General features: G+C 44.1%; 1 protein-coding gene across 2 annotated transcripts; it reads left to right on the plus strand.

Moving 5' to 3' along the window:
- Positions 1-13,549: 13,549 nt before the first annotated feature.
- Positions 13,550-105,243, plus strand: CSF3R (colony stimulating factor 3 receptor). 2 transcript variants are annotated; one of them, XM_040424416.1, is made up of 17 exons: positions 13,550-13,680; positions 47,764-47,893; positions 50,934-51,049; positions 53,331-53,606; positions 56,809-56,932; positions 57,040-57,227; positions 59,919-60,067; positions 63,425-63,578; positions 64,458-64,540; positions 66,684-66,891; positions 69,042-69,221; positions 70,628-70,726; positions 71,119-71,265; positions 87,171-87,311; positions 101,096-101,192; positions 101,603-101,681; positions 104,178-105,243. In XM_040424416.1, exons 3-17 carry the CDS (start codon positions 50,995-50,997, stop codon positions 104,610-104,612), a joined length of 2,415 nt encoding a protein of 804 aa, XP_040280350.1. In that variant the 5' UTR covers positions 13,550-13,680; positions 47,764-47,893; positions 50,934-50,994; the 3' UTR covers positions 104,613-105,243. The 2 variants fall into 2 exon arrangements, with proteins under 2 accessions (XP_040280350.1, XP_040280349.1); XM_040424415.1 differs by having other exon boundaries at positions 50,969-51,049.
- The last annotated feature ends 38,936 nt before the right edge of the window (positions 105,244-144,179 follow it).

Here is a 144,179-nt window from a genome sequence, read left to right on the forward strand (position 1 = left end):
GGCCCTAATTCTGTAGTTTACAGAAACACCCCATATGTGGTCGTAAACGGCTGTACGGGTACACGGCATTGCGCAGAAGGAAATATGTTTTTTGGAAAGCAGATTTCACTGGAATAATTTTAAGCTGCCATGTCACATTTGAAGACCCCCTGATGCACCCCTCGAGTAGAAACTACAAAAAAGTGACTCCATTTTGGAAACTACGGGATAATGTGGCAGTTTTGTTGGTACTATTTTAGAGTACATATGATTTTTTTGTTGCACTATATTACACTGTTTGTGAGGCAAGGTAACAAAAAATAGCTTTTTTGGCACTCTTTATTTTTTGTTATTTACATTGTTCATCTGACAGGTTAGATCCTGTGGTATTATTATAGAGCAGGTTGTTATGGACACGACAATACCAAATATGTTTTTTTGGTTGTTTGTTTCAGTTTTACATAATAAAGCATTTTTGAAAAAAAAGGATTTTTTAGTGTCTCCACATTCTGAAAGCCGTAGTTTTTTATTTTTTTTTTGGGCTACTGTCTTATGTATGGGCTAATTTTTTTCGATATGAGAGGATGGTTTGATTGGCACTATTTTGGGGTGCATATGACTTTTTGATCACTTGCTATTACATTTTTTGTGATGTAAGGTGACAAAAAATTGCTTTTTTTACACCGTTTTTATATATATATTTTTTTTATGGTGTTTGCCTGAGGGGTTAGGTCATGTGATATTTTTATAGAGCAGGTTCTTATGGACGTGGCGATACCTAATATGTTAATTTTTTTTTTATGTCATTTTTCTAATATGTCTACTTTTTTTATTTATGTAATTTTTATACAATGATATACTAGTGTGAGAGCAATAGTTTTTTCAGTTTTTGGACGATTGTCTTAGGTAAGGTATAATTTTTGCAGAATGAGATGACGATTTGATTGGTACTATTTTGGGGTGCATATGACTTATTTTAATTTTTTTATGGTGTTTACCTGAAGGGTTAGGTCATGTGATATTTTTATAGAGCAGGTTCTTACAGACGTGGCGATACCTAATATGTCTACTTTTTTTTATTTATGTAAGTTTTACACTATGATATTTTTGAAACATAGTGTCTCCATAGTCTGAGAGACATATATTTTTTTTTTTATATTTTTTTTTGGGCGATTGTCTTAGGTAGGGGCTCATTTTTTGCAGGATGAGGTGACGGTTGGTACAGAAGCGGCGATACCTAATATGTCTACTTTTCTTTTTTTCCCTATTTTTTAAAATTATTTTTACTTTAATTTGGGAAAAGGACGCTTTTTAATTTTTTTACTTGAAACTTTAAATTTTCTTGTAAAACTTTTATTTTTTAACTTTTTTCTTTTTAACTTTTTTTTTTGTCCCACTCTGGGACTTCAACTTTTGGGGGGTCTGATCCCCTTTACAATGGATCAGACCCCACCCGACTTCTGTATTGTAAAGCATTGGCTGTAAGTGTATTACCACTGTAATACACTTACAGCCTTCTTGCCTGTTAGATCCAGGGGGCTGGAGCTCACAGGCTCTCCCGGAAGGCAGCCGCGATGCCTAAGTAAGGCATCGGGCTGCCTTCCATGCCATCGGGTCCCTGTCCCAGCAGCGCGGGGACCCGATGGCAGCTCTGATACCCGCATGGACAGCACACGTGCCACGGTCACCGATGCTGGCGCATGCAGCCGGGGTCCAGCTATTAGTGACTGCCGGACCCCTGCCGCCGATCAGGTGGGCGCAGCTCCTGCACCCACCCGATCACCGCGCCGTAAGTCACGGACATCTTCGCCGTACATGTACGCCGCGGGTCCTCTATGGGTTAAAGGGAAATACCTGTCAATAAAATCAGCTGACATGGGAGATGTGCCCTTGTCAGGTGAATCTAAAGGGATTGTTCCCATCTTGCTCTGTGGCAGCACTGCAGAGAAAACAGCATTTTAGTTATATGCAAATTAGCTGATGCTTGTCTCAAGTCTATCCACCGGGGCACTTCTGTACTGTACCAAACACTGAACAGAAGGCGAAGGGGTGACTCTTCAGCGCCAGGCTTGATTACATCTTTTCTGCCTGGCCCTGTCAGTCAAAGTGGTGGGGATACGGCCTCTAGGAGAGTGAACGGAGCTCTGTCTACAACGATGTGTAGTGGCAATGCCCTCACTCAGGGCCGGTGCAAGGGTTTTTGCCGCCCTAGGAAAGATAAAAATTGCCGCCCCCCCCCCCCCCTTATCAGATGATCTGCCCATATCATGACATCACATATGTTCCACCCCTTTCTCAGCTTTTAAATTAAAAGAACTGCTATGTTTCCCTTACGGTTAATCCAGCTTCTTGTAGCTGTCTCTTTTTGCTGAACGGAATTGCGGACCCGGATCCGCAATTCCGATCCTGAAAAAAATAGAACATGTCCTATTCTTGTCCGCAATACCGGACAAGAATAGGCATATTCTCTTAGTGCCGGCAATGTGCGGTCCGCAAAATGCGGAACGCACATTGCCGCTGTCCGTGTTTTGTGGATCCGCAAAACACGTTGCGGATGTGTGAATGGACCCTAAATGTGAGGTAAATTAGTTTCCAATGTAGTATTAATAACTAAACAATTACATAATAAACATATTGCATTGTCTACTTACCACCAGGACAATAAGATGATCTGGTCTCTGGCTGCAGTCTGGCTCTGGGGACTCCATTGTCACTCTCTTCCCCCCCCCCCTCCCTTGTCACTCTCATTCTACCCCCCTCCATTGTCACTCTCATTCTACCCCCCTCCCTTGTCACTCTCTCTCTACCCCCCTCCCTTGTCACTCTCTCATTCTACCCCCCTCCCTTGTCACTCTCATTCTACCCCCCTCCCTTGTCACTCTCATTCTACCCCCCTCCCTTGTCACTCTCATTCTAGCCCCCTCCCTTGTCACTCTCATTCTAGCCCCCTCCCTTGTCACTCTCATTCTAGCCCCCTCCCTTGTCACTCTCATTCTACCCCCCTCCCTTGTCACTCTCTCATTCTACCCCCCTCCCTTGTCACTCTCATTCTACCCCCCTCCCTTGTCACTCTCATTCTACCCCCCTCCCTTGTCACTCTCTCATTCTACCCCCCTCCCTTGTCACTCTCATTCTACCCCCCTCCCTTGTCACTCTCATTCTACCCCCCTCCCTTGTCACTCTCATTCTACCCCCCTCCCTTGTCACACTCATTTTACCCCCCTTGTCACTCTCATTTTACACCCCCCCCTTGTCACTCTCATTTTACACCCCTCCTTGTCACTCTCATTTTAAACCCCCCCCCCCCCCCCGTCACCTCTAGTGTAGCGTGGCCGAGCTCTGTTCGGTCTCCGCGGTACAGGAGCATTTGTTTCCTGTACCCAGCCGAACTGAAAGGAAGTGCACACTAAATGAGCACTTCCTCTCAGTCCGGCCGAGTACAGGAAACATAAGCTCCTGTACCGCGGACCGAACAGAGCTCGGCCACGCTACATTAACAACTGTAGTAGCAGTGCACAGAGCAGACACAGCAGGTGCAGGCAGGCCGACGCAGGCAGGCAGGCTCAGGAGGTGCAGCATGAGGGGCGCCGCCGGCCGGCCGCCCGAACTTATATAGCCAACTTTTTTTTTTTTTTTTACACCGCAAAAGGGCGCCCCCTGCTAAATGGCGCCCTAGGCGACTGCCTAAGTCGCCTTACTGGTGGCGCCGGCCCTGCCCTCACTGCATCTGCAGCAAACCCCAGTGGAGCTGGTGCAGAGGATGAAAGGGGTAGTGGGCCCTGATGAGGTTTTGTCCCCCACACTGCTACTCCCTGGGTTTCGGAGTAGTGAAAGGGTAGTTTGAAGAATCAGTCCATAACTTGTGGCAGATCCTGCAGTATGAAGTACAAAGTGCAGTTTCTGGCACATGAGCAGGTTGGATGGCAATAGGTTGTCACTAGCAAGCACCTGTGGATATAGGTGTCCACTGCAGGGGCGTAGCTATAGGGGAAGCAGGGGAAGCGGCTACTTTGGGGCCCTGACCCAAAAGGGGCCCATCCAGGAGGAGGAGGGCCCACTCAACAGTATTACACAATGAAATGATATACAGTGACCAGTGATGGACAGTTCGCATTATTCGCCAGCGAACACATGCGGGCTGCCAGCTTTTCTCACAAGTCCGGTGAGGCACAGGTAAGCCCTTGCCTGTGCCTGTGCCGCGAGCTAGTCTGAAACAAATGCGGTCAGCGGGAGCAGGCAGTTCCGAGAACAGCCCGATGAAGGCTCCCGGCGGCTGTTCTCGGAACTGCCTGCTCCCGGTGACAGCATTTGTTTCAGACCGGCTCGCGGCACAGGCACAGGTAAGAGCTTACCTGTGCCTCACCAGACTTGTGAAAAAAGATGGCAGCCCGCATGTGTTTGTGGGCGAACAATGAGAACTGGCCATTACTGACAGTGACAGTATAGACAGTGTAGGAAACGGATGGAACAGCTGCCCGGCCTGGTCTGAGAGAGCGATCTTTACTAGCCACAGGAATGGGGGTGGCATAAAAGGAAGGGGTTGTGAAAAAATTACTGGGGGAGGGGGGCCCATTCAAAAATGTACACACTTTGTTCATTTCTAGCTACGCCACTGTAATACAGGCTTGATGGTAGTCTGGCCAAGCAATGGTATAGGTAGGTGGTGGTGTCTGAGCTTTTTTCCCTCACCTTGAAGCAATGTATGTAAAGCTGTATTTTGCATAACACTCTGCTGTCTTGTCGCACTGATGCTTTCTTGAAACTGTGCTCTTGAATTTTGCTGATCTCTCTGGAGTGTTCGTCTCACAGGAGAATAAGATCTGGTTCCTGAGTATCCCTCTGGAGTGTTGGTCTCACAGGGAAATTAGATACTATTCCTGGGAGTAGTGATGAGCGGCAGGGGCAATATTCGAGTTTGCGATATTTCGTGAATATTTTGTAGAATATTCATCATATATTCGCGAATTCGAGATTATATTCTTGATTGCGAAAATTGGCAATGTAATATTCACGTAATGCGCGCGAAATACAGGTGTGGGTCACTCATGCTACATTTTTCAAGCTGGTATAAGTTTCCTGAGCCTGGAGAAAATGGTTGGCACGGCAGAACATTAGGGTTATATGCAGATAGAGTGCTCCAATATATTTGCGCTTGCGAATTTTCTGCAATAGTAAGGGGTAGGCAACTTTTCTATTGGTTGCTAGGGATGTTGCCAAGCTGTGACAAAGCCTTCTCATTGGCCCACAAGCTAGAAGAAGGGAGGGATGATCACCTGATGTGAACTGTGTTAAAAAAAACTAAATGAATATTCGATTTTACAAATATATAGCGCTATATTCTAAATATTCACGAATTCTCAAAGTGCCGATATTCGCGATTAAAATTCGCTATTCGAATATTCGCGCTTAACACTACCTGCGAGTATGAACTCTGCATGTGTTCCTCACTCCCCCACTATCAGCACAGAAATCCTCCTCTCCTCTTTGTCAGTAGACTGGAACTCCCCCTCCTGACAGGAAGCAGGACTAGCCCACTCCTAACAAGAGGGGAGGACATGGTGGTTAGCCCTGTTGCTGCCAACCATTACCTCCTCTGCTGGAATATATATATATATATATATATATATATATATATAGAGAGAGGTGCAGCGTACTCAAGTTGTGTGTAGTAGGTGTTTCTGGGTGATGTAGTGCAATATACACTAACCTGGTACAGCTGACTCTCTGCAAGGGCAGGTATAGGTAGGAATAGTTCGTGACGCCAGTGCCAAGTAAACGGTGGCACGCCGTTTGCGGATGCAGGAATAATTTGAGGAAACGTGGTGTTAAAACAGAACTTCAACTTTAGTAGTTTGCAGGCAGAGACAATATTGGAAACGCAGTTCCTCAGCATACAGTCGATTTTGCAATTCGGTCGATGCAGGCAATTCAGTACAGCAGGGTAATTACAGAGTGTGGAACACAGGACTTGCAGCAAAGGAGCTTGCACTCTAACTCTGTCTGATCCTGGAATGTAGCAATTCTTCACCAAGGCCCATTAACCTAAGTCTGGCTTTATATCCTTGATTATGGCTTAAATAAGTACCTCCTCTGTTTCTCTTAGTACCTCTGGCTCCTCTGATCTTTGCCTCAGTCTCTCCTAGCTTCTGAATGGTTCCTCAGGCCCTTAGGCTAAGATGTTCCTGCTTCTGCATATGGGTATTCAGGAGGGAATCTTCTCCTGAACAGCAGGCTTCAGGCCTGGACTTGTCTCGGACATTGTCTAATCTCCAACTGTAGCTTACTGAAACTAGACTCCGTCTCCCTTGCACTTCCCTGTCTGGCCTTATATAAACTAGGGCTCCCTAGCTCCCTCTATGGACTAGAAGTAGGAATGACACCCCTAGCAGGCCTGTAAGTGCAAGTTTCAGTGACAGGAAAATACACACATTACATTACATTTTATAAAACTGACATATAGCAACTTCCCATAATTAGGAGGGACGACAGCACACCAAGTGACCTTTGGTAGTAACGGGTATTACAACTCCCGTATACTACATACCCCACTGCTTTAAGCTGAGTACGACCTCGTACTCCATCATGGGTCTCCCAACTGGAATCTCTACCTGAAATAGAAAATAAAGACATGCAGGCATACATACATGTAATTCATCTGCATTTACATTTACATCAGGTCCAATTGGCAAAAGTGCAGGGTAGTGACAAGGGGCGTCGTTCTCTTCTCTCAGGATAGTGAATGGAACGGGGGCGCTGACCTGGCACAGCGTAACATTATAACCAGGATAGTCCATGACAATGAATAAGTCCATGATAAAACAGTAGAAAACGGTATAAAAGTTCTTGGAGGCTCAAATAACAAACATGAGTCCGTACCCAGGCTATTTCTTATTAAATCACAGAGGCTCTCATGCGGTGGAGTCCATCTCTGGGCACATTACTTTTAAAAGAATAAGAATCTCAGAGGCTCAGGTACTTTTGAGTCTGTCTCCGGGCACGGTTCCTTGGTAACTGGTTGCACAATAAAATGGACAGCAAAGACAAGTGCTGTAACACCCCTGATCAACCTGAAAAGGGGGTGAAGGGTAAAAGGTGCAACAAAGGAACAGGCACAACTTGGCGTGGGTAACAAAAGCAGGCAGGAGGTCCTGGAAACAAACGTGGCCTTGCTGACTTTGTGATTTCAGTGGTCAACACCTACCACTGAGCCGTGGACAAACTGGCAGCTGCAACAAAGGACCAGCAACATAGGACTCCTGTCCTGGAAGGGTTAACATCACCTTCTGAAGAAATAAATCAAAGGCCTAGCAGGCTGATCACAGTGGCATATTGTAGCTGCTTGGCTCTGCTGGCAGGTATCGTCTGTAGTAGTCCTCTACAGGAGGATGTGCCCACATAACAGTATCAGGGGGCAGCTGCAGGGTAAAGGGACCCCTAATAGGTATTGGCCCCATAGGCCTAGGGGTGAACCCTCTGGTGGGCCGTGCCGGCCCTGGCATAATCACTGCAGGGTGTGACATGTTTGGCACCGCCGCAGCAAGCGGTCCGGTGCTCTGGGTGCAGCAATTCACGGCAATCGTGGATCCGGTCTGGGGCACTGACGGAGCGGTGACAACAGAAGGCGGTCGGCGGGTGGTGACAGGCACCCTTACCTCATCCTTCCTCGGCGGTGTCTGGATCCTGGCGGTGTAGGTCTTACGCAACTCCCGCAACTTCTCCTCCAGCCGGACGATCTGCTCACCGATACTCTCTGTGTCGGAGTCGCTGTTCTCTGCTGGCGCCGCCGGCGCAGGTACAGTCACCGATGACGCAGACTCGGCCTCTTCAGGTTCTGGACTTGCATCTGGTCTCCGTCCCATCCGGATGTTCTCAAAGGTAGCACTAAGTCCTTTTAACTGTTCCAGCTCAGATATTGTCTTCTCCCGACGAGGCAGCTCGGGGGAAGGATAGGGGCTCACCCATTTCTCCAACACGGTTGGCTGCCAGAAGACGTTCGGCCCGATGAAGGAGCTCCGCTCCTGAAAGGCGTAATGGGCCGGCTCTGGAGAGCGTTCCGGTTCTCGCTCGCAGCCAGAGTAGTCTTCTCCTTCTTCTGCCTCCCAATCCTCAGGTCCTCGCTTCGGACGGGTCACAGCAGTCGCATAGGGGCCGCGCAGGCCCTCGGCAGGGGTGTACTCCACTTCCTCTCCCTCGCGGAGGCTGTGCTGGTACGAAGGGAGGTAGTCTCTTTTGACAGACCTTCGATTCACATAGAGGTCTCTGCCAGTCAGATAGTCTTGAATAAACCCGTAGCCACGGGATTTGTCAAACGACAGCACCACTCCCTTTCTCCTTTCCAGGCGGGGTTGGGTGTGCGTATGCTTCTCGTGGATGGCCTTGGTCAATTCCTCATACACGATCTTAGTCTTTATGTTCCGCTTAATAGCGGCCTCTCGGATCTCCGCCATCAGGGAAGACCATTTGAACGATGGCTGAAAAAAGTCCCTCCATGAGCCATAGTAGGGCTCGGGTTCTTTCTCCCTGGTGCGGCAGGCGGGTTGCTCCGGTCCCGGAGCGTAGGCCGGTGGAGCCTCCTCTGGCTCTACACCGGTGTCAGTCATCTTTTCAATCCTTGGTGCGGACGCTGCAGCAACACTCTGCTCACAATCCAACATGCTCGATCCTTCTGAGGAGAGCGATAGGGTCGCGTCAATTAGAGTAGCCAGCTCCTCCCACTGCACTGGGGAGCCGCCCCCCAGGTATTCCAGTATATGGAAGGCGGTGTCCATGCTGGCAGACATGCAAATGTCCAGATAAGCCGTGGCGCCTGCCCTTGACCTTCTTCCCGCTTTTTCCTCAGAAAGGCGCCAATTTTTCCCGCCTTTTCGGGATGAAGGTGACGCAGCAGTAAATTCAGCAAGCCCAGCGGCCATCTTTAGGTACAAACGCTGTCTATTCACTGACGGCAAGCAGGAATGTTTAAAGTCCACAAAACCACACTCCAATGCGGCGATTTTCTTCCTCTGTGCAGCGCAATACTGTACAGCGCTTTTTAGAAGTTTTTGACACACTTTGGGTATGATTTTTAATCCACAAAGTCCACTTGAATAAAACAGGAAAATGTCACTTTGGTCACAGGGCAACGGTATAAGGCACAAAGTTCACGCTTCTTGCACTAGAAAGCGTGCGTATCCTGTTCGTGACGCCAAAAGAGAGGTGCAGCGTACTCAAGTTGTGTGTAGTAGGTGTTTCTGGGTGATGTAGTGCAATATACACTAACCTGGTACAGCTGACTCTCTGCAAGGGCAGGTATAGGTAGGAATAGTTCGTGACGCCAGTGCCAAGTAAACGGTGGCACGCCGTTTGCGGATGCAGGAATAATTTGAGGAAACGTGGTGTTAAAACAGAACTTCAACTTTAGTAGTTTGCAGGCAGAGACAATATTGGAAACGCAGTTCCTCAGCATACAGTCGATTTTGCAATTCGGTTGATGCAGGCAATTCAGTACAGCAGGGTAATTACAGAGTGTGGAACACAGGACTTGCAGCAAAGGAGCTTGCACTCTAACTCTGTCTGATCCTGGAATGTAGCAATTCTTCACCAAGGCCCATTAACCTAAGTCTGGCTTTATATCCTTGATTATGGCTTAAATAAGTACCTCCTCTGTTTCTCTTAGTACCTCTGGCTCCTCTGATCTTTGCCTCAGTCTCTCCTAGCTTCTGAATGGTTCCTCAGGCCCTTAGGCTAAGATGTTCCTGCTTCTGCATATGGGTATTCAGGAGGGAATCTTCTCCTGAACAGCAGGCTTCAGGCCTGGACTTGTCTCGGACATTGTCTAATCTCCAACTGTAGCTTACTGAAACTAGACTCCGTCTCCCTTGCACTTCCCTGTCTGGCCTTATATAAACTAGGGCTCCCTAGCTCCCTCTATGGACTAGAAGTAGGAATGACACCCCTAGCAGGCCTGTAAGTGCAAGTTTCAGTGACAGGAAAATACACACATTACATTACATTTTATAAAACTGACATATAGCAACTTCCCATAATTAGGAGGGACGACAGCACACCAAGTGACCTTTGGTAGTAACGGGTATTACAACTCCCGTATACTACACACACTCACCTAAAGAATTATTAGGAACTCCATACTAATACGGTGTTGGACCCCCTTTTGCCTTCAGAACTGCCTTAATTCTACGTGGCATTGATTTAACAAGGTGCTGATAGCATTCTTTAGAAATGTTGGCCCATATTGATAGGATAGCATCTTGCAGTTGATGGAGATTTGAGGGATGCACATCAAGGGCACGAAGTTCCCGTTCCATCACATCCCAAAGATGCTCTATTGGGTTGAGATCTGGTGACTGTGGGGGCCATTTTAGTACAGTGAACTCATTGTCATGTTCAAGAAACCAATTTGAAATGATTCGAGCTTTGTGACATGGTGCATTATCCTGCTGGAAGTAGCCATCAGAGGATGGATACATGTTCTCATTCTGTTTATGCCAAATTCGGACTCTACCATTTTAATGTCTCAACAGAAATCAAGACTCATCAGACCAGGCAACATTTTTCCAGTCTTCAACAGTCCAATTTTGGTGAGCTCATGCAAATTGTAGCCTCTTTTTCCTATTTGTAGTGGAGATGAGTGGTACCCGGTGGGGTCTTCTGCTGTTGTAGCCCATCCGCCTCAAGGTTGTGCGTGTTGTGGCTTCACAAATGCTTTGCTGCATATCTCGGTTGTAACGAGTGGTTATTTCAGTCAACGTTGCTCTTCTATCAGGTTGAATCAGTCGGCCCATTCTCCTCTGACCTCTAGCATCCACATGGCATTTTTGCCCACAGGACTGCCGCATACTGGATGTTTTTCCCTTTTCACACCATTCTTTGTAAACCCTAGAAATGGTTGTGCGTGAAAATCCCAGTAACTGAGCAGATTGTGAAATACTCAAACTGGCTCGTCTGGCACCAACAACCATGCCACGCTCAAAATTGCTTAAATCACCTTTCTCTCCCATTCTGACATTCAGTTTGGAGTTCAGGAGATTGTCTTGACCAGGACCACACCCCTAAATGCATTGAAGCAACTGCCATGTGATTGGTTGACTAGATAATTGCATTAATAAGAAATAGAACAGGTGTTCCTAATAATTCTTTGGGTGAGTGTGTGTGTGTATATATATATATATATATATATATATATATATATATATATATATAATAGATATATCACCCGCAGGGGATATGGGACATAAGCGCTGGTGTACACAATCAGAAACAGCTAGTCCTTTAAGTAGGCACTATAAATTAGTGCCAGCCTGAATGGCTGAGTGGTTAGCTCAAGAGTAGGTTATGCCAAGATAACTAAATATAAATAAATATGGGGATCGGAGCATATAATTAATTGGTGAGAGTGACAAGAAGCAAGTGAAAGATAATATAAGTATTTGCACTGGGAGTCGAACGGTGAGGGAAATACTTATATTATCGACTCCCAGTGCAAATACTTATATTATCTTTTACTTGCTTCTTGTCACTCTCACCAATGAATTATATGCTCCAATCCCCATATTTATTTATATTTATTTATCTTGGCATAACCTACTCTTGCAGCTAACCACTCAGCCATTCAGGCTGGCACTAATTTATAGTGCCTACTTAAAGGACTAGCTGTTTCTGATTGTGTACACCAGCGCTTATGTCCCATATCTCCTGCGGGTGATATATCTATTTTGTATACACTTACCTAAGGAGAACAATAGCTCCTTATTAGACATCAAGCCGCAGGATCTTCCTATATAGGTAGATTTATACATATCTATATACAATAGGAGCGCAGGGGGGTCTCTTTCATATATATATATATTATATATATATATATATATATATATGACAACGAAGAGTCAGGGCAGCACACCTGATAGTGAATAGATGGGTGCCAGCGGTGGAAACACCTTACCAAGGTGTATAATATAAAAGACACCGCAGCACATCCGTAGGTGAAAAATGTGGATCTTTATTCACCCTTGCGACGTTTTCAGTCCACTTGCTAGGACTATATTATACTTGATAATAGTCCCAGCAAGTGGACTGAAACGTCGCAAGGGTGAATAAAGATCCACATTTTTCACCTACGGATGTGCTGCGGTGTCTTTTCTTTTTTATATACCATATATATATATATATATATATATATACACATACATGGTAATACATATAAAACATAACAATTGCAAATACCCTATCTGGGGTATTGCACAACAATGTATTTGCATATTAATTTGCATATTATTGCATACATAATTTGCATATTATTAAAACTCTGTTTTCTCTGCAGTGCAGCCAAGGAATGAGATGGGACCAACACCATTACGTTCATCTGACAAGGGCACATCTCCCTAGTCAGCTGGTTCTATTGAGAGGTATTTAGTGACTGATTTCCTTTATATATTGTCATTATACATTGTATTGTATTGGTCTGTAGTACCCCAGACCTGAGGGTACTACTATTGTAAATGGTTTGTAGTGTAATGCAATGTAATGTAAATTTATACACTTTGTTCACTAGCAGATCGGGTATGGTTGGCAGTGTTTGGCAGCAGGAATGGGATTTACCATCTAATTCCTCCCTCTTGGCAGGAGTGGGATGGTCCAACTTCCTCCTAAGGGAGGGGCTGAGCAAGTTAGAGTCAGTTTAGAGTTTAAAGAGGAAAGTTAGAAGTGAGGAAACATCTGATCCACATCCCTCTCCTCTAGGCCATGTGGATCACAGAGGCAGCTTATCTAGGATGACATAATTTCCCCAGAGAATCTGCAGGATCCTAGGCCAAGAAAGATTTGAAAACTATGGCGTATTTGAGTCAGCAGAGTGATTAAGCTATCAAGACTCCACTGCAAGGTGGTGGAAAACACGTCAAGACACCATCACCGCAGTTCAGGACAGGCATAGCTAGAACCCTGCATCATACAGTGGACACCTACAGCTACAGGTGCCAGAGTAAAGCCACAGGGAGAGGAATTGCACTTTGTATGAACTGCTGTTGGATGTGCTGCTGTTTTTGCACTCAGTAAAAAAAGTTCTTTGTTCCACTGTGCCTGGTTTCTTCAGTTCACCTTTTTTTTCCCTACATCGAACCCCAGGAAGTGACGGCCTGAGGTAAGACACCATGACACGACAACACCACAGCAGGGACACTACCACTTCCATCCTCTACACTAGCTCATCAGGGGCTCACTGCATGTCCACCTAATGTCTAGCACCTTTGGGTCATTAGAATCACGTGATGTGATAGGAAACAGTTGCTGTGTTACACTTTCACTAAAAATCTAATGAAATGACAGCCTTTAATAACCATGTTATATTTTACCTGTATTAATTCCTTTGTGTATTTCTAACAAAACATTATAGCAGACTCTCACCTGCCATTTCTTAAGAACATATAACTGTAAGACTGATGCAAACTCAACCTGAAAGAGTGGTTATACCATTAGCAGTTTTTTCTGTGGGTTTATTTTCACCCCTCCTCCTGCTGTGTCATATATGCCTAATGTCAGGGAAGTATTTTGCAATTTCCAGTGGGTTGGAGAGATGGTAACGGCATCATTATGATGGGAACAGCTGCTGGTACAAAAGCTTCATCAAAGCAGCAGGAAAGCCAGTATGCAGCCTGATAAGACAAATGTATGTGTGAGTACTTAGTTACGCAGGTGAAGGAGCATTTGGTAAGTAAAATGACTTTTCTATACATGTTTTAGAAACCTATGGAATAATTCTACATCTGGTTTTCTCTAATACACACCTATCTATAGAAATGGACATGTGACAGATGTACACTATATATTAGTCAAAGCCATGGGAGTGTGTTAGTATTCTTTTTGGCATAGAGGCTGGATTGGTATAATTTAGTTGCTCGTGCACATGTTTTAGATAAGTAACAATTTTAGTTAAGGCAAAATGTTCTTTTTTTATCTATGTTTTGTGTCCATTGCTGTCTGGTTGTGAAGACTACTAGGTAGAGAAAAAACTGTGGGAACACATTAAAACTAGCAGGGTGTTGTAAAACTGAGCCATTATAGAACACCTTGGGCCAGATGTATCATTACTCTGACAGCTCACTCCACTTTCACATATGGCTAAAGTCAGTTTTAGCCAAGTCAGATTTATGATCGGCCCTTTAAGACTATAATAAATGTGGTTTGACGGTAGCAGTTTATCCGTCAGTAAGCAGCTTTACAAAAGTCGCACATCTTAATGAAAAAGTCGCACGTTTTTATGAAAAAGTCGCATGTTCTATTAAAAAGTCTCATAAGATAAGCATGGTCCTCGCTGGAGTGAAATTGGGACTTTTTTGCGACTTTTTTGCGACTTTTTTAAAAAGTCGCTATAGTAAATTTGACTTGCCAATCATTTGCATAAGCCAAAACGCCCATTTTCTCAAAACTGGAGTGCTTAGCGCTTGCCTTCAAAAAGTCGCAAAAAAGTCGCAAAATCTTGATTTGCGCATTTTTTTGCGACTTTTTGACTCCACAAAAGTGACTTAGCCTAATGATATATCTGGCCCTATGTCTCATCACGGAGACATAACATAAGGAAATACAGTAAAACTTTACATACATGTACAGACGTGTGCCTCCAGATTTATGTCATGAGTAAGGTACATGACTTAGTCACACTACCAGACTTTCCAGTACTTTAATGCATACTCGGTAAATTCTACAGACAGGTACAAGAGAATTGAGAAAAATAGATTAAAAAGCTGACAATGCAGGAAACATAATTGCTTATTTATGTCTATGTGAAAGCTATGTCTGTTCTATAATATTTCCTCACTTTTTTAGATAAATTATGTTTCTACTCCTGTTGTTTCTCTTTTCATACCTAAAGGGAGTTCCAGTTTGAAAGTTACATTTTATTATTTGCATAATTAAGTTATATAAATTTCCAGTACCCATTCTGAATCAATTCATGAACTTCAAGATCTCTGCTTGCAGTCATTTAATAGAACGCTTCATTGTTTACTCCCAGGAGATAGAAATGTGCCCTGGTCATGTGATTGGTACACAGGTGCACAGCTCCCTATAATAAAGAACTCTGATAGCTGTGCTCCTGAAAGGTTTCTATGCATTGGAATCTACAGTATACTGAACAGCAGCAAGGGAAAGATGTCGAAGACAACAAGGGATTAATACAGAACATATTTTGGGAAATTGTGTCACTCCTCATTACTGAAAGAATACCATTGTATTTGCCTTAAAGGGGACGGCCCACTGCAGACATTCACGGCTTATCACTAGGATATGCCATCAATGTCAGATAGTTGTGGGTCCCACCCCTGGGTTCTGCTCCAATCTCCTGAATAGGGCCCCAAAGTGAAAGGGAGCTAACCGTGAATGGTTTCAGTTTTACTGAATAAGGAACTCTGTAAAAACAAATCCTATAAAATTATGGTGGAACTGCATTTTTCCCCCATTCCACCTCATTTGGAATTTGTTTCCATTGCATGTAATATGAAATAGTGCTGTTAGAAAGTACAACTTGTACCACATAAAACAAGCCCTCATATAGGTATGTGAATGGAAAAATAAAAAAAAGTTATGGTTCCAGGAAGGCAGGGAGTAAAAAACAAAATGTAAAATTGCTGTGTACAGAAGGGGTTAATATTGTACTGTGTTAGGTTAATTGTTGTCCATACTTCTATATTGGAATGTAAATAGAGCAGGGAGATCTGATTTAGTACCTAGTTCACATTATATGTATATAACAGGGGTCAGCAACTTCCGGCACTCCAGCTGTGGTGAAAATACAACTCCCAACATGCTCCATTCACTTCTATGAGTTCTGACAAAAGCCAAGCAAGTGTGCATGCTGGGACTCCTAGTTTTACCACAGCTGGAGTGCTGGACGTTGCTGATCCTTGGTATATAATATACTTGTATATGCTTGTCTGCCTGAACAAGTCTAACAACCCTCCGCTCAGCGCTATCATCCAATAGTCATTTACTATTGTGCTTAGGGATGAGCGAATCGACTTCGGATGAAACATCCAAAGTCGATTCGCATACAACTACGTTTTAATACTGTACGAAGTGAGAGCTCCGTACAGTATTAGAATGTATTGGCTCTGAGGAGCCTAAGTTATTACTTCGCCAAGTCTCGCGAGACTTCGCATATTAACTTCAAAAATGTATTTCTACTGTAAAAAAACATTTCCCGAACTCTGGTTCGGTTCCAAGGTACCACTTGGAACCGAAACCGAGTTCGGTAAATCTTTTTTACAATAGAAATCAATTTCTGAAGTTATTATGCAAAGTCTCACTAGACTTCGCGAAGTAATAACTTCGGCTCATCAGAGCCAATACATTCTAATTAGAGATGAGCGAACTTCTGTTTTAATGGCCATTATTGATTCCGCTACCACGGACCACAACGGAATTCGGAATCCATATCGGGATCCTCCGCTAACCGGAAGCCGAACTTTAGACGCCGAACTTAAAACAGAAGTTCGCTCATCTCTAATTCTAATACTGTACGGAGATCTCGCTCCGTACAGTATTGAAACAAAGTTTTATGCGAATCGACTTCGGATGTTTCATCTGAAGTCGATTTGCTCATCCCTAATTTTGTTCAGTTCCTATATCTTATGTAGCTGTGGGCCTATATGACCTACTGCTGCACTGTGCCTTCTTGCTCCACCTCACAATAACAGTACATATACAGATAAAAAGGTGGCATCCAATACCACCGCCATGTTGAATGTCACCTAACTCTTCGGTACACTCACTGTTCTAGGACAGGGATGTCCAACCTGCGGCTCTCCAGCTGTTGCAAAACTACATCTCCCAACATGGCCAGACAGCCTACAGCTATCAGCCTACAGCAGGGCATGGTGGGAGTTGTAGTTTTACAACAGCTGGAGGGCCGCAAGTTGAGCATCCCTGTTCTAGGATATGCTCATTCATCCTTTGTATTATCACATTTAATTTTAGAGGGAATTCACAGACATACATTTAAAACACATGCAGCAAATTCAAAATTAGAATCTGTTATATTTTTTAATGGAACATCAAAAGCCCTGCCCCCATCAATCAAGACCTCAACTTCCTATCCGACTGTAGAAAATGTTTCTTCACTGCTTACTATTACCAAACACTGCTTGGTATGTGAAGTGATGACTAACACTAAAGGAGGGTTTCTCAGTTTCAGACACGCAGAAGGCCTTTGTTATATTTGGTATGCAAATATGTAAGAGGGGCACACCTGCATCTGATTCACACCAAACGCTAATCGATGTTTAGTTTTAAAAATTTATTAAATACAATTTAATATACCGTATATACTCGAGTATAAGCTGACCCGAATATAAGCCGAGGCCCCTAATTTTACCCCAAAAAAATGGGAAAAATTATTGACTTGAGTATAAGACTAGTGGGAAATGCAGCTATAATGCAGAGTGTATGTGTATATAATGCACACACTCTACATTATATACACACATCTGCAAGAGGGTGACTCAGATTGATGGGAGTCTGACTCTGACTCCCTGTATTTAATGCAGAGTGTGTGCATTATATACACACACACTCTGCATTAAATACAGGGAGTCAGACTCCCATCAACTGGGCATTTATTTTATTTTTTTTATTTTTTTTATATTTATCAGGTTGTTTATTTTTTATTTTTTTGTCGTCCCCCCTCCCTACTTAATACTTGGCCAGGGAGGGGGGGCTGTCCAGGGGGAGGGAGAGATGTTCAGGGGGAGGGGGGCTGTCCAGGGGGAGGGGAGGCTGTGCAGGGGCCGGTACTTACTGCCGGTGTAAATCTCGCGGTCTGCTCTCAGTGTAAATCTCGCGGCCCGCGTGTCTCGCGAGATTTACACTGGGAGCTTAACAGAGGTGCCGCGCGGACGTGCTGGGAGCTGACCGGAGCAGCTGTAAAGGTAAGTAACAGCTTCTCCGGCCCCCAACATGTCATGGTCTGTATTATGGCAATGTAAGTTGCCATAATACAGACTTAGACTCGAGTCTAAGACGAGGGGGCTTTTTGAGCACAAAAATATGTGCCAAAAAACTCATCTTATACTCGAGTATATACGGTAATATGCAAAATATGGTACCTTATCGCTCTAAAATCAAATTTTCAATATAGGAATTTGCTGAGATAGAAATATTGTCCTTTGCGATTCATTGCATATGATCTTTCACAGTTATAGCTCAGTAGTGTTTAGCTAGTGCACTGTGATAATATAATGGTTATGATAGATTACTCACTGTTTGGAAGAAGTAAAGTGTTCGGATTTTTACGCTTACCGTGGCGTCCCACGTATTATCAGCACAGGTAGTCGCACCTCCGATCAACTTTAAATGTGAGCTATGAACTTGCAAACAGGGAAACAGTCCGCTTAAGTGCCGGGGTAGGTGTGTGGTTACACCCGCTTGAAATTTGTAGTAGCTTGATGTCTTTTTTCCCAGGACAAGACTGGACTTTCGTTTCTTTACGAAATATATTCGGATATTGTTGCAAATTGAGTAAAGATGCACAGATAGTAAGCTGCGGTTTTTCTTCCTTTTGTAGAGACTTGTGTACACCAGACGCGTTTCGGAGTTAACACGACTCCTTCCTCAGGAAGGGGAATGAATAGGCAGTTTACATATTTACGATCAGCTATATTTAATATCAACTTTTAGCCATAACAAAAAAAATTAACTGTGAAATATAATTGTCTGGTATCTGCTTGTAGCACTGACCATTAAAGGGGTTGTCCCATGAAAAATATTCTACATTTTTTAAAACAGCACCTGGATCTGAACGCTTTTGTACTTGTATGTAATTAAAGCGAATCTGTCTGTTTACATAGACATAGGCCTTTGGTGCAGTGAGGGAGTCACCATTGCTCTCATTGTACCCAAGTTCTCTTCCTTTCTGTAGCCAGCCCCTCCCTTGCTGATTTGCCACTGCCTGGACCTGTCAATCAAAGCAGCAAGGGACTCTGACTGCACCTGAAATCCTCCAGTAAAGAAGCACACTGGTTTACTCCAAACCAGGGCCGGTGCAAGGATTTTTGCCACCACATGCCAAGCTACATTTTGGCGCACCCCTCTCCCCCCACCAGAACTCGGTGGGGGTGATGTAAAAAGGAGGGGGTTATGTAACATGGAGGGGGAGAAATGGGACTTAGGGGGAGAAATGTGAAATGGGGGGAGATGATGTGGCATGGGAGGGAAGAAATGTGACACAAAGGGGGCAATGTGACATTGAGGGGGAGAAATGTGACATGGAGGGGGAGAAATGTCACATTTCTCCCCCTCAATGTCACATTTCACCCCCCATGTCACATCACCCCCCCCCATGTCACATTTCCCCCCCCCCATGTCACATTTCCCCCCTCCCATGTCACCCCCCCTCTATTAATGTTGTGTAAAAAACATTATGCTCACCTGGCCCTGGTCCTGTCTGAAGCAGCTCCCCTTCTCCTCTGTGTGGTCCTGGTATCTTCTCTCTGGGCTCCCAACAAGTTTGAGGACCTTTCCCACTCAGCCAATCAGTGGCCGCAGCTGTGTAACGTGTCAGGCCAGTGATTGGCGCAGCAGGAAATCACTGGACTGACACGTGACACAGCTGCAGCCACTGATTGGCTGAGTGGGAAAGGTCCTCAAACTTGTCGGGAGCCCAGAGAGAGGATAACAGGACCACACAGAGAAGAGCGGCGCGCAAGTGATTTATAATTTAAAAAAAAGGTTTCAAATTTCTACCATTTCTCTGGATGCATAACCTTTGGTTGCAGATGTTCTGTAGATTAAGTGCTCTGTCATATATAGGGTTGTTCCCATATCAGTTTCTCTTTCTAATCATCTTCGTCTTTTTCAATCCTTTGTAATTAAATTTGATATGTGAAACAAAAAAGGAACCAGATCATATTGGGTTTCTTCCAAGGAATAAGAAAGACGGGCAGCCAGCCAATGGTTAAAACTGGTCCTTGTCAAAACTGAGACAAAAAAAATTACAATTTCTTAAAAATAAAAAAAAAGAACATATTTTAATTTTTATCCCTAACCTCAGGTATAAAACTTTATTAAAGGATGGTTCCACCCTTTAGATATTGATGACCAATATTAATTGGTGGGGGGATCCAACAAACCTCTGGAAACAAAACAGCAGACTGAGTCGGAGTACTGCAGCTCAGCTCTCATTAAGCAGCACCAGCCCATAATCTAATGTGTATGAAAAAAGCTCCCAACTCAACCTAAAAATGATGTAGGGAGAGAAAAGGGTCTGGCACATTGGCCCAGATTTACTAATATGTCTGCACTAGAGATGAGCGAACCGATTCTGATTCTCAATTTTAACACAAATTTGTCTGCCAAACGAATCGAACAGACAGCCTGTCAGCCAATCAGGGGGCAGGATTCAGACAGGTCCTTATGCGCAGAATAAAGAAATGCCATTCTTAGTCTAGCCTGATAATGTGTGATGGTTGTGTCTGCCAAAAAGCAATTACAGACACAAGCTAGCAATCAGTGTGAAAGGAAGAGTATAAGGAGTGTATAGGGATATTATTAGGTAGCTTTATCAGGGAAAGCATAGAAAAGTGGCCCCCATATTGCAGGCGGGTCCAAGTTAACAGAAGGTGAGGCAACGCAATTAGTCAGGGCTAACACAGGTAGATGGGGACAATACAAGAAGGCAGGGTCAGCAATACCAAAGTGCAGCACAAAATACCATCCCCGCAGAACCAAATACCACAAATCAGCACAAAATGCCTCCCCAGAAGCTGTCTCTCTGTGGTGGCCATAAATATTCCTCATAATCTGTCCTCTTCCTCCTCCAGTTGTCTCTAACTAAGATATATAAGATATATATACACTGACGAGCAAAAGGGTAACAATGTTTTGAACTTTTGACCTTCAGGCTCAATATATCACCATCAACAATAGCTTCAAACGTGAGACTACCATCATTTTATAGACAATCATCTTGGCTATCTCATACATATTGGACTTCCAACTATTTAGCATATGATTAGTTATGCAGATTATTGTCCTGTAACTGCATTGTTACTGTTTTGCTCCTAAAATTCTAAATATTAATTTTTATTATGTTAGTATTTTATAAATCCACCTTTGGCTTGCAACACTGCCTGAATCCTTCTGAGCATGCTTTCGATCAGATTCAAGCATGTCTTGACCGAAATCTGTTCCCAGGTCTCTTCTACACATTCCCAATGTTGGTGGATTCTGGTTGACTCATTTAGGTACAAATACAGCTTTTTCTTCAACTCTACCCACAAATGTTCAATTGGGTTGAGGTCTGGGGACTGTGTAGTTTAATCCAGCACCTCTACATCATTGTCACTGAACTATTTCTTTGCCAATCTCGACGTATGCTTTGGGTCATTGTCCTGCTGAAAAGCTACGTCATCCATTTCATACCCATAGTACTCGAGTGTACGAAGTAGTCAAGTATTCAACACCTTTTGCTGTGAAACAGTCTATCATCATGCTTCCTCCACCGAACTTGATAGTTCCTTCAATTTCTCGATCCATTAGCCCCCTTTACCCTTGTTTCTTCCAGACCCATTTGCACATATCAGAGCCCAGTCTACAAATTTTCATCTCATCGCTTCGAGGCTTCTTCACCCTACCATTCCAGACTTGTGTAATGCGCGTCGCACGGTGCTTGCATGGACGTCTGTGATCTCACTATTATGAAGCATACGAGCCACTTCCCCTGCCGTGTTTGTCACACCAGAACTGAAAGACCTTGTAATGAGCCAACACACTGAGCTATTAGGGAATGGGAGAACTGGTTGTAATTTGAAGTATAAAAAAACTTGCTGAAAAAAGTAGACACTGTAGCTTGTCTATAACTGGGGGAACAATTCCTCCGCATGTGGTCCGCAGACAACGGCAATCCCCAGCAAAAATGCGTACAATGGAGGATGCCGGGGTGGACCGCATGCACCACAAAGACATCTTACACAAAATGATACATTGTGCAGATGAAAAAATATACATACAAAAATCACTGCAAAAAAATGCACCAAAATGATACGCAACTGACAATACTAACTAATTATTAAAGCCGATGTTAAAAGCTGAGAACTTTGCCAATATCTTCCAGTCAGGAACATATCAGAGCCCCTCATGCACCACGTCACGGTGTCTCAGCACGCATGGGGTCCTACCACTAAACTGCCCGTGGTGTGTGAACAGGGTCTGAATCAGTGCTAGAAACCAACTCACAGCCAGACTCTCACATGCCTCCATAGTGGTATCACCAATGCATTGTGAGGTTGGATAAAGCTGTGAGCCGCACCTACAACAGACCATGTGACACAGAAGTACCAGGTGCAAAAGAATGTTACCAACACAATGAAGTGGCACATTCCATACACATAAAGACAAAAACTCACTGAAAACTGGCCTAAACGGGTGAAAATGCTCCAAACCCAAACACTGTAGCGTGTCTATAACCAGGAGAGCAATTCCTCCGCATGCGGTCCGCAGACAACGGCAATCTCCAGCAAAAAATGCGCACAATGGAGGATGCCGGGGCGGACCGCATGCACCACAAGGACATCCTACACAAAATGATACATTGTGCAGATGAAAAAATATATACATGCACAAATCACAGCAAAAAATGCACCAAAATGATACGCAACTGACAATACTAGCTAATTACTCAAGTTGATGTTAAAAGCTGAGAACTTTGCCAATATCTTCCAGTCAGGAACATATCGGAGCCCCTCATTCACTCGGGTAACATTCTTTTGCACCTGGTACTTCTGTGTCACATGGTCTGTTGTGGGTGCGGCTCACAGCTTTATTCTACCTCACAGTTTATTGGTGATACCACTATGGAGGCATGTGAGAGTCTGGCTGTGAGTTGGTTTCTAGCACTGTTCAGACCCTGTTCACACACCACGGGCAGTTTAGTGGTAGGACCCCATGCGTGCTCAGACACCGTGACGTGGTGCATGAGGGGCTCCGATATGTTCCTGACTGGAAGATATTGGCAAAGTTCTCAGCTTTTAACATCGGCCTGAGGAATTAGCTAGTATTGTCAGTTGCGTATCATTTTGGTGCATTTTTCGCAGTGATTTGTGTTAATTTGTAGTATACAAGAAGTAAGTGTCATCATGGAATCATCCTGCTATGTCTGTGTAGTTCAGACTGTCTTGCCCTTAACCCCTTAGGGACCCATGACGTATCAGTACGGCATGGTTCCCGAGTCCTTAAGGACCCATGACGTACCGGTACGACATGTGTTGTTCCGATCACCGCCGCTCCCTGGATCTCACAGGCCGGAAGCTGTATGAGTAATACACACAGTATTACTCATACAGCCAATGCATTCCAATACAAAAGAATTGGAATGCATTGTAAAGGATTAGACCCCCAAAAGTTCAAGTCCCAAAGTGGGACAAAAATTAAAGTGAAAAAAAAGTTGAAAAAATAAAGTTTTCCCCCAAAAAATTTTAAAGTTTCAAGTAAAAATAAACCAAAACGTAATTTTCCCCAAATAAAGTAAAAAAAAATTGGTAAAAAATAGGGGGGGAAAAAAAGTATACATATTAGGAATCGCCGCGTCCGTATCGACCGACTCTATAAACATATCAAATGACCTAACCCCTCAGATGAACACCATAAAAAATAAAAACTGTGCTAAATAAACAATTTTTTTGTCACCTTACACAAAAAGTACAACAGCAAGCGATCAAAAAGGCGTTTGCCCACAAAAATAGTACCAATATAATCATCACCTCATCCCGCAAAAAATTAGCCCCTACCTGAGACAATCGCCCAAAAAATAAAAAAACTATGGCTCAGAATATGGAGACACTAAAACATCATTTTTTTTGTTTTAAAAAAGCTGTTATTGTGTAAAACTTACATAAATAAAAAAAAAGTATACATATTTGGTATCGTCGCATTCGTATTGACCGGCTCTATAAAAAAAATCACATGACCTAACCCCTCAGATGAACACCGTAAAAAATAAAAAATAAAAACTGTGCTAAATAAACTATTTTTTGTCACCTTACATCAAAAAAAGTGTAATAGCAAGCGATCAAAAAGTCATATGCACCCCAAAATAGTGCCAATAAAACCGTCATCTCATCCCGCAAAAATCATACCCTACCCAAGGTAATCACCCAAAAACTGAAAAAATTATGGCTCTCAGACTATGGAAACACTAAAACATGATTTTTTTTGTTTCAAAAAAGAAATCATTGTGTAAAACTTACATAAATAAATAAAAAAGTATACATATTAGGTATCGCCGCATCCGTGACAACCTGGTCTATAAAAATATCACATGATCTAACCTGTCAGATGAATGTTGTAAATAACAAAAAATAAAAACTGTGCCAAAACAGCTATTTCTTGTTACCTTGCCTCACAAAAAGTGTAATATAGAGCAACCAAAAATCATATGTACCCTAAACTAGTACCAACAAAACTGCCACCGTATCCCGTAGTTTCTAAAATGGGGTCACTTTTTTGAAGTTTCTACTCTAGGGGTGCATCAGGGGGGCTTCAAATGGGACATGGTGTAAAAAAAAACAGTCCAGCAAAATGTGCCTTCCAAAAACCGTATGGCATTCCTTTCCTTCTGCGCCCTGCCGTGTGCCCGTACAGCGGTTTACGACCACATATGGGGTGTTACTGTAAACTACAGAATCAGGGCCATAAATATTGAGTTTTGTTTGGCTGTTAACCCTTGCTTTGTAACTGGAAAAAAAATATTAAAATGGAAAATCTGCCAAAAAAGTTAAATTTTGAAATTGTATCTCTATTTTCCATTAATTCTTGTGGAACACCTAAAGGGTTAACAAAGTTTGTAAAATAAGTTCTGAATACCTTGAGGGGTGTAGTTTATAGAATGGGGTAATTTTTGGGTGGTTTCTATTATGTAAGCCTCGCAAAGTAACTTCAGACCTGAACTGGTCCCTATAAATTGGGTTTTTGAAAATTTCTGAAAAATTTCAAGATTTGCTTCTAAACTTCTAAGCCTTGTAACGTCCCCCAAAAAATAAAATATCATTCCTAAAATGATTCAAACATGAAGTAGACATATGGGGAATGTAAAGTAATAACTATTTTTGGAGGTATTACTATGTATTATAGAAGTAGAGAAATTGAAACTTAGAAATTTGCAATTTTTTAACAAATTTTGGGTAAATTTTGTATTTTTTATAAATAAAAATGCCATTTTTTTACTTCATTTTACCAGTGTCATAAAGTACAATATGTGACGAAAAAAAACAATCTGAGAATGGCCTGGATAAGTCAAAGCGTTTTAAAGTTATCAGCACTTAAAGTGACACTGGTCAGATTTGCAAAAAATGGCCAAGTCCTTAAGATGAAATAGGGCTGAGTCCTTAAGGGGTTAAAGGGAGTCTGTCACCAAAATATGACATTGTACACCACTTACATGGCTCTCTAGCACACCTATCCATGATTCAAATGGTACCTTTATAATTTTCTTCTGAGTTTCACCAGCAGGAAAAACGCACTTTAATCCATATGCAAATGAGGGCTCGCAAGTGCCCAGGGGCGGCGTTCTGTGTGTAGGTGCCCAGGCTGCTCTGCCTTCTTTTTACATTACTCCTCCCCAGCCTCTTCCTTGGCCCGCCCTGCAAGTCCCTTGCATCATCCACAGGACCGGCCGATATCCCGCGCGTGCACAGTGCACCGCGACCTCCAGTCCTCCTGTTTGCTTCTGGTCCACCCTCTAGTCACTGGTTTCATGCCTGTGCTGGCGCATGCGCACTACATGTAGCGATGCAGTGCCCACAATTGGCATCACAGTGCGCATGCCCGTGCCGGCAGTGCACTGCGCACGCACGGTATATCGGCCAGTCCTGTGGATGACATAAGGGACTTGCAGGGCGGGCCAAGGAAGAGGCTGGGGAGGAGTAATGTAAAAAGAAGGCAGAGCAGCCTGGGCACCTACACACAGAACGCCACCCCTGGGCACTTGCGAGCCCTTATTTGCATATGGATTAAAGTGCGTTTTTCCTGCTGGTGAAACTCAGAAGAAAATTATAAAGGTACCATTTGAATCATGGATAGGTGTGCTAGAGAGCCATGTAAGTGGTGTACAATGTCATATTTTGGTGACAAACTCCCTTTAAGTTTTCCATTAGATGGTGGATTGTGAATGTTTACATGGTGTGTTCAATAAAAACATGGTAACATTTAATTCTTTGTGTGTTATTAGTTTAAGCAGACTGTGATTGTCTATTGTTGTGACTTAGATGAAGATGAGATCACTTTTTATGACCAATTTGTGCAGAAATCCATATCATTCCAAAGGGTTCACATACTTTTTCTTGCAACTGTGTATATATACAGTGGAGGAAATAATTATTTGACCCCTCACTGATTTTGTAAGTTTGTCCAATGACAAAGAAATGAAAAGTCTCAGAACAGTATCATTTCAATGGTAGGTTTATTGTAACAGTGGCAGATAGCACATCAAAAGGAAAATCGAAAAAATAACTTTAAATAAAAGATAGCAACTGATTTGCATTTCATTGAGTGAAATAAGTATTTGAACCCTCTAACAAAAAAAGACTTAATACTTGGTGGAAAAACCCTTGTTTGCAAGCACAGAGGTCAAACGTTTCTTGTAATTGATGACCAAGTTTGCGCACATTTTAGGAGGAATGTTGGTCCACTCCTCTTTGCAGATCATCTCTAAATCCCTAAGGTTTCGAGGCTGTCTCTGTGCAACTCTGAGCTTGAGCTCCCTCCATAGGTTTTCGATTGGATTAAGGTCCGGAGACTGACTAGGCCACTCCATGACCTTAATGTGCTTCTTCTTGAGCCACTCCTTTGTTGCCTTTGCTGTATGTTTTGGGTCATTGTCGTGCTGGAACACCCATCCACGACCCATTTTCAGTTTCCTGGCAGAGGGAAGGAGGTTGTCGCTCAGGATTTCACGATACATGGCTCCGTCCATTTTCCCGTTTATGCGAATAAGTTGTCCTGTGCCCTTAGCAGAAAAACACCCCCAAAGCAAAATGTTTCCACCCCCATGCTTGACGGTGGGGACGGTGTTTTGGGGGTCATAGGCAGCATTTTTCTTCCTCCAAACACAGCGAGTTGAGTTAATGCCAAAGAGCTCTATTTTGGTCTCATCAGACCACAGCACCTTCTCCCAGTCACTCTCTGAATCATTCAGGTGTTCATTGGCAAACTTCAGACGGGCCTGCACATGTGCCTTCCTGAGCAGGGGGACCTTGCGAGCCCTGCAGGATTTTAATCCATTGCGGTGTAATGTGTTTCCAATGGTTTTCTTGGTGACTGTGGTCCCTGCTAATTTGAGGTCATTAACTAACTCCTCCCGTGTAGTTCTAGGATGCTTTTTCACCTTTCTCAGAACCATTGACACCCCACGAGGTGAGATCTTGCGTGGAGCCCCAGAGCGAGGTCGATTGATGGTCATTTTGTGCTCCTTCCATTTTCGAACAATCGCACCAACAGTTGTCACCTTCTCTCCCAGCTTCTTGCTAATGGTTTTGTAGCCCATTCCAGCCTTGTGCAGGTCTACAATTTTGTCTCTGACATCCTTGGACAGCTCTTTGGTCTTTCCCATGTTGGAGAGTTTGGAGTCTGCTTGATTGATTGATTCTGTGGACAGGTGTCTTTTATACAGGTGACTAGTTAAGACAGGTGTCCTTAATGAGGGTGACTAATTGAGTAGAAGTGTCTAACCACTCTGTTGGAGCCAGAACTCTTAATGGTTGGTAGGGGTTCAAATACTTATTTCACTCAATGAAATGCAAATCAGTTGCTATCTTTTATTTAAAGTTATTTTTTCGATTTTCCTTTTGATGTGCTATCTGCCACTGTTACAATAAACCTACCATTGAAATGATACGGTTCTGAGACTTTTCATTTCTTTGTCATTGGACAAACTTACAAAATCAGTGAGGGGTCAAATAATTATTTCCTCCACTGTACATATATATGTGTATGTATGTTCCACGATGACTCAAAAACGCAACCATTGATTTCAACGAAACTTGGTATACACATCCCTTGCTACCTGGAAAGAAATCTTGTGGGGGTCACAGCTCTCTAGGATGTACCGTTCCTGAGATATTCCCCAAAAATTACCTGCATTAGCTAATACAAGTCTGCAAGTCTTTCTCTTTATATCTCAACTAGAGATGGCCTTGCGGCTCGCCCGGTGGTCGTTTTGCGGTGAACTTTGCGTGCTTGCGATTCGCCGAACATATGGAGATATTCGCGCCCGCCATATTCTTTTACATTGTGAAGAACTTTGACCCATGGCACATCCATCAGGTGGTACAGGACAGCCAATTGAGACGTTTCAGCACATGGACATACCGCCTACCTTATAAATAAACCTGATCTGGCCGCCATTTTACATTCAGTGTTTTGCCAGTGTAGGGAGAGGTTGCTGTGTGGAGCTGGGACAGGCTGTTAGGGACACCAAACGCTAGCTAATAGGGCCACAAAAGTCATTTTAAGGACTGGTATAGGTGTGCTATCGATAGATGTGATACACAGAGGGGTGCGATATACTTATAATATACTTTTATAATGAGTCAAAAACACATAGATCTATATAGTGATCACCTGGAAGTCAGGGGCCTAGAGGCTAGGGGCTTACTAGGGCCATTTTTATATAGGGTAAGGTTCCGGACGGGGTCGCTCTTATCAGGGCGGGTGGTCTGTGGTTCGGCTATCAGGGCCAGAATAGCACCCCCCTGTAGGGCAATAGCAGGGACAGTTCTTTGCCCACACTGTCCTTCAACACCACATCATCATCTAGCCCAGGGATGGATGTTTTTTGCTTTCCCTCCGGGATTCATGGATGTGCACTGGAACCCCCCGGATTGTGGTAGGACATATGGTTTCTGATTTGGTGCCGCCGAGCACCTGATTTAGTGCCGCCGAGCACTTGTTATTGCCTACCACATCTATGCTATTTGCTTAAAGGGCTTCTGTCACCCCCCAACCCCCAATTTTCAGTTTTTGACTTATTATATTTGTTAATGCAAGCAGATTCCATATATGCCCCTCTTACCTCGGGCTGTGCAGTAATTACAGTAAAAAACGTACTTTTATTATATGTACATTTCTTCACTACCAGCAAGTTGGGCGGACTTGCTGGTAGCCGCCGCATCCTCTGTTTGAAAAAACGCCCCCTACTCCACTTGATTGACAGGGCCAGCGAGCGCTCTCCTCCTCTCGCTGGCCCTGCCTGCAGCCTCAAATCCCGCGCCTGCGCCGTACCGGTCGTCATTTGGCACAAGCGCTCTGAGAGAAGGACGGCCGCTCCTTCTCTCAGAGCGCCTGCGCCGAATGACGACCGGTACGGCGCAGGTGTGGGATTTGGGGCTGCAGGCAGGGCCAGCGAGAGGAGGAGAGCGCTCGCTGGCCCTGTCAATCAAGTGGAGTAGGGGGCGTTTTTTCAAACAGAGGATGCGGCGGCTACCAGCAAGTCCGCCCAACTTGCTGGTAGTGAAAAAAATGTATATATAATAAAAGTACGTTTTTTACTGTAATTACTGCACAGCCCGAGGTAAGAGGGGCATATATGGAATCTGCTTACATTAACAAATATAATAAGTCAAAAACTGAAAATTGGTGTTTGGGGGGTGACAGAAGCCCTTTAACTTTAATAATTTAATTTATTTTCATTTTGAGGGATATCTTTTCCATTCACATGTCCGCATCCGTTCCGCAATTTTGCGGAACGGGTGCAGACCAATTCATTTTCAATGGGGCCGGAATGTGCTGTCCGCATCCGCATTTGCAGATCCGCACTTCCGCACCTGTGCTTCCGTTTCCGCCAAAAAATAGAACATGTCCTATTCTTGTCCGCAATTGCAGACAAGATTAGGCATTTTCTATTATAGTGCCGGTGATGTGCGGTCCGCAAATTATGGAATGCACATTGCTGGTGTCCGTGTTTTGTGGATCCGCAAAACACTTACGGACGTGTGAATGAACCCTTATAGTAACATTATTAAAGGTTATGTTTTATCTTTATGTACATTCTAATGGATTGCCTTCCTTGTCCAATGTTATAATATACTTTCTATTTTAGAAAGTATATTATAGTGCATTAGTATTGTGCGGCAGTTGTGTGCGGTTCTGCTGCGATACTGCAGGTATATAGAGGGACAAGCGTTATTGGAACAAATAATTTCTACTGGTGTGATATACCAGTCGCCCCCCAAAAAAACTGATTGAAGCGGGGTGTTATATACCAAAATACTTTCTTTATAGTGCATTTGGGTACTGTATAGTGCATTTGCGCATGCGCGTACGCAAAAATTATACTGCCGATATTTAGCATTGAAAAAAATTATGAATGGAGATCGCAAATTCGAATAATACATCTGGTATGTCACTGTCCATGTTGTGGGTCTTTTTGTGCACTTCTAGTAATTATTTCTTGGCTGCAAATATGAGCTGAAGGTTTTTCAGGTTCGCCTGCAATTAAAATGAATGGGACCCGCCGCGAACTTGCAGTTCGTGAACATTTGATCGCGTTCGCGAACAGTCCCGGCTGATGTTCGTCCATCACTAATCCCAACTGCCATACACACGGTCACATGTCCCTTATCAGCCAATAGAAGCTCGCATGCCCTTAGTCTCCACATACAGTACAGACCAAAAGTTTAGACACACCTTCTCATTCAAAGAGTTTTCTTTATTTTCATGACTATGAAGGCATCAAAACTATGAATTAACACATGTGGAATTATATACATAACAAACAAGTGTGAAACAACTGAAAATATGTAATATTCTAGGTTCTTCAAAGTAGCCACCTTTTGCTTTGATTACTGCTTTGCACACTCTTGGCATTCTCTTGATGAGCTTCAAGAGGTAGTCCCCTGAAATGGTCTTCCAACAGTCTTGAAGGAGTTCCCAGAGATGCTTAGCACTTGTTGGCCCTTTTGCCTTCACTCTGCGGTCCAGCTCACCCCAAACCATCTCGATTGGGTTCAGGTCCGGTGACTGTGGAGGCCAGGTCATCTGGCGCACCACCCCATCACTCTCCTTCATGATCAAATAGCCCTTACTTTCAAAGTTTTCCCAATTTTTCGGCTGACTGACTGACCTTCATTTCTTAAAGTAATGATGGCCACTCGTTTTTCTTTACTTAGCTGCTTTTTTCTTGCCATAATACAAATTCTAACAGTCTATTCAGTAAAACTATCAGCTGTGTATCCACCTGACTTCTCCTCAACGCAACTGATGGTCCCAACCCCATTTATAAGGCAAGAAATCCCACTTATTAAACCTGACAGGGCACACCTGTGAAGTGAAAACCATTTCAGGGGTCTACCTCTTGAAGCTCATCAAGAGAATGCCAAGAGTGTGCAAAGCAGTAATCAAAGCAAAAGGTGGCTACTTTGAAGAACCTAGAATATGACATATTTTCAATTGTTTCACACTTGTTTGTTATGTATATAATTCCACATGTATTAATTCATAGTTTTGATGCCTTCAGTGTGAATCTACAATTTTCATAGTCATGAAAATAAAGAAAACTCTTTGAATGAGAAGGTGTGTCCTTTTGGTCTGTACAGTACACAAAGTTTTACTGCAGGTTTCCAGGGTGGCCAGACGTCCGGTTTTAGGCCGGACAGTCCAGTTTTCAGGCTCCCTGTCCTCCGTCCGGCACAGTGCCTGGACGGACACAGGGATGTCCTCCTTTTCAGTAGCTCACATTCAGACAGCAGCATTGTGCTGTTGTGCTGTCTAAATGTGAGCTGCAGCAACTGACCGAGGCTTCCTCCAGCCCCCAGTCAGTCACTAGAGCAGCAGATATGGCTCCCTGTGGCTGACTGAAGGGGAGAGAAGCACCCCGGCTGCACCCGCTCACCTTCCATTCACAAAGTTCATCCCTCTCCTCCCCCTTGTTTTTCCAGCCAGTGGTGGGGGCGTGGCTTCACTGCTGGGGCGTAGTTTCACATGGTTTGGAGGTGTTGTGGGCGTGGTTTTGGGGTGTTGTGGGCGTGGTTTTGGGGCATGGCCGTGAGGTCTGGCTTTCTAGGGTGAAGCCAGTGGCCACCCTAGCTGCAGGTCAGCTTTAGGCTAGGGCTACATGACTACATGTGTCATGCGACACATAGGGCACAACTACACTGCTACATGTGTTGCGCAACATTGACGTTGCACGACAATATTTGTAATGATAGTCTATGGTGTTGCACTGCGACATGTGACATGCTGCGATGCGACAGTCGCAGAAAAATCCATCTTGGATGGATTTTTTGCAACTGTCGTGTCACAGTCGCAGCATGTCACATGTTGCAGTGCTACACCATAGCATTTCATTATAAAAATTGTTGAGACAAAATGTCGGGCAACATATGTTGTTGTGTAGCCCTAGCATTAAAGGGGCAGTGCACTTAGGAGGTCACTGTTAAAGGGGCTGGCAATGTGGAGGTCACTGTTAAAGAGGTGTTCACTGTGGATGTTACTGTTAAGGGGGCAGGCCACTGTGGAGGTCACTGTTAAAGGGGCGGACACACACAGTGGAGGTCACTGTTAAGGGAGCAGGGGCCACTATTAAAGGGGCAACTGCTGTGGAGGTCACTGTTAAGACAGCAGAGTACTGTGGAGGTCACTGTTAAGGGGACGGGCCCTGAGGAGGTCACTGTCAAGGGAGTGGGGTGCTGTGAAACTCACTGTTAAAGGGGCGGGCTGCTGTGAAGGTCAAAATTAAGGGGATGGGCTGCTGTGGAGGTCTCATTTTAAAGTGGCGGGGCACTGTGGGGGGGTCAGTGTTAAGGGGTGGGGGGCTGTGGAGTTCACTGTTAAAGGGGCGGGGTGCTGTACAGGTCACTGTTATGGGGGATACTGTCGATGTCTTTTAACGACACACACAAGCAATAAATGAAATAGATGAAATATACCCGTGCAAAGCGGGGTCCTTCTGCTAGTGTGTATATATATATATATATATATATATATATATATATATATATATGTGTGTGTGAGACAGTGACTGGAAAAGTAGTAGAGAATTGTTATATTTCGCCTAGATTTCTTTCGTATACCATGTACTAGGCTACAGGAGGTGGATATCTCAACTAGGAAAGCTGGGTGAGATATCAGAAATCCAGGAAATATGGTCTGCCTTAGCAAAACATAGTTTGCTGAGGACTTTGTTAAATGGTGTTATCGGGCCTGGATTTTAATGGAATGAGGATGCAGGTTGGTAGTGGGGCTCCTCATTCCCTTCCTGTCCGAACAGGTTTCATATAGAGCTCTCAGCCAGGTGATAGAGTTCAGCTCATTTCTGGGCTATAAAGGTTCGCACTATGAGCATGTCTGGGTGGGGGGACTGGTTGAACTAACTGGCTTTCACCATTGCTGCTGAAGTCTGCTCAAACAACAAAAAGGACACTGAGTTTATTTTGAATTGTGTTGTGTGGCTGGTAGTAGGCCGCCCGGATAGAAAGGGCAATTTTATGTTTAGTTAGTTCTCAGCTGAGCAAGAATTTATTTTGTATTTTTGCCTGAATGTAAAGGCCTTATATTTTGCTTGTGGATGAGAATACGAAAACAGGCAAATCCCTGTGTGAACTGTGCCATTGTGTCCCTGTCTCTGACTGCTATGCCTACCACGACAGGGAGTGCAGAATTATTAGGCAAGTTGTATTTTTGAGGATTAATTGTATTATTGAACAACAACCATGTTCTCAATGAACCCAAAAAACTCATTAATATCAAAGCTGAATATTTTTGGAAGTAGTTTTTAGTTTGTTTTTAGTTTTAGCTATTTTAGGGGGATATCTGTGTGTGCAGGTGACTATTACTGTGCATAATTATTAGGCAACTTAACAAAAAACAAATATATACCCATTTCAATTATTTATTTTTACCAGTGAAACCAATATAACATCTCAACATTCACAAATATACATTTCTGACATTCAAAAACAAAACAAAAACAAATCAGTGACCAATATAGCCACCTTTCTTTGCAAGGACACTCAAAAGCCTGCCATCCATGGATTCTGTCAGTGTTTTGATCTGTTCACCATCAACATTGCGTGCAGCAGCAACCACAGCCTCCCAGACACTGTTCAGAGAGGTGTACTGTTTTCCCTCCTTGTAAATCTCACATTTGATGATGGACCACAGGTTCTCAATGGGGTTCAGATCAGGTGAACAAGGAGGCCATGTCATTAGATTTTCTTCTTTTATACCCTTTCTTGCCAGCCACGCTGTGGAGTACTTGGACGCGTGTGATGGAGCATTGTCCTGCATGAAAATCATGTTTTTCTTGAAGGATGCAGACTTCTTCCTGTACCACTGCTTGAAGAAGGTGTCTTCCAGAAACTGGCAATAGGACTGGGAGTTGAGCTTGACTCCATCCTCAACCCGAAAAGGCCCCACAAACTCATCTTTGATGATACCAGCCCAAACCAGTACTCCACCTCCACCTTGCTGGCGCCTGAGTCGGACTGGAGCTCTCTGCCCTTTACCAATCCAGCCACGGGCCCATCCATCTGGCCCATCAAGACTCACTCTCATTTCATCAGTCCAAAAACCTTAGAAAAATCAGTCTTGAGATATTTCTTGGCCCAGTCTTGACGTTTCAGCTTGTGTTTCTTGTTCAGTGGTGGTCGTCTTTCAGCCTTTCTTACCTTGGCCATGTCTCTGAGTATTGCACACCTTGTGCTTTTGGGCACTCCAGTGATGTTGCAGCTCTGAAATATGGCCAAACTGGTGGCAAGTGGCATCTTGGCAGCTGCACGCTTGACTTTTCTCAGTTCATGGGCAGTTATTTTGCGCCTTGGTTTTTCCACACGCTTCTTGCGACCCTGTTGACTATTTTGAATGAAACGCTTGATTGTTCGATGATCACGCTGCAGAAGCTTTGCAATTTTAAGAGTGCTGCATCCCTCTGCAAGATATCTCACTATTTTTGACTTTTCTGAGCCTGTCAAGTCCTTCTTTTGACCCATTTTGCCAAAGGAAAGGAAGTTGCCTAATAATTATGCACACCTAATATAGGGTGTTGATGTCATTAGACCACACCCCTTCTCATTACAGAGATGCACATCACCTAATATGCTTAATTGGTAGTAGGCTTTCGAGCCTATACAGCTTGGAGTAAGACAACATGCATAAAGAGGATGATGTGGTCAAAATACTAATTTGCCTAATAATTCTGCACTCCCTGTATTAAGCTGACCCCCACTATATATATATATATATATATATATATATATATATATACACACACACACATACACACAAGTGTTCAGTCAGCACCTAATTAAAGTTCATAGGCACATTTAGTACTATGTAGTGTTTACACATACAAAATAAAATGTGCAGTATACAGATTTAGCAGCGCTAGAGAAATGACAATGCATAGTGACACGGTGGGGCTGGGCCTTTAATTAAAAAAGATTGCAATAAGTACAGTAGGGCGCCATGCACCATCTGGTGTTTACAAACCCAAATTGCACCTTGAATTTTCTCACTACTCTTTTTATGCGGTTCATAAGCAAATTAATCAGGATATCGCTCTGTGCTCACGAGATTCTACTGTGATCGCTAGCGCTCCTACATCTGTACCTACCACCTTTTGACATACGGTATCATTAAGACCTGTTAGATAGCATTTGTTGGGTGCTGGTGAGCTGAGACCAGCACAGATCACAAAACTATCAGAACTAAGAGGCATCATGCTACTTGGAAAATCTCCAAGCTATTAGCAGCACTTGCATTAAAATAAATTGCACATTTTTACCAGCTATGTTTGCCAGAAATAATGCCCATTGCTCACTGCACTAGAGGCGGAGATCTCTACCCTGGAAGTATAAAATACTATCAAAGATAGCCAGATAGTTTTGCCTTTTTACTATATAAAGCTCTCCCAACCTCTCACCCAACACCTACCAAACTTAATTCATTCCCTGTGAACTGGCACAAAATCTTAAAGGGGTTGACTGGTTTTCTGCTATTGAAGACCTCAGGAGAGCTAACTAATAGAGATGAGCTGGCCGGTTTGCCAAATTTTTAGCAAATCGCATTAAAAAACAGCTATTTCCTTGCTGCAGAGAGCCTTTATAGTGGTGTAGAACACTGTGCCTTGTAGTAGCCACATAGGGAGTCTGCTTTGGTAGTTAAATAGTACTGTGAGTCCGTATAACATGCAGATGACAGGCGTTGCTCTCACAGGGGCCAAAACTGACCAAATAATGAAAGTATGAACTCAGTCTTACAGGTCGATGTTAGCGCCAAGAAGAAGCGCACTCCTTTTACACCGTGGTCAGCTGATTCCACATAGATGTCTACAGACTCTGTTCAATTAAACGCTTATACAAGTAGAGCCTCCAGACAGAGTGCAGAGGGTGTCAGCAGTAAGTTTGTGTTGGCGTCACTGAATATTTTGCCCTTCCTCTGATGCGTCAGAACAAAAAAAAAAAAAAAACGCATCCTGTCTGTTGAGCATATGCCTTCACTCGGTCAGCATTTGATCCATCAGTATTGCTAATTCCAAAAAAAACTGTGGAGTGGATCCAAAACAGAGATGACACGTGGATGGAGTATTTGCATGTCTTCTATGTTTTGTACCCACTCCTGCTTTTGGCTGCCAAATCACAAGCCAATTCTGATGGGATCATACAGGCCTTACAGCTGCTACACAGACAGGATCCGTTGTGCATCTCATTTTTCCTTCCTTCTGACAGATCAGAAGAAGTTCAAATAAATGATGATGTCAGCCAGGCCGAAAGGCAAAATAGTGGCCCTGTCATGAAGTGGGGAGGGTGAAAACAGCATTAGAAGTCCACAGAGTGGCCCTATGACATATTGGTGAGGTGGAAGCAGCATGAGGAGACCACAGAGTGGCCCAATGACAGAGCCTGAAGGTGGCGGCAGCATCAGGAGGAGGCCACAGAGTGGCACAATGACAGTGTGGAGGTGGCGGCAGAATCAGGAGGCCACAGAGTGGCACAATGACAGAGTGTGGAGGTGGCCGTGTGGAGGTAGCAGCAGCATCAGGAGACCACAGAGTGGCAAGGTGACATAGTGTGGAGGTGGCAGCAGCATCAGGAGATCACAGAGTGACCCGGTGACAGAGTGGGGAGGTGGAAGCAGCATCAGAAGACCATAGAGTGGCAAGGTGACAGTGTGGAGGTGACAGCAGAATCAGGAGACCACAGAGTGGCAAGGTGACAGTGTGGAGGTGAAAGCAGCATCAGGAAACCATAGAGTGGCAATGTGGCATAGTGTGGAGGTGGCAGCAGCTTTAGGAGACCACAGAGTAGCAAGTTGACATCGTGAGGAGGTGGCAGCAGCATCAGGAGACCACAAAGTGACCCGGTGACAGAGTGGGGAGGTGGGTGGCAATACGAGTAACAGCTGAAGATGGTGGGTGAAAGAAGGAGCACTTGGCATCAGATGTGTGGCATCAGGTAGGTGGCAACATCAGAATAGAAGCTGAGGCAGGTAGCTAGAAGAAACCGGTCTCTTTTGTCAAAGTGTTGGTGTGGCACCATGGATGATTTAGTCTGATGCATCAGACATTAGTGGGTGGAAATCCTGGCTGATCCACGCCTGATTCATCTTGACAAAGGTCAGTATCTCCACATTTTGGGTGGACAGGCGAGTTCTTCTTGGGGTAACTATGGCCCCCGCCACACTAAACACCTGCTCTGATGCCACACTACTGGCCGGGCAGGACAGCTTTTCCAGGGCAAACTCTGCTAGTTGTGGCCACAAATCCAGTTTGGCTGACCAGTAGTACAGCGGATCTTCAATGTAGGGTGGCAGGGTACTGTCCAAGTATGCCACCACCTGCTGGTTCAGGTCCTGCTCCAGGTCTAGCTGCTGGTGAGTAGTTTACTAGGCGGGTAAAGAAAGCTGCTCACCAGCGACACTAGACTCAAGTTGCTGCTGATGGAGCTGGAACTGCTCCTACTCCCCCCCCCCCTGCTACAGCAGCCATGGCAGAGGAATGTGAGCGCAGAGGCCGCCCCCCGATCAGACCTGCGAGAGGTTGGACGATGGCACAGATAGGCAGCGGCCAACTCACTACATAGGATGTCTCTATAGTAGTTCAGTTTGTCCTCCCTCTCAGCGGGTGTAAAAAAGGCCCCCATTTTGGACCAGTAGCGAGGGTCCAACAAGGTAGAGGGCCATAAGTCATCCCTCTGCCGAATGTTGACAATTCGGCTGTCACTACGCAAGCAACTCAGAGGGCCATTTGTGCAAGTGACTCAGAGGGACTCCCTGCCTCCATCTCCACTGCATTGGTGTGTCTGGGTCGTCTGCCTCGTCTTCATCATTGCCCTGTAGCTCCTCTGGCTGCTCCTGCTCCTCTTCTCCTGTCACCTATGTGTAAAAACCACCCATTTCGCTACTCATTGCTTGTGCTCCAATGTCCTCCTCCTCCTCCAGTTCAGCCCCGACAGGGCTCATGTGGCCGTGAGATCTAGGCGCCACGTCTCCAGTCCTCTGACCAGCCAGATTTACCAGCATCTGTTCCAGGACATGAAGCAGTGGAATTACGTTGTTCATCCCGTAGTCCTGGCGACTGACAAATAATTGCAAATTATAGTAATAGGCGAGCACACTTCATTTGGCATATGGATAAAATTTAATTAAATCACTCAATAGTAATACACGTGTATATGCAGGTAAAATAGAACAATGATAAATACTAAAAACTATTAAAATAAATAGATGACCATATGTAGGGTATAAGCCTCAAAGCTATATAGTCCAGCAAAAGTTCAAAATGTAGTTCCCAATACGTGCAATGTTGGTATGCACTAGGTGGTATTAATTATGATCCCTTAGGGAAAAGTCCATAGATGTATATATGGATTTGTATCCAATAGATTGCTGTGCAAATATTGGAGGACTCAGTTATTCCCGGAGTAGCTTAGGAGATCCGCTTTATGAATAAAGTATTCCAATCGACATCAAAAGTTCAAGCCTTCATATGTTTGTAGCTTGTAATAACAGCTTAGACGTTCTTACCTTCCTCTGTATCGAGGATCCAAGACGCTGGTGTTTGTTGGCGTCTTCCTCCTTGCCTCTCTAGCCGGCTTACCCGAAATATCGCGGGAGTTTGAGCGAGACTTGCAACTTGGTCCGTGCTTGTAGCTCTTCCGGCTTGGTGCAGGGGAAGGAATCTTACGGTCCTTGGTTCTTTAGTGCCGATATCAGTTCGACTGTCCTGGCAATTCAATTTTCATAGCGTGGCCACGCTTATGACTACGGAGGTACTGTTCCCAGGTATCTGATCCGGCCCAGACGCGTTTCGGGAATAAACTATCCCTTCATCAGTGGTATCAGATCACCTGACAGCCTCCGCCTTTTATATCCAGTTAGGAACTCAAACTATGGAGATCTGGATTTTATATGGAACAAGCGATTCTCTATATGCGGTTTTCGTGCGTTTTTTTAAACGCATATGCGTTTTTTCTGCTGTATATTGCCTTTAACCCTTACAGGCTTGTGGCATAAACTAATTTGATATTTATAGTTACTTTACAGAGTTATATCATTATAAAGTTTCATAGATGTACTCACATATCTATACCTTAAATTTCATGACAGTATAATGTCTGGTCACCATACTGTCATGAAATTTAAGGTATAGATATGTGAGTACATCTATGAAACTTTATAATGATATAACTCTGTAAAGTAACTATAAATATCAAATTAGTTTATGCCACAAGCCTGTAAGGGTTAAAGGCAATATACAGCAGAAAAAACGCATATGCGTTTAAAAAAACGCACGAAAACCGCATATAGAGAATCGCTTGTTCCATATAAAATCCAGATCTCCATAGTTTGAGTTCCTAACTGGATATAAAAGGCGGAGGCTGTCAGGTGATCTGATACCACTGATGAAGGGATAGTTTATTCCCGAAACGCGTCTGGACCGGATCAGATACCTGGGAACAGTACCTCCGTAGTCATAAGCGTGGCCACGCTATGAAAATTGAATTGCCAGGACAGTCGAACTGATATCGGCACTAAAGAACCAAGGACCGTAAGATTCCTTCCCCTGCACCAAGCCGGAAGAGCTACAAGCACGGACCAAGTTGCAAGTCTCGCTCAAACTCCCGCGATATTTCGGGTAAGCCGGCTAGAGAGGCAAGGAGGAAGACGCCAACAAACACCAGCGTCTTGGATCCTCGATACAGAGGAAGGTAAGAACGTCTAAGCTGTTATTACAAGCTACAAACATATGAAGGCTTGAACTTTTGATGTCGATTGGAATACTTTATTCATAAAGCGGATCTCCTAAGCTACTCCGGGAATAACTGAGTCCTCCAATATTTGCACAGCAATCTATTGGATACAAATCCATATATACATCTATGGACTTTTCCCTAAGGGATCATAATTAATACCACCTAGTGCATACCAACATTGCACGTATTGGGAACTACATTTTGAACTTTTGCTGGACTATATAGCTTTGAGGCTTATACCCTACATATGGTCATCTATTTATTTTAATAGTTTTTAGTATTTATCATTGTTCTATTTTACCTGCATATACACGTGTATTACTATTGAGTGATTTAATTAAATTTTATCCATATGCCAAATGAAGTGTGCTCGCCTATTACTATAATTTGCAATTCCTTGTTTTGAGAGGGTGGGTGTCCCTCTAACTAGGCTAGCAGCACCTGTTCCTACATTTCGTTTGGAGTGAGCCACCATCTTTGACTGACAAATAATGTGGCCTCCTCAAAGGGCCTTGAGCAAAAGGCAGGTGTCACGCATGAGCTGCCACTGGCTGAGATCAAAGTTACACAGAGTAGTACTCCTGTCCGCTTGGATCATCAAGAAATCATTTATGGCCTTTCTCTGTTCGTATAGTTGGTGCAACATATGGAGGGTGGAACTCCAATGGGTGGAAACGTCGCATATCAGCCTATGTTGGGGGATGCCGTTCTGCTGCTGCAGCTCAAGGAGGGTGTGCTTTGCAGTGTACGAGTGGCTCAAGTGCATGCAAAGGTTCCTGGCCATTTTTAGGATGTCTTGCAGATTGAATACGTGTGCCATGCAGGGCGCATGGCTCAGCCATCCTTGACGCAGTGCCAACACCATGTTCTTCCCGTTGTTAGCCACCATGGTTCCGATTTTGAGTTGTCACGGAGAAAGCCAGGATTCGATTTCTTGATGAAGGACACGGAGCAGCTCCTCCCCTGTGTGACTCCGTTCACCCAGGCAAACGAGGTGCAGAACAGCATGACACCGCCATGCCCTGCACATGTGGTATGCTGGAGGGGCACTGTGAACTGTCCCTGCAGTGGAGGCTGAGGACACGGTGGAGGATGAGGAGGCAGAGGTGGACATTGTCGCATGACCAACGGCGTGAGAACGTGGAGGCCGAAGCGTCGTCATCTGGACAAGTTGCTGGTGTGGCTGTGCAGGAACCACATTCACCGAGTGGGCCGTAAAGGACATGTATTGTCCCTGACCGTAGTTACAGCTCCACACATCGGCGCTGCCGTGCATTTTGGCAGACACCGACAGGCTCGAGGACTGGCCCACCTTCTGTTCTACATGTGTGTGTAGGGCTGGTACTGCCTTTTTGGTAAAGAAATGACGGCTTGGGACTCTCCACCTTGACTTGGCATAAGTCATCAGTTCTCTGAAAGGTGCAGAGTCCACCTCTTGGAAGGGGAGGGGCTGCAGCACCAGCAACTTGGACAGGAGCACATTCAACTTCTGCGCCGTTGGATGCGTGCACGCATACTGTTGTCTCTTGGCAATCGCTTCGGTGATCAATTGCTGATGGAATGACTGATGAGGAGTATGAGGATGAGGAGCAGGAGCATCAGGACCAGCAGATGATGGGAAGGACAGAGCTCCCTTCGACTGAGGTAGGTGGAGCCTTGACTGCCTGAAACCGGTTGCGTGGCACTGGGTGATGTAGCGGTTGCTGTGGCAGGCTGGACCACCACATCGGAGCCACGGTTCTCCCAGGTCACTTTATGGTGACGCTGCATATGTTTACGCAGGGCCGTGGTGCCACGCTTCACCTTCTGCTCACAGATTCTACATATGGCCATGTTCACCTCCTCCAGCGGCTTAACAAAAAACTGCCACACCGCCGAGTAGGTGACTTTACCCCCAACACTACGCACTGACTGATTGCTACCATCGCTGCTTCCGTGAACCCGTGCACCACTACTTTCCGGGCAGGTGGACTCCTGCAAAGCGGAGCTGCTGACCTGCTGACTCCCGGCCACGGTAACGACTTGTTGGCTCCGTCGCTGCCTCACGCGCAAGCTGCCACCCTCTTCTCCCGATGATGATGAAGCCCTTAATTCACCCGTCTCTCAAGTGCGATCAGCTACATCATCATCATTGAGTACTGTCTGCACGTCACTGATGTCCTCCTCAACGGTCTCTGAATCAGGAGCCTCACCGCTCGCAATACCAGCTCCCATGCCACTCTCTTAATCACTACTCGCCTGCCTAGCGGAGGAAACGGCGGATGTCTCCTCCACATCTTGGCTGGCCAGTAGCTGCTGACTGTCCTCTAGTAGCTCGTCCTCGCTGTATAGTGGGGTTGAGCCCACAGCATATAATACTTCACTGGCTGAGAGAACAAAAAAGGACAGAGAAAGGTTGAGGACAGATGAGGGCACACGGCCTGCTCCCGGGCCATGCCAACTAAGGGTTGTGTCTGACGAACCCACCTACTCTTGGCTGGGGGTGTCTGATGTCACTTGGGACGAAGTGGATGACCAAGTCAACCATTCAAGAACCACTGGGTTGATGGTCAAGACACGACCGCTAGATGACACTGGGAGCTCAGGCCTCTCGCTGTGACTGCTGTTGCCAAGCCCCCCTTACCCTGCTGCAACCTGTGCCTGGGCCAGAAACATTTAGGCCTCTGCCACTCAACTGTGCAGGGCCTGGCACTTCTCTGTCTGACATACTGTTAGATCAAATAAATAAATAAAAAGGAAATTAAAACACCCCAAAAAAGTCTTTAATTTACTCACTTCACCACACAACCACTAATACTTATTTGTGCCACTAAAACATGCATACAAAGAACATATAACTGTACCGCTGAATGGGAAATATATATTTTTTCTTTTGCCACTAATACACAACAAAAGGGGCTTTAGAACATATAACTGCACCGCTGAACTGCAAATAGGCCCTTATTTTTTTCCACTTATACACGATACAAAAAGGCTTTAAAACATAGAACTTCACCGCTGAGCAGCAAATATATTTTTCTTTTGCACTAATACATGACAAAAAGGGCTTTAGAACATATAACTGCACTGCTGAACGGCAAATAGGCCCTTATTTTTTTCCACTTATACACGACACAAAAGGCTTTAGAATATATAACTGCACTGCTGAATGGCAAATATATATTTCTTTATTCCACATACACTCCACAAAAGGCTTTAAAATATATAACTGCACCGCTGAACGGCAAATATACATTTCTTTTTTCCACTTATACACTCCACTAAAGGCTTTAGAACATGTAACTGCACCGCTGAACGGCAAATATTTTTTTTTTACACTAATACACGACAAAAAGGACTTTAGAACATATAACTGCACTGCTGAACGCCAAATCTATTTTTCTTTTGCCACTAATACACGACAAAAAGGGCTTTAGAACATATAACTGTACCGCTGAACGGCAAATAAAAAAAAAATTGTGTCACTAATACACGCCAAAAAGGGCTGTAATTTTCGCACTTCACCACACAACAGCTAATAAGCCCTTTTTGTTTCCCACTAATACAAGCCAAAAATTTCTTTAGAACACATAACTGCCTCTGAATAGCAGGTGTATTGTTTAAAAGAAGCACGGGTGTGAGGGTCCGGGTTAGGATGATATATCTGAACCACCTGCCCCCACATGCCGCTGTTCAATGGCCTACTACAGAGGCAGCACAGGCATTACTGCTACTTATGCTTTGGCATTTACTATATGAGGTGGGGCCCAGCATCTTTGGAAAAATACTTAAATATCAGTCAATCACTGTTCAAAAATGTTTTTTCGTTCATATTTTGTTGTATGTTTTCTCATTTGAGTTGCCTGGGTTGGTACAAAAGAAGCTAGGATTGATCACCACATCCAGCCCAACATGGCGTCGGTGAATGTAACTACTTTCAATGTCAGAGACCTTAACACACCTCAAAAAAGGTCGCAGATTCTTACTCTCTTAGGGAAAAGCGACATATGCTTCCTGCAAGAAACGCATTTTTAAGAAGGCAAAATCCCTAAAATGTCCCACACAAAATACTCACAATGGTTCCATTGCACATAGCAATCAGCTGCGAGAGGTGTTAGCATCGCAATCAGCAAACATATACCCTTCACGCTCATAGCAATACAACAAGATCCTGAGTTTTTTTTAGCACATGAAGTCTTTCCTAGCACTGTAGTACACTGGAAAATGGCAGAATTCAAGATGGCTGAGGCTATTTAAAGGGCTGTGACATCACAGGGCTGGCTGGCTGCTGATTAGCAGCATGCATGGCATTATGGGTGATCCCGCGTTCCCAGAGTTCCTTGCTCCATGTCCTCACATGTGCAGCAGCCATTTTAGGAAAAAATGCGATTCGTTACCACGAAGCGTGAGGAGATTCGGATTCGGTGCGAATGGAATTTTTCCTGAAATTCGGATCAAATTCCACTTTGTCAACTTCGATTCACTTATCTCTACTCATTAATATCAGATTGTTGGGGGTCTGACTCCAAGCAACCCCACAAATCTGCTGTTTGAAGGGGCTGCAGTGCTTGTGCAAGCATTGTGTCCTCTTCAGTGTTTACCTTCACGCCATCTAGATTGTAGTAGTGGTGCAGTGTAATTACACCTACACCTGTGGTAATTAAGTGAATTCAAGAGAAAGCTGTAATTACACTGCATCGCCACTAAAATGAAGTCAACATGCAGGTAGACATTTAAAAGGACGCAGCCCACTCACATGCACAGCAGCCCCTTCAAACAGCTGATCGGTGTGGGTGCAAGAAGTCAAACCCCCACCAATCTGATATTGACGACCTATCCTAGTAATTGGTCTTCAATATCAGAAAACTGGACAACCACTTTAACCCCTTAACAATTTTTAGAAGCTGCCCATGATCCCAAAGATAGCATAAACATATACAGCGTAAATATCAAAATTCTAGCCAATATTTTAATGACCACTACAAAGCAGTTCATTGGAGCATTCATTACCTAGAAAAAAAGCGGGCTTGGGCCCTGGCAGACAGTCTACATCCAAAGGCTCTGACTTCTTAATATACAGATAAAAATATAAAAAATGCTATATTTAATTTTACTTTCTCCCCCTTATTTCTAACTCTTTTCCCTTTATGGTTTTTCCAAGCATGCTCTATTTGCCACATTTGGCCCCAAATCCATTTCATAACTCCAAATTAAATTTCCACAGCACCATTTTTCTGATCTGATTCTTTTTGAGTTCTATTTGACAGTAAAACAATCATCTTTACATGTCACTGACAATATGACCATGTCACTATTATGCTACTTTTGTGTTCAGTTTTAATCAAAATGATTGACAAATACAATATACAATTCATTTTATTAGGGTAAGAATACATCAAGCACCTACCTGTGGCCTGAAACTCTTTAACTGGGTTTTCAAATGGTTACTTGTTTGGTCACATGATTTTGCTGGCAATAGTGTAGTTTTGACCGCATAAAAAAAGCTTTTCCAAGTAAAACTGTGATATAACTTGAGAACCCCTGCAGCCAATTAAAGTACTTGAAAATCTTGCAGGTAGGATTTTGGATGTTCCTCCATGACCTGTCTGGCGTGTTCCTTGGTTTTAATCATGCTGTTTGATCACTGATGTTCTCTAACAAACCTCTGAGGCCTTCACAGAACAGCTGTAGTCTTACTTAGAATACATTACACACAGGTAGACTCTATTTACTAATTAGGTGACTTCTGAAAGCAATTGGTCACACTTGGTTTGATTTAGGGGTATCAGAGCACAGGGGGCTGAATACAAATGCATGCCACACTTTTCACATAATTTTTTCAAAAAAAATGTTGAAAACCATGTATAATTTTCTTTTCTACTTCACACATAATTGCTACTTTGTGTTGGTCTACCACATAAAATCCCATTAAAATACATTTAAGTTTGTGGGTGTAACATGAAAAAATGTAAAAAAAAAATGTGGAAAAGTTCAAGGGGTATGAATACTTTTAAGAGATGAAAAAACTCACTGAAAAAAGTGGCCTAAACGGGTGAAAATGCTTCAAACCCAGACACTGTAGCGTGTCTATAACCGGGGGAGCAATTCCTCCGCATGCGGTCCGCAGACAACGGCAATCCCCAGCAAAAAATTCGCACAATGGAGGATGCCGGGGCGGACCACATGCACCACAAGAGCATCTTACACAAAATGATACATTGTGCAGATGAAAAAATATACATACAAAAATCACTGCAAAAAATGCACCAAAATGATACGCAACTGACAATACTAGCTAATTCCTCAGGCCGATGTTAAAAGCTGAGAACTTTGCCAATATCTTCCAGTCAGGAACATATCGGAGCCCCTCATGCACCACGTCACGGTGTCTCAGCACGCATGGGGTCCTACCACTCAACTGCCCGTGGTGTGTGAACAGGGTCTTAATCAGTGCTAGAAACCAACTCACAGCCAGACTCTCACATGCCTCCATAGTGGTATCACCAATGCACTGTGAGGTTGGATAAAGCTGTGAGCCGCACCCACAACAGACCATGTGACACAGAAGTACCAGGTGCAAAAGAACGTTACCAACACAATGAAGTGGCACATTCCATACACATAAAGAAAAAAAACTCACTGAAAAAAGTGGCCTAAACGGGCGAAAATGCTCCAAACCCAGACACTATAGAGTGTCTATAACCGGGGGAGCAATTCCTCTGCATGCGGTCCGCAGACAACGGCAATCCCCTGCAAAAAATGCGTACAATGGAGAATGCCGGGGCAGACCACATGCACCACAAGGACATCTTACACAAAATGATACATTGTGCAGATGAAAAAATATATACATGCACAAATCACAGCAAAAAATGCACCAAAATGATATGCAACTGACAATACTAGCTAATTCCTCCGCATGCGGGGTTAAAAGCTGAGAACTTTGCCAATATCTTCCAGTCAGGAACATATTGGAGCCCCTCATGCACCACGTCACGGTGTCTCAGCACGCATGGGGTCCTACCACTAAACTGCCCGTGGTGTGTGAACAGGGTCTGAATCAGTGCTAGAAACCAACTCACAGCCAGACTCTCACATGCCTCCATAGTGGTATTCAGACCCTGTTCACACACCACGGGCAGTTGAGTGGTAGGACCCCATGCGTGCTGAGACACCGTGACGTGGTGCATGAGGGGCTCCGATATGTTCCTGACTGGAAGATATTGGCAAAGTTCTCAGCTTTTAACATCGTCCTGGGGTATTAGCTAGTATTGTCAGTTGCGTATCATTTTGGTGCATTTTTTGCAGTGACATTTAAGAGATTAACCTAGACTATAAAGCACAGCAAAAAGGGACATACAGCTATTTGTATATTCTCGTGTAACATAGAATTGAAAGGTAAAAAAGAACATTTATTTCTATGGTAAGACTACTGTTTCTACCATTCTATTTGATGCATTGTCCGTGACACAATGGGGAATACTGAATTGCCGGTTGTAGTTGTTAGTGCAACATTTCCTGTCTTGTTTTCACTGGAAATTTGAGGGACGTGCTCTATTAACTGTCTTATGCTTTACCATAGGTGTAGCAAGTAGTCACTGGAACCAACCTGGAATGGAACTCCACTGATCTATGGCCGCTGCCAACAGCATGCAGTGCAGAAAAAAGGCTATGAATATTATAACTGATTCTTGTAATCATCACACATAAAGGTGAGTATGATATTTTCTCTGTCACTTTCTCTGCCTTCTCTTGGTCCAGGTGTTTTCCAATTGTCAGCAATCTGCTTTGCTTTCCCTGCTGTCTCTTATATGCTCTCTCTGACCCACACTATAGACATATTGTAAATAGGGATGAGCGAACCGACCTTGGATGCTTCATATGATCATATGAGTGCAGGACAATAGCCCCGCGGGCGGCCCGACGTGCACAGCATCAGTGTAATCTATGATGCTGTGTGCTCCAGTGCACATGATTGATAATGCTCCGCGCTTCTCTGTGATCTTTTTACTACAAGACCACAGTGAGATAAAGTTGTCAATGTGATTTTATAGTAAAAAGATCACAGAGGCGCGGAGCATTATCAATCATATTAATGCTCCATGTCTCTGCTGTCCAGTGCGGGGCTTGGCTGTCTTTCATGCAGCAGATTACCCGCACAGCATCCGCTCGTGTGAAACAGCCCTAAGGGTATAGTCACAAGTGGCAGAAACCTCTGTTTCATAATCTGAATGAGGTTGTTTCTGAACCATGTGTATGGATTTCCGAAAACCCAATTCAGATGAATGGGCAGTCACAGAAATTCCTACAACAATATTGCCATGTGTGTGTATACCCTTAGTGCCTGTTAACATGCCGGGTTTTACAGCGTAATTTTGGCACAGACAACCACTCCGAAATTTTGCTGAAAAACCACCAGCAGATGCATCCACCTCCCATTCATTTCAATGGGAAGCAGCGCAGAGGATCGCGGAGTGGTTGCTTAGAACCATGGTCACGCTGAGAATATATGTGTGCCTTCTCTGTATGGCTGTGGCTGAAAGCCGCCGCTCCCCAATTCCTCCCGTTGAGATGTGTGGGAGGCAGAAAGGTCGTGGCGTGCTGGAATTTCCGCGCGACTGTCTGCCCCAAAATTATGCTATAAAACCCACTTTATGAATGGGCCCTAAGGGTGGATGCACACAATGTGGTTTACGTGCGGTTTTTGTACAGGGATTTTGTGCAGAGAAAACACTGTTTTCCACACGTTAGTATTTTGGTCAGTGATTTCCACCAGTGATTGTGAACCAAAACCAGGAGCGGAGCCTACACAGAGATAAGGTATAAGGGCTCATGCACATGAACGTATTTTCTTTCTGTGTCTGTTACATTTCTTTTGTGGGCCGTATGCAGAACCATTCATTTCAATGGATCCGCAAAAAAAAAAAAATGGAAGCTACTCTGTGTGCATTCTGTTTCTGTATGCCCATATGTCTGTTCTGCAAAAAATAGAACATGTCCTATTATTGTCTGTATTATGGACAAGGATGCGACTTGTTCTATTAGGGGCCAGCTGTTTCATTCCGCAAAATACAGAATGCACACGGACGTCATCCACATTTTCTGTCGATCCGTGTTTTGTGGACCGCAAGATACATACGGTCATATGCATGAGCCCTAAGGGCTCAAAATCCCTGATGGAAATCACTGACTGAACACTGATGTGTGAATGAGTCATTATACAGTACCAGCAAAGTGATTCACAAATCTAATGTGCACTTTGCTTTTTTTTTTTTGGGGGGGCCAGGAAACTGACCTATCTGTAGCATTTCAATTGTTTGTGAGATTCTGCACCTTCTGTAAAGTGGTTTTCCACATAGACTTCAATGGGGTGGTTTACATAAACAAAAAATCCGCACAAAAATCTGAATAAAAACTGTATAAAAAAAGCACCAAAACTGCAATAAATTGTGCAAATTTATGTGCGGTTTTGGTATGGATTTTATGCGCACAAATCTGCACCATGTGCAGCCACCCTAAGGCCGCTTTCACACGAGCGTGTCCGGATAAGCTCCGGATGCGTTGCGGCAAACCCGCGCGAGTAGGTACCCAATTGCAGTCAGTTTTGACTGCGATTGCATTCCGTTGTTCAGTTTTTATCGCGCGGGTGCAATGCGTTTTGCACGGGCATGATAAAAAACTGAATGTGGTACCCAGACCCGAACTTCTTCACAGAAGTTCAGGTTTGGGTTCAAGGTTGTGTAGATTGTATTATTATTAAATTTAACTAACCTTAATCCACTTTTTCGCGCAGCCGGCATCTCTTCTGTCTTCTTCTTTGAGGAATAGGACCTTTTGATGACGTCACTGCGCTCATCACATGGTCCATCACAAGATCTTTTTCCCATGGTGATGGATCATGTGACGGACCATGTGATGATCGCAGTGACGTCATCAAAGGTCCTTTTCCTGTACACAGCAAAGAAGAAGACAGAAGAGAAGCCGGGCTGCGCAAGCAAGTGGATTAAGGTGAGTTAAATTATTAATATTATTTTTTTAACCCCTCCAGCCCTATTGTACTATGCATTCTGTATTAAGAATGCTATTATTTTCCCTTATAACCATGTTATAAGGGAAAATAATAATGATCGGGTCCCCATCCCGATTGTCTCCTAGCAACCGTGCGTGAAAATTGCACCGCATCCGCACTTGCATGCGGATGCTTGCGATTTTCACGCAGTCCCATTCACTTCTATGGGGCCTGCGTTGTGTGAAAAATGCACAAAATAGAGCATGCTGCGATTTTCACTCAACGCACAAGTGATGCGTGAAAATCACCGCTCATGTGAACAGCCCCATAGAAATGAATGGGTCCGGATTCAGTGCGGGTGCAATGCGTTCACCTCACACATTGCACCTGCGTGGAAAACTCGCCCGTGTGAAAGGGGCCTAAAGCTACAAAACCCCTTTTTTACTCCTCAGAGATTTATGGTACAAAAAAATGTCGGGATCCGTGTTTTGTGGACCCACAATTTGCAGACAGCAAAACACTTACCTAAGTTTGCCAGTTTTACACTTTAACATCAGTCACCATAATAAATCTTGGACAGTATTAGTAAATCTACCCCGCTGTTGATAAAAAAAAATATAAAAAAAATCTGTTTTCCTGAATTTTAAATTCTTCAAAGCATCCTACTGTACAATTGTCCATTGTATTACTTTATGTATACTCCATCTATGCTTACACATAACAACGTATTTCTTACTTGCCAGGCAAAACTTATGTAGTCATCCTAATTCTTCAACAGCTTATGGTGCAAACAAAACTAAAGACATGTATAATGACAAGGGTGTGCCTCTAGTGCTGCTGCTTCTCTTTGCAGCACAAGGTAAGCCATTTTATATGACTGTGTCTGCAATGTAACAATAATTTAGAGGACATACAGTGGTGGCAGCACAATATAAAAGCTAAGGGGGGAATTTATAAACCATCATGCCAATTTTTTGGCGTAAAAAAGTAGCAAACCCTGGGTTTGCGAATTTTTAAATGCCACTGTGCCAAAAATCTAGGCACAAAAGATGTTTCTTTGCCGCCCTTGTCACTCACCTTTGTGTGTGGGCAGGGTGTCAAAGTGTAGTTCACTGTATCACTTGTTGCCATGCATGCTGGCTGCAGGCGCTCTTGTTTACTGGCTGCATGTTGGGTATATGCTGGTTGCTTGGGGCTGCGTGCTGGTTACAATCTCCTGTGTGTGAACGGTGAATTTGTAGTCCTCGTGTCTGCTTTACAGTGTAGTTCCTAACACTGCTTGTCGTGCAAGCTGGCTGCATTTGCGCGTACTGGCTGCGGGCTGCTCCTTGTGCTAGTTGCTTGGGTGCTGCATGCTGGCTGCAGTCTTCTGTGTCTTAATGTGGGCCTGTGTATGTGGATATTCCCTGTGTTTGTATCACAGGACAGTTCTCTGTGTTGCCGTGTTGGCTGGCTGGCTGGCTGCAATATTGCATACTGGCTGTGGGCGTTTCCCAAGTATGCTGGCTGCCTGTGGTGCTTGCTGGCTATGGTGTTCTGTGCATAGTGTGAACTGTCTCCTGTGTTTTGTATGCTCTGTGTTCAAAGGGTTAATGTTTCCCTGGTCTGTGTGCGGTGATTACCAGTTGGTCAGGTGCTCTCAGCCAGCTATATAGACCTGTGAGCTGTGTGCCTGATGCAGTCTGTCTCCAGCTTGTCTGTGTGTAAGGTGTATGCTCCTGACCTGGATGTTTGCCATTCTACTCTGATCTGTGTGGTCACCTGGTATTTCATTGATGTCACCATGTCTCTGTGTCTTTGGCCTTGTCTGATTGAGAATGCCATGCATCCATTCCACATGGTTTCCGGTGTCATGTCTCTGCAGCTCTTTCTGTGACCACCATGCATCTGTTCCGCATGGGGTCCAGGTATCTGCCTGTCTCATGTCTGAGCAGCTCTGTCTGTGACTACCATGCATCCGTTCTGTATGGGGTCCAGGCATTTGTCCTTGTCCATCTGTGTTTCAGTATGTGATTTATGTCTGAACTGTGCCCTATGTTTCTGGTTGTTTAGGTTCCAGTTTCAGGTTTTTTTTGTGACTGGACCGCTGGTATTATGCACCAGTGTCGGTTATCTTGCAGGTATCGACCTAGTCCACTGGGACCATCCCAGGAGGTAGCGCCCTGGTGAACCCTTGGGAAAGTCTATCCACACCATCAGGGGTACTGTGAAGATCGAGGGTTCACTTTGACAACAACTTTAGGGTTTGGCACCAAGTCAAACCTGTGTACTTGGTCCAGTGGTGATCCATCTGCCACTGTTTACCCTGCCTGTTTGTCCAAGATTATGCCTTTCGTGTTGGGTCATGTTTAATAAAGTCTCATTTTGCCTTCTCTGATCCTTTTGCCTGGTTTTTGTATGCTCGTGATTTGTTCAGAGGTTCTGTTGACCCCCTAGAACATGATACAGGGGCATTAGCCCAGTCACATCATGATATACAGCAGTTTTCTGGTTTAAATGATGAGTGAAATCTACCCCAGTTATGAGCTGGCGTTGATTTCATTTTGGACACTTGGACTGCCAGAGAAGGTGCCTAATTTATGATTAGGCATGCGCCTTGTCATAAATTAAGTATATTCTCCAGAGGCACAGGTGATGCAAAGGCTAGCATATAGCGCCAGTCTTTGATAAATTCCCAAGTGTCACCAAAAAATTGTGATGTTCTGCTTGTAAAATGGCAACGCTTTTCGGGACTGAACCAGCCCTTTCCTCAGGCATCACACAACTGAGCACCACTTCCTCTTCAAAAAGCTGATCGGAGGGGGGTGTCGGGTGTCGGACACTGTTCAGATATTGATGACCTTTCCTAACGATATGTATGGCCTGCACAACTCCTTTAAGGCCCTATTACTGCATGCTTTCCTGTCTGCAGCAGTGGGATCCTTTACACTTTGAAATGTGTGATTTTTTTTTTTTTTTTTTTTTTTTTTTTTATATATATATATATATATATGACAAAATGAATAAAACCACATACTCTATATATTGACACCCCTGTTATTCCTTGCAACTATAATTTACTACAGTTACAAATAAAAATTCACAATATGCATTTTTTAATTAGCATACAATAGTCATTGCATCATCTTCTTCTTCTATAGGTGTCCAGTCCTGTCAAATTACTGCAACTTCTTCAGTCATTCAAATTGGTTCCCCTCTGTCTGCTTCCTGTGACTGCTTTCACTTAAGTGGGAAATCTGAAGTAATCTGGAAACTAGATGACAATTTTGTCCCATGTAGTGGATCCAGCAATGTTCAGGCGAACAATTGTTCAGTGTACTTTCAAAGCTTTGACAAGACCTCAGGATTGCTCCAGTGTTACATCAACAGTAGTGATGGACTTCAGCTCATGGACCAAATTAACATCAAGGCTGGTTGTGAGTTTCACTTTTTTATGTATAATTAATCGACATTTGTAGAGGTTCTCTACCTTAAAAAAAAGAGCAATGGAATGTTGTCAGCACAGTGCCAGTCAAACACTGCTAAAGCCCCTTACATGGTGCTCTCCAGCTGTCTCGAATTACTCAGGTTATTTCAGCATAAAGCCTCATTCACACGTCAGTGTTTCACATACGTGTGCTGTACATGTTCTCCGCGGACAGCACACGTCCTCATTCATTTGAATGTGTGTATTCCCACATCAGTGTTTTAGCACGGTGCGTGGGTCTGTGTTTTCAGCACGGATGCATGTCCTATCTTGGTCCGTGTTCCCAGATCCCTCACGCCTATTATAGTCTATGGGTCAGTGAAAAACACGGTCGCCATCCGTGTTACATCCGTATTTCACGGATCATTAAGAAGAGATGCTTTGAAAATTATTTTCCAGCTGTTCAGTGTCAGTGAAACACGGATGCAACACGGACAGCAAAAAACCGACCCACGGACCCAACATTGATCTGTCACGGGAGAAACCACGGATTGAACACGGTCCGTGTTACCACTGATCCAAAACTGACACTGACGTCTGCATGAGGTATAAGGCTACATGCACACAACTGTGGTGTGTTTTGCAGTCCGCAAATCGTGGATCTGCAAAACACGGATGGCGTCCGTGCGCATTCCGCAATTTGCGGAACGGCACGGACAGCCTTTAATATAACTGCCTATTCTTGTCTGTAAAGCGCGGACTGGAATAGGACATGTTATATTTTTTTTGCGGAGCAACGGATGTGGACAGCACACTGAGTGCTGTCCGCATCTTTTGCGGCCCCGTTGAAGTGAATGGGTCCGCATCCGAGCCGCCAAAACTGCGGCTCGGATGCGGACCAAAACAAAGGCCGTGTGCATGAGGCCTAAGGCCTCTTTCACAGATATTTTTTGTCATTCTTTTTAAGTCCGTAAAATGCCCAAAGTTATGTGGCTTTTTTGTTGCATTTTTTGCAGTTTTTTTAACAGATGTTTTAGTATATGTAGATTTATTGTATTTGTTTTTTGCAAGCTACGCATTTTTGCAGCCACCTCTTATTTCATGTATGGTGACGTAAAAAATAAATAAATAAATGTACAAACACACACAAAAAACAAAAACCACATTGACACATGCATTTTTTGAAGCGGGGTAAAATCAACTAATATCAATGGCATAGAAAAGGCAGAAAATAAGTAAAAAAAGAAAATGCCATACCCAGATAATGCTGCGATTACCCAAAGAAATGCCATGGACCCAAAAAATGCCACACAAGTTAATAAAAACACCACAAAAAAAGTCATGTTTTAGGCAACATTCACATGACCGTATGAATGAGTCCGCATCCGTTCTGCAATTTCTTTTCTATAGGGCCACAAAAGATGCGGACAGCACACCACGTGCTGTCCGCATCTGCTGCTCCGTGCCGCGGTCCCGCAAAAAAATTTTTATGATAGTGACGGCATGTGCGATCCGCAAATTGCGGAACGCACATGGACCAGTATCCGTGTTTTACGGATATGCAATTAGCGGATTCCAAAAACACCATGTTCATGTGAATGTAGCCTTGCGGACAAGAATAGGCATTTTTTATGATAGCGGCAGCATGTGCAGGCCGCAAATTGTGGAACGCACATGGGCCGGTATCCGTGTTAGGCTACATTGACATGAACGTGGTTACCGGCCGCACATGTTGCCGCTGTCATAGAAAATGCCTACTCCTGTCCGCAATTTTTTTGAGGGGCCGCAGCACGGAGCAACGGATGTGGACAGCACACATCGTGCTGTCCGCATCTTTTGTGGCCCCATAGAAATCAATGGGTCTGCACCCGTTCCGCAAAATTGCAGAACGGATGTGAACTCATTCATACGGTTTCATAACTTACCATAGACTTACAGCTAACATGTTGAGGCACAATTTTTGAAGTTAAAAATGCTGCCATTAAAAAAAAATAATAATTATGTTCAAAACCAACCTAAGTTAAAACTGACAAGGAATGTGGTAAAGGAGCAAGATTATGTGTCTGTGGCAACTGACTGCACAAATGCTGTAGGTGACAACAATTATGGTGCAACAATTAAGAAATGAAAATAAATGATAATATAAAAGGTAAAAATGACAATAAGTTGTTTATAGTAAATGTTTTATTTCATTTATTGATTACACTTATTACACAGAAAGTAGCTACTAACTTGTTGGTCTCTAGTCTATATTTGTTCCCTTCTTACTAAAATATGGTGTTTCCTCCATAAAACTGCTGATTTTTACATTTATTAGGAGTCTGAGAGATTGTTAGGCTTATTTTAGATGGATTATAAAAAACATATCAAAATACAACCGGTCCTACTTTAAATTATCTAGGGCTATGTCATTAGTTCTTACTTTGTACATTGTTGGCGTTGCGAATGGAGATATGGAGAGTCGGCTACGCGTTATCATTGGTCTAAGGGTTTTAAATTTAGAAGTCTAATTGAGATATAGCTATTCTCTGACTTTGCTCCTTTTTGTTTTATTATATCTACATGCTGTTTAGTCCTCAAGATTTTACCTTAAAGGGGTTATCCCACTATGCATTTTCATACTTACCTGCTGCCTGCGCGCCGTTCTCTTCCTGGTTTCTGGCTGGGGGCGGGCTTCATCTTGATTGAAGTCTTCTCCCGGCCGGGCCGCGCGCTGGACTGAACGCGCACGCCGCCGCGCATGCGCCATGGTGACTTATTCCTGGCCAGTATGGTACAGAGTCGGCGTGCGCGTTCGCGGCTCTGTACTATTCTGGCCAGGAAGAAGTCACCATCACGCATGCGCGGCGGCATGCGGGTTCAGGACAGCGAGCGGCCCGGCCGGGAGAAAAGAAGGAATCTTATGCGCAAGCGCGGCCACTGGGATTCTGGAGAAGAGCGGTGGCCGTAACCAGGGGAGACCGAATGACAACAATGAGGTAAGTGGGGATGAATTTTCTCGTAAACGGTGGGAATGGGTTAATCAAATATATTTGCAAAAATGATCACTGTCAAATCATTAACAGATTTAACAGTGATCATTATGATGGGATAACCCCTTTAAGGTGTAAATTCACATTCAGAGTTCACAAATCTTTGGAAGCAAAAAACAGTAGGGGTTCCATTACAAGCTTTACTTTTACAATTCCTTCACCAATTCCACTATTTTACAGACCTACCAACTCCACCAACCAACGTTAGCTGTCTAATGAACATTCCAAAAAACATTGTCAAATGCATATGGCAACATCAGAAAGACTCGCTCTTAGAAGAAACTGTCACACTGTCCGCTTTTAGGCAAGTATTCAGAAGTAAGACTGGGAAACTATGCTATTTGTAGCTGTGCCTACTGTATATCAACTTTAAGATTTGCCTTTATAAATTTTATTAACTGTCTATTGTAGGTCCAAAGACAACTGCAGTACTCCTGCAGGTATCGGATATGTATGTAATCCTGCAAAAGAGGAACATTTTTGTATTATTCCCCGTAAATATTTTGATAATTACAAGGAACTGGCAGTACAAGTGACGGTGCAAAACAAGATCGGATCTGCCGCCTCATCCCTACTTTGTCTGATCCCATTACGGGAAGGTATATTCTGCTTATTAGGATGTGGCTTTAAATTTTTATCATACTCTGTGTGTTAAGTTTCATAAGGACAAATTAATATTGTGTATAAGGCATAACAATAGAATATATTTGCACAATCCTTCCCTGATGACTTCATCATTCCTAAAACCTAGACCTGAGACTTGTGGTTTACAAACATTGCAGATTATGGAAATATACAGGGTGGGCCATTTATATGGATACACCTTAATAAAATGGGAATGGTTGGTGATATTAACTTCCTGTTTGTGGCACATTAGTATATGTGAGGGGGGGAAACTTTTCAAGATGGGTGGTGACCATGGCGGCCATTTTGAAGTTGGCCATTTTGAATCCAACTTTTGTTTTTTCAATAGGAAGAGGGTCATGTGACACATCAAACTTATTGGGAATTTCACAAGAAAAACAATGGTGTGCTTTGTTTTAACGTAACTTTATTCTTTCATGAGTTATTTACAAGTTTCTGACCACTTATAAAATGTGTTCAATGTGCTGCCCATTGTGTTGGATTGTCAATGCAACCCTCTTCTCCCACTCTTCACACACTGATAGCAACACCGCAGGAGAAATGCTAGCACAGGCTTCCAGTATCCGTAGTTTCAGGTGCTGCACATCTCGTATCATCTGAAGGCAATCGTCTATGCTGTGAAGAGACATCATTTTTTTGTTTTAAAAAAGCTGTTATTGTGTAAAACTTATCTAAAAAAAAAAAGTATACATCTTTGGTATCGTCGCGTTCGTATCGACCGGCTCTATAGAAATATCACATGACCTAACCCCTCAGATGAACACCGTAAAAAATGTAAAATAAAAACTGTGCTAAATAAACCATTTTTTGTCACCTTACATCACAAAAAGTGTAATAGCAACCGATCAAAAAGTCACACGCAGCCCAAAATAGTGCCAATAAAACAGTCACCTCATCCCGCAAAAATCATACCCTATCCAAGGTAAACGCCCAAAAACTGAAAAAATTATGGCTCTCAGACTATGGAAACACTAAAACATGATTTTTTTTGCTTCAAAAAAGAATTCATTGTGTAAAACTTACATAAATAAAAAAAAGTATACATATTAGGTATCGCCGCATCCGTGACAACCTGGTCTATAAAAATATCACATGATCTAACCTGTCAGATGAATGTTGTAAATAACAAAAAATAAAAACGATGCCAAAACAGCTATTTCTTGTTATCTTGCCTCACAAAAAGTGTAATATAGAGCAACCAAAAATCATATGTACCCTAAACTAGTACCAACAATACTGCCACCCTATCCTGTAGTTTCTAAAATGGGGCCACTTTTTTGGAACACTAGGGGTGCATCAGGGGGGCTTCAAATGGGACATGGTGTCAATAAAACCAGTCCAGCAAAATCTGCCTTCCAAAAACCGTATGGCATGCCTTTCCTTCTGCGCCCTGCCGTGTGCCCGTACAGCGGTTTATGACCACATATGGGGTGTTTCTGTAAACTACAGTATCAGGGCCATAAATATAGAGTTTTGTTTGGCTGTTAACCCTTGCTTTGTAAAAGTAAAAAAAAAATATTAAAATGGAAAATCTGCCAAAAAAGTGAAATTTAGAAATTGTATCTCTATTTTCCATTAATTCTTGTGGAACACCTAAAGGGTTAACAAAGTTTGTAAAATCAGTTTTAAATACCTTGAGGGGTGTAGTTTATAGAATGGGTTTTTGGGTGGTTTCTATTATGTAAGCCTCGCAAAGTGACTTCAGACCTGAACTGGTCCCTAAAAATTGATTTTTTGAAAATTTCTGAAAAATTTCAAGATTTGCTTCTAAACTTCTAAGCCTTGTAACAATCCCCAAAATATAAAATATCATTCTCAAAATGATCCAAACATGAAGTAGACATATGGGGAATGTAAAGTAATAACTATTTTTGGAGGTATTACTATGTATTATAGAAGTAGAGAAATTGAAACTTGGAAATTTGCAATTTTTTTTAAAAAAAATTGGTAAATTTGGTATTTTTTATAAATAAAAATAAATAAAAATTAATTCATTTTACCAATGTCATGAAGTACAATATGTGACGAAAAAACAATCTCAGAATGGCCTGGATAAGTCAAAGCGTTTTAAAGTTATCACCACTTAAAGTGACACTGGTCAGATTTGCAAAAAATGGCCAAGTCCTTAATGTGAAATAGTCCCTAAGGGGTTAAAATATAGGATCTTTTTTTTTTCTGTTCTTCTGACAGATCAGAAGAATGGAAAATATATGGTGATGTGAACCCCACCTAAGCCATTTCTGAGCTGTCAAAGGGTGATAAGCATGCAAATATGTGCCAGAAAAAACCATATATGGATGCGTCACAATAGTTGCCCTGTGTGGACTAAGCAAGTATACTAGGATTCTGTACTGGAGTGGAATATATCACCACTACATAAAGTATGGATAATAATAAAGTAAATATATATGAGGAGATTTATCAAAACTGGTTTAAAGGAAAACTGGTTTAGTTGCCCATAACAACCAATCACATTCCACCTTTCATTTCTCAGAGCTCCTTTGAAAAATGAAAGGTGGAATCTCATTGGTTGCTATGGGCAACTAAGCCAGTTCTGTATTACACCAGTTTTGATAACTCTCCCCCGATAGTCTTGTGTTATCTCTGGTGGCATGTTCTGAATAAATTGTATATCTACATTTTAGTGAAGCTTGAGCCGATAGAAATTAAAGATGCCATACCTCATAAGGACTGTGTTACATTGCAATGGACATATGCAAAAAAGGAAAGCTTTTTAACAGACATGAGGTGTCAGCTTCAGTACAAAAAGGCTACAGAAAAGGAATGGACCGGGGTAAGTCTTTGGCTTTCACCAGTTTTTTTTTTTATAAGGGGGCTTTTACCAGCCTGCAGATGATGATGCCTGGGCTCTTTATCATTATAGGTTAGTTATTGTTTGGCACTTCTTTTTTAGGTAGTCGGAGACAGTCTAAGTGCATGGGCGTCCGCAGAAATTTTTCCGGGGGGGGGCATAATTTTATTGACATCCATGCTCTGCTTGTTTCTGAGAATGTAATGAAGGGGAGGGGCATATTCATTATCACAAAGTATAATAACGCATGAGCTGTGCAGTGGCGGATCCAGAGCCTGGTCTTGGGAGGGGCACTTCCAGATTATTTTCTGTCCGCCGCCACAAAACAATGGTGCTTATAGAACAGACTACACAGTGTAGCGGTATACTGTATATTGTGTGGCACAGTATATGCTAAATGTGTATAACATAAACATATTTCACATGAAAACTTACAATTACTTGGCTTGGCCCTTGGGGATCTCGGACACCACTTCAACACTTGGCTGGGGGGCTCGGCGGAGCTGATGTTGTGTTTTATCCTAATGAGAAAGATTTCATAATAAGGATTTGGAGAAGGGGCAGAGGGATAGCAGAGCTAGGGAGAGGCTGGTGCTGCTACTAGGGGGTCATACCATGTGGGAGTAATAAAGCCCACCATAATGCCCCCCAGTAGAAATAATTCTCCTTATAATGCAAAAAATACCCCCTTGTAATGCCCCCAGTTGAGCTAATGTCCCCATAATGTGCCAGTATAAAATACCCCTATATAGTGCCCCCAGTAAATGCCTCTATAGTGCTCCTCTCCCCCCTTCCTCCTAGTGCCCCCATAATGTACCAGTATAAAATGCCCCAGTAGATGCCCTCAGTGTCCCCCATAATTTGCAAGTATAAAATATCCCTTCTTAGTGCCCCCCATAGATGATCCCATAGTACTCCCCCCCCCCCTTCCTCATAGTACCCACCATAATGTGTCCCAGTATAAAATTCTACTGTACAGAGCCCCCCATATAAAAAAAACCTCCTTTGTGTCCTCAGTAGATGCCCCTATAGTGTCCCCAATAATGTGCCAATAATGTGCCAGTAATAACAGCCCCCCCATCATGTGCCAGTAATAACAGCCCCCCATCATGTGCCAGTAATAACAGCCCCCCATCATGTGCCAGTAATAACAGCCCCCCCATCATGTGCCAGTAATAACAGCCCCCCCATCATGTGCCAGTAATAACAGCCCCCCCATCATGTGCCAGTAATAACAGCCCCCCCCATCATGTGCCAGTAATGACAGCCCCTCCATTATGTGCCAGTAATGACAGACCCCATTATGTGCCAGTAATGACAGACCCCATTATGTGCCAGTAATGACAGACCCCATTATGTGCCAGTAATGACAGACCCCATTATGTGCCAGTAATGACAGACCCCCATTATGTGCCAGTAATGACAGCCCCCCATTATGTGCCAGTAACGACAGCCATCCATTATGTGCCAGTAATGACAGCCCCCATTATGTGCCAGTAATGACAGCCCCCCCCATTATGTGCCAGTAGCCAGAGACCCCCATTATGTGCCAGTAGCCACCAGTATTGTACACAAAAAAAATAAACACTTATACTTACCTCCTCGCGCTGTACGGCTCAGGCGGCGCAATGACGTCATCGCGCCGCCTGCGCCGGCCTGTGATGGGCTGCCGGCCTAGTGCCTGCAGCCTATCGGAGGAAGGGAAAGGGACACGCCTCTCCCTCCCCTGCCTCAGCACAGTCATCTGTATCGCTGTACTGAGGACGGCGATACAGATGACTATGGAGATGAACGCATCTCCCTGTGCCCCGCCGCCGCCCCCCCCTCTTCCCCCCCCCCCTCTTCCACCCCCAGACTTCTGAGCAGCTCGGGGGGGAACAATTACCCCATTGCCCCCCCCCCCCCCTGGATCCGCCAGTGCTGCAGAGCCGAGGCAGAACTCAGTTCACAGATTTCCAGGGGGGGAACTTGCCCCCCCTTGCCCCTCCCCCCTGCGGACGCCCATGTCTAAGTGATGGCTTAACCCCAGAACATTGGATAGTCACTTATTTCTTTTGGCTTTCTTGCATCCTCATACACCACATTGTTAAACATGGGCAATACCCTATTATTTGGGGGAGCGATGCATGTATGACTTGTACCACAAAGACCCAGAGAGGGAGGTGGTCCACTAAATGGGCATCATCTACGCCTTTGGGGATATGATGTTCGGTGAGTGCATGGGGCCTCTGGTGCTGAATCGGTATTTTTCCAAGGGCTGTGATTTTGTAAGGTGTGACTGGGACGACTCCTAGGTATGAGCTTTCCCTCTGATTAGGGTTCGCTCAGTCCAGGATGGTACGAGAACCGGTTTGCGGAAGGTGACTGTTCGCCCCCCTGTCTAGAATAGATATCACTGGACAGGAGAAGGCACCTAACTGGTCACGCTAGAATCTTGGCAGCTATTATTTACAGCATGGTTATTGATTGGTTTGGCTTGCCCCACATAATAATGTGTGTCTTTGGGAACCTATACTTAGCGGATATTAGTTTCATTTTACTAGATTTTCTTTATTCAAGTTTTTGTACTCACATAGACTCACTTGTGAAGGTTAATAATAGAGCTGACCTATGGAGCTTTTATCCAGAATGGATATTGTTTTATTCATCTATATCTGATATATTGAGCATTATATTTTCTATACCAACACCACAGTCAGTCATCTATGCCTTCCTTATAGAGGAAGACATTGAGTGCCGTGGTATTCTCTCCGAATTTACTAATGCCTGGACCTAACCATTGTTCGAAGTCCATGGCAAACTAATAAAATTAATCTCAATTTGTTCATTAGTTCGTTTTTCTCTTGAATCCAATATAATACTAAAATAAATGCAAAAAAGAGTATAATACTAAAATAAATAAATAAAAAGAGCAATAAAAACACATAAAATCCATGTATTCACCCAGGTTCTTACACTGGATAGTTCCAAATATATACCAGGTGAGTTTTATTTAAAGGATCATATACATGACTATAAGTTGGATCCATGTCAGTGGCATACTCACCATGGAGACCGAATATGCCAGTGCTTTGGGGTCTGTGGTGGTGGTACTAGGGGGTCAATGCACTGAACTCCTTCTCTTGTTTCCCCGACATGAAACTGCAGCATTTTCCTGAAGCAGACATTAAAGGTAAATCAGTGCAACGAGATTTTCAGTTTCCATTGAGATCAATGCTAATTGTATAAATTCTAATCTAGGCTTTCACCTCCCAATATGATTTGGTATAGTAAAACTAAAAGTAACTTGTTCTGACTACAATAAAATAACCTATTCTGAACTATGTTCATTTTCTTTAGCCTGCAGAGATACCAATTAATGTAAAAACAATGGACCAGTGTGGCTTGTTAAGCGATGAAAAATATGATTTCCAGATTCGTTGTATCCGTAAAAATCTAACAGGACAATGGAGCGATTGGGGACCAATAACAAGCGTTACCACTTTGGAATCAGGTAAGTTTTATTATCGAGACAAAAGTTACCAATAATCAGTACTATATAAAGGGAATGTGTCATCAGAAAATGACCTATTGTTTAAGGCTACTTTCACACCAGGCTTTTTTCTGGATCTGGCAGGGTTCAACTAAAATGCATCCGTTACTGATAATAGAACTATCTGCATACCCAAGACGGATCCGTCATAAACTCCATTGAAAGTCAATGGAAGGACGGATCCGTTTTCTATTGTGTTAGATTGTGTCAGAGAAAACGGATCCATCTCCATTGACTTGCATTGTGCGTCATGATGGATCTGTCTTGCTCCGCATCCCATGACTGAAAGAAAACCGCAGCATACTTCGGTTTGCTCTCCGGTATGAGAACAGAATGGAATGCATTTTGGACCACTCCGTTCTGTTCAGTTGTGTTGGGTAGATAACACAAGATCCACCATATACAGTAGGTGATAGCACAGCTTATCAGCTCCCTCCTGACTTCTGCAAATATCATACAGCATGCCTAAAAAACTCTCCCATATAAGTCAATCGTGTCAACACTTGTCCATTGTGTCTATGGCTCATGTAGCTGATCTCAATGGACAGAACATATTTTAGGCCTAGTGGCAACTGTGAAAATTGACAGTGACATGGAAAAATAAATAAAAAATCATCATCAAAATTCTGTAACATAAAATCGTGATTTAAACAATAGGTCTTTTCTGAAGACACGTTCCCTTTAATACTGGTAACTTAGTATATAATTATGTATTTGGCAAAAATAACCAGAGTTTAAATGTTCCATTACTTTCCGTGTTCTAATTCCTTGCTATTAGCATCTATATAGTAAGCCACTAAAATATTTTTTTAATCTTCTTGAATACTATTCAAATCATAGTTCCAACTGTAAAATTAGAGACCTGGTGGCGGCTGTTGGAATCTACACATGAGATGCCGTTGAAAATTCAGCTAATGTGGAAGGTATGGTTACACGAACATGCACTAATTTGTGACTATAACGAACAAGAAAAATAGAATATTTGAAATATTAGGTTAATTTTAGTGAAATAGTGTTTGGCTTAAAATATTTAAAGGGAACCTGTCATTTTGAACATAGAGTTTCTGAGCAGATTCATATACAGTAAATCGTTTCGTAGGAAAAGATTAAGTATAAAATGTATTTTATTCATTTAAATCCCTGCTTTTCTAAGCCTAGGAGCCCATGGGTGGTCCGATGCAGTGACTGTGCATACAGAGATAGCTGCCAATCATTGAGCAGAACTGCCCAATCTGCTCAGCAGCTCCTGCTCTATACTATGCTGCCCACAAATGGTGGGCATGTACGAGACAGGTTGTTCATTAAATGACAAGCCATATTAAAGGGATTTTTATAACTGTAATTATTTTTAGGGGCTTTAGGGTACAGAACTCAGAAAAAGGTTGGAGGGGACACGAAATATTAGTACATGAGAACTTTAGTTGCAGATGAGAATTAAGTAAAAAAGTAAATATATGAATTAAAATATGGATGGAACCATACCACCAATGACAAAGACATGGAAAGTCACAAAAAGGATAGGAGAAGGAAGACATAAAAAAAGAAGATGATGAGAGGAAAGAGACAGACGATATTTTGCTTTTTAAAAGGGAATTTGTCACTAAATACCTCCATAGTGTCAGATGTGCTGTGGTTGCCTGATTCCAACGCTTTTCCCTCATTCCAATCAGTGCATGCATTCCTGAGAAATCATTCATTTTCTATGTGCAAATGAGCTGTTTGGTGCAATGAGGGCATCACTATTGCACCTCACTTCAAAAAAAGCTCCAATCCTTATCACGTCCACCTCTAGCTTTGAGTGACAGGGCCAGGTAGGGGAGATGTAATCTCCCCAGGCCCTGTATTCTTGTGCGTGCACCAGCACTGCAGGGATTGACACGTGAGCAGTACCGCACTGAAGCTCTGTGTAATACACATCCCTGGCAAACATCAGGGTTGTACGGCATGTGCATTGATTCCTAAAACGCCTGCACATGAATGTGCAGACAGGAACAGGTAAGATTACATTTCTTGTGTCTGGCCCTGTAACTCAATGCTGTGGGGAAGAAAGCATGGACTGGTTGGGTTCCACTTCAAGATGATAGCTCACTGGTGCAAATTCACGACCTGAAGGATATGAATGAAAATATTTTTATTTGCAATATTCATAGTGAATATTGCCCAAAAAAATATTTGCATCCACATCCTTTGGGTTGTGAATTTGCACCAATGAGCTATCGTCTTGAAGTGGAACCCAACCAGTCCATGCTTTGTTTTTCAGCTGCACTCCTTCACTCCCCTGGTGGGTTGTCACCCACCCCGGAGTCCAAAATAGCATTGGATTATTGCAACGAACTTATCATTTGTATATCATATCAATGATTTCTCAGGAATGCAAGCATCAATTGGGATAAGTAAAAAAGAGTTGGCATCAAGAGACCAGAGCACACTTGGCATGGATTACTATTGAGGTATATAGTGACAGATTCCCTTTAAAGGGGTTCTGCAGTTTGTTTAAACTGAAGATCTATCCTCTGGATAGATCATAAGCATCTGACCAGCGGGGGTCTGACACCCGGGACCCCCGCCGATCAGCTGTTTGAGAAGGCAGCGGCGCTCCAGTAGCGCTGCGTCCTTCTCACTGTTTACCGCAGGCCCAGTGACGTCACGACTAGTATCAATGGCCTAGGCGGGGCTAACCTCTGTTCACTTGAATGGAGCTTAGCCCCGCCCAGGCCAGTTGATACTAGTCGTGACGTCACTATACAGTGAGAAGGCCGCGGCGCTGATGGAGCACTGCTGCCTTCTCAAACAGCTGATCGGCGGGGGTCCCGGGTGTCGGACCCCCGGCGATCAGAAGCTGATGATCTATCCAGAGGACAGATCTTCAGTTTAAACAAACTGCAGAACCCCTTTAACCAATTCACCTAAAAAGGACATATGATATCATAGTACTATTTATGAAATGACATTCGATGCATTACACATCGTATATATAACTTTGAATGTTCAGTAGTAAACTATTTACTTGCACAATTGCAGCTTTTGGGAGTAAAGGATATTGATAAATTTGTTCATTTTCTTCAGAAACTGGAGAAAAATAAGGCTAATGCAGAACATTTGTGGTACATAGTAAGGAACTCCTCTGATCCACGTCAGGCAGACACCATTTTGTGCAACACAACCGTTCTCAATTGTACTATCTCCATGCCTCCTGAAAAGAAGAGTGTCTTTATATGGGCACACAATAAGGCTGGAGCTTCTCCGGAGACAGAGATCTTCCTCACCAGGAATGGTAAGCAGAAAGGAAATCTCAAGAAGTCAATTGATAAAGAAAATTATAATTTTACTGACAATTTACACTTATTTTTATTATTATTATTATTATTATTTATTATTATTAAAGCACAATTCATTCCATGTCACTGTACATATGAAAAGGAGTATACAAACATAATACAGAACAACTGCCATAAGCATGAACAAGACGAGTTACCAACTGGTACAGGAGGAGAGAGGGCCCTACCAGGGCTTACTACAGCTCTAAACCAACTAGATTTAGCTTCCTGTAGAGAAGTGTAAACATTACAACACATTAGGAATTTAAAACTGATGGGATTCTTTGCCTATTTTTTATATTTTGTTGGTAAAATCATAAAGTGCTGATGTTTAACGCAGGTCTATGATATCCCAGTGCACTGGCTCCAGCAGTTTTTGCATGTAAACTAAAATTTATGCCAGTCCCTAGCTGTCAAAGATTTCAGTCTTCTTTTACGCCACAAAACTGACGTAAAAGAAGACAAATATGCCTGGCCTACTGGTCCCGCTCCCTCCTGCTCTCGCCGCGTCTACTTTTTGGGTAGTAGAAAAATGTCACTTACGCAAAAATATTTGCACAAGTGGTGGGAAAAAAGACGCAAACACAGCGTTTGCAGTTTTCTTCCACCAGAAAACTGGAGTGGGGGATGTAATAAATTCACTCCTATGAGCATATCCACAACTATTAAAGGGCATCTGTCAAAAGATTTGTACCTATGAAACTGGCTGACCTGTTACATGTTGGCAGCTGAAGGCATCTGTGTTGGTCCCATGTTCATATGTGCCCGCATTGCTGAGAAAAATGATGTTTTATTATATGCAAATGAGCCTCTAGATCAGGCATCCTCAAACTGCGGCCCTCCAGCTGTTGCAAAACTACAACTCCCAGCATGTCCGAACAGCCTACAGGTATCAGCCTACAGCAGGGCATTGTGGGAGTTGTAGTTTTACAACAGCTGGAGGGCCGCAGTTTGAGGATGCCTGCTCTAGGTGGAGGCATTGCTGTTATACCTAGAGGCTCTGCTCTCTCTGCAACGGTCACACCCTCTCTACTTTGATTGACAGGGCCAGGCAGTGTAAATGTCATCACACCTGGCTCTGTCAATAAAAGTGAAGATGGCGCTGCAGTTGCAGAGAAAGCTGGACTTCTAGGAGTAATGACAACACCCCTGTTGCTCCTATAGGCTCATTTGCATATATTTAAACATTATTTTTCTCAGCAATGCGGCTACATACTGTATTAACATGGGGCCAACCCAGATGCCTTCAGCTGCCAAGTGCACATGTAACAGGTCAGCCAGTGTCATACAGTACAGACCAAAAGTTTGGACACACCTTCTCATTCAAAGATTTTTCTTTATTTTCATGACTATGAAAATTGTAGATTCACACTGAAGGCATCAAAACTATGAATTAACACATGTGGAATTATATACATAACAAACAAGTGTGAAACAACTGAAAATATGTCATATTCTAGGTTCTTCAAAGTAGCCACCTTTTGCTTTGATTACTGCTTTGCACACTCTTGGCATTCTCTTGATGAGCTTCAAGAGGTAGTCCCCTGAAATGGTCTTCCAACAGTCTTGGAGGAGTTCCCAGAGATGCTTAGCACTTGTTGGCCCTTTTGTCTTCAAGAGTGTGTAAAGCAGTAATCAAAGCAAAAGGTGGCTACTTTGAAGAACCTAGAATATGACATATTTTCAGTTGTTTCACACTTGTTTGTTATGTATATAATTCCACATGTGTTAATTCATAGTTTTGATGCCTTCATAGTCAGGGAAATAAAGAAAACTCTTTGAATGAGAAGGTGTGTCCAAACTTTTGGTCTGTACTGTAGGTACAAATCTGCTGACAGATGCCCTTTAACACCAATCTTAATCAGAAAGGGTAGCAGCGGGAGATTAGTGAGGCGAATATAATCTCTGTTATGTTTTTTAAGCCTGGCCAAGCCTTTTTATTCTGTTTCAATACCCCTTTATTATTGTCTGTAATAAGCTTGCCTATATAGAGGTGATTGTGAGAATAATTTGATCAACCAGAATTTTCCTGATATCTGATAGACCTAAATCTATTATTTTAATCTAGCAGAAAATCTTACAAAATGCTTTTCATCTGTTACTATAGGAGCACCGGTGTCTAAAATGCAAGTGTCTTCTGATGGTGATTACAGCTTGCAAGTAACTTGGGATCCTCAGGCTTCGGCTAATGGTTATCTACTGGAGTGGTATAAAAGTTTGGAGCTGCCTGACTGTGAAATATTCTGGAAAACTGAACAGAAAGCAGGCAGAAGCTCAGTTCTGCATGGTAAGAGATAGTGGCACTTATATAAACAGTGATATAGATTTTATCAGCAGGACTGTCACTTCCTACAGACTATGCTGGTGCTGTATAAGGCTAGTTTCATACTAGCGCTAAACCAGAACAGCCAACTGGAGTTCATTGCATCCAGCACAGCCGGATACTACCTTTCCCCACCAGTCCCATTGACTATAATGGGACCCAGTGGGCATCTGGCCTGTTTCCAGCATTAGTGCCAGAATTCGACTGAATCTCGGCAATAATGTCGGAATCAGGCCAGATCCCCGCTGGGTACTATTATAGTCAATGGGGCCTGGCGGTGCTGTGGAAGTTTCCAGCTGTGCCGGATGCGATAAACTCCAGCAGGCTGTTCCTCTACTGAAACAGCCTACAGGAACAGTTTAGTGCTAGTGTGAAACTAGCCTAAGCAATTGAATTTGTTATATTTTTACTTTTTATAGAATGGTTCACTTAATAAGAGATTATTTTGTCTGATTACTCTGTCTGTTTGTTTTAAGTATGGGTCTGTTGTGGATGCCATAAAATGTCAATTGGAGCTCATTTAAAGGGCCTTCACAGAGGCCGATGCAAACTGCATTGGGGCCAAAGGATCGTTCGTTACCCATACAGTTTGAATATTGTTGGCAGCACATCCCTGTTTACGTGGGGAGATGTGCTGCCAACAAGCAATGATCTTTTTGGCTACATAAAAGATCTGATAAGTCGTCAAATGAGTGTTTTCTCATTTGTTGGCTGATCATCGGTCCATGTAAAAGGGCCTTAACTCCAAACCACTTTGACCCTTTACTGTGATAATTTATTTTCAGTGGTCTGTGAAAACTAGTTGTTAGAGACGTGCTTCCTGACAATGCCATTTAAAAGGTCCTATTAGGGAATGTATTCCAGGCAAACTCTGTCTGAAAAAAATCAGCTAAAAAGTATATTAATACCATGCTGGTGCCAGACAAGGGCAAAAGCAGATGGGCAGCAGCCAAGACCTAATCTTTACCATTTAAGATTCTTGGGTTGCTCTCTTCTGTGACTAGTGTATTATTTCATGGAAAGCTGGGGACCAACAAATATGGCCACCACTACAGCATTCACAGCGGTTGTCTCGATGCTTGGCCCGACTATGAAAATGAATTTTATCTAATTGTGCAGTGTGAAAGCTGTGATAATCTAAATCTAGACAGACTAGAAATTAAGGAGTATACGATGACAGCCATTATGAGTACATTAATGGTGGCTATATTAGTTCTTATCCAACTGGCTACACAATGGGCCATGTGATACAAGAGAACAACATGAGGATTTTTTATTTTTTACTTTTTATAAGAAAAGGAGTGGGCTACAATGCAAATCCATTTGAAATACCATATTCCAGAATGTCCACCAATGTGTTCATTTTCCAGATATTCAACCATTCCAAAAGTACACCGTGAGACTATATCCATTGTATAACGACTCTACAGGAATGGCCAGAGAGACTGAGGTGTACTTAAAAGAAGGAGGTAATGTACAGCTCCATCCACTCAAATATCAGATCATACATCTCATATGTGGATTTCATTACTAAAAATGAGGAAAGAAAAGAAGCAAATGTACTGAAGGATTGTTTATAAGACACTCATAGTATCAGATTGTAAATTGACAGTAACATATGAATTGACTAAAGGTACTATCTCTTCTGTAGGTGTAGTCCATTATTGTATGTAGTAACCCATAAATGAAACCACCTCAATTGATAACTTTTTATTATACACATAGTCAACACAAGGTTATTGGCCCAAGGCCATTCTTCTTTCTGCTGTTTGACAAACATGATCTGTAAGGTGCAGTGGGTGATGGTGTATCAACGCTATAAGGAATGCCTATCGTTTATATTTTACATTTTCTTTCATAGCACCAGATTTTTCTCCAAAAATCACATTGTTAACTGTCAGCAAATCCCAGGCAACAGTGCAATGGAAGCCAATTCCGGAGCAAAGATGCAATGGATTTATTACCAACTACACTGTTTTCTGGATTGACACGAGTGGAAGAGAGCACAGTAAGATTTCTCATATTCCTTAGCTTCGAAAAAGATGCCTTGGTATATTCTGTCATGATTACTTACCTCCTGACCCAAGAGTTAGGGCTCATACATATATATCTGCCTTTTTTTTTCAATCAATCTTTAACAAAATAATAAAAAGATAATTATGTTGATTGATACAAATTTATGCTGACTTTAATGTCCAACTTCACAACCTAGTTTTTGCTTAAAATGTATAAAATTGGGCAAAAGTAGTGGACAGACTACATAGGCCTTGTTTGTTGTCTGTTACTATGGAGACAGTTCTGCATAACAGCGGTAAACACAAAACTAAAGGCAATTATTAACAAATGTTTTCAAAGTTGCTTAATTTTAGATGCATTAGTAAAATGCAGTAAAAATGTTGTAGCCTTTAAAGACCCTTCTAAGGCCTCTTTCACACTTGCGTTGTCCGGATCCGGCGTGTACTCCACTTGCCGGAATTACACTCCGGATCCGGAAAAACGCAAATGTACTGAAAGCATTTGAAGATGGAACCGTCTTCCAAATGCGTTCAGTGTTACTATGGCACCCAGGACGCTATTAAAGTCCTGGTTGCCATAGTAGGAGCGGGGAGCGGGGGAGCGGTATACTTACAGTCCGTGCGGCTCCCGGGGCGCTCCAGAATGACGTCAGAGCGCCCCATGCGCATGGATGACGTGATCCATGCGATCACATGATCCATGCGCTTGGGGCGCCCTGACGTCACTCTGGAGAGCCCGGGGAGCCGCACGGACTGTAAGTATACCGCTCCCCCGCTCCCCGCTACACTTAACCATGGCTGCCAGGACTTTAGCGTCCCGGCAGCCATGGTAACCATTCAGAAAAGGCTAAATGTCGGGTCCGGCAATGCGCCAAAACAACGTTTAGCTTAAGGCCGGATCCGGATCAATGCCTTTCAATGGGCATTAATTCCGGATCCGGCCTTGCGGCAAGTGTTCCGGATTTTTGGCCGGAGCAAAAAGCGCAGCATGCTGCGGTATTTTCTCCGGCCAAAAAACGTTCCGTTCCGGAACTGAAGACATCCTGATGCATCCTGAACGGATTTCTCTCCATTCAGAATGCATTAGGATAATCCTGATCAGGATTCTTCCGGCATAGAGCCCCGACGACGGAACTCTATGCCGGAAGACAAGAACGCAAGTGTGAAAGAGCCCTAAAGACAGCAATGTATTCATCCTATTTAAAGGGGTTATTGATAGTTATTGATATGGACATATAGATACGCTCTGCTCTGGCACACTTAAAGGGGTTTTGACACTTCAGCAAGTGGCATTTATCATGTAGAGAAAGTTAATACAAGCCACTTACTAATGTATTGTTAGTATCCATATTGCTTCCTTTGCTGGCTGGACCCATTTTTCCATCACATTATACACTGCTCGTTTCCATGGTTCCGACCACCCTGTAATCCATCAGTGGTGCTCGTGCTTGCACGCTGTAGGAAAAAATGCCAGCCTTTCTGGTGGCTGGGACCAGGGGAGCTCACAAAGGCTGGTGCTTTTTCTATAGTGTGCAAGCACGGCCACGCTGATAGGTTGCAGGGTGGTCGTAACCATGGAAACGAGCAGTGGATAATGTAATGGAAGAATTAATCCAGCCAGCAAAGGAAGCAATATGGGTAATAACAATACATTAGTAAGTGCCTTGTATTAACTTTCTCTACGTAATAAATGCTATTTGCTGAAGTGACAAACCCCCTTTAAGCTGTCCAGGTATTACATGGATGCCCATTCATCTGAATCGCTGCCATGTAATGAATGTGGACCCATTCACTTCAATTGCGCCGTTCGGTGGCTCCGCAAAAAAAAATTAAACATGTCCTATTCTTTTTCATTTGGTGGACAAGAATAGGCATTTCTCTAGACTGCCTGTTATGGTTCGCAAATTACGGAACTCACACGACCGGCATCTGTGTTTTGCGGATCCGCAATTTGCGGACTGCAAAACACTGTGCGGTCGTGTGAATGAGCCCTTAAAAAGAAGCTCAAATGTACAAAATGTCCAATGAAGAAAGTATGAAACGTCAGAATATACCATAATGTAAATAATTTTGCTGTAATTCATTTAAACCGTTCAACAGACTAAAACCCGAAAGATTCCTCTCTCTCTTGTGACTACTTAACTAACTAAATTGATGACTAGTTCCTAGCAGATGGCAGTGTGTCGTAACCTGGGCTACACCATCTGTGGACAGACTGATAAGGGAAACTGCTGGAGTTTTACATTTTACAAATGACTACTCTCAGGAGAGCTTAATGGTTACAAAATCTTAGCGAAAAAATTCTGAGTTACAAAAATATTAAGAAGCACTTAAACTCCGCAGAAAATTTTCCATAAGAAATAAACTAATATGCAACTATCTCATTGGGGTCACAATTAATTAAATGTACTTTAACCCCTTAATGACTGGGAAAGGGAGCTGGCGTAGATTCAAAAGCAGCAGTGGATCTGCCGAAGTTATGTAGAGGTAACTTTGGCGGATTCACCGCCAGTGCAGGGGCTTATAAAGACGGCGTTTAAAACAGTATTAATAAATAACCCCCTAAGTTTCTATGGAGCCCTGCCACAGACCGGCGCTAAATAGGGACTAATGCGCAGCAGCCTTCTGTCACTCAGGAGGACAGAGGCTGCCACCCACTGAATCCAGCTACCCTAGTCCTCATTAGGGGGAGCTGGTGCACAGTCGGGACGGTTTTTGACCGACCAGATGCTGAGTCACATTTGAGGAGTTAAATGTGTACGATCAATGATATTGTCGATCACATACATTAGCCCCGATAAACTGCTGTTTAAGGGCTCATTCAGGCGACCGCATATTTGTGTCAGCATTTGTATGCGGAACCATTCATTTCACCGCATGCTGTCCGCATCCATACTTCTGTTCCGTGGCCTTGCAAAAAAGATAGAACATGTCCTATTTTTGTCCATTTTTGCAGACAAGAATAGGCATTTCCATCATAGGGCCAGACGTTCCTTTCTGCAAAATGCGGAATGCACACAGCCAGTATCCGTGTTTTGTGGACATGCAATTTTTGGACCGCAAAACAGATACTGTCGTCTGAATGAGCACTTAAAATTCTGACCAGCGACGTATATAGTTGTACATCGGTCGAGAACAGGTTAAAGCATACTTAGCTGTCTCTATACTTCCCATAAAATTGTATGGAGCTGCAGAGTACATGTACTTTCACCAATTTTTTAAGAAAATGTTTTATTCATAATTTAATATGAATCAAACCAACAAAAAACGTAAAACATTTACAGATAATTTGGTGTGCACATTTGCAAAGAATTAGTATATATGTGTACTAACATATCATTACACAACAGTTCATAAACATAAACCATGAATAAAGACTACTCATTACCCTTTTCTAAGGGAAGAATCATCCAAATTAACCAACAGTACATACAAACACTCGCATGTACCACATCCAATCAGAAGTGTTCATTAGAGATGAGCAAATTTCAAAAAAATTCAATTTGGCCGGTTCGCCAAATTTTCAGAAAAGATTTGATTTGATTTGTAATTATTTGCGGCGAATCGCGTTAAAAAACAGCTATTTCCTGGCTGCACAGAGCCTTTATAGTGGTGTAGAACACTGTGCCTTGCAGTAACCCGCATAGGGAGTCTGCTGTGGTAGTGAAACAATACTGTGAGTCACTATGACACACACATGACAGGCGTCGCTCTTAGAATCACTGCACACTTCACTTATTTGGGCAGTTAAGGAGCCAAAACTGACCAAATAACTCAAGTGTGAACTCAGCCTTACAGGTCGATGTTCGCGCCAGGTACCGTATAAAGAATGGTGCAGAGGCCCAAGATCTCTTAGTGTGAAAGAGCGCACTCGTTTTACACTGTCGCCAGCTGATTCCACATAGATGTCTACAGAACCTGTTCTATTAAACGCTTCTACAAGTAGAGTCCCCCTGACAGAGTGGAGAGGGTGTCAGCAGTAAGTTTGTGTTGACGTCACTGATTATTTTTGCCCTTCCTCTAATCCGTCAGGACAATAACCCCAAAAAAACGGATCCTGTCTGTTGAGCATCCGCCTTCACTCGGCCAACATTTGTTCAGTAATCCATCAGTATTGCTAAAGCCAAAAAAAACAGGAGTGGACCCAAAACAGAGATGACACGTGAATGGAATATTTGCATGTCTTCTGTGTTTTGTACCGACTCATGCTTTTGGCTACCAAATCGTAAGCCAATTCTGATGGGACCATACAGGCCTTACAGCTGTTACACAGACAGGATACATTGTGCGTCTCATTTTTCCTTCCTTCTGACAGATCAGAAGAAGATTCAAATAAATGATGATGTCAACCAGGCCAAAAAGGCAAAATAGTGGCCGAGTCATGGAATGGGGAGGGTGGGAGAACAGCTTGAGAAGTCCACAGAGTGGCCCAACGACATAGTGTTGAGGTAGCAGCAGCATAAGGAGACCACAGAGTGGCCCAGTGACATAGTGGGGAGGTAGCAGCAGCATGAGGATAACACAGAGTGGCCCATTTACATAGTGTTGAGGTGGCGCAGCAGCATGAGAAGGCCACAGACTGGCAAGGTGACATAGTGTGGAGTTGGCAGCAGCATCAGCATGAGGAGGCCACAGAGTGGCCCAATGAAATAGTGTTAATTTAGCAGCAGCATGAGGAGACCACAGAGTGGCAAGGTGACATAGTGTGGAGATGGTAGCAGCAGCATGAGGGAGACCATAGAGTGACCCAGTGACATAGTGTTGATTTAACAGCTGCATGACGAGACCACAGAGTGGCCCAGAGACAGAGTTGTGAGTTGGCAGCAGCATGAGGAGACCACACAGTGGCAAGGTGACATAGTGTGGAGTTGGCAGCAGCATGAGGAGGCCACAGACTGGCAAGGAGACATAGTGTGGAGTTGGCAGCAGCATGAGAAGGCCACAAAATGGCAAGGTGACATAGTATGGAGGTGGCAGCAGCATGAGGAGGCCACAGAATGGCAAGGTGGCATAGTGTGGAGGTGGCACCAGCAGCAGCATGAGGAGGCCAAAGACTGGCAAGGTGATATAGTGTGGAGGTGGCAGCAGCAGCATTAGGAGGCCACAGAGTGGCAAGGTGACAGTGAGGAGGTGGCAGCAGCAACATGAGGAGGCCACAGAGTGGCAAGGTGACATAGTGTGGAGGTGGCAGCAGCATGAGGAGGCCACAGAGTGGCCCAGTGACAGTGTTGATTTAGCAGCAGCATGAGGAGGCCACAGAGTGGCACAATGACAGAGTGTGGAGGTGGCAGGAGCAGCATGAGGAGACCTGACTGGTGAGGTGGCAGAAGCATCAGAAGACCACAGAGTGGGGAGGTGGGTGGTAATAACAGTAACTGCTGACAATGGTGGGTGTAAGAAGGAGCACTTGGCATCAGATGTGTGGCATCAGGCGGGTGGCAGCATCAGAATAGTAGCTGAGGCAGGTAGCCAGAAGAAACCAGTCTCTTTTGTCAAGGTTTGGGTGAGGCAGCATGGATGATCTAGTCTGATGCATCAGGCATTGGTGGGTGGAAATCCTGGCTGATCCACGCCTGATTCATCTTGACAAAGGTCAGTCTCTCCACATTTTAGGTGGACAGGCAAGTTCTCTTTGGGGTAACTATTAACCCCGCCGCACTAAACACCCGCTCTGATGTCACACTAATAGCTGGCCAGGACAGCTCTTCCAGGGCAAACTCGGCCAGTTGCAGCTACAAGTTTGGCTGCCCAGTAGTCCAGCGGATCTTCAATGTGGGGTGGCAGGGTGCTGTCTAAGTATGCCACCACCTGCTGGTTCAGGTTCTGCTCCAGGGATAGCTGCTGCTGCTGGTGAGTAGTTTCTTCAATAGGCGGGCTAATAAAGCTGCTCATCATCTACTCTAGACTTAAGCTGCTGCTGATGGAGCTGGTACTGCTCTTACCCCCCACCCTGCCACAGCAGCCATGTCAGTGGAACAAGAGAGCGGTCAGACCTGCGAAAGGATGGACGATGGCGCAGACAGGCAGCGGCCAACTGACTACATAGGAGGTCTCTATAGTAGTTAAGTTCAGCGGCCAACTTTCTTTTCAACAGCTCTAATGAGGGTGCACTTAAAAAGGTCACATCACCCTTAGCAGCAAACCTTCAGAAGCGTCACACCAATGCCCCAAACCTTCAGAAGCGTCACGGTCACTAGCAGTGAGACACTTTCCTGCTGTCAATAATAGACATAAAAATACAAATGAAGCATGACCAGCGTCTTACTTTGTGCAAGATTTATTTCCAACCAACACAGCAGACAGGCAACATTTCAGCTTCACACAAGCCTTTCTTAAGCCATATTAAAATCTACAAATTGTGAACATATATACTTTCCACAAGGGGTTGTGCTAATTTTTCATCCAATGAAAGCTTAATTCACATTTGTGCCTTATCATATATGTCATCATGTAGTATTATCCCATGTGATAACACACCTTATACATCTGAAATGTGGCAGGAAAAATAGTTAAAGTGGCACTACACACTGATTTCCAGTGGCGTACCTACCATATAGGCAGACCACGCAGCTGCTATGGGGCCCTTGAGGAAGGGGGGCCCGAAGTGGAGGAGAGGCCCCGCCCCCTAATTGCTCCTGTTTATCTTTCTAAAGCTAAAGGACCTTTGATGATGTCATCACAGGTCCTGTAAGGGAACTGCACAGTGTAAAGTGTAGTTCCCAGGTTAGAACAGTGCATCTGCCAGGACCTGTGATGACATCATCTTCAACATCACAGGTCCTGCAGAATCTAGCAAAGGAACTGCACCAAAAATGGTGTACCGTAGTTCCTAGGTTTCAAAGGTATATCTGCCAGGACCTGTGATGACATCATCACAGGTCCTTCAACCCCTAACAGCAAGTATTAGAAGTTCACAAGCAGCTTTGATCCATACAGACTGGAATGGAGTGGTAAGAGGAGGTCCACCACTTTTCATCATTTACCCCCCTCCATGCCCTGTTTTTACTCATTGCTCACTCATGTATAATACTTCAGACAGTTACAGTGACCACCACTACCTCATGTACCTCACACACACAGTGACCATAATGTATAACTGACCACATATTTCTGTAAACACTGCATCTACAGTATTATACCTTCTATGTCTCACATCAATACACTGCTCTGTGTGTATGCATGTATGTATATATATATATATATATTTATACACACACACACTGCATATATTACACAGTATTATACATGCAATATGTTCAGATATATAGTATATACCGCAGTGCACTAATATGTGAGGTACGAGGTATAATAGATGCAGTGTGTACAGATATATAGTATATACAGCGGTGTACTGATATGTGAGGTACGAGGTGTCAATACACTGCTGTATTTACTATATACCTGTACACACTGCATCTATTATAGCTCGTACCTCACATATTACACTACTGTATATACTGTATACCTGTATACACTGCATATATTATACCCCGTACCTCACATATCAGTGCACTGCGGTATATACTATATACCTGTACACACTGCATATATTATACCCTGTACCTCACATATCAGAACACTGCTGTATATACTATATACGTGTACACACTGCATCTATTATACCTCGTACCTCACATATTACACTACTGTATATACCCTGTACCTCACATATCAGAACACTAGGGAATATACTATATACCTGTACACACTGCATCTATTATACCTCTTTTGTGTGCCAGGGCTGTTTTGTAATCCCAATCTAGCCCTGATGGCATAAATTATAAAACGCAGCAGAAAGAATAGTTCATGGACCAAAAGGAGGGGCTATAAAAGTGGAATGGGGGCCCAATTTAGATTCCTGCTATGGGGCCCAGTGATTTTTATGTACGCCCCTGCTGATTTCCTCTTGTGAAACAGGTGGTCACTAAATGAGCGGCAGAGGTGTATAAATTCGCAGCCTGGCGGTGCTCCACTGTATAAACTGGGTATGAAACAGTGGTGTATAATTTTAAGAAAAAGAAAAGAAAGTCCAGTGGCACTCACCATTATTTGCGGTTCTTCTTTATTGTATATTCCAACATGAGGATACATGTAAAAGAACACAGACGGCAGTGGGTGGACACGTACCTGCAGTGCAAAGGAATTGCTGCGACGGCCGTTTCACGCGTATAGCACTTCGTCAGGCCAGCATGTCAGCAGCAAGAGAATGCCTGCTTTCATACCTGTGTGCACACCCCTTGTCTGACATCACTGGGCGGCGCCCAGCCGTGGCGCTCACCTGTGAGGTCAGACTAGGGTCAAAGGTGTGTTCACCATACAGAAGCTATCTGCATTGATTAAAACCAAAAAACAGAAACATGTATAAATCATAGCAATTCTACAGGAATACTCCCATGTCTATTTTCTCATTTAATCCCAAGGGACCCATCACATCGGTGCTCAGTATCCACCTGCTTTCTCTTCTAAGTAGCTCCCGATGTCTGTCTCCGCCCTGGGGCAGGTTCTTTACAATCTCAATGCCTGCAAACTAGGGATCGACCGATTATCGGTTTTACCGATATTATCGGCCGATATTCAGGATTTTGACAGTTATCGGTATCGGCATCTATTTTGCCGATATTCCGATAATGTATGGGGAACACGGATTGCGCTGCTCTCTGCGCTCTGTGTTCCCTCAGCAGCACAGGGGAGAAGGAAGCAGTGTCTCCCTCCCCCCCTGTGCTGCTGCCGCCAATGAGAGGAGAGAAGACAAGAGGAGGGGAGGGGCTGTGGCCACTGCGCCACCAATGATGTTGACTTACTTATTCATATTGAACAGGAGGCGGGAGCAGCTGGCTGCAGAATCACATAGCCGGCTCCTGACCTCTATGAGCGGTAGCTGCGATCTGCGGTAGTTAACCCCTTAGGTGCCGCGGATCGCAGCTACCGCTCATAGAGGTCGGGGGCCGGCTATGTGATTCTGTAGCCAGCTCCCGCCTCCTGTATATGAATTAATGAGAGATTTATGTTCATTGGTGGCGCAGTGTGGCCCCCCAAGCCCCCCAGTATTAATCATTGGTGGCGCAGTGCGCCCCCCACCCCCACCCCGTATTAAAAACATTGGTGGCGCAGTGCGCCCCCCCACCCAAGCCCCCCAATTTTAATCATTGGTGGCAGTGGCCACAGGGTCCCCTCTCCCCTCCTCCTCCGATCGGAGCCCCAGCAGTGTAAGCCTGGGGCTCCGATCAGTTACCATGGCAGCCAGGACACTATTGAAGCCCTGGCTATCATGGTAAGCTCCATGCTGCTGTGTGCACAGAGCACAGAGCAGCAGGGACAGTGTGAGATCTATCAGGGTGAATAGGACAAGGGTTCTAGTCCCTAAGGGGGTTAAAAGTTAGTAAAAAATAAACACCAAAATATTAAGTATAAATAAAAAAGAAAGATTTACAAAAAAAATTAAAAATACACATTAACAATAAAAATATTCATTTTCAGCAGATGTGTGTAGGATTTATTTTTTTTCGAAAATGAAATTTCACAGAATATAGGTATAAATTATCGGCTATCGGCCTGAAAGTTCACAAATTATCGGTATCGGCCCTAAAAAATTTATATTGGTCAATCCCTACTGCAAACCTGAGTACTTAACTTCTTCCCCCATGATCATGTTTTACATGATGTTTGAGGCTCGGACAGCCCTTTTCAGAGGTGAAGGAAGCAAGATGTTCCTTTATTCTCTTATTAAGACTCCTTATTGTTTTACCTATATGGAACCTGCCACACATACAAAGTATAAGGTAGACTACAAATCTACTTCTGCAGGTAATCAAAGTATTCACTGTGTGCTGTACACCCCCGAATATCAAAGTTGCCCATTGTGGGTTAAATTTGCAGCAGGGGAAATTTCCGCAACGGCGGTTACCCGTGGGACGCCACCCTCGCAGCCAAGTTTCCGTTTTTTCCTCCTGAAAGTGACTACGGACTAATCTGTCCTTTAGTGTATGGCACTTCCTGAATGTTACTATAGGACGGGTGCCTCTGATGTCACTTAGACTCTTGTCATTTTCTATTAACTCCCAGTTGTCTTTTATGGTTTTCTTTATTTGATCAGCTAGGGGGCTAAACTTAAAGCAAAGCACGCAAGGATTTTTATTTTGTTGTTATATTTAGAGCCTGTTCTGTTTGCGGTTTCTTATTGAAGCCCAGATGAGTGACCCTCATCATTGCATCATTAAGAAGACTACTAGGGTAACCGCTGGACAGTAAGAAATTTCTAAGGTCCAGAGCCTGCTTTCTATAATCTTCATCCCTTTTGTTGATGCATCTCAACCTGACAACCTGACAAATTGTCCATAAGGGACTGCTTTTTTCACACTAAGTGGATGGTAGCTGGCATAATGTAGCAGCGAGTTGGCGGCCGTGGGCTTGCAATATCCATCAGTCACCAACTCGCCATCCCTAGCAGATATGAGTACATCTAAAAATTCAAGCTGTAGGCCCCCAAACTTGTATATAAACACCATGTTCATATCATTCGTCTGGTTGAGATGCTCAACAAACTGTTTAAAGGTGTTTTCCGTGTCTGACCATACAGTAAGTATGTCGTCCACGAATCTGTGGTATGTTTGTATGTATGGGAGGAAGGGGTTTGTGACTGAATAAATGTACCTGACCTCAAACCTAGCAAGGTACAAATTTGCGAAAGTACATGCAACTGGCGTGCCCATTGCTGTCCCAAACTTTTGCCTGTACCACGCATCCCCATACATGAAGGCATTATGTTTAAGGACTAGGCCGAGGGCATCAATAATGAAGTCCCTAAAGGCTTCACTCTTGTCTGTGTTGCCCAAAATTTCTGCTATAGCTTTTATGCCTTCATCCTGTGGGATGCGTGTGTACAGGCTTTCAACGTCAAGGGACACTAATCGATAGTTCCCCTGCCACTGCACAGACTGCAGTGCCACGAGTAAATCGGCAGTGTCCCTCAAATACAACGGTACATGCCGTACCATGGGTCTGAGCAGCCAATCGAGGTACTTGGAAAGTGGTTCAGTCACTGACTCAATCCCCGAGACTATGGGTCTGCCCGGGGGCTGAGTCAGCGACTTATGCACCTTGGGCACAAAATACCAAGTGGGTTTCTTTGGAAAGAGTGGTATTAATTTTTCAGCTACCTTACGTGACAATACATTGAGCTCTACATATTTAGCTAGGAGACTCCTTAAGAGGCCCTGTGTTTTAAACGTAGGGTCAGACCGCAATACTTCATATGTTTGCGTATTCCCCAGCTGCCTGTGAGCTTCACTTAGGTATGTCTGTGAAGGTTCTCATTTATCCAGGTCATGGTATATCTGTAAAGAATAAATCAAGGCAACTGGACTTACTGTAGATTTCTACAGAAATCTACAGTAAGTCCAGTTGCCTTTATTTTTAACTTAGGTAGTATTACCTGGTCATGAGAACCACGTTGCCCCCCTTGTCCGCTGGTTTAACAACTATATTATTTTGGCTTTGTAGCCACTTCAATGCTTTTTCTTCCTTTACATCTATGTTTTTGTGTGCCCGAGGGTATACCAGGGCTTTAATTCCCTCTAGCACCCTACATTGAAAGATGTCTATGCTGTTACCGGCGGGCAAGGGGGGATTAAACATGGATCCCACGCCCCCTCAAAAATCTTCCTGTGGACCCTCGTGTGGTGGAGAGCCCAGAGTGGATTCAGTCATCCATTCCAGGCAGGATATTTCCATAGGGTTGAAATCGGCGGTCATATTCAACCCCAATGGTCCCATGGCTGCCGGCTTCTCACCCTAACCTTTCTCCCGACACCTTATACATCTTTACATCTTCCTCACATCATCATTAGTGCACATGTGAGCTGCAGTGTGGCCGCCATAGTCCGTCTCCTCAGCGTCCCTGACGATTCACTGCGCATGTCTCCGCTCATTGCGTCTTACGTCACAATCCATTCTACTGCGCATGTCACGTCCCCTCTTCTCATTTTTTTCCACACAACTTTATTGACAGGGACAACAGCATCACACACAATATTTTCATATCCATCGCAACGCAAAGGGGTCAAATTATAACTCCTTCCACAGCGATTATATACCACCGGACCTTGTCCATATATTGGCTCCTGTTCCGTGTTTGTTATGACACATATTAAAATATGCCTGTCTAAGTGTATTTACTATGGAGACATTCGCATATTGCCACCATCCCGCAGCTCAGGGTAAAGCAAAAATATAACCCACTATTAGTGTATATGAACCTTAATGACTACATTATTCCATAAAATTACATCATATCCTTCTCATTTAATGATTAAATTACTTAATAAAATACATCATGATACCATAATATAAGATACATTAACATCCCCCCATAAAATCCCATATACACAGGTCTAACCCATACAATGATACCAGGGGCATCACAGGTGACTCGCATTGTATTCTATATTCAAACCCCGTAGCTGTAATGTCTGCAGTGTGTGAATCCATCTGAGTTCCTTCTTTCGTAAGAGGGCTTCCCTATCCCCTCTACGTATTGGGGGTACACAATCAATAACCCTAAACCTCAACTGATTTACAGAGTGCCCCTTCTCCTTAAAATGTTTTGGTATCGGCAACTCCACAATCTCCTTGTGGAGTTGTCGATCACAATCTTCCACAATCTTCCAACAGTGACTCCGGCCATCCCAAGTGTCACTGACACGCGGATGTCACCCGATGCTGTCTCCCAGCCTCTGTCTCTCCAAACATCTCTGCTCTCTTGCTTCCTGTTTCTTCTCAGCTGCAGCAGCATGAGTCATAAGCTCCACCTCTTATGCATATTCAATTACTTAGCAAAACTTAAATGTGGGGAGGAACAGCGGCCTCTTGTGGCCAAACAGCAAAATAACAGTTATAATGAAAAAATGTGTACAGAAACAGCATGAGCTATTTCTCCATCTTACTAATACACGCCAAAAAAGGCTTTAGAACATATAACTGCACCGCTGAACGGCAAATAATACTTTTTTTTGCCACTAATACACGCCAAAAAGGGCTATAAATATAATGTTAATGACTGTATCACACAGCACTTGCACCCCAATAAAAAGAACGGTTTGCTGGAATTACAGAGGTATTATCTATTGCAAACCTGAAAGCAGCAGTATAATGGCAATTTGGATCCCCAGTCAGTGCAGCAAGGTGTAATAGGACCCAGGCTGTAAACTCCCCTATTGGACCCTGTTCTCCTTTTATAGTTTGGAATAATTTCTCCCTATCCTTTCCCTACACTTCTAATGATCTTTCCCTGAACTTCTATTCAGCAAAATATAAGTTTTAAAGTCTTTCCTAGCACTTTCCCTAGAGCCTGCTAACGTCTCTCCCTGCACTAAGCACACTGGAAAATGGCAGAAACCAAGATGGCTGAGGCTATTTATAGGGCTGTGACATCACAGGGCTGGCTGGCTGCTGATTGGCTGCATGCATAGCATTGTGGGTGATCCCTTGCTCCCAGAGTTCTTTGCTCCATGTCCGAACATGTGCAGCAGCCATTTTAGGAAAAAAATGCAATTCGTTACCACGAAGCGTGATTAAATTCGAATTTGGTGCAAGTCAAATTTTTCCTGAAATTCGGAGCGAATTCCCTTTCGTCAACTTCAATTCGCTCATCTGTAGTGTTCACCTCCCTTCATTTCATAAGGAAATAGTTTGATCTCATAGATAAATTCAGGACCCACTAGTCACACAGTAGTAATGTCTATCTGTAACCAACACGACCACACCTTTTCAAATTTGTGAGAACATTTTCTATTCATATATAGTGTTTTATATAATGAAATAACAGTACTTCTTGTCACAACTTGGTTATCAGTGGGTACCCCGGCAGCTGGAACCTCACTGATCTCTCTGTTATGCAGACCTGTCCCCCAATGTATGTTAGGATCTATGTAAAGAATTGCCAAGGTAGCAAAAAAAAAAAAAAAAATATTATTGTAAGAAGGTACAAGGAATCATTGTGGATGATAGGTACGTGTCACCAAGGTTCCTGGCCTCGGTGGAGTAAGAGCCGGTTTTTATGTGTCAGCAGCAGTTGCTGTTTGACACCTTAATACTTAGTATGGATGTATAGCTATTCTGGGACGGCTCTTACTGGGGGAACTCAAAGTGCTGGGTGGGTGACCACTCCCCATGTTCCAGGCTGGGTTTTGCCAGGCCTAAAAAAACAGCCAGCACTGCCAGGTGAGGAGGATTACCTCAGTCTGACAGTGGAGCTCAGGAGGTCTGTGTGTTGGGATCTGAGGCTTGTGCCGAGCTGAAGGGGTGAGACCCGCCTGTAAGGGAAACGGGCCCCCTAAAAGCCTGCTATAGACTGCTGGAGGCAGAACTGCCAACAAGGTGATTTTTGTTATGTGGCCTTTCCATTGTGTGTGAACTAACACCAAGACTGCAAAGTGACATTTTGTTTTTGCTTTATGTGTGAATTTACACGGAAGTTTGATTTAAGAACTGGTAATTTGCCTCTATACTGCGTCCGCACACCCTGTCTACTAGAGCGAATCCCCACATTATATAAAAAGTTTTATCTCCCCTAAAATGTACTTTATTTATCTAATATATAAATCTGCACCATTGCAATGACAATTACTAAATTTTGCACAGCCTCCTGTACTCAGGGAACATCATAGACTATGTTTTTAAAGGAAGTTTTCATCCTGCGCTTTCCAATTTTTTGCCAAAAAATACTCTTAGTAACCTAACCGCCAAACTACAGGAGCCATTGTCTGTTGGCTGTTGTGGCAGTTAGCCTGGATATTCATCAGGTTGCATATAGCAACCAATCACAGCTCAGTTTCTATTTTGCTACAGGTCAGTAATATGAGCTCTAATTGGTTGCTATAGGCAACAAAGGAAATTCTTAATATAAAACAGCTTATGTGTGAGTTAATGATTTTGGTTGCGATGCTTCACCAACGTGGTTGTAGAGGCTGATGTAACTCACATGACCTTAAATGTATACTAATTCTGTGGGGTTTTATATACTGTCAATTAAAGACAATAATGCCCCATAAGAAAAGGAATTCGATTGGACGATTGTCAGGCCGCTGTGGAGGTCACTGTTAAGGGGGCAGGGGACTGTGGAGGCCAGTATTAAAGGGGCAGCTGTGGTGGAGGTCACTGTTAAGGCAGCAGGGTACAGTGAGGTTACTGTTAAGGGAGCGGTGTACTGTGGCAGTCAATGTTACAGGGGCTATTGTGGTCATTTAACTTTCCTTATTTATAGTTGCTTCTCCCACAATGCTGTGCGGTTTATAGCTTCAGTGGTATCTGTGGTCTGGTGTTTGGTTCTCGGCTGAGTTCCTGTTGCTGCCATAGCTACTGGAAAGTTAAGTGTTTCCTTTCCCTTTTGTATTTTGTTTTGGTTTATCTGTGTGTTGTTTTCCCCCCTGCCCTTTGTTGTAGGCCTGAGGGAGACTCCTGGTTGTCCTTCCTTTCTGGAGAAACAGGTAGTCTCAGTCCTCTCACTATCGCCAGGGTCTTGAAGGGTGAGTTAGGACTCTAGGTACTCCTGCGTATGAACTCATCTACCTTTGGGGTCTGTTCATATTGATAGCCAGTCAGGACTGTGACTAGGGATTTGACTAGGAGGTGTCCTTCTTTCTTCCCTTGCTTTCAGGCCTTGTTCCTTGTTCCCTCTCCTTTTTTGTCCGGTGTGGTGTCTCCCTCCCACACAAGGGCGTGACACTTTCTTGTTTAAAAAAAAAACTCTGTTAAGATGTGTTAATAAATTGGAAATGTGTGAATAAATTGACAACTGGCCGTTACAATACCTCTTGTTATGGAGCATCATGATAAACCATATCATAATCATAACTGGGCTATTGAATTTTTTGGAAATACATATTTTATTTTATTGTTTTAGGCTCATCTCTAAATTACTCAACAACAAATTACAACATAACAAATTTGCTCCCATCAACCACATATCAAGTGTTTCTGAGGAGCTCAACATCTGGGGGAAGCGTGAATGGGACTGTTATAGTGCTTCGTACTGCACCACTAGGTAAGCAAGATATTCAACAATTTTGGACATTATTAAGGGCTTTATTGACTTAAGCTGGAAGTTGGTTGATGGTTGAACACAAGTTGAACAAACAAACATCTGGTGAATGTTCATTTCGCAGATACAGACATACACACTTTAGTTCAAACTGCCCATACATGTTCAATGAATTTGGGCGATGGAAGATATTTCTGCTAACGTTATTTCAAAGAAAGATCTTTTATTCACGAATGATATTTCTTTGAACAAAAGATCTTTCGTCCGACTATCAGCCGAAAACTTTAAACATGGCCGACTTGTTTTCAAACAATAATGATCTATCACTGATCAGCTAGTAAATTTCAACCAACGAATGTTCGTTTTAGTGGAAATCTTCAATTTTGATCAACTTTAGACTAATGCGTATGGCCACCTTTAGAGGCAACTTTCCTCCTGTAATTTACTGTGGAAATCTTGCTCTGACTCTTAACAGACTGCCTGGGTCTCCATTAGAACTAAGGTTTCCTGCTCTTGACCACAGATTAGTCATACAGCAGCCTTGGTGTGGTATGGGCCCAAACTGTACACATGTGACCCTCTGAGTTTATATGGAGACACACATTGGGGCAGATATATCAATAAGTATCTTCATTTGGGCCAGCATGCATGGTACACACTTGTATGCCAAATATTTGAAGCGTAAGCACCACATATTAGATTCATTCATAACAGGCTAGAAAAAAAGTTTTGCGTCAAGTTTATGTCTAGATCAATTTTGCACCTTGTTTTCTTGTAGTCTTAGACGGTTTTGACACATGTTTTGGGAAAACTATACCAGCTCCGTGGTAGTATAAAGCCTTGTGGCGCACCGTGGAGCAAATAGGGATTTTGTGGTGCATTGTGTTACATTTTCCTTTCACCACTTTCTAAAACAACAGATTTAGACACATTTAACAATCCAAATAATAAATTTGGTGCAAACTATAAATGGTGCAGGCACAAGATAAACTTATCCTAATATATCTGCCCCAGTGTTTTTATGTGCTCCACTGTATTTTTCATAATGGTAATACTGTAGGGGGGAATACCCTGCCTAACATAGTGCCTGCAGGTATATGATACAGACCAGGAGGGGTTCCATGTGGCGCCGTACAGAGCCCTGCATGCAATGTGTCATTTAAGGCTGTATTGGACATCCCGATGTGGCAAACGATTCCCTTCCGGCAATCGCCTGCTCACTAACTGAGGAGACTGCTACTATTCATGCAGCAATCTCCTCTGCAGCATAGGGAGGATTGATCGCTATGCCTACACCCGTCCCCATGTTGTATAGTGGTTTGCCGGTGGCAGATCGTGATTAGAAACCAAGATATGCTGTCTGCAAACAATAATTTTTTAACATGTCAAAAGATTTGGCTTGCCATTGGGCAATTGGCGTCAGTATTACACTGCAAGATGATCGCTACTGAGTGTTCATACGAACGCTCGTTAGCAATCATATGCCGAAAAATCGGCAGGTGTAATACAGGCTTTCGTATGTCATAAAAGCCAGAGTAGCCATGTCACAATTTTGGAGGTCTAAAACCAGGGAGACTGAACATATTGGGGCTGATTTACGAGAATACCAGAGCAAAAAAAAAGTACAAATATACAAAAATATAAAAATGTTATGCCTAATTAAATAAAATCCACAAATTCAAAAATGGTGGCTCACTTCAAGCAGGGTTCTGGAACAGGTGCTTCTAGCCCCAAAAGAGGAACACCCAACCTCTAATAGTAATAGTGATTGTAACAAAATTCAAAGTTAGGGCGAGCACTCAACACCTGGACCGTAATAGTTTGATACATAAAATTTAATTAAATCACAATAACAATAGTACACCGCGTATGTAATCAATAAAATCCACAAATACCTAAAAAGTACATAAACATAAAATACTGAATGCCATAAACGAAGTGGGGGTCCCTTAGTATCCGAAATCCTTAATGTACATATATCTAAACCACAATTGCAATATAAAACCTGGGGCTGCTAAGGATAGCAGATAGTGGCGCACTGGTAGTATACTTCCAAGTCCTATGCGTGTGTAGATATAGCAATCAGGTTGTAGATCTCAGATGGCTGCACTAAAGTCCAGTGCGCACACTGAGGTTGCTGGAAGTAACAAATACTAGTACGCTATTGATATCTTCCCAAGTTCAATATATATTAAATAACAATGAAATTGTACACTGTTGCGCACTGGTAGTTGGCGGTAGATTCAAACACGTTTCTACTTGCGCACACTGAGGTTGCTGGAAATAACAAATACTTGTACGCTATTGATATCTTCCCAAGTTCAATATGTATTAAATACCAGTGAGATTGTACATTGTTGCGCACTGATAGTTGGCGGTAGATTCAAACACGTTTCTATTTGCGTGACAGTTCGTACCCTCAAGTACAGGTTTGTGCAATAGATATTTGCTTGTTCACATAGATTGCCCGTTACATAAGAGATCTCGACCTAAGTCTTCCTACCTTCCCATCGGTACGCCTCGGAAATACCTCTATGGATGTACACAGTAGATGGGCGGCGTGGGACGCTCTCAGGCTCTCGCTTGTGGTTCCTGTCGTTTGTTAGTCCCAAATCTCGCGGTATCTCAAACGTGATCTCTATCCGGGCGTCGGGGAGCAAAATTGGTAGATTCTATGCTCTGCGTGTTAGAAATCCAACTTCATCTGTTAAGATATAGTTTGCATGGCCATGCTTAAGGTGCGGAGGTGCTGTTTCAACAGGTGTGCGGCCCAGACGCGTTTTGGGAACCCTATTCCCTTCGTCAGACCACTGACGAAGGGAATAGGGTTCCCGAAACGCGTCTGGGCCGCACACCTGTTGAAACAGCACCTCCGCACCTTAAGCATGGCCATGCAAACTATATCTTAACAGATGAAGTTGGATTTCATTGTTATTTAATATATATTGAACTTGGGAAGATATCAATAGCGTACTAGTATTTGTTACTTCCAGCAACCTCAGTGTGCGCACTGGACTTTAGTGCAGCCATCTGAGATCTACAACCTGATTGCTATATCTACACACGCATAGGACTTGGAAGTATACTACCAGTGCGCCACTATCTGCTATCCTTAGCAGCCCCAGGTTTTATATTGCAATTGTGGTTTAGATATACAGTGGGGGAAATAATTATTTGACCCCTCACTGATTTTGTAAGTTTGTCCAATGACAAAGAAATGAAAAGTCTCAGAACAGTATCATTTCAATGGTAGGTTTATTGTAACAGTGGCAGATAGCACATCAAAAGGAAAATCGAAAAAATAACTTTAAATAAAAGATAGCAACTGATTTGCATTTCATTGAGTGAAATAAGTATTTGAACCCCTACCAACCATTAAGAGTTCTGGCTCCCACAGAGTGGTTAGACACTTCTACTCAATTAGTCACCCTCATTAAGGACACCTGTCTTAACTAGTCACCTGTATAAAAGACACCTGTCCACAGAATCAATCAATCAAGCAGACTCCAAACTCTCCAACATGGGAAAGACCAAAGAGCTGTCCAAGGATGTCAGAGACAAAATTGTAGACCTGCACAAGGCTGGAATGGGCTACAAAACCATTAGCAAGAAGCTGGGAGAGAAGGTGACAACTGTTGGTGCGATTGTTCGAAAATGGAAGGAGCACAAAATGACCATCAATCGACCTCGCTCTGGGGCTCCACGCAAGATCTCACCTCGTGGGGTGTCAATGGTTCTGAGAAAGGTGAAAAAGCATCCTAGAACTACACGGGAGGAGTTAGTTAATGACCTCAAATTAGCAGGGACCACAGTCACCAAGAAAACCATTGGAAACACATTACACCGCAATGGATTAAAATCCTGCAGGGCTCGCAAGGTCCCCCTGCTCAGGAAGGCACATGTGCAGGCCCGTCTGAAGTTTGCCAATGAACACCTGAATGATTCAGAGAGTGACTGGGAGAAGGTGCTGTGGTCTGATGAGACCAAAATAGAGCTCTTTGGCATTAACTCAACTCGCTGTGTTTGGAGGAAGAAAAATGCTGCCTATGACCCCCAAAACACCGTCCCCACCGTCAAGCATGGGGGTGGAAACATTTTGCTTTGGGGGTGTTTTTCTGCTAAGGGCACAGGACAACTTATTCGCATAAACGGGAAAATGGACGGAGCCATGTATCGTGAAATCCTGAGCGACAACCTCCTTCCCTCTGCCAGGAAACTGAAAATGGGTCGTGGATGGGTGTTCCAGCACGACAATGACCCAAAACATACAGCAAAGGCAACAAAGGAGTGGCTCAAGAAGAAGCACATTAAGGTCATGGAGTGGCCTAGTCAGTCTCCGGACCTTAATCCAATCGAAAACCTATGGAGGGAGCTCAAGCTCAGAGTTGCACAGAGACAGCCTCGAAACCTTAGGGATTTAGAGATGATCTGCAAAGAGGAGTGGACCAACATTCCTCCTAAAATGTGCGCAAACTTGGTCATCAATTACAAGAAACGTTTGACCTCTGTGCTTGCAAACAAGGGTTTTTCCACCAAGTATTAAGTCTTTTTTTGTTAGAGGGTTCAAATACTTATTTCACTCAATGAAATGCAAATCAGTTGCTATCTTTTATTTAAAGTTATTTTTTCGATTTTCCTTTTGATGTGCTATCTGCCACTGTTACAATAAACCTACCATTGAAATGATACTGTTCTGAGACTTTTCATTTCTTTGTCATTGGACAAACTTACAAAATCAGTGAGGGGTCAAATAATTATTTCCCCCACTGTATGTACATTAAGGATTTCGGATACTAAGGGACCCCCACTTCGTTTATGGCATTCAGTATTTTATGTTTATGTACTTTTTAGGTATTTGTGGATTTTATTGATTACATACGCGGTGTACTATTGTTATTGTGATTTAATTAAATTTTATGTATCAAACTATTACGGTCCAGGTGTTGAGTGCTCGCCCTAACTTTGAATTTTGTTACAATCACTAATTAAATAAACAATGTACTATATGGGAGCTAAAGGGTAAAAATAAAACTCTCAGACAGCAGAGTACAGAAAATGGTTAAATGTCATAGCAATCACAACACATGTCAGATTAAGATACAATAATTAATATAAATCCAACTAATACCTCAACATGCATTTCATATCAAAGTGGATATGTTTATACTCCTTTTTTACATTGATTGTTGACAATATTGGAGGGTCCATGATTTTTTCATATATTGTGAGGTATCAAATGTAGGTGTATTAAAGGAGTTGTCTCATCTCAGACAATGGAGGCATATCGCAAGGATATGTCCCCATTGTCTGAAAGGTGCGGGTCCCACCTCTATATCGAGAACAGAGCCCTGAGAGATGAGACAACCCCTTTAAATGTAGGCTGGTGAAAAATGTATGGAACTATCTAAAAGAAAAACAGTGTTACCCATAATAACCAATCACAACACAGCTAACAATCTGGATCTAGGAGTAGGAGGTTGAGGAGGCGGTGGATGGGTGGATGTGGCGGTGTAGGATGACGTGGCGGTGTAGGTGGAAGCGGCGGTGAAGGAGGAATAGGTAGCCAACACTGATTTGTGTTATTTTTTATTTTTAAATTGGGGTATACCCCAAAATATTGGGACATATAACAAAATAAAACAAAGAATAAGTGCACTTGAGTACAAGAATGGATGGTTGAGGCTGGTATAAATGTCTATTCTGCACAAGGTACGGACAAGTCCTGTGGGATCCATGCCTGGTTCATTTTAATAAAGGTAAGCTTGTCCACATGGGCTGCGGCCTGTGATAATGCTCTCTGCCGTGCTAAACACACGTTCACACTATACACTGGCTGCAGGTCAGCACCTCCAAGGCTGACAAAGCTTTTCCGCATTTTGGCCATGCTAACCCTGCCTTCTCAGGTGCTGGTGGTGCCCCAGCTGCGTTGGCGACCTCTTCCTCCTCCACTGCCTTCGCCTTGTGCTTCCACTGTGCTCCCGCTGTCAGATGGGAATGCTATCATCAGCGTGCGCTTGTAGTCGCGCATCTTCCGATCAGTAACAGATGTTTTCACAAAATTTAGTTCCCTGTCAGCAACGCAGAGCAGGGGTTCATTCACGGCAAAAGTGGGTTCTTGTCACCCAGCAATACAACAGAGGATTTTGAGAGATTTAGGCCCCTGTCACCCAGGCACAGCAGGGGTTCATTCACGGCAAAAGGGGGTTCATGTCACCCAGCAATAGAACAGAGGATTTTGAGAGATTTAGGCCCCTGTCACCCAGGCTCAGCAGGGGTTTGTATACGCCAAAAATGGTAAAATGTCACCCGACAATTGAAAATAAGATTTTTTTCAATTTAGGGCACTACAATTGGCACTTTTTTGCATTAAAATGGCTATAAAATAGTCCTTGAAAAGGCTAGAGGGAAGTAAACTGTGCTTAAGAGCATGGCAACTGCTCTGCAAACAAATGTGGATAGGGAAATAACTTAAATTAAAATAAAATAACTAAAAATGACAAACTATTAACCTGCAACTCAGAGAAGGAGGTGGATATGGAGTCGGAGGTTGAGGAGGCGGTGAATGTGGTGTTGTAGGTGGAGGCAGCAATGGAGGAGGAAGAGGTAGCCAACAATGTTTTTTTATTTTTTTTATTGGGGTAGGTAGCCCCCAAAATATTGTGACAAATAAAAAAAAATAAAACAAAGAATCATTGCACTTGACTTGAGTACAAGAATGTATGTTTGATGGTGGTATAAATGTCTATTCTGCACAAGGTACAGACAAGTCTTGTGGGATCCAAGCCTGGTTCATTTTAATGAACGTGAGCTTGTCCACGTTGGCTGTGGACAGGCGGCTGCGCTTGTCTGTGATGACTCCTCCTGCCGTGCTAAACACACGTTCAGAAAGTACACTGGCGGCAGCGCAGGCCAGCACCTCCAAGGCGTAAAGGGCAAGCTCAGGCCATGTGCCCAATTTGGAGACCCAGAAGTTGGAGGGGGCAGACCCGTCATTCAGTACATGTAGGCGTGTGCACACATACTGCTCCACCATGTTGGTGAAATGCTGCCTCCTGCTAAGACGTTCCATATCAGCTGGTGGTACTGGTTGTTGTGGCGTGCTGACAAAGCTTTTCCACATGTCGGCCATGCTAACCCTGCCTGCTGAGGTGCGGGCGGTGCCCCAGCTGCGTTGGCAACCTCTTCCTCGTCTTCTGCCTTCACCTTGTGCTTCCACTGTGCCCCCGCTGTGAGGTGGGAATGCTACCAGCAGCGCGTCGACCAGCGTGCGCTTGTACTCGCGCATCTTACGATCACGCTCCAGTGATGGAATTAAGGACGGTACGTTGTCCTTGTAACGGGGATCCAGCAGCGTGGCCACCCAGTAATCAGCACAACTTAGAATGTGGGCAACTATGCGGTCGTTGCGGAGACACTGCAGCATGTAATCGCTCATGTGTGCAGGGCTGCCCAGAGGCAACGAAAAGCTGTCCTCTGTGGGAGGTGTATCGTCTGTGTCCTCTGTATCCCCCCATCCATGCACCAGTGATGGCCATGAGCTGGTCTGGGTGCCACCCTGCTGTGAACATGGCTCCTCCTCCTGCATCTCCTCCGCCTCATCCTCCACCTCCTCATCCTCCAGAACTGTGCCCTGGATGGACAATTGTGTACCTTGGGTTTGTGGGTGCAGGAACTCACCCTCGGAGCCACTTGGGAATGACTGGCCGGAAACCCTACGAAATGATCCCTCTTCCTCCTCCTTCTGTGCCACATCCTCTTCTATCATCGTCAGGAGCGTTTTTTCAAGGAGGCATAGAAGTGGGATAGTAACGCTGATAACGGCATTATCGGCACTGGCCATGTTGGTGGAGTACTCGAAACAGCGCAACAAGGAACACAGGTCTCGCATGGAGGCCCAGTCATTGATGGTGAAGTGGTGCTGTTCCGCCGAGCGACTCACCCATGCATGCTGCAACTGAAACTCCACTATCGCCTGCTGCTGCTCGCACAGTCTGGCCAGCATGTGCAAGGTGGAGTTCCACCTTTTGGGCACGTCGCATATGAGGCGGTGAGTGGGAAGGCCGAAGTTACGCTGCAGCGTTGACAGGCGAACAGCAGCAGGGTGAGAACACCGAAAGCGCGCACAGATGGCCCGCACTTTATGCAGCAGCTCTGACATATCGGGGTAATTTCTAAGGAATCTCTGCACCACCAAATTCAGCACATGCGCCAGGCAAGGGATGTGCGTCAAACCGGCTAGTCCCAGAGCTGCTACGAGATCTCGCCCATTATCGCACACCACCAGGCCAGGCTTGAGGCTGACTGGCACAAACCACTCATCGGTCTGTTGTTCAAGGCCCGTCCACAGCTCCTGGGTGGTGTGTAGTTTGTCCCCCAAACAGATAAGTTTTAAAACTGCCTGCTGTCGTTTACCCCTGGCTGTGCTGAAGTTGGTGGTGAAGGTGTTACACTGACCGGATGAGGAGCTGGCAGAGGATGAGGAAGCGGAGTAGGAGGAGGAAGCAACAGGAGGCAAACTGAAGCGCCCTGCAATCCTCGGTGGTGGAAGGACATGCGCCAAACTGCTATCCGCCTCAGGCCCAGCCGCCACTGCATTTACCCAGTGTGCTGTTATGGATGGAGATATAACGGCCCTGACCGTGCTTACTGGTCCACGTATCCGTAGTCAGGTGCACCTTGCCACAGATGGCGTTGCGCAGTGCACACCTGATTTTGTCCCCTACTTGGTTGTGAAGGGAAGGGATAGCTCGCCTTGAAAAGTGGTGGCGGCTGGGCACGAGGTACTGTGGGACAGCCACCGCCATAAGGCCTTTAAAACTATCCGTCTCCACCAGACGGAATGACAGCATTTCAAATGCAAGTAATTTAGAAATGCTGGCATTCAGGGCTAGGGATCGTGAGTGGGTAGGGGGGTACTTCCTCTTCCTCTCCAGCGTTTGGGATATGGAAAGCTGAACGCTTCCGTGTGACATTGTGGAGATGCTTGGTGACCCAGGTGTTGGTGTTGCTGGCAGATCCTCTGTTTGTGGGGTGCCAGGTGGCACTGTCACTCCAGAGGTGGATGAAGAGGCCGCGACTGCAGCAGAAGAGGAAGCAGGAGGAGCCAGAGACCTTTCTTGGATTTTGAGGTGTCTACTCCACTGCAGCTCGTGCTTTGCACTTAAATGCCTGGTCATGCAGGTTGTGCTCAGGTTGAGAACGTTTATGCCTCGCTTCAGGCTCTGATTGCACAGCGTGCAAACCACTCGTGTCTTGTCGTCAGCACATTGTCTGAAGAACTGCCACGCCAGGGAACTCCTTGGAGCTGGCTTTGGTGTGCTCGGTCCCTTGCTGCGGTGGTTAGTAGGAGGCGTACTGTCTAGAGGATGGCCGCTCCGCTTTTGCACCCTGCTCCCTCTTTTGCTGTGCTGCTGGGTCTGTGCGACCACCGCCTCTTCCTCCGAACTACATCGGTCACTCGCATGACCTTGATTCCATGTGGGGTCGAGGACCTCATCGTCCTCCACATCATCTTCACCCCTGACTTCCTTGTCGGTCTGCACGCTTTCGAAAGCCCCAGCAGTTGGCACCTGTGTTTCATCATCATCCGAGACGTGCTGCGATGGTCCTCCCATGTACTCATCTTGAAAAATAAGTGGTTGGGCCTCGGTGCACCCAATCTCTTCCACTTCTGGGGCAGGGCTATGTGGATGGCCCTGGGAAACCCTGCTAACAGAGTCATCAAAAAGCAGAAGAGACTGCTGCATGACTTGGGGCTCAGACTGCTTGGCTGATTTGCAAGGGGGTGAGGTGAAAGACTGATGGACATCGGCTGCAGGTGCCAACTGTGGTTTTTCAGCAGGAGACTGGGTGGGAGACAATGTGAAGGAACTGGATCCACTGTCAGCAACCCAATCTACTATCGTCTGTACTTGTTCAGGCCTCACCATTCGTAGAGCAGCATTAGGCCCGACCAAATACCGCTGCAGGTTTTTTCGCCTACTCGCACCTGAGGAAGGGGGTTCACTTGTGCGTGTAGCTGACACAGATCGACCACGTCCTCTCCCTGCAACAGGAGCTCCACCAGCAGCACCACGACCTGGGCCACGTCCCTTATTTGACGCTCTCCTCATATTTTTTTAATTTAGAATCTTGCCCTAAATGGATGTTTAATTAATAGTAAAAAAGAACGACAGTATGTAAAGGGTGTATCTTACACGGCCTGAACCAGACTAGGCCTCAATTAAAGATTTATTTGCACAAAATAGCTGTATTTCAAATGCCAAATTCAAACCCCTGTATGTATAGGGGGGATCACACCCGCCCTGAATCAGTGTAGGACTGAATTAAAGATTTATTTTCACCAAATGGCTGTATTTCAAATGGCTGTATTTCAAATGCCTGATTCAAAACCCTGTATGTATAGGGGGTATCACACACGCCCTGAATCAGTAAAGGCCTGAAGTAAATATATCTTTGCACAAAAAGGCAGTATTTCAAATGGCTGAATTTCAAATGCCTAATTAAAAAACCCTGTATGTATAGGGGGGATCTCAGAGGGCCTGAACCTCTGTAGGCCTGAAGTACATATATCTTTGCACAAAAAGGCAGTATTTCAGATGGCTGTATTTCAAATGCCTAATTAAAAACCCCTGTATGTAGAGGTAGTATCTCAGAGGGCCTGAACCTCTGTAAGCCTGAAGTAAATATATCTTTGCACAAAAAGGCTGTATTTCAAATGGCTGTATTTCAAATGGCTGAATCAAACCCCTGTATGCATAGGGGGGATCACGAACGCCCTGAATCAGTGTAGGCCTGAATTAAAGATTTATTTGCACTAAATGTCTGTATTTCAAATGTCTGTATTTCAAATGCCTGATTCAAACCCCTGTATGTAGGGGGGTATCTCACACGGTCTGAACCTGTGTAGGCCTGAAGTAAATATATCTTTGCACAAAAAGGCTGTATTTCAAATGCCTAATTCAAACCCCTGTATGTAGAGGTAGTATCTCAGAGGGCCTGAACCTCTGTAGGCCTGAAGTAAATATATCTTTGCACAAAATGGCGGTATTTAAAATGGCTGTATTGCAAATGCCTAATTCAAACCCCTGTATGTAGGGGGGTATCTCACACGGTCTGAACCTGTGTAGGCCTGAAGTAAATATATCTTTGCACAAAAAGGCAGTATTTAAAATGGCTGTATTTCAAATGCCTAATTCAAACTCCTGTATGTAGGGGGGTATCTCACACGGTCTGAACCTGTGTAGGCCTGAAGTAAATATATCTTTGCACAAAAAGGCTGTATTTCAAATGGCTGTATTTTAAATGGCTGAATCAAACCCCTGTATGTATAGGGGGGACGACACACGCCCTGAATCAGTGTAGGCCTGAATTAAAGATTTATTTGCACCAAATGGCTGTATTTCAAATGGCTGTATTTCAAATGCCTGATTCAAACCCCTGTATGTAGGGGGGTATCTCACACGGTCTGAACCTGTGTAGGCCTGAAGTAAATCTATCTTTTCACCAAATGGCTGTATTTCAAATGTCTGTATTTCAAATGCCTGATTCAATCCCCTGTATGTAAGGGGGTATCTCACACGGTCTGAACCTGTGTAGGCCTGAAGTAAATATATCTTTGCACAAAAAGGCTGTATTTCAAATGGCTGTATTTCAAATGGCTAATTCAAACCCCTGTATGTAGAGAAAGTATCTCAGAGGGCCTGAACCTGTGTAGGCCTGAAGTAAATATATCTTTGCACAAAAAGGCAGTATTTCAAATGGCTGTATTTCAAATGCCTGATTCAAACCCCTGTATGTAGGGGGGTATCTCACACGGTCTGAACCTGTGTAGGCCTGAAGTAAATATATCTTTGCACAAAAAGACTGTATTTCAAATGGCTGTATTTCAAATGCCTAATTCAAACCCCTGTATGTAGGGGGGGCGGGGGTATCTCACACGGTCTGAACCTGTGTAGGCCTGAAGTAAATATATCTTTGCACAAAAGGGCTATATTTCAAATGGCTGTATTTCAAATGGCTAATTCAAACCCCTGTATGTAGAGGTAGTATCTCAGAGGGCCTGAACCTCTGTAGGCCTGAAGTAAATATATCTTTGCACAAAATGGCGGTATTTAAAATGGCTGTATTTCAAATGTCTAATTCAAACCCCTGTATGTATAGTGGGGATCACAAACGCCCTGAATCAGTGTAGGCCTGAAGTAAATATATCTTTGCACAAAAAGGCGGTATTTAAAATGGCTGAATTTCAAATGCCTAATTCAAACCCCTGTATGTATAGGGGGGATCTCAGAGGGTCTGAACCTGTGTAGGCCTGAAGTAAATATATCTTTGCACAAAAAGGCTGTATTTCAAATGGCTGTATTTCAAATGCCTAATTCAAACTCCTGTATGTAGGGGGGTATCTCACACGGTCTGAACCTGTGTAGGCCTGAAGTAAATATATCTTTGCACAAAAAGGCTGTATTTCAAATGGCTGTATTTCAAATGCCTAATTCAAACCCCTGTATGTATAGAGGGGATCTCACACGGTCTGAACCTGTGTAGGCCTGAAGTAAATATATCTTTGCACAAAAAGGCAGTATTTAAAATGTCTGTATTTCAAATGCCTGATTCAAACCCCTGTATGTAGGGGGGTATCTCACACGGTCTGAACGGTCAATAAATACAAGAGAACCAGTTCGATTGGCAGCTATACATGCCCACGCCATGACACTACCACCACCATGCTTCACTGATGAGGTGGTATGCCTAGGCTCATGAGCAGTTCCTTTCCTTCTCCATACTCTTCTCTTCCCATCACTCTGGTACAAGTTGATCTTGGTCTCATCTGTCCATAGGATGTTGTTCCAGAACTGTGAAGGCTTTTTTAGATGTCGTTTGGCAAACTCTAATCTGGCCTTCCTGTTTTTCAGGCTCACCAATGGTTTACATCTTGTGGTGAACCCTCTGTATTTACTCTGGTGAAGTCTTCTCTTGATTGTTGACTTTGACACACATACACCTACCTTCTGGAGAGTGTCTTTGATCTGGCCAACTGTTGTGAAGGGTGTTTTCTTCACCAGGGAACAAATTCTTCGGTAATCCACCACAGTGGTCTTCCGGGTCTTTTGGTGTTGCTGAGTTCACCGATGCGTTCCTTCTTTTTAAGAATGTTCCAAACAGTTGTTTTGGCCACACCTAATGTTTTTTCTATCTCTCTGATGGGTTTGTTTTCTTTTTTCAGCCTAATGATGGCTTTCTTCACTGATAGTGACAGTTCTTTGGATCTCATCTTGAGAGTTGACAGCAACAGATTCCAAATACAAATGGCATACTTGAAATGAACTCTGGACCTTTTATCTGCTCATTGTAATTGGGATAATGAGGGAATAACACACACCTGGCCATGGAACAGCTGAGAAGCCAATTGTCCTATTACTTTTGGTCCCTTAACAAGTGGGAGGCACATATGCAAACTGTTGTAATTCTTACACTGTTCACCTGATTGGATGTAAATACCCTCAAATTAAAGCTGACGGTCTGCAGTTAAAGCACATCTTGTTCGTTTCATTTCAAGTCCATTGTGGTGGTGTATAGAGCCAAAAATATTAGAATTGTGTCGATGTCCCAATATTTATGGACCTGACTGTATATGTGAGAAAAAAAAAATGAAGTTAGTGTCCCTACAAGATGTATAGAAGCTACAGATCTAAGTGAAAAACACATATTATTCAGAACAAGGGGTAACTAAAGAAATGTTTACATTGTCTATATATTTACATTGATAATTTATCTTTACCATTCAGACAATGAAGACATCAATATGATGCTCATAATTTTCATTCTTTTTGGATTCCTGGTCATTATTTTCATGATTATTACCTGCTTTATGAAACAAGAAAGGTAAATTTACTATAAAGAAGCAATCTAATCATTTACACTAACAGCTTTGTCTACATACTAATGATAATATATTCTGTATAAACCTATACTATCTCTGAACTGTTAATGTCTTACAGTATAAGTTTCCTATAACACGTCCCACTCTCTACATAACTACTTTGCGCAACCAATTCTATCTATCTATCTATCTATCTATCTATCTATTATATATATATTATCTATAGACCTACCTATCTATCTATCTTGTATCTATCTTGTATCTATCTATCTATCTATCTATCATCTATCTACGGTATCTATCTATCTTTTAATCTATACGTACATTTTATTGAAATGCTACAAAGTTTCTTCAATTGTTCTGTGTGCAAAGTTGACTAAACACGATGTCTTGTCTTCTTTTATTATAACAGGGTGAAGAATCTGTTGTGCCCTATTGTTCCAGATCCTGCTAACAGTCAAATGGGAAAGTGGGCCTCCTTCTTAGAAGAGGTGACAATGCACCATCAATTTCATTTCAGTTTTATCACAATAAATGCAGTTAAAACCTCTTATCCAACAATGGACCATACACAGAACACAAATTGCAGACAATACAAATTCCTCTTTATTATGATTAGGAAAATAAACTGATAAAAAAAATCTTACACTCTTTTTAAAATGTGGTGTGACCTGGGTTCTACAAAAACACCATAATAAATAAAAACAAACTTCAAAGGGTTAACAATTAATAAGTTCCAGAATACCAGATGTTAACATCATGTGAATATACTAAACCAGTATTGTAGACAGCAATAACAATAATTAATACTGACCAAACAGGTAACACCACTCTCCAGCGCATATTTCACTGGTGCTTTCTCTTGGAGAAACATTAAGAATGAGGCACAAACATATTTAAATGGCTTGTAACCAGGGGCAGACTAGCCATAGACAGGAGCATCTGGTACTTATGCACCTGGCTGGCACATGAAAGTGCCCTCCTTTACTCAACTGTATTGTCGTCCCTAGGACGGTGAAAGAGTTGAATGCTGCAGCGGAGACTGCAGGATTTTGTGCTACATGGTGTATTTGGTTCTGCTTAGGCGGTATTTTGTGCTTCACTACAGAATTGCTTGCCCCACCTTCTCATGTTGGCCCTGCCTACTTATATTGGCCCCGTCTTCTGTCAAATTGGACCTGCCTACAACATGGGGCCATGTTGTTTTTGATTTTTCTAGAGTCACAGTCTGCCCCTGCTTATAACAAATAACAAAATTTCCACCTACCTGTTTCATACTGGAGACATAGTTAAAGCCTCCAAAGTGTGTAATGGTCATTTCCTTTCACTGGAGTTCATCCGGATGTCAACATAGAATAAATAAAATGATGGAGTGGAAAGTGAAACAAGCAGTGCAAAAAGTAAGAAAGGAAAACACAAGTGAATAAATTAATAGATCATATTTAAGCAATTAGTACATGATTTAAGTCACGCACCAGTTCAAGAAAAAGAAATCTAATTAACGGGGGACAGAACAGAAGACTTACATAGTGACTTCATTTTTATCTTATCAGCTGCAGATCCATTGATTCCCAGGCTTCTCTTCTGACATTCGAGATGGCCTCACCGATTTTCAGACTACTTAAAGCCCAATGCACTGGCAGTCCAAGACACTTCCTGCTTGTTCAGCCCTGCTCTTGGATTGGTCAGCACTGCTCATGTGAGCAGTGCTGGCCAAACTGAGGACAGCAGAAAGAGAATTTTTGCCCCACCAAATGCACCAGGTAGTCTGAGAAACAGTGCTGCCATCTTGGATGGCAAAAGAAGAGCCCGAGAATTCATGTATCTGCAGTTGAAAAGATTAAAAATAGGGCATCATGTAAGTGATCTGTTTGTTCCCCAGAGAATGTGATTTTTTTCTTGAACAGGAGGTTTACTTTAATAATGTAAAAAATGCATAAAAGGAATTTACACAACCGTAACCTTGTAAACTTTTAACAACCTTAACTTCAACCATAAGTCTTGTAGTAGATGAAGATATTCATGTTATACTTAAAGGCTATGAACACCCTTGGGGGCAAATTTTTTATTATTGCATTTTACTTATTTTGGTCTAAATATATATTTTTTCAATTGGCCTTTATTAAATATTTTTAGCGTTTTTTGTCATAAAGGGTAAAGTTTTAGACTGTCTGTGAGCATCTTACTTTCACTTTGAGCCATCATCTGACAGTTATGTATAGTCTTTATCTCTGAACTCCTGACAGCTAATAAACACTTATTTAAGCCATATTCTTATCAGTAAGATACAAATTGAGCTATAATAAGTGTTTATGAGCTGTGTTGATGGAACACAGTGTAAACAGTTGCTACTACAGAATCTCAACGCTGTACAGAGAAAGGGGCTGAACATTTTTAATAAAAAACAATTGAAAAAAAAAGATTTTTAGCTTAAAGGGGTTGTCTCACGAAAAATATTCTACAGTTTTCAAACCAGCACCTGAATCTGCACATGCTCAGTTTCATCTTTCAACTGCCTCCTGAGCTGTGATAGGTAGAGCTGAGACACGCCCCCTGAGCTGCAGCAGAAAAGACCCTCCCCTTGAGCTGCCAGCTTGATATAAATCTAGCAGAGCAATGAATGGGGAGATCTCTGGATCAATGTGAGGTACAGGGCTGGTTCTAGCTTTGTTAGAAAGAGATTGTCATGTACTATATGATTTCTGAGTGTCATTTTTTACATTCATCATAAGACAACCCCTTTAATGTAATATTAACTAAAATTGCCCCCAAAGGTGTCTGTAGCCTTTAAATTATGTTCCAGTGTGCACAATCCCGATTTTCTGAACTGTGATGTACAGTACATTACATATTTCAGTTGGAAGTCTTTTTTCAAAGCTATAGCTTTTGGCAAATGCTGTTCATATCTATAAAGTTATAATTTGTATCTCTACAGGGTAATATAGAATTGATTTAGGCTCCTCCTAATAATTGTTTTATTTTTGTAGACACCCAAAATGACTTTTGCCATTAGTGATGTATCTCAGATTATCACAAGTGAACTCAACATTGTGGAGGGATGTCAAGTAAAGAATCCCCCTCAAGTCAAAGATAAGTCTTTTGAAGATTATGGACATGCATCCAATAAACAATCATCATGCTTTACAGAAGATCTAAATAAGTTGAGGTATTATGTAAATGTTGATACTGTCCAGTATGCCAAGGTAATTACAGAGGGTTACCGTGAACAGAGTCCTCCAACTTCTGTCTATGTGAGATCTGACTCCACCCAACCTCTTCTCTGCGATGCATCACCTAGCCCCCAGAATTATGAGAACACATGGTTTCACTTCTGCAGCCATGAGGACAGTGTGTTCCTAATGGAAGAGGAAAATATGAAAGACTTTCCTCTTCTAAAAGCTCTACAGCTCTGTGAGGATTAAGATTCAACTTGTTTCAAGAAGTTTTCTGCAAATAGCCAATATACTTGGTTTTCCTATAAGCTACTGCATTGTTTTTTACAGACTTATGCTTGTTTCAAACCACAGCACATCCAAGCGTTCAGGAAATCCCTCCACTGTCCTTATATATTAAACACCTAACAGCTGCTTAAGCCTTCGAGGTGTTATCCAACCTACACAAAATAAGTCATACTTATGTCACTAATCCACCGCAGCTCCTGTTCTGACACTTCCCAGTCCCCTACTGGTTTCTGCTTCCTCTCAACCTACAGTAAATCATCACTTAACCAATAACTAGCTGAGGTGGTTAACTGCTGCAGGCAGCGATTGGCTGAGCAGTCATTTCCTGCATGTCAAAAGGGTTCGGGAGGCTGAAAGCATCCATGGGACCAGAAACCATCAGAACAGGAACTGCAGGGATAATTTATTATATCACCATTCTGAGGCTGTTTACAAAACGTAATTGTCTAGAGTACAATCCCTCATTGAGTTGCATTCATCTTCCAAGCATATCATTGTAAAACAAGCAGCAAATTAGCTCTTTGTTCCTGGGTACATCAGCTAGAGAAGCTTTATTGCCTAGATTGATTACACATGAATGTCTTTTTGTTCCAGTCATAGGGCCAGATTTATCATTCCGCTGACAGCTCACTCCACTTTAACATATGGCTAAAGTCAGTTTTAGCCAAGTCAGATTTATGATCGGCCCTTTAAGACTGTAATAAATGTGGTTTGACGGTAGCAGTTTATCCGTCAGTAAGCAGCTTTACAAAAGTCGCACATCTTAACGAAAAAGTCGCACGTTTTTATGAAAAAGTCGCATGTTCTATTAAAAAGTCTCAAAAGATAAGCATGGTCCTCGCTGGAGTGAAATTGGGACTTTTTTGCGACTTTTTTGCGACTTTTTAAAAAAGTCGCAATAGTAAATTTGTCTAGCCAATCATTTGCATAAGCCAAAACGCCCATTTACTCAAAACTGGAGTGCTTAGCGCTTGCCTTGAAAAAGTCGCAAAAAAGTCGCAAAATTTTGATTTGCGCATTTTTTTGCGACTATTTGACTCCACAAAAGTGACTTAGCCTAATGATATATCTGGCCCATAATGTTTTGTGGGACACAGCCTGAACAGGGCCTATACAGAACCCTACTTTTCACTTTGTCAATTACATTGAAACTCCATTTTGAGTCTTTTTTTCAATTATCCTACTTATATATTGTAAGTTAGCAAAGGGTTGCCACTAGTGTTGAGCAAACCCGAACTGTAAAGTACCCAGACCCGAACTTTGCCGGAAAAGTTCTAGTTTGGTGTTTGGCCATTTTAATAAAGCTTTTGAAAGGCTGCAGGGCAGCTAATCAACAAGCTTTTAAGCTGTGGGCACTTGGAAGCCATCACAGCCATGCCTAGTAATGGCATAGCTGTGATTGGCAGGTGCATCATGTGACCCAGCCTCTTTACAAGCTGGATCCCGTCTAGCACCACCTATCAGCTCTGAGTAGTGCAGGGACAGGAAGCAGGCAGCTGAAGTAAGGATTCTGGCTATTTGTTTTGTGGGTGGCCTATAGCGATTTTTTTGTGGGTGCAAGGCACCATTTTTGTACATATATGATGGTGACGCTACTAACGCGTTTAGATCTATACAATCTTAATCATGGTAGACTGAAGAATTTTACTTATCTCGGTGCTGGACATCTCTTACTACTTTTCTGGATCTGTACGGACTGGACCGGTTCCTTGCACGAGACACCATATGTGGAGGTGCTGGCTTAATTTTCTAACCATTTTTGTACCCCTGACACAAAAATATAATAGTTAATCCATCTGTTAGTTCGATGGGTGACAGATACCCATTTTTGGTGTGAAATACACGTGCACTTTATACGTGACAGGGAAATTAATATACCGTATTTTCCGCCCCAATCAGACCCCCAATGTTAATAAGACCCCAATAAGACCTCAAATCAGACCTCCAATCAGACCCCAATGTAAATGACCCCCAATCTTTCCTCTGATAAGAGCCTCATGCCTCTCATCAGCCCCCATATCAGCCATTATGCCTCTCAGCCCCTATTTTCAGCCATTATGCCTCAGCCCTATTATGCCTCTCAGCCCCCATTATCAGCCATTATGCCTCTCAGCCCCCATTATGCCCCCAGCAGCCTCATGTTTTATAAAATAAAAAAACACTTACCTCTCCTGCTCCTGGACGCCGCCGCTCCTCACCTACATCGTGATCCCCTTAATCATGCTGTCGGATGTGCTGTGAACTGGCGCGCACAGCGTGAGGTAACAGAGCGCCCTCATGCTGTGCGCAGCCTTCAAAGCCGACAGCTGAGGACCAGGAAGCGGTGAGTACAGACCACTTCCTGGTCCTCCGGTACTAATGAGCACTTCCATAATGGAACCACTGCAGCACGTCTCTGATGATGACGAAACACAGGTGCCAACTGCTGCTGCTTTTTGCCATGTGCAGACCGGCAAGGAGGGCAGGGGTGAAGAATGGGTGGAAGATGATGTGGAGGATAATGAAGTCCTAGACTCCACATGGAATCAAGGTCATGCAAGTGACGTGTGCAGTTCGGAGGAAGAGGTGGTCACACAGCACCAGCCGCACAGCAAAAGAGGGAGCAGGGTGCAAAAGCAGAGTAGCCGTCCCCTAGCCAAAATGCCTGCTTATGCCCACCGCAGCAAGGGACCGAGCACACCAAAGCAGGCTCCAAGGAGTTCCCTGGCATGGCAGTTCTTCAGACAATGTGCTGACGACAAGACATGAGTGGATTGCACGCTGTGCAATCAGAGCCTGAAGCGAGGCATAAATGTTCTAAACCTGAGCACAACCTGCATGACCAGGCATCTAAGTGCAAAGCACGAGCTGCAGTGGAGTACACACCTGAAAAAACACAAAAGATCTCAGGCTCCTCTTGCTCCCTCTTCTGCTGCAGTCTAGGTCTCTTCTTCCCCCTCTGGAGTGACAGTGGCACCTGCCACCCCACAAACAGAAGATGTGGCAGCAACACCACTACCTTCACCACCGTCACCCAATATGTCCATACTGTCCCACGGAAGCATTCAGCTGTCCATCCCCCAAACACTGGAGAGAAAGAGGAAGTACCCCCCTACCCACCCGCGATCCCTGGTCCTGAATGGCAGCATTTCAAAATTCCTGGCCTTTGAAATGCTGTCATTCCGTCTGGTGGAGACAGAGACTATTAAAAACCTTTATGGCGGTGGCTGTCCCACAGTACGTGGTTACCAGCCGCTACTACTTTTCCAGGCGAGCCATCCCTGCCCTGCACAACCAAGTGTCGGACAAAATCAGGTGTGCACTGCGCAATACCATCTGTGGCAAGGTCCACATAATTAATAATACGTGGACCAGTAAGCACGGGCAGGGACTTTATATCTCCCTAACTGCACACTGGGTAAATGCAGTGGCGGCTGGGCCTGAGGCGGATAGCAGTTTGGCGCATGTCCTACCGCCACCGAGGATTGCAGGACATTTCTCGTTGCCTCCTCCTCCTACTCCACTTCCTCCTCTACCGCCTCCTCATCCGGTCAGCGTAACACCTTCACCACCAACTTCAGCACAGCCAGGGGAAAACAACAGCAGCAGGCTGTTTTGAAAATCATCTGTTTGGGGGGAAAAAAACACACCGCGCAGGAGCGGTGTACGGGCATGGAACAACAGACCGATGAGTGGTTGGTGCCGCTGAGTCTCAAGCCTGGCTTGGTGGTGTGCGATAACAGGCGAAATCTCGTAGCAGCTCTGGGGCTGGCCGGTTTGACGCACATCCCTTGCCTGGCGCATGGGCTCAATTTGGTGGTGCAGAGGTTCCTGAAAAATTACCCGATATGTGCAGAGCGGCCTGTCTGCGCTGTAGCATAACTTCGGCTTTTTCTGCTCACCGCCTCATATGCGACGTACCCACAAGGTAGAACTCCACCTTGCACATGCTGGAGAGACTGTGCGAGCAGCAGCAGCCGATGGAGTTTCAGCTGCAGCACGCACGGGTGAGTCCACTTCACCACCAACGAGTGGGTCTCCATGCGGGACGTGTGTGCCGTGTTGCGCTGTTTTAAGTACTCCATTGCTGATGACACAGTCCTTAGCATTACTATGCCACTTCTATGTCTCCTTTCAAAAACACTGCGGGCGATGATGGAAGAGGATGTTGCACAGGAGGAAGAGGGATCATTTCCATGGTTATCAGGCCAGTCATTCACAAGTGGCTCGGAGGGTGGGTTCCTGCACCAACAGAGGCCAGGTACACAACTGTCCAGCCAGGGCATAGTTTTGCAGGAGGAGGATGAGGAGGAGGAACTGTGTTCACAGCAGGGTGGCACCCAAATCAGCTTATGGGCATCAATGGAGCGTGGCTGGGGGGACACATAGGACATAGACGACACACCTCCCACGGGTGACAGCTTGTCGTTGCCTCTGGGCAGCCTGGCACACATGAGCGACTACATGCTGCAGTGCCTGCGCAATGACCGCCGAATTGCCCACATTCTAACTGATTACTGGGTGGCCACCCTGATGGATCCCCGCTACAAGGACAACGTGCTGTCCTTAATTTCGTCACTGGAGCGTGATCGGAAGATGCGCGAGTAAAATCGCACGCTGGTAGATGCGCCGCTGATGGCATTCACACTTGACAGCGGGGGCTCAGTGGAAGCACAAGCAAAGGAAGAGTAGGAGGAAGAAGTCACCAACGCAGCTGGGGCACCGTCAGCACCTCAGAAGGCAGGGTTAGCATGGCCGAAATGTAGAAAAGCTTTGTCAGCACGCCACAACAACCAGCACCACCAGCTGATATGGAACATCTTAGCAGGAGGCAGCATTTCAGCAACATGGTGGAGCAGTATGTGTGCACACGCCTACACATACTGAATGACGGGTCTGCCACCTTCAACTTCTGGGTCTCCAAATTGGGCACATGGTCTAAGATTGTCCTTTACGCCTTGGAGGTGCTGGCCTGCCCTGCAGCAAGTGTATTGCCCGAACGTGTGTTTAGCATGGTGGGGTGGGGGGGGGGGGGGTAATCACAGACAAGCGCTGCCGCCTGTCCACAGCCAATGTGGACAAGCTCACGTTCATAAAAATGAACCAGGCTTGGATCCCACAGGACTTGTCTGTACCTTTGTACTGAATAGACATGTATACCAGCCGCATCCATCCATTGTTATACTCCAGCGCACTTTCTCTTTGCATTCTCTTTTCTATTTCCAAATGTTTTGAGGTCTTCCCAAATTTATATAAAAAAAATTAATAATAAATAAATAAAGGGGAAAAAAACAACAACAAAAAAAAATAAAACGGTGTTGGCTACCTCCTCCACCGCCGCTTCCACCTACACTGCCACGTCCACCACCTCCTCAACCTCCTACTCCACTTTGACCTCCGCCTCCTAGTTCAAGATTTTTATTTTTTATTTTTTTCTATTCTATGTTATTTTAAGTCATTTCTCTATCCACATTTGTTTGCAGAGCAACTGTACTGCTCTTACCCACATTTTGCTTCCTTTTTCAGCCCTCTAGTCCTTACTACGACTATTTTACAGCCATTTTAGTGCACCAAAGTTCAGGTCCCCATTGACTTCAATGGGGTTCGTGTTCAGGTTTAAGTTCGGGTCCCGAACCCGGCGAACCCGAACATCCACGGGTCCGCTCAGCCTTAGTTGCCACACATTTTGGCGTCCGTTTTCTCTCTCGCACGTGTGGACCTGGCATGATTACATGTTGTCAGGTTCTCCTGCAAACTGCACCTTTTTGATTGCCTCAACAGCAGGACACACTTTTTTTTTTCCAGGGGGCTCTTCTAGCAAAATTGTGAAAACAGATCAAGCATTTAATTGTGAATTGATAAGACCATGTGATGCTCAAGGAAAAAAAACTAGTCCTGCTGTGTGAAAAGACTAGCCAGTAAACTGTAGAAAGCATTGACATTTCTAAATACTTATGTTTTCAAATTTCAAAAGAGATTCATCATAAAAGTCTTACTTGCTTACATCATCAAATTCAAAAGTCTTACTACTAATTTAAAGCTTAAATTTCTCAATCGATCTTGTAGGAAACCTACATCTACTGTTGGTAGTTAAGTACCGTATATGCTTAACAAACTGATACAATACATATTAATACGTTATCAAAGAGCTAGGCTACCTGCACATGGTTTAGATTTGTGTGCAGAAAATCCGCAAGGAATCTGCACCAAAACTGCAGAAAAAAACACCCATAAATCTGCACTATTTAGCACCTTTTTGGTATGTTTTTTGTGAGTTTTTGATGTGGTTTTTGGTGCAGATTTGATATGGATGTTCTGTAGATTTTCTCATCCTTCCATTGAAAAGTGTGAAATCTGCACAAGAAAACCGCAATAACAATTGACATGCTGAAGATTTCAAAACCTGCACAACAGGTCAATTTCTGCACCTAAGAAAAAAGCAAAGTATACAGTACATGAGATTTGTCTAATCTACAATTTACTGGTACTGTATTACACTGCAGTTTTTCTGCACAACAATCCGCGAGGGAAAACCACACGTAATCCGTTTCCTATGCAGGTATCCTAAATCTATGCATCAAACTCCATACTGAAATTCCATGCAGGGGAGCAGGGGCTTCCAAAGGCCTTATTTTTCAATGTATATCAGTGCATTATAAATACGTGGATAAATCTGCCAATTGTGGCCACCAGGCTGAACATCTAATAGTACGGTCTGCTAGCTATTCCTGTGTGTCACATATAGGAGTCAATCAACATTATCCTTCCTCTAATTCCCCTAATGCTGTACATAACAGAGTCTTGTGTCTAAGTAATTTTTATTTTTTAAATGGCATAAAACATTCATCAAGTTATTGACTCTAAAGAAGGGCTGGACAGAGTGGGGGGAAAAAGGTGTAAGACATGTATACACCCTTTAAAGGGGTTTTCCGAGATGTTGATACTGATGACCTATCCTCAGGATAGGTCATAAGTATCTGATCAGTGGGGGTCCGACACCCGGGACCTCCGTTGATCAGCTGTTTGAGAAGGCACTCAATGTGGCTGAGCTGCAAAACCAAGCACAGCCACCATAAAATGTACGGCACTCTGCTTGGTAAGCTACAAGGCCGCGGCACTCACAGGGGCGCCGCTGCCTTCTGAAACAGCTGATTGCGGGGGTCCCAGGTGTCGGACCCCCACCTAAGTCATTAGTATAAAAATCTCAGGAAACCTGTTTAATGCAAAGCAATACTTCTATGGTATAGTACTGTTTGTCAGTTTTCATACTTGCCTTTGTTATTTTCTGCAGTAAAAATGTAAGCTATGATGGTAAACCAAGCATATGGATTACTCTGGATTGCCTTGCTTCATCACTACCTTCCCTTCTGTTTGACATTCTAGCACACACATCCCTTGAGGACATTTATCAGAACTGGTGCTAGGGAAAACTGGCTTGGTTTCCCATAGTAACCAATCATATTCCACCTTTCATTTTTCAGAGCTCCTTTGGAAAATGAAAGGATCAATCTGATTGGTTGCTATGGGCAACTAAGAGGATATTCCTCTGCACCAGTTTTGATAAATGCCACCTCCATCTCTCTCTCTCACACATACATCCTCTATCATTTTCAAAGCAGCTGATCTGGATAAGATTGATAATATGATTTCTGCCAATATGATTTGTCCCTCTTCTGCTCTGCAATTTATGCTTTCATAATATCAAGAACAGTCCATAATGTTAAATGACATAAAGTAAATAGTAGCTGTCATTGGTTCAAATGCTGGTTATACAGAATGTGATGTGTTTTTAATTATAACTGTTTCTTTTTTACATTTACATATTGTTATTACAGAGGAAATCCGCAGTATAAGCTAAAGTCTATTTTACTATGAATGTGAATTATATTTACAGAAATAAAATATCATTGGTTGTATTAGGTATTTCTTTTCAATCGGTGTGTAACTTATTTTACTGAGAATTGTGGCTTTTTAGCAAACTGGACAGAAATTCACACTATGTCTGGTCATACAATTGACATACAGTATACTTATTTGTTAAAAGGGTTTTTACATTAACACACTCTGTCCTGTCCATCCTCTCTGTACTTCATGTCTCCTCATGAACTCCATTCCCACAGAGATTCAGATGAAGATCTTATCAGCTGTATTCAGGATCATAATCCCTTACAAGCAGAGCAGAGTGGAGGCTGAGGCAGCTCTTTAGCTCAGTGTTCTGAAGTAACTTGTCCTGTGTGATTAGGACAGGTTTTGTGTGTACTAATAGGACGGCGTCCATTTTATTTCCCCTGATGATTGCTCCCTAAAGAAAAAGAGCCATTATAACTAATGAAAGATATTTGGGAATATATTTATAATAAAGTAATATTTAAGTATTTTCATTTTCTTAATTCCAGGAGAACACCTTTAATGTCAGCTTCACACTCTGCTACTTTGAGCCACAGGGTTACGCTAAATCTTCACCCTGACATCCACATGTAAAGGATATTAGCTGCCACCACTTGTCATATAAGGCGGACAAGACCCCTTGAGCTAGGTAACTCACAATTACCCACTCAGACCCACAATGCTCTCTAGCATTCATAGGGTTAACACATACGAAACGCTTCTTCTAAGGTTGTGGAATCGTTTTGGAACACAAAATTAAAATTTGAATATTCACAAGACAATGCATACAAAAAAGTGGTTATCAGAATGTACGGTAAACCTACAATAACATAAAAATGCAATGTAAAAAATAACAGAAAATAAAAAGGATAAAAGAAACAGATCTTCTTAATACGTTACAAGATGGCAGAAGTCTGGTTGCCTGGGGGCAGCATAAAAGTCAGATCATCAAACAAGTTGTCCCCCATAGAAATGACAGTTTGCTAAAGGAGCACACACCTTAAGAAGGTCTGCAGATTCCACCACTACCCCCCTTCCCCCCTCTCCAGGTGAAAGTATCCTCAGCCTGACCTTTTGAGCAGCTTTAACAGGTCTAGGGGGGTTTGAGGAAACTCATAAGCCAGCGATGGGTTTTATTATGGGGATCTCCTGTCTGTGTGAAGTTGTTCTGCTTTCCTGGTTTTGTTTAGACAAACTTTGTGTTGTTTTTTTTTGGGGATATGACTGACTATTTTATGGCCAGCCACAAGAATGTCGGGGGGAGTTCTACTTTTCTGCTATCTAAAAACCATTTCGATATCTATGACACCACAGGTATTAACTCTTTCGCTGCCAAGGGTTTCTGGACAAATTTACACTTCTGACATGTAAAAATAAAACCTGAATTACTGAATACAAAAATCCTATTATAACTCCACACATACTCACTGACGAGAAAAAAAATATACTGCACCCAGATAGAAATATAACTGAAAAAAATATTAGAGTCTAATCCAGTTCCCTTTTTAAAAAAAACAACAGTTATTATAATTATCTAAAATACATTATAAATCTCATAATTTTAGTAGCCAAATCAAATATAAAACGCCATCAATAACACTTCAAATATATTCTTGATATTAATACCAATAAAGATATACCAATATTACACTTATTTTTTGACTCATCTTAGAGGAGTAGACACATGATTAGATAGGGAAAAGGGGTAAAGAGTATTCCTTTCAATTATTAGGTGTTAGGGGATAGTCCATCCAAAGTTACACCAGTTCCTCTTTGTGCTCATACAGGTCTAGAGAGCTTGGCAGGCTGAGACGCTTTCGCTCGTTGCCAAGGAGTCAAATTGAGGGTGACGTCAGCACCTTCAAACTGTTGGAGGTTTGCCCTCACCGGCGTTGGCCTTGGGCGAAGGGCGTAAGGGAATATCATGTGGTGCCATATCATGTGTCAAGTGCTGATAATAATGACCTCATTAGGATAAGATCACGGGTGGTTTTATACATATTCCTATTGGTAGGGGGTCCTTTAAAAGACATCCCAGCATTCCCCACAGTCTATCCTCCCGAGGAAGCATCACACGAAACGTGCGTCGAGGGGGTACGCCATCTTCACTCCTCATTCGGTATGTGTTATTTGGTACTATTAGATTTTTGGTTATCAGTTGCACTGTCTGATCCATATGATGTTGTTTATTAGTAGCTAGCAAGGCATATCAACAGGGTATTTGGGGGACTAGAGGTTACATAGCCCTGTAGTTAGCACCTACTGGGCATTTTTTGTTCATTCAGTTCCACCATTAGTCATGGCTATTCAATACTTTATGGCCAGGGTTAAAGTGCAATATTGGTATATCTTTATTGGTGTTTATATCAAGAATATATTTGAAGAGTGTTATTGATGGCATTTTATATTTGATTCGCTATTAATATCATGAGATTTATAATGTATTTTAGATCATTATAATAAACATTGTTTTTTTTAAAAAGGGAACTAAATTAGACTCTAATATTTTTTTGGGTTGTATATTAATTGTTGAGTAGTTCTGTGAGGTCATGGACTGAGAGAAGCAGGGTGGCCATTTTGATAAATTGCCTGCCATGTAGGCCATTCTCACCTAGCTGTTGGGAGGTATTGGGAGCAGCGGTTACTTGACGGCACACATACAGCGAACAAGCCCAGGAAGGGCCAGATAGACCACAAGTAGACCAAATCAATTTATCCACCAGCAAGCATAAGCAGCTTCTACATTTCCAATGTCCACCATCCAGAAACAGGTAGCACCTTCATTACACACCCCTATCTCTACCAGACACTTCCAGGCACTTTGAAGTATGTGATGTTGAATACTTTTACAGCAGTTACAAAAAAGAATGCAAGACCTGCACATGTCTTATCCACAAATACAGTCAGTATACCCAACACCCAACAGACCTACAACATCATGGACACTTTCTCATGTGAATCCTCCAATGTAGTGTACATGTTTATATTGGGGAGACTGTACAGAAACTGTGAACTAGAATGAACTTACATAGATACACTATAAAACACAAGGCTGGTACAACTGTGGCAAACAGTTTTCTCTGGACCAAGACACTCCATGGAAGACTTAAAGGTTTCACTTCTCAAAGGAAATTTTAAGAATGGTAGAGACAGGAAAACTCAGGAATTTAAAACAATGAGTACATTCCAGGCATTGACCCAAGGACTTAATCTCACACTTGGTTTTATGAGCCATTATTTAGACAAAATTCACATCTCCCTCAGCTCAGCTCCCAATCCCTAATCTGCATATTCATCGTCTCTGCTGACCGTGTCCACTTATTGCTGACTTGTCGTAACTATGCATCTCCCCATGTACATGCTTTGTATTAACATCCTCTAAAGGCTGTTTCACACGAGCAAATTTTCGCGCATCATCTCTGCGTTTAGGAAAAATTGCATGTTCTATATTGTGAGTTTTTATGCAGCTCTGGCTACATAGAAGTGAATGGAAGGCATCTGGATGCTATGCGTTTTTCACTGATAGTTACTAGATGTAGATCGTTATTCTTCAGTGCTTCTTCACGCGTGTGAAAAATGCATCATAACTGATTGCCTTTGCACGGAAAAAGTGGACACATGGAACGCAATTGCAGAAAAAACTGATTGAACTTGTGCGCAAAACCATCAGTTTTCTTCTGAACAGATCCTGACTAGCCCAGCTGCAACATCTGTGGGCAAATGTGCCGTTGGATACCGTACGAAACCTGTACACCTCTATGCCCAACTGTATCTCTTCTTGTCACCAGGCTAGAGGCAGCCCAGTAGGGTACTAAAGCCTCCATTTAATTATACAGTTTTCCACAATCCTTTCTTTCTAATATCTTAATCACTTACAATGGGGAAAATAAGTATTTGATACACTGGCGATTTAGCAAGTTTTCCCACCTACAAAGAACGGAGAGGTCTGTCATTTTTATTAAATAATGAGAGAAGAAGAAATGAATCGCACATCCACTGCTAATGCTATGATCTCATCCCTGCATTCCTGCAGAAGACAGCACTGAATAGCGCATGTGTACTACCTCCATGCTACATGCTAAATGAGGCATTTATGTACATTTTGATCAAAAGGCAATAAGCCCACTCACCACGCCAAGGTTGCCTCTATGAGTGGGTCCTAACCTAAAAATTGGCGCGGCGCTACACGGCGACCGCCAGCGCTGTGGCGCCATCCCGGCCGGCGGCGGGACCCAGGGGCCAAACAGCAGCCCTGCTGCCTGACCATGCTAAACCTAGCTCTGGGTCCCACCAACCAGCCAGGAAAACAGCACAGCGGCCCCCACGCAGCACCGCACCATGTGAACAGTTGTCAAAGCTCACCTGCTCTGAAGCTCACAGGAACTCCAACTGAGAGCATGATAGGCTAATTTAACCCCTACTACTGAATACTAGGCTAATTAAAATCATCTGTCTAGTGGAAGGAGTGCAGATCCAGGGACAGAGTTCTATGTATTAAATAATGAGAGAGAAGAAGAAATGAATCGCACATCTACTGCTAATGCTATGATCTCATCCCTGCATTCCTGCAGGAGACAGCACTGAATAGCGCATGTGTACTACCTCCATTCAGCATGGAGGTAGTACACATGTGCTATTCAGTGCTGTCTCCTGCAGGAATGCAGGGATGAGATCATAGCATTAGCAGTGGATGTGCGATTCATTTCTTCTTCTCTCTTATTATTTAATCTGTATTATTTTGTATTGTAGGTACACTTCAACTTCAAGAGACAGAATCTAAAAAAAATCCAGAAAATCACATTGTATAATTTTTTAATAATTAATTAGTATTTATTGCATGAGATAAGTATTTGTTCACCTACCAAACAGCAAGAATTCTGGCCCTCACGTACCTGTTAGTTTTTCTTTAAGAAGCTCTCCTACTCTGCACTCATTACCTGTATTAATTGAACCTGTCTGAACTTGTTACCTGTATAAAAGACACCTGTCCACACAATCAATCAATCACATTCCAACCTCTCAACCACGGCCAAGACCAAAGAGCTGTCTAAGGGCATCAGGGACCTGCACAAGGCTGGGATGGACTACAGCACAATAGGCAAGCAGCTTGGTGAGAAATCAACAACTGTTGGTGCAATTATTAGAAAATGGAAGAAACACAAGCTGACTGTCAATCTTCCTCAGTCTGGGGATCCATGCAAGATCTCGCCTCGTGGGGTAAAGATGATTCTGAAAAAGGTGAGGAATCAGCACAGAACAACACTGTAGGACCTGGTCAATGACCTGAAGAGAGCTGGTACCACAGTCTCAAAGATTACCGTTAGTAACACACTATGCCGTCATGGATTAAAATCCTGCAGGGAGCGCAAGGTCCCCCTGCTCATAACAGCACATGTCCAGGCCCGTTTGAAGTTCGCCAATGACTCTCTGGATGATCCAGAGGAGGCATTGAAGAAGGTCAAATGGTCAGATGAGACCAAAATACAACTTTTTGTATCAACTCCACTCGCCTTGTTTGGAGGGAAAAGAAGGATGAGTACAACCCCAAGAACACCGTCCCAACCGTGAAGCATGGGGCATTTTCTGCAAAGGGGACAGGACGATTGTATCGTATTGAAGGGAGGACAGATGGGGCCATTTATATATAGAATTTGGACAACAACCTCCTTCTCTCAGTAAGAGCATTGAAGATAGGTCATGGATGAGTCTTCCTGCCTGCCAATGACCTGAAACACTCAGCCAGAGCAACTAAGTGGCTCTGTAAGAAGCATTTCAGGGTACTGAAGTGGCCTAGCGTGTCTCCAGACCTGAACCCAATCCAAAAATTTTGGAGGGAGCTGAAACTCAATGTAGCCCAGTGACAGCCCCGAAACCTTAAAGATATGGAGAAGATCTGTATGGAGGAGTGGGCCAAAATCACTGCTGCAGTGTGTGCAAACTTGGTCAAGAACTACAGGAAACTTCTGACCTCTGTAATTGCAAACAAAGGTTTCTGTACCAAATATTAAGTTCTGTTTTTCTATTGTATCAAATGCTTATTTCATACAATAAAATGCTAATTAATTATTTAAAAATCATACAATGTGATTTTCTGGATTTTTTTTAGATTCCGTCTCTCAAAGTGGAAGTATACCTACGATAAAAATTACAGACCTCTCTAATCTTTGAAGGTGGGAAAACTTGTAAAATTGCCAGTGTATCAATTACTTATTTTTCCAACTGTACATGTATCATCATTACATTTACAGTAAGACAGTTTAATTTCATTCCAACAACTCCTTGGTACATTATTTTTGTTGCCAGTGAGTATACAGTATATATACTCCTAGAGGAATTGAACCTGCAATCACTTGATCCCTTGTATAAATACATGTCACGGACTTTCCAGCGAGAGGTGGCAGGAGATTCGGTGAGACTGGCAACACAGTTTGATCTGACATGTTTTCTGTTTGGATCAAATGACATCTGTGTTGTTTCTGGTGCTTGCCACACCTTCTTTACCCAGGTGTGGCTAATATGTTCATTTAACCTTTTCTATTTATTGTTGTTTCTCCCACTATGCTATGCAGTTTATAGCTTCAGTTTAAGTTGTGGATAGCTGATGTGTGGATCGCGGCTGAGTTCCTGGTGCTGCCATAGCCACTTAAAGTTAAGTATTTTCTTTCCCTTTTGTATTTTGTTTGGGTTATTTTGTGTGTTGCATTTCCCTGTCATTTGTATTAAGACCTGAGAGAGATTCCTGTTCGTCCTTCCTTCTGGAGGAACTGGTTGTCTCAGCCCTGACATTAGTACCAGGGTCCTATAGGGTGAGTTAGGACATTAGGTATTCCTGTGTATGAACTCACCTACCTCTGGGGCAGTGGCGTACCGCCCATAGAGGCAGACCACGCCATTGCTATGGGGCCCGCGGCACTGGGGGGCCCGAAGCGCAGCGAAGCCCCGCCCACACTATTTGGCCCCGCCCACTCATTGCGGGGGCCTATAGCGCTATGTGCGGCTGCTCTTATAAATATGAGCTATTGCTAACTTGCCTAACTATTCTTCCGCAATCGCGCCGCCGCCCCTCCCCTTTGAGGCGCCGAAGTTTGATCAGATCCTGTCCGGCTGACCTCCTCCTGACCTGCTGATCCTATCCTGTCTGCTGGCGCTGCGGAATCAGACTCAGACAGGCGGGAGAATTGGTTCGCCGGCCCATCGGCCGTCTCGCCAGTGTGTGTCCCTGGCTGGCCTGAAGAACCATCCGTCCAGTCCTGTCCTAACTGACTCCTTCCTGAGGCTGCCGTGTCACTGCCTGGCTCTGGCTGCCTGAGAGTCGACAGCACTGCAGAGAGTCGACTCTAGGTATGATCGAGTTCGAGTCGATGTGTGTCTATTGTCTTCTTGATAATGTCAGAATCAGATTTGACCTGACACTCTGACAGGCCACTGCCAGGCAGCAAGAGAGAGGAGGGGTGGGGGGGGGGGGGACAGCCAGGACAGGGTGGTGGGACATGCTTCAATCCCACTCCAGTGAGTCCTGTTGTCCTCTATGAGACCCAAAATGCCCATGGGGGAAAAGTAGGAAGAAAGCACACTGTGTCCTGAGATTTTTTTGGGGGGCATTAGGGGTTGGGGGGGGGGGGGCTCATGGAGGACAGTGTGCTTTCCTCCTCCAAGGAGTTAAAGGGGTTTGGGGTAAGGCCTCTTTCACACTTGCGTTGTCCGGATCCGTCGTGCACTCCATTTGCCGGAAGTGCCCGCCTGATCCGTAACACCGCAAGTGAACTGAAAGCATTTGAAGACGGATCCGTCTTCAAAATGCGTTCAGTGTTACTATGGCAGCCAGGACGCTATTAAAGTCCTGGTTGCCATAGTAGTAGTGGGGAGCGGGGGAGCAGTATACTTACAGTCCGTGCGGCTCCCAGGGCGCTCCAGAATGACGTCAGAGCGCCCCATGCGCATGGATGACGTGTCCATGTGATCACGTCATCCATGCGCATGGGGCGCCCTGACGTCACTCTGAAGCGCCCCGGGAGCCGCACGGATGGTAAGTATACTGCTCCCCCGCTCCCCACTACACTTTACCATGGCAAACAGGAGTTTAGCGTCCCGGCAGCCATGGTAACCATTCAGAAAAAGCTAAACGTCGGATCCGGTAATGCGCCGAAACGGCGTTTAGCTTAAGGCCGGATCCGGATTAATGCCTTTCAATGGGCATTAATTCCGGATCCGGCCTTGCGGCAAGTGTTCAGGATTTTTGACCGGAGCAAAAAGCGCAGCATGCTGCGGTATTTTCTCCGGCCAAAAAATGTTCCGGTCCGGAACTGAAGACATCCTGATGCATCCTGAACGGATTTCTCTCCATTCAGAATGCATTAGGATAAAACTGATCAGGATTCTTCCGGCATAGAGCCCCGACGACGGAACTCTATGCCGGAAGAAAAGAACGCAAGTGTGAAAGAGCCCTAAAGAGAAGTGATGACAAAATGGTGCAGGTAGCAAGTTAGGTTAAGATGTGGGGGATGACTTACGTCCGGCTTTAGCACAGTGGACAGAGGCAGGAGGAGTGATGTGTATGTGCTCCTGCCCTGCACTCGCTCAGTTGTGTGGCATACATATTGCGCCCTGTGTCCACTGTCCTGTGCCCACTCTGCTAAAGCCTGGCAAGTGACATGGCCCATCTGTGTCCACTGTCCTGTGCACACTCTGGCAAGCCTGGCAAGTGACACGCCCATTGTATGAAAATATAAAAAAATATTCCCCATATGGCAAACAGCAAAACAGAAAAAAGTCCAAAAGGTGGATTAGCTGTTTTTGGTCACTTCCTTTTCTACAATAAATTAAATAAAAAGTGATCAAAAAGTCATAAACACCCCAGAATGGTATCAATGGAAAGTTCAGATCGCCCCGCAAAATTTGAGCCCCCATATAGTTCCGTATACATAATTCCAAAAAATTTCACAGAACAAATCCTTATTGGAAAATACATGCACATTTTATACGTTACTGAACAAAGTTGGTTAATAATAAAATAAAAATGTTTATCCCTAACAGTTTCTGTAGGTCATGTATAAATGTATTTAATGGGGGTGTGGCATGGGAGGAGCCAGGTCAGGAAGTAGGAGGGTCCATGGTGGGTAGTGGGCGGGGTTAAGGGGCCCAATTCAGATTTTTGCTATGGGGCCCAGTGATTTCTATGTACGCCCCTGCTCTGGGGTCTGTTCATACTGGTAGTTAGTCAGGACTTTGATTAGGGTTTTACTAGGAGGTGCCCATCTCCTTTCCCTAGTTTCCAGGCCTTATTCCCTCACCCCTTTCCTTCCTATGTTCGGTGTGGTTGTGACAATACATTTCACTTGTGCAATATTTTAGCCTAGGAGCTGCCTCGACAACTGCTAAGCATCTAACGAGTTAAACAGCTGAGAATAGGTCATCTTGTCCAAGGCTCCTGAACCTATTCCATATACAGTACTCCTGGAATGTTTATGGATGTCAAGGCACACAAAGGGGTTAAAGTGGTTCTACAAAATGTTCCTAGAGCTGTTTGAAAGCAAAAAGGAAATCCTGTCCTAAATGTAAAAACTCCTTCCAATAGGGATTTCAAACCCCACCTCAGGGTATGTTGACATGATCTGCCACTGATTCAGCAGCGGAAAATGGGGATTTTCAGCCAGGCTCAGACTGGCCCACCGGGGAGGCGGGGGATTCCTCGGTGGGCCCCCAGTCTCCTACGCCCGGAGATAAAATGGAGGAGTAATTATTTCTCTTGTTTCTCAGGAGAGATAATTATTGTAGCCACTAGGTGGCAGTATCGCACAGCGATGCAGCCTCCTACTGGTGTACATTGTACAGGAGGCCCCGCAGTATCTTCTAAACTTCCTGGATGCTGGAAGTGAAGGAGGTGAGAACATGTATGGCCATCCTCCTGCCCTCCCTGCAGTCAGAAAACTGGCTGCTGGAGAAAAGGACTCCTCTGCGGTGCTGGACTGATTGCTCAGGTGTGTGACAGTAGTGAGCTGTAGGAGGAGACTGTAAGGGGGAAATAGGGGATTTGTTCATAGCAGACACAGATCTATGAATGTGTGCTGCTCTCTGCAGAGTTCAGCGTGATATAGGGAGGACTCTGCCCTTGGTCCCCCCAATGCTTCTGCATTAGGTGCACCTTCATAAGTGCCCCAGCTCCAGATGCCCCCCTATGCCTCCACTCTAAATGCATCCCTAATATTGCATCTTTTCCAGTTGCCAACCTAATACCTCTGCTCCAGGATCACCAAAATTACCCTGCCTCAGGCGACCCTAATGCCTCTGCTTTAGGTGCACCCCCATTAGTGCTCCAGCTCCAGATGCCCCCACTCTAAATGCACCGCTAATATTGCCTCTTCTCCAGTTACCCCTGTTCCAGTATCCACACTACTCTCCTGCCTCAGGTGACCCTAGTGCCTCTGTTTCAGTTATGACCCTCCGTTTGTGCCCTTTGCTCCTCTAGCACAATTGCTTGGGCTTTGTTAAAGGTTATGACCTGCAAAAGGGGTTGGACTTATGACTGAAAAATTCTGCACAGTGTGTCACATTCTCCAGTATTGACACGTATGGTTTACATGGCTATAGTGATGATATTCCATATTTAGAGGCATCACTGCTGCCATGTAAAGATGGTGGAGTGGTGGAGGATTTAAAGGGGTTGTCCAGGTTTTCAAGTTATGCTCTCCACACCATAGGGCATAACTATATGATTAGTGGGGTCCGATTCTGCGACCCCCCACCCACTGATTCCAGGAACGGGTCCTGTTCCCCCTTTTTGATGGTGTGGCAGGCCACACATACAGTGAGGAACAGAAGTATTTGAACACCCTGCGATTTTGCAAGTTCTCCCACTTAGAAATCATGGAGGGGTCTGAAATTCACATTGTAGGTGCATTCCCACTCTGAGAGACAGAATAAAAAAGCTCTCAAAGACCTGTTACTGTGCCTTTAAAAAGTCTATTTCTACTCCACTCATTAATCTACCTTAGTAGCACCTGTCTGAGCTCTTTAAAGACCCCTGTCCACCCCACAGTCAGTCAGACGCCAACTACTACCATGGGCAAGACCAAAGAGCTGTTAAAAGACACCAGAGACAAAATTGTGGACCTCCACAAGGCTGGAAAGGGCTACGGGGCAATTGCCAAGCAGCTTGGTGAAAATAGATCAACTGTTGGAGCAATTGTTAGAAAATGGAAGAGGCTAAAGATGACTGTCAGTCTCCCTTGGACTGGGGCTCCATGCAAGATCTCACCTCGTGAGGTTTCGCTGATGATAAAAAAAGGTGAGAAATCAGCCCAGAACTACAAGGGAGGAGCTGGTCAATGACGTGAAGAGAGCTGGGACCACAGTTTCAAAGGTCACTGTCAGAAGAACACTACGCCTTCATGGTTTCAAATCATGTATTGTACGGAAGGTTCCCCTTTTCAAGTCATCACATGTCCAGGCCCATCTGAAGTTTGCCAATGACCATCTGGATGATCCAGAGGAGGCATGGGAAAAAGTAATGTGGTCAGATGAGTAGAACTTTTTGGTCTAAACTTCACTCGTCGTGTTTGGAGGAAAAAGAAGGATGAGTTACATCCCAAGAACACCATCCCTACTGTGAAGCATGGGGGTGGTAACATCATGCTTTGGGAGTGCTTTTCTGCTAAGGGGACAGGACGACTGAACTGTAATAAGGAGAGGATGAATGGGGCCATTTATTTTGAGATTTTGAGCAACAACCTCCTTCCCCCAGTCAGAGCATTGAAGATGGGTCGTGGCTGGGTCTTCCAACATGACAACGACCCGAAGCACACAGCCAAGATACCCAAGGAGTGGCTCTGTAAGAAGCATATCAAGGTTCTGGAGTGACCTAGCCAGTCTCCAGACCTAAATCCAATAGAACATCTTTGGAGGGAGCTGAAACTTCGTGTTGCTCAGCGACAGCCCCGAAACCTGACAGATCTAGAGGAGATCTGTGTGGAGGAGTGGGCCAAAATCCCTGTTGCAGTGTGTGTAAACCTGGTCAAGAACTACAGGAAACGTCTGTAATTGCAAACAAAGTCTTCTGTACCAAATATTAACACTGATTTTCTCTGGTGTTCAAATACTTATGTTCATCAGTGCAAGACAAATAAATTCTTGAAAAATTATACAATGTGATTTCCAGATTTTTTTTTTTAATTCTGTCTCTGAGTGGGAATGCACCTACAATGTGAATTTCAGACCCCTCCATGATTTCTAAGTGGGAGAACTTGCAAAATCACAGGGTGTTCAAATACTTCTGTGCAAAATCACAGGGTGTTCAAATACTTCTGTTCCTCACTGTATGCCCTGCTGCTCCATTTACTCCATTTGGGACCACAGGAAATAGCCAACTCTGCTATCTCCACTTCTCCAGTGACCCCATAGAGAATGGATGGAGAGGCAGGGCATATTCTCGACCTGCCACTCAATGAAGAAGGGGGATCAGTTGTAGCTCCCGTGTTCAGACCCCCACGGATCACTTAGTTATCCCAGATCCTATGGATAGAGGATAACTAGAAAAGCGGACACAGGCCCTTTAACCCCTTCAGGATCCTGCCATTTTTTGCAAATCTGACATGAGTCACTTTATGTGGTGATAACTTTAAAACGCTTTTACTTATCCAAGCCATTCTGAGAAGGTTTTTCTAATCACATATTGTATGTCATGACAGTGGTAAATTTGAGTCAAAATATTTAATTTTTATTTATAAAAAAATACCATTTACCAATAATTTGGAAAAATTCACCATTTTCAAAATTTCTATTTCTCTGCTTTTAAAACAGATAGTGATACCTCCTAAAATAGTTATTACTTTACATTTCCCATATGTCTACTTAATATTTGGACCATTTTGTAAATTCTGTTTTCTTTTTTTGGGACGTTAGAAGGTTTAGATGTTTAGCAGCAAATCTCCAAAACCCACTTTTTGAGGACCAGTTCAGGTCTAAAGTCACTTTGTGAAGCTTACATAATAGAAACCACCCATTAATGGCCCCATTTCGGAAACTACACCCGTCAAGGTATTCAAAACTGATTTTACAAACTTTGATAACCCTTTAGGTGTTCCACAAAATTAAAGGAAAATGTTTTTGGCAGATTTTCCATTTTAATCAATTGTTTTCAGTAACAAAGCAAGGGTTAACAGCCAAACAAAACTCAAAATTTATTACCCTGATTCTGTAGTTTACAGAAACACCCCATATGTAGTCGTAAATTGCTGTACGGGCACACGGCAGGGCGCAGAAGGAAAGGAGCGCCATATGGTTTTTGGAGGGCAGATTTCACTGGGATAATTTTAAGCAGCCATGTCACATTTGAAGCCCCCCTGATGCACCCCTAGAGTAGAAACTCCAAAAAAAGTGACCCCATTTTGGAAAATACACCCCTCCAGGTATTCAAAACTGATTTTACAAACTTTGGTAACCCTTTAGGTGTTCCACAAGAATTAAAGGAAAATGTAGATGAAATTTCAGAATTTCAGTTTTTTGGCAGATTTTTCATTTTAATCTATTTTTTACAGTAACAAAGCAAGGGTTAACAGCCAAACAAAACTCAATGTTTATTAGCCTGATTCTGTAATTTACAGAAACACCCCATTTGTGATCGTAAACTGCTGTATGGGCACACCGCAGGGTGCAGAAGGAAAGGAACGCCATACAGTTAGGTCCATATATATTTGGACAGAGACAACATTTTTCAAATTTTTGTTCTGTATATTACCAAAGTGGATTTTGAGCAAAACAATTCAGATGCAGTTGAATTTCAGACTTTCAGCTTTAATTCAGTGGGTTGAACAAAATGATTGCATAAAAATGTGAGGATCTAAAGCATTTTTTAAACTCAATCCCTTCATTTCAAGGGCTCAAAAGTAAATGGACAAATTAAATAATTTCTAATAAAATGTTAAATTCTAATACTTGTTTGAAAACCCTTTATTGGCAATGACTGCCTGAAGTCTTTAACTCATGGATATCACCAGACGCTGGCTCCTTTTTAATGCTCTGCCAGGCCTTTACTGAAGCGGTTTTCAGTTGCTGTTTGTTTGTTGGCCTTTATGTCTGAAGTTTAGTCTTTAACAAGTGAGATGCATGGTCTATTGGGTTCAGATCAGGTGACTGACTCGGCCATTCAAGAATATTCCATTTCTTTGCTTTAATAAACTCCTGGGTTGCTTTGGCTTTTTGTTTTGGGTCATTGTCCATCTGTATTATGAAACGCAGACCAATCAGTTTGGCTGGATTTGAGCACACAGTATGTCTCTGAAAACCCCAGAATTCATCCAGCTGCTTCTGTACAGTACTGTGTCACATCATCAATAAACACTAGGGACCCAGTGTCACTGGCAGCCATGCATGCCCAAGCCATCACACTGCCTCCACCGTGTTTTACAGATGATGTGGTATGCTTTGGATCATGATCTGTACCATGCCTTCGTCATACTTTTTTCTTTGCATCATTTGGGTAGAGGTTTATCTTGGTTTCATCTATGCAAAGAATGTTCTTCCAGAAGTGTGCTGGTTTTTTAAGATTTTTTTTAGAAAAGTCCAATCTAGCATTCTTATTCTTGAGGCTTATGAGTGGCAAAGTCAGAGTTGCTACGTCACATGGCAACACAACCAATTTATACCAGCACCTAAAACAGCACAGAGAAAAGTATGTAGAATGCATGACACTGAAAGCCCAGAGTAAAGATGCAGCGGCTGCTGCTCTACAAAACAAAGAACAAGCAAGCCGAACAAGCCAGAGCACAATTACAGATGCGTTTGCGAGTATCACGCCATATGCCAAGTCTTCACAGCGACATAAAGAAATCACTGATGCCATAACCCAATGCTTGTCAAGAGACATGATGACCAGATACACAGTTAGCAAAGTGGGATTTCAGAAACTGATCCACTGTCACACCGGTGACAGGTTTGAGAAGATCTGAAAGATTATCTGCTCATTAGTGATCCGACAGCATCTTTTGGTTTCACTTTGTCTGTGTGTTGCTTGTATGTCCACACCTCCTGTTCAGGTGTGGATCATGTGACCTTTACCTTCCCCTATTTAGTTTGACTCCACCCATCACTCCTTGCTCTGGATAGCTTAATTTGGTGTTGGAAGAGCTGGAGTGTGGTTCTAGATGAAGACCTGATCATCCATCATCCTTAGAAGTTAAGTGTTCCGCTTGTTGTGTTTTGTATTCCTCCCCCCCCCCTCTGTTGTTTACTAGGCCTCAGTGAGACGCTGGTTCCTTCACCAGGGAATGAGCGGGTTGTCTCTGCCCTGTCATAAGTCTAGGGCATCTGAGGGCCACAAGGGTTTTCTAGGTTCCTGTGTATGGGCATCTCTACCATCGAGAGGTGCCCATACGGATAGGAGTTAGGGCCAGGAGCAGGGTTTCATAGGTGGTGACCCTTTTCCTTCCCTAGCGGTGAGGCTTAGTGTCTTTTCCCTTCCGTCTTGTTGTCTTTTCGTGTTCTGCCATACTACATCCGTGACTTTATCCAGAGCCCATACCCCCATTTTTTGTTCTGATCTGTGCAGCTATGGATGCTATGACTGCACTGGTCGAACAGATGCAGAATCTGACTTTGTAGGTAGCAGATCTCTATGCCATGGTTTTGCAAATTCAGAGCCCACAGGCTGCTGGTTCCGGTGGTGGGTTCCAGGCCTGCCCTGAACCGAAGGTAGCTCTCCTGGACAGGTTTTCCGGGGGTAGTGACAATTTCATCCGGTTCGGGGAGTCATGTAAATTATACTTTAGGCTTCGTCCATACTCTTCTGGTGATGAGTGTCAACGTGTGGGTATGATTATTTCATTACTTAAAGAGGACGCACAATCTTGGGCTTTCTCTCTGCCGACCTGATCACCGCCCCTCCAGTCGGATCGGATCTCTCAGCCTGAGACCAAGTTACGGGGTTTGCGGCAGAGAGAACGTTCTGCAGAGAACTTTTGCTCTGAATTTAGGAGATGGGCTACGGATACAGAGTGGAATGATTCTGCTCTCCGTAGCCAATTCTGCCAGGGTCTCTCTGAGAGACTGCAGGACGCATTGGCTTTTCATGAAAATCCTGAGTCATTGGAAGCAGCTATGTCCCTTGCTGTACGTCTTGATAGACGCCTGAGGGAGAGATCTAGGGGTCCTCACCTTCAGAACATACTGTCCAATAAGGGTACTGCTTCCTTTGACACTTATGGTGGAGAGACTCGGGTGGTTGTGCCTTGTGATGAGCCTATGCAGTTAGGAGGAGCTACTCCTGGAACTACTGGCAAAAGCTTGGGTCATGTGAAAGGAGTCTGCTTTTGTTGTGGCAAGAAGGGACATTTTGTGAATATTTGTTCGTACCTGCAGCATCAAGGTGTAAACCAAAGAAAAACAAAGTTTAATCCCCAAATTACTATTGGAAGTGTGGGTGGGCAGCAAGAAAACCTACTTTTGTCTTTTACTGGTAGTACCCGTTTTCTCCTGTCAGCCGAGGTGGCGCTAGAGTCCAAAACTGTGAATATCGAAGCTTTTATCGACAGTGGGGCAGGAGTTAACTTGATTGATGGACAGTTTGTACGCATTCATGGGTTGACTACTAATGCATTAGAGAATAGTATTTCTGTCTTTGCAATTGACTCAGCACCTCTCGCCCAAAAATGCCTGTCGCAGGTAGTGAATGACATTCATTTAAGAGTGGGTGATTTGCATCAGGAATCTATATCCTGTTATGTGTTGGAGGGTCTGCCTGCTCCGTTGGTGTTGGGCTTACCATGGTTAAGCAAACATAACCCTAACATCGATTGGCAAGCGAGACAGATTCTCGAGTGGAGTGATTTTTGCATGGACAACTGTCTTAATGCATCGTTCTCTATGATTACCACTAAAACTGTACCCTCGTTCATTTCTGAATTTTCTGATGTGTTTTCTGAGAATGGTAATCAGGAGTTGCCTCCGCACCGGGAGTATGACTGTCCCATCAATCTTATTCCATGAGCTAAATTGCCCAAATCTCGGTTGTATAATCTTTCGGAACCCGAAAGAAAGGCTATGCGAGAGTATATCACCGAGAGTTTGGCAAAGGGACATATTAGACCATCCAAGTCCCCAGTGGCTGCTGGATTTTTCTTTGTAAAGAAAAAGGATGGTACCCTGAGACCATGTCTGGACTTCCGTGAGCTCAATCGTATTACCGTCCGTGATCCTTACACCCTTCCTTTGATTACGGATTTGTTTAGTCAAATTGTTGGTGCCAAGGTGTTCTCTAAATTGGATCTGAGGGGGGCAAATAATCTGGTAAGGATCAAGGAGGGGGATGAGTGGAAGACTGCTTTTAATACCCCTGAGGATCATTTTGAAAACCTGGTCATGCCCTTTGGGTTAACCAATGCTCCTGCGGTTTTTCAACACTTTGTCAATGACATCTTTCATCATCTCGTGGGGAGGTTTGTCGTTGTATACCTTGATGACATACTAATTTATTCGCCTAATATGGAGACTCATCAGGATCATGTGAAACAGGTGTTACAGATCCTAAGAGAGAATAAGTAGTATGCTAAGATAGAAAAGTGTGTATTTGCTGTACAAGAAGTGCAATTTCTGGGTTACCTGCTATCATCCTCAGGTTTTCGTATGGATGCCGAGAAGGTCCGTGCCGTGTTGGACTGGGATCGACCCGAAAATCTGAAAGCGCTTATGCGGTTTTTGGGGTTTACCAACTACTACCGTAAATTTATCTTGAACTATTCATCGGTGGTTAAACCTTTTAACAGACATGACTAGGAAGGGTGCTGATATTTCTATCTGGTCTGATGCGGCATTACAGGCCTTTTCTGCTGTGAAAGAATGTTTTGCTTCGGCCCCTATTCTGGTGCAACCGAACGTGTCTCCGCCATTTATTGTTGAGGTTGATGCGTCAGAGGTTGGGGTAGGAGCAATATTGTCACAGGGTCCTTCACCCAATAAATGGCGCGCATGTGCATTTTTCTCTAAAAAACATTATCGACTGCTGAAAGGAATTATGATGTGGGGAATAGGGAATTGCTGGCCATTAAGTTGGCGTTCGAGGAATGGCGGCATTGGTTGGAAGGAGCAATTCATCCTATTATGGTAATTACGGATCACAAGAATCTGGCCTACTTGGAGTCGGCTAAGCGACTGAACCCAAGGCAGGCCAGATGGTCATTGTTTTTCACCAGATTTAACTTCATCGTCACTTACCGCCCTGGGGTTAAGAACGTCAAGGCGGATGCTTTGTCACGTAGCTTTCCTGGGGGGAGGGGGTTAGTCTAATGACCCTAGTCCCATTTTATCTGAAGGGGTAGTTATTTCCGCTCTTTATCCTGATCTTGAGGCCAGGGTGTTGGAGGCACAGGAGGATGCTCCGGACTCTTGTCCTCAGGGGAAATTGTTTGTTCCCCCCGAATTACGTCACAAGGTGTTCGAGGAACATCACTGTACGGTGCTTGCTGGGCACCCTGGGAGCAGATCGACTATCGATCTCATCTCTCGCAGATTCTGGTGGCTGGGGTTGCATAAGTGTATTGAGGACTATGTGTCAGCCTGTGGTACCTGTGCACGTGCTAAGGTGACACATACTCGGCCTTCCGGATCTCTGCTTCCATTGCCCATCCCGTCCAGACCTTGGACCCATTTGTCCATGGATTTTATCACGGATTTACCGAATTCTTCAGGAAAGACCGTGATTCTGGTGGTTGTCGATCGTTTTAGTAAAATGGCACACTTTATTGCATTACCTAGTCTACCCAATGCTAAAACTCTTGCGCAGGTGTTTGTCGACAACATCGTGAAACTACATGGCATTCCCTCTGATGTGGTGTCCGATAGAGGGACTCAGTTTGTTTCCAGATTCTGGAGAGCGTTCTGTACTCGTCTGGGTGTACAATTGTCCTTCTCTTCTGCTTTTCATCCTCAGTCGAACGGACAGACGGAGCGCACTAATCAGAATCTGGAGACTTACTTGAGATGTTTTGTTTCAGAGAATCAGGAAGAGTGGTCTTGATTTTTGTCGTTAGCTGAGTTTGCTATAAATAACCGTAGACAGGAATCCACTGATAAGTCGCCGTTTTTTGGGGCATATGGGTTCCATCCACAGTTTGGTACATTTTCTGGTGCTCATAATTCCGGCATTCCTGAGGAGGAACGATTTTCCTCTTCTTTGTCTTCTATTTGGCGGAAAATCCAAAATAACCTGGAAAAGATGGGCAACAGGTATAAGCGTGCGGCTGACAGGAGACGTATGAGTGGTCCGGACCTGAGAGTGGGTGATTCTGTGTGGCTGTCTAAAAGAAACATTAAACTTAAGGTACCTTCTTGGAAGTTGGGACCAAGATTTATTGGTCCATATAAGATCACTGCCATTGTTAACCCTGTAGCCTTCCGTCTTGAACTTCCTCAGGCATTAAAAATCCATAACGTATTTCATAAATCGTTGTTAAAGAAATGTGTTGAACCTGTTGAGTCATCCTCCTTGCCTCCCGCTCCTGTCTTGGTGGACGGCAATTTGGAATTTCAGATTAGCAGGATTGTGGACTCCCGAGTTCTCCGGAGATCCCTCCAGTATCTCGTTCATTGGAGAGGGTACGGACCAGAGGAGAGGATGTGGGTTCCAGCGACCAATGTTAATGCTAGTCGTCTGGTGAGAGCATTCCACAGAGCTTATCCTGATAAGGTTGGTCCTGGGTGCCCGAAGGTCACCCGTAGAAGGGGGGGGGGGGTACTGTCACACCGGTGACAGGTTTGAGAAGATCTGAAAGATTATCTGCTCATTAGTGATCTGACAGCATCTTTTGGTTTCACTTTGTCTGTGTGTTGCTTGTATGTCCACACCTCCTGTTCAGGTGTGGATCATGTGACCTTTACCTTCCCCTATTTAGTTTGACTCCACCCATCACTCCTTGCTCTGGATAGCTTCATTTGGTGTTGGAAGAGCTGGAGTGTGGTTCTAGTTGAAGTCCTGATCATCCATCATCCTTAGAAGTTAAGTGTTCCGCTTGTTGTGTTTTGTATTCCTCCCCCCTCTGTTGTTTACTAGGCCTCAGTGAGACGCTGGTTCCTTCACCAGGGAAGGAGCGGGTTGTCTCTGCCCTGTCATAAGTCTAGGGCATCTGAGGGCCACCAGGGTTTTCTAGGTTCCTGTGTATGGGCATTTCTACCATCGAGAGGTGCCCATACGGATAGGAGTTAGGGCCAGGAGCAGGGTTTCATAGGTGGTGACCCTTTTCCTTCCCTAGCGGTGAGGCCTAGTGTCTTTTCCCTTCCGTCTTGTTGTCTTTTGGTGTTCTCCCATACTACATCCGTGACATCCACACTCTGGACAAAAGGTATCAGCTGCCCTCACGAAACTACTTCTCTCAAACAGCTATCCCCAATCTTTACAGCAAATGCCATGATGCGGTTCAACAGGAAATGGCTGGGGTGAAATTATTTTCCACCACTACGGACTTGTGGTCAAGCAGAACAACTGAACCATATATTAGTCTACGGTCTCATGCACACGACCGTTGTTTGGGTTCACATCCGAGCCATCCGTGGCTCCGTTCCGCGGCCCCGCTAAAAAAATAAAACATGTCCTATTCTTGTCCGCGCTTTGCGGACAAGAATAGGCATTTATATTGCCGGCGCCCGTTTCGTTCTGCGGAAGGCAACACGGGCGGCTTCCGTTTTTTGCGGATACGCGGTTTGCGGACCACAAAAAACGGCACGGTCGTGTGCATGAGGCCTGTGCACTTTGTCAATGAGGAGTTTCAACTGAAAAGCCGTTGCCTGCAAACATCCTATTTTCCTGATGACCACACAGGAGAGAACATAGCCGTGGGCTTGAAGGAGGGATTGGCTGCATGGAACCTCTGTGAAGATCATCAGGTCACTATCACAACAGACAACGGAACGAATATGGTCAAAGCTGTGGAGCTTAATGGACAAGTGGACAAGATTTCAGTGCTTTAGGCATAGACTTCATCTGGCCATTGGTAAGTAAGTACATTTTTGTCTTGTTTGTGTTTCCTAATACTTCTGTAACTGTTACTGTACTGATCTGCTTGGAGGACTCAGGGTATCAATTTATTCATTGGGTTTGGGGTAGCTGTACCGTCTATTTAACACTCTTAAATGTATGGTACAAATAAACCCAAACTCTATGGTTAACTGCTGTCCTGTCTTCCTAAATAAAATTGAGAATAACTTTTTATTCCCTTACGTCCCACCAGCAGCACAGATGGGGTTAACTGCCCCCCGTGGACTGGTAGGACCAGCGGAATTTTTAATGAGCCCAAAGAATAACCAATAGAAGAACTCCAGCTCCCTTAAAGGGAGGGGTTCGCCCCCCAGCCCAGCGTGTTTTTTTCTGTCCTTTGGACAGGTGGACTGGCGAAGCTCTCCCTCTCTGGGAGTTTGGAGACCATTATTCCAATGGTCCAGGCGCACTCTGGTTCCTGCAGATGATGGGTCTAGTCTGCAGGACCCTCTAGATAGGAGGGCAGAGTGCACCCTAAAAAGGGGTTACTCGGCGGCCGCAGCTTCGGCCTCAACCTCCATTGCGGCCACAGAGGTCTCTTCTTTCCTTAGAGCCAGGCTGAACCAAATCCAAACGGATGTCAACCAGAGTGTCTCCCGAGACGACATCCTGGCCGCTTTCAAATCCGTCAATCTGGCCATGGATTTCCTGTGCGACACGTCCCAGCTACAGCTGAAATTGGCAGCCAAAACAATGGCTCTGGTGTCTGCTGCTAGGAGACCTCTGTGGCTAAAGCCCTGGAATGCCGACAATGCTTCCAAATATAACCTCTGTGGGCTTCCTTTCGAACCAAACCGCTTATTCGGTTCAGAATTAGACTCCATTATGGAGGGTCTCTCGGATAAAAAGGGAAAAAGTCTCCCCCAACAGCCCTTTCGGGGCAGGGGTAGACAAGCTCGCGGGGGCCGACCAGGACAGCAGGTTGGACGTAGAGACTGGAGGGGCCGTCTAGAAAGTTCTCTAGACGCTCCCGTAAACCCACCAGGGAGGCAAAGCCCTCCTGAATATGGGCCTGTCAGAGGCTCTTGGATAAACCCTGCTACCCCTGTTGTTACGCCTCTAGATTTTCCCGTACCCCTCCCTCACCTCCCTGTAGGGGGGCGTCTTTCCTTTTTCAAACACGTATGGGCCCAGGAAGTCCCAGATCCCTGGGTCCAAAGCATAGTAGCTACGGGCTACTCCATAGACCTCGTTTCTCTCCCCCCAGAAAAATTCATCGCAACGCACAGTTTTTTGCCGGCCAGACAAAGGATCCTAGAGTCCTATATCCAGGACTACATTTCCAAGGGAGCCCTGGAGGAGGTACCGGCAGGGGAGAGGGGTCTAGGGATTTATTCTCCAGTATTCCTGGTACCCAAAAAGACAGGAGATCTCCGGATGATCATAGATTTGAGATTCCTCAATCGTTTCGTAAGGAGAACCAGGTTCCGTATGGAAACCATAAGGTCAGTCAGCCACCTCCTCAGTCCTGGGGACGTGATGGCTACTCTGGACCTCAAGGATGCTTACCTCCACATCCCGATCCATCCCTCCTCACGGAAATTTCTCAGGATCGCGGTCCAGATTTCAGGAGTGCGCAGGCACTATCAATTTGCCGCCCTCCCCTTCGGAATCTCATCTGCCCCCCTTATCTTCACCAAGGTGGTAGTATCGGTGGTAGCAGCTCTGAGACTCCAGGGACTGACCATTGTCCCTTACCTGGACGATTGGCTCCTTCTAGCCTCTTCAGTCCCTTTACTTTCCCATCATCTTCGTGTCGCAATTTCCTTTCTGCTCCGCTTAGGCTGGATTATCAACTGGCAGAAGTCGAAAGTGAGCCCTTCAACTTCTATCCATTATCTAGGATTCTCTGGAGATGTCCCTCCAGTTGACGCCAGAAAGAGGAGCGCGGATTCAGGACCTGGCAAGGTTCCTTTACGTACCACGACGAGTCTCCATACGGACCCTCATGAAGATGTTGGGGCTCATGTCAGCGGCTGCGGATGCAGTCCCTTGGGCTTTATGGCACCTCCGACCTCTTCAGTCGGAGGTCTTAAACAAATGGAACGGCAGCCCGGCGGGGCTAGATTCCCTGTGCTCCCTATCCAACCAAACCCGGAATTCCCTCAGATGGTGGTTCCATCTACCAGCAGGGAAGTCTATGACCCAACCAGTTTGGCTGATATTGACTACGGACGCGTCCCTTGTAGGCTGGGGCGCCCATTTAGACGGATCCCCAGTTCAGGGATCTTGGTCTCCTCAGGAGCGGCATCTTTCCTCAAATCTCCGCGAGATGCGTGCTATCCGCCTAGCCCTCCTTCACTTCGCCCCTCAGATTCGGGGCAAAGCTGTGAAAGTCCAGTCAGACAACATGACTGCCGTGCTTTACATAAACAAGCAGGGAGGCACAAGATCCTTACCCCTTCTTTCAGAAATTGGGGTAATTCTACGGTGGGCAGAGCTGAACCTATCCCATCTATCTGCCACTCATATTCGAGGCTCCCTCAAATTCATTGCGGATCGCCTAAGTCGCGGATTACCGACCATGGAGTGGTCACTGCACCCGGAGATCTTCAAGCAGCTAGTCCTCAAATGGGGTATGCCAGAAGTGGATCTTATGGCAACCAGGTTCAATGCCAAGGTACAGAGGTTCTGTTCCCTATACAGGGAGGACAACACCCTGGTGATAGATGCTCTGACAATACCGTGGAGGTTCAGGCTGGCTTCCCTCCCTTTTCCATGATTCCAAGGGTATTGATGAAAATCCGTCAGGATCAGTCCTCGGTAATAGCCATCATACCATTTTGGCCCAGGAGATCCTGGTTTACCCAGCTCATTCAGATGAGTCGGGGACAATATTGGAAACTCCCCCCGGAGCAGACCCTGGTGTCGTGGGACACACATCTCTGCCCAGATCTGCACAGATTCAACCTGACAGCCTGGAGGTTGATCAGTCCCTTCCCAGAGTGGATGGGCTCTCTGAGTCGGTCCTGAGAACTTTGTCGCATTCTAGAGCAGAGTCTACCAAAAAGGCCTACTGCCGGATCATGAGGATCTTCACCTCATGGTGTAGTTCCAACCAGGTGGCGTCTGCAGATCCGCCCCTCTCTGCGATCTTACAATTCCTCCAGGATGGGTTGGAAAGAGGTCTCTCCCCTTCTACCCTGAAGGCCCAAGTTTTTGCCATCTCGGCCTGTCTCAACAGGCCATATTCTCGGGACCCGCTCATCAAACGCTTCCTTAAGGGAGCAGAAAGATTGAAGCCTACGATACTGAAACCCGTTCCCCAATGGGACTTATCAGTAGTTCTCAAGGGGTTAGCATCTCCCCCCTTTGAACCTTTGGAGGAGGCAAGCTTTAAATTTCTAACACTCAAGGTGGTCTTTCTTCTGGCTATTACCTCAGCCAAAAGAATTTTGGAACTACAAGCTTTCTCCGCTTTACACCCATACATCATTTTCTTACAGGACAGAGTCCTTTTAAAATTTCTACCTTATTTTAGACCTAAGGTTCCAACTTTTCAAATTATCAATCAGGTAATTTCTCTACCTGTATTATTCTCCGCCTCCTCTGATGTTCCAGTCCGACATCCACTGGACATATCGAGATGCCTCCAGATCTATGTGGATAGATCCAGAGAATTCAGGATAGATGAGAACCTCTTCATCCTTTTTGCCGGTAAGTCTAAAGGCCGCAAGGTGTCTAAAACTACTATTAGTCGCTGGATCAAGGAAGCCATTAGGGAAGCTTTCACCTCCCAATCCTTAGATCCTCCGGAGTTTGTGAGGGCCCATTCTACTAGGGCCGTAGCTACCTCTGTCGCGGAGAGAAGTCTTCTCCCCCTAGAGTTGATCTGTAAGGCGGCTTCCTGGAGCTCTGAATCAACCTTCATCTCTCATTATAGAATAGATGCTAAGGTAGCAGAGTTTTCGGCTTTTGGGCAGACAGTTCTTACTTCTGGCGGGCATGAGGACCCTCCCTAGGGGATTCTTCTTGCTATCTCCCCATCTGTGCTGCTGGTGGGACGTAAGGGAATCGTTAATTTCTAACTGTAAAGGGGGAATATTAATCACCAATATTAATATCCGAATTATCAGGTCCTAGACGCTCAGATCACTGACCGCGTCTCTCTTGCCTGACAATTCACAGGATAACCGACCTCTAGCCTCAAACACTATAAGGAAGAGTCGCGTTACCTGTCTGAATTATCAGGTCCTGGACGCTCAGACCGCTGACCGCGTCTCTCTTGCCTGATAATTCACAGGATGACCGACCTCTAACCTCAAAACCAAACACAGATTTCAAAATCTAAGCAGTGGGCCTGGCTCGCCAATGTAAAGGGGGAATATTAATCACCAATATTTATGCAAATATCAATAATTAACATTCATAAATGGGAGGAGCTGTCTATTGATGACTCCGCCCATTTATACCTTTATATAACAATAATAATACAATACTTTGCCTCTACCTTACGCTAATCACTAAGCTAGCTGCATGCGCCTTACTGAACTAACTATCGCTAATAACCACACATTACACAGATAGTTATATATAAAACACAGTATTTATTATTACCAACAATACACTAAGCACGCAATACACTAACAATACAGTACTATAAATACAGCACTAAACTACACAGTTACAAAGTTCCACCCACAAACTAACTATACAATGCACACATACACGCACGTATTAGCAGCCCACCCCACCTGGTTCTATTTCTATCCCTAAGAGTGGTAGGATTCGGGTAAGGGGAACTAAAGGGTAGGGATCCAGCAATGCAAGGGTAGGAATACCTTGCAAGTGATTGCTGAGGTACAGGGCAATGGTAGGAGTGGATGACAGGGAGAGGGATCATAGGGTGGTGAGTTATGGGCAAGGGGTTGTAGGGGGTATAAGTATAGTTATAGGGATTGAAATGGGATGTGTTGGTGGCAGGGAAGGGAGGGGGTATGTGAGGGGTAGGTAGGGGCTAGACAGGTAGATACTTAATCCTTCCAGTTATGTAGACCGGCCTTCTCCAGGTGCCCATCATGGAGCTGCTCTCTCCCATGTGTCTCTGATTCTAGTCCAGTTGCAAGAGACCGCACCTCTGTCCGGTTTGGGGTTTTATAGCCCAAAAGCAACCCCCTCCTCCTTCCTCAGGCATGTGACATCATAGTGTGCCTTCCCAAGAGTCCTCCCCCCTAGTCCCAAAAATGCTGGGAGTAATGGGCATGGAGTTTAGCCATGGGGCAGAGGTGTGGAAAACAGGTTATGATGTCTCTGGTTAGAAGGCCCCCTCACAAACGGTGCCAGAGAGTCTGATTGTATGGGGCCTGAACAAAAGGGGACTAGATGCTAATCAGCTGTTATCCTACAGGCTATCAGCACAAGTTTTTCTCTAAACAACTCTGTTGATAAGAGTTGGAATTGCATATATACATAGTACATATTACATATATATATCCACAGATGCTTGGGGCACATCTATAAACACATACACACACAAAACCGGGGGTATGAATGGGCAGCAATAAGCCCACGTATATATATATATACCTGGGGGAGAGCCATGGCAGATACACATATAGATGTATGCACTGCATACACACATCCCCATATATATATACATATATCTACATGAGAGGGACAGGAAATATATACTAACTATAAGGGGACACATATAAGGGGGGCACAGATCATATAAGGGGGCACAGATCAACCAGGGACCACATATTTCCCACAGGGCCCAACATGAGTCCCTGTGGGCCACTAAGGGCAGATGTGCGCAGATGTTTGGCACATCCGCGCACATCATCCTATGAAGTGACCATTAATGCATGTATATATATCATACATGCATGCACGTGTTTGCATGCATATATGTATATATATGCATGCGTCTCAACCCTTCCTCAACACTAACGATAATTTATTTTCCCTTAGTCCCAACAGCAGCACACAAATTTTCCCGCCCTAAGTACCTTTTCTTGGTATAAACACGCTGGGCTGGGGGGCGAACCCCTCCCTTTAAGGGAGCTGGAGTTTTTCTATTGGTTATTCTTTGGGCTCATTAAAAATTCCGCCGATCCTACCAGTCCACGGGGGGGCAGTTAACCCCATCTGTGCTGCTGTTGGGACTAAGGGAAAACAAATTATCGTTAGAAATTAACGAATGTTGTTGTGCTCTTATCATTCACAGGAAATGCCATGAAAAATAGTGTGCATGCCCAATGTATTAGCAGGGCTACTGGGATATGCAGGAAGTTGGTGGGCCACTTCTCCCATAGCTGGAAGAAGAGAGTGACCTTGAGGGAGACACAAAGAGAACTCAACCTTCTAGAACATGCTATGGTGACCGACTGCTCAACAAGATGGGGTTCCACTCAGAAAATGATAGCACGAGTCATAGAGGAGCAAAATGCTCTGTCCAAGATTCTCTCCACAGAACGTAAAGTGAGACACCTACTGCCCTCATGGCAGAACCTGGAGGTTTTGGAATCTGTTAACAAGGCACTCAGCCGTATGCAAGATTTCACAGATGCCCTATCAGGTGAAAGTTATGTAAGTATTTCCTGTGTCAAGCCTGCTCTCAATCTAAGGAACACCTCTGTGTTGGCTGAAGAGGAAGAGGACACTGACCTAACCAAGTCACTAAAATCAAGAATTCTACAGTACCTTAATGAGAAATATGAAGTCACCCAAGACCTGTTAAACATGGCATCTTTTATGGACCCACGGTTCAGAACGCAGTACCTGTCAGCCAATGAGACCCAGAGCATCAAAGATTGAGTCATCGCTGAGTTGCTGGTGAGTTAAACCAGTCTGCTTAACTGGTTAGAATTTATGTAACATATTTCTAAAACATGCATTTTTATTTAATTTGTTTCAGGAACTTCAGCAGCAGCAGCCTGAACCCCAAAGCACTGCAGCGATGGAGGGGGATAGTCATGTGGGAAACCCACCTGATGCGAAAACCAAGAAGAAAAGTCTTGCAAGTTTTTTCAAGGAATCTACATGTGCAGCTGCAGCAGCACCACTGTCAGGCAACACCACATTCAGTGGTGTAGGGATCGCCATAGCAACCATAGCAGTGGCTATGGGGCCCTACGCCACTGGGGGCCCGCCCGGGCCTGTTGATTAAATTTTTTTTTTACATCCGCTTGCCGGCCCGTCTCTGTGCGGTCCGCGGTCCAGGCCGGCTCGGGCCTGGCTGGGGACGGGGAAAAGGAGTCAGGAGAGAGCAGGGCAGTGAGGGCACGACGGGGCCGGACAGCAGATGAGATAGGCCGCGGTGGAGGGGGTCGGGCCGGGGTCACGGGGGTGTGTACTATACCTGGTCCTGGAGTCTAGGAGGGAGTGGCCTCGATTCCTGCCGCAGCAGTGTCTGAGACTGACTGAGAGTGTCAGTCTCACTGCTGCCAGCCTGTGCCTCAGCTCAGCCTGCCTGCGCTGTGGTGGGACCAGTGACCGGTCTGAGTCTGACCCTTCTCCAGTCTGCTCCCTCCTCCTCAACTGGTCAGTGGTCTCCACTCCCCTCCGGCGTCCACTCCACTGTCTCCAGTCCTGCCTCTGTGCCTGTGCCTGCAGCTGCCAAGTGCCTGCTGTAACAGCTGCTTCTGTTCTGACTGTGCCAGTGTGCCTCAGTCTAAAAGTAAGTGTGAGAACTTAGAACTAAGGTTCAGAAGATTATGATGATGAGTACAGTATCGTGATGATGTTGAACTTGATAATGATCTGAATTCTGAAGTTAAAAAGAGCTGCCTGCAGACCTGAAGTGAAGGAGGGTGTGGGGGCCCCTGCCCCCTTCATTCTCTTGGGGCCCCCAAGAGAAGCAAGGGGGCAGGGGCCCGAGCACCCTCTTTATCATTGCAGGTATGCAGGCAGCTCTTTTTAACTTCAGAATTCAGATCATCAGACTCTCACTAATTACAAATTTACAGAACACACACCCCTGTAGTGTCCACCATCAGACAGGGGAGGGAAGAAACCCCATAACTAGAGTGTGCCCCCCAACTGGGGTTTCTTCCCTCCCCTGTCTGATGGTGGACACTACAGAGGTGTGTGCTGTAATTAGTAAGTGAGAGTCTGATTATCTGAAGTTAAAAAGAGATGCCAGCAGTGATAAGGAGGGCGCCCCTTCCTTCTTTTGGGGGGCACACTCTAGTTCTGGGGTTTCTCCCCCCCCCCCTTCTTATATGACAGACTAAGGGTACTTTTACACTTGCGGCAGGACGGATCCGGCAGGCTGTTCAGCCTGTCGGATCCGTCCTGCCGCTATTTCGCTGGACCGCTGCTCCGTCCCCATTAACTATAATGGGGATGGGGGCGGAGCTCCGGCACAGCTCATGGCGGTGGGAGATCTATGATGGGTGTTCGGGTGGGAGCTCTGGAAGGGGTGGTGGGAGGCCCGATAGATATGTGGGGGTGGGAGATGGGGAAGGGGGGGGCCCATGAATTTTTTTTGCTATGGGGCCCATGCATTTCTAGCTACGCCCCTGACCACATTTGATCCCATAGAACAGTTTAGAGAAGCAGTGGCTGCAGAACTCAACATTTACATTTATATGCCACTTATAGATCATGGAGAAGATCCTTTGAAATGGTGGAAGTTTCACAAAATCAACTTCCCTAGGCTATGCAAATTAACACAAAAATATCTGTGTATCCAAGCAACGAGCTCTGCATCAGAGAGGGCTTTTAGCAGCAGTGGTAATATTGCATCTAATCATCATTCCTGTCTGAAACCAGACAAGGTGGATATGCTGGTGTTTTTGTCAAAGAACCTCTTAGGGTACTTTCACACTAGCGTTATTCTTTTCCGGCATAGAGTTCCGTCAAAAGGGCTCTATGCCGGAAAAGAACTGATCAGGCATATCGCAATGCATTCTGAATGGCTAGAAATCCGTTCAGTTTGCATCAGGGTGCAGGACCAAAAACTGCTTCATTAAAGGGTTTCTCGTTAAATGATGTCCCCAGGAAGGGATAGCATGCTGCGGTATTATGTCCGTCCAAAATGCCTGATCAGTCGCCGGAATGCCGGCATTAATTCCCATTGACTTGCATTAGTGCCGGATCCGGCATTGCAAAAAGACTGCAAGACGGATCCGTCCATCCGCATGACAAGCGGAGAGACGGAACCACTCTTGCAATGCATTTGTAGCCGGATCCGTCTACAAATGCTGTCAGTTGTCACACTGATCGGCAGATCCAGCAGGCAGCTACGACGACGGAACTGCCTGCTGGATATCACACTAACGCTAGTGTGAAAGTACCCTTAGTAGTGGTTGCAACTGCAAGTTTTTAGAAATAGGATTTGGAAAGTACTTATAAAAAAGTTTGTAGGGATTTAGTAAGTCTGCAGGCCCAGAGTACAATTGTTTGAGGGTGCAGGACCAAAAACTGCTTCATTAAAGGGTTTCTCGTTAAATGATGTCCCCAGGAAGGGATAGTTCTCTGATTTAGGCCTCATGCACACGACAGTATTTTTTCACGGTCTGCAAAACGGGGTTCCGTTGTTCCGTGAGCCGTTTCCGTTTTTGTTTCCGTGTGTCTTCCTTGATTTTGAAGGAAAGTAAAAAAAAGTTGTTTTGGTGTCCGCCTGACTTATCCGCCAAACGGATCCGTCCTGACTTACAGTGCAAGTCAATGTGGACGGATCCGTTTGACGTTGACACAATATGGTGTAATTGCAAATGGATCCGTCCCCCATTGACTTTCAATATACCATCGGATCTGAGTTTTCTCAAATCCGATGGTATATTTTAACTTGAAGCGTCCCCATCACCATGGGAACGCCTCTATGTTAGAATATACCATCGGATTTGAGTTAGATCGTGAAAACTCAGATCCGACAGTATATTCTAACACAGAGGCGTTCCCATAGTGATGGGGACGCTTCAAGTTAGAATATACTAAGAACTGTGTACATGACTGCCCCCTGCTGCCTGGAAGCATCCGATCTCTTACAGGGGGCTGTGATCCGCACAATTAACCCCTCAGGTGCCGCACCTGAGGGGTTAATTGTGCATATCATAGTCCCCTGTAAGAGATCAGTTGCTGCCAGGCAGCAGGGGGCAGACCCCCCTCCCTCCCCAGTTTTAAATTCATTGGTGGCCGGTGCGGCTTCCCCTCCCTCCCCTGTATTAAATTCATTGGTGGCCAGTGCGGCCTCCCCTCTCCCCCCCCCTAATTAAAATCACCCCCCGCATCATTGGTGGCAGCGGAGAGTTCCGATCGGAGTCCCAGTTTAATCGCTGGGGCTCCGATCGGTAACCATGGCAACCAGGACGCTACTGCAGTCCTGGCTGCCATGGTTACTTAGCAATTTTAGAAGCATTATACTTACCTGCGCTGTCTGTGACCGGCCAGGTGCTCCTCCTACTGGTAAGTGACAGGTCTGTGTTATAAGCAATGCGCCGCACAGACCTGTCCCTTACCAGTAGGAGGAGCGCCCGGCCGGTCACAGTAAGTATAATGCTTCTAAAATTGCTAAGTAATCATGGCAGCCAGGACTGCAGTAGCGTCCTGGTTGCCATGGTTACCGATCGGATGCCCAGCGATTAAACTGGGACTCCGATCGGAACTCTCCGCTGCCACCAATGATGGGGGGGGGATTTTAATTAGGGGGGGGGGAGAGGGGAGGCCGCACTGGCCACCAATGAATTTAATACAGGGGA

Source organism: Bufo bufo, chromosome 3 (assembly GCF_905171765.1).
Source record: "Bufo bufo chromosome 3, aBufBuf1.1, whole genome shotgun sequence".
Taxonomy (NCBI): domain Eukaryota; kingdom Metazoa; phylum Chordata; class Amphibia; order Anura; family Bufonidae; genus Bufo; species Bufo bufo.

What these genes read in the sequence shown, in the direction of transcription:
- CSF3R (XM_040424416.1), top strand. Translation starts at nt 50,995, where the DNA reads ATGTATAATGACAAGGGTGTGCCTCTAGTGCTGCTGCTTCTCTTTGCA. An exon ending in AATTAACATCAAGGCTGGTT is followed by an intron (nt 53,607 to 56,808) that starts GTGAGTTTCACT and finishes ACTATTTTACAG; the next exon opens with ACCTACCAACTCCACCAACC. An exon ending in GTCACACTGTCCGCTTTTAG is followed by an intron (nt 56,933 to 57,039) that starts GCAAGTATTCAG and finishes TGTCTATTGTAG; the next exon opens with GTCCAAAGACAACTGCAGTA.